The 123,702-nt window shown below is 48.3% G+C and overlaps 4 protein-coding genes across 4 annotated transcripts in view; 1 reads left to right on the top strand and 3 right to left on the bottom strand.

The window, feature by feature from the left end:
- Positions 1–8,569, top strand: part of MAP3K10 (mitogen-activated protein kinase kinase kinase 10) — a 55,898-nt gene extending 47,329 nt beyond the window's left edge. Inside the window, exons 10-11 of the mRNA XM_075323657.1 lie at positions 1–670; positions 7,637–8,569. The exon at positions 1–670 is cut by the window's left edge and continues 50 nt beyond it. Coding sequence (XP_075179772.1) covers positions 1–670; positions 7,637–8,031 — 1,065 coding nt within the window. The 3' untranslated portion in view covers positions 8,032–8,569. The remainder of the gene's footprint in view (positions 671–7,636) is intronic.
- A 3,682-nt stretch (positions 8,570–12,251) lies between these two features.
- Positions 12,252–19,424, bottom strand: TTC9B (tetratricopeptide repeat domain 9B). The gene is made up of 3 exons (XM_075323659.1): positions 18,973–19,424; positions 18,060–18,242; positions 12,252–13,138 (listed from the first exon to the last, which is right to left on the bottom strand). Exons 1-3 carry the CDS (start codon positions 19,334–19,336, stop codon positions 13,044–13,046), a joined length of 642 nt encoding a protein of 213 aa, XP_075179774.1. The 5' UTR covers positions 19,337–19,424; the 3' UTR covers positions 12,252–13,043.
- A 3,412-nt stretch (positions 19,425–22,836) lies between these two features.
- On the bottom strand, positions 22,837–29,745 carry CCNP (cyclin P). Its single transcript, XM_075324853.1, has 9 exons — positions 29,737–29,745; positions 28,229–28,300; positions 27,066–27,141; positions 26,761–26,918; positions 26,585–26,683; positions 26,347–26,502; positions 24,842–25,000; positions 24,147–24,319; positions 22,837–23,059 (listed from the first exon to the last, which is right to left on the bottom strand). Exons 1-9 carry the CDS (start codon positions 29,743–29,745, stop codon positions 22,894–22,896), a joined length of 1,068 nt encoding a protein of 355 aa, XP_075180968.1. The 3' UTR covers positions 22,837–22,893.
- Positions 29,746–42,120: 12,375 nt separating this feature from the next.
- AKT2 (AKT serine/threonine kinase 2) lies at positions 42,121–116,815 on the bottom strand. The gene is made up of 14 exons (XM_075323658.1): positions 116,712–116,815; positions 101,222–101,342; positions 94,538–94,672; positions 94,020–94,131; positions 93,615–93,774; positions 92,705–92,836; positions 91,423–91,488; positions 91,261–91,329; positions 90,933–91,055; positions 76,489–76,617; positions 75,909–76,123; positions 75,395–75,482; positions 64,776–64,878; positions 42,121–43,852 (listed from the first exon to the last, which is right to left on the bottom strand). The coding sequence occupies exons 2-14, from the start codon at positions 101,265–101,267 to the stop codon at positions 43,773–43,775; spliced, it is 1,458 nt and encodes a 485-aa protein (XP_075179773.1). The 5' UTR covers positions 101,268–101,342; positions 116,712–116,815; the 3' UTR covers positions 42,121–43,772.
- Positions 116,816–123,702: the final 6,887 nt, after the last annotated feature.

Below are 123,702 nucleotides of genomic sequence, written 5' to 3'. Positions count from 1 at the left end.
CAGTCCTACCTCACATTACCCCTCCAGACGGATGTCCGGAGCAACACCGAGGACTCCAGCCTATCTGCAACATCATCATCAGACAGTCCCAAGCGCACCCCTCAGTCCCGCAAGAAAACGGAGCTGGTGCTGCTGGGCTGCGCCTCCCTCTTGGCGGCGGTGGCGTTAGGTACTGACCTTACTGACCTGGTGCCCCAGGAGGAAAAGAGAAAGGGAATCTTTCAGTGGGCAGCGAGGGGGCAGAGGCGTAATGCCAATTCACCCAGCCGCTCTCTTTCTAAGGATGATCCGGTCATCCCATCCAGCTCGGTCACCCTCATCTCCTTGTCTTCCATCTCAGACTGTAACTCTACCAAGTCCCTTATCCGTTCAGACAGCGATGAGGCTGTTCTGGCCAATGTTGATATGTCCTGTGGGCAACATGGCGGCGAGGAGATTGTTAAGGAGCAGAGTGATGGGCGAAACCCACTTGTGGACTATAAAGTGGAAAGCTTCAAGCGGGACCCCCGGCAATCACTGACCCCTACACACGTCACAGCCACCAGACCTAACGCCTCTGCAACAAGGGGCCACAGGAGAACCCCATCCGATGGGGCCATACGGCAGGTCATACAAGGACACCGGCGCTCTCCGTCAGACGGCAGCACCCCACCTCAGCCGTGTGACACAGGTCAGTATTGTCCGTGTATTGACACCTTCTCTATATTAGTAAATGGGGCAGCGGGAAAGCGACCGAGGACCACAAGTTACTCGTTCTGTAAGATATAGGTGTAAGAATCATCAAACTTCTGTTACGAGGATGGCTGATATGAAACGACACCCGCAGGGCATGCAGTTCAGCGATATGGCCACTCCTCCATGTCTGTCCGTGCTGCTATATACATGAAAGGCATGAGCACTTAAAGGAGTTTTTGCCATCTTCATGGATTGATGTTGTCAGATAGTATAAAAAACACGCAATTTACTGATTAATTATTAAAATTTGCAGCCATTCTTAAAATATTAACACTCTTGTTCTGTTTACAGCTCGTTGCCTTGGAGACCGACCACGGCTACTGTCTAGCTTGTAAGCACTGCCCTAAAGCTGCCTGTAACAGCTGCAAAACGGTGCTTACAATCTCCGTAGACAAGAACTTGTCAGCACTGTATAGCAGTGGTGGTCGGTCTCCAAGGCAATGAGCTGTAAACAAAGGAAGTATTACGATCTCAAGAATGGCTGCGAATTTTAATCAGCTTTAAATTGCAAAATTGCACGCACTATCCGATTAAAACCAATTTATGAAGATGGCAATAAGCCCTTAAGCTGACTTCATATACTATTTTCCAAACTGCTATTTCTCCGACTTCTTCATACACATGTACAGTCGAGAAAGGGGAGAAAGCTGCTGCCGGACATCTCTGGCAGCTGCTTTTTGCCTCTGACAAATCTGAAAATGTAAGTGGTAAAATTCAACATGCCTAACTGTTCCTCCTTCTGATATCATCTGGAGAGAGTCGGGAGACCCCCACACACAAAAAGATGGGTTCAGATGGGTGTATTTTATGCTTAAAGACTGACTGCCGATCTACTGCCCCAACCTTACACCCTCAAAGGTATAAATGAAGTTTGAGACCTGTAGTCATTATGGTCTGTATATGGACCATGAAGTACGCCAGTCTAAGCCCAGCTATAGGTAGATGTCACGATCGTCTCCCTGCATGTTGTGCCTTTAGTCTGGAGCCTCTCATCTGGTTCTCTTCATTTAAGTGAGTTTCATTTCTCTTGGCACTGAAGTGGTTAAGTGCCAGTTTTGCTATTGCAGCTTTTCCAAAGCTGAGTGATCAGCTGCATTTACTTAGTAGTCACACCCTTCAGGTTTATATAGTGGTGTATCCCAGCATTCCCTGCTGAAGATACAAGGTAATTTGTGTCCTGGCCGCCTTTGAGGAAGGTTCTGCAATTTATGTTCCTGTGCTCAGACTATATCCTTTTGTTTGTATATTTTCCCCCTGTTTGTCTTTACTTCCCTGATGTGTTGTTAGTGCAGCAATGAGGTCTAGTGAACCCCACCTGCCCCTCACTAGTCAGGGTTACTATAGGGTCTTCCGAGGGTCCAAGGTTCAGCGACAGTTGCGGAGACAGTATAGGGACTGGTGAGAAGGGACAGCTGCAGGTGAGGTTAGGAGGTGCCCACGTACCCTTGTTACTAATTCCAGGGCCTCCCATTGTTTTTGTATCCCCGGTGCCCCCCTTTTCTTGTGTTTTTTGTTGTGCTTCAGACGTACATAGGTCTGAACGCACCACACCACTCATGCTATATTCGGCAAGCGTGACAGTAGAGTTCTGTATGGGAATTCCTATACATCGACATGTCTGTATTAGTGCAGAACTAGCACTAAATGAAATGTGGCGGACACACAGCTTTTCCAGAGACGCTAATTACTTGTCTATTGGCGATATCTTGTATCTGCTGGTCATGGGGTCGCACTTTATACTAAGTGAGCTTTTTAGTCTGTGCTGCAGGTCAGTATGAAGGTTGTGTGTGTTGTTCTACTCCGCAGTGTGTAGGAGAATGGGAAATGATGCAGACGTACTTTTTCTGTTTTTGGAAGAACCTTGTTCTCTGTGGTCTGGCAGTGAATTAACACTCCCCCAGAATGCCCTTTATAATCATCCGCAGCGTGTCGGCTGTGTGCAGCGCCGCACACCAAGAGGGGGAAATGTTCCTTGTGCCAGGACACCCGGGAATGGAGAGAAACATTAGGAAAGATGCTTCATCCAAAAACATACTTTCTAGAGATGGTACAAATAGTATTTTTGCTGTCCCTAATGGTGTCCTGTAATCTGTATTTTCCGGTCTTCTCTACTGCGGCCGGCACACTCAGCCTGACAGGTCATGATGGTGATGAGGTTGCGTGAGTCCTCATGATGTCACAGAGCCTAGTAAGTCAAAACAATCACTAATCTCGGGGAGATCAGCTAGAGAAAACACTGCAAGCAGCCAGCAAAGGCGCTCAACACAGTGAAATCCTAGGGGCATTGCCCCCTGGGAAGTATGCAAATCAAAAAAGGTCCGTGGAGCCTCTGTTAGGAGTCTCGACACAGAAAATAGCCAGATATCCCTCCGGGAAGGACCCAGCCCAGGGGGCAATGCACCTACGATTTCACTGTGTTGAGCGCCTTTGCTGGCTGCCGTCAGTGCTTTCTCTGGCTGGTCTCCCCAAGATTAGTGATTGTTTTGTCTTGTTGGTCTAGTAGGCATTGCTCCCACCTATCCAGAATTCTTCTCCACACTGATGAGGGGCAACACCTCGAAACAGCTGTCTGTGGATGGATACCTGGCCTTGGTATTTCCCTTAAACTCGTCAAAGAGTTGGATATTGACTAAATGGGCCACTTAATATGGTGGTTATGGTGGTCTCCGTAAAAAGAGCCACTCCTTGGCTGGGTCCTTCCCGGAGGGATATCTGGCTATTTTCTGTGTCGAGACTCCTAACAGAGGCTCCACAGACCTTTTTTTATTTGCATAGAGCCTAGTAAGTGTTAGAGGTGTTCATGATGCCGCCTGCCACGGAAGACCGGACTGGCCCCGGACCAGGGCAGAGCAAATCTTTTTACTCCGTTGTAGTTATTAGGTGGTGCAGAGCTACGGCATAAATGGAAACTGACGAAGTAGAAGAGATAAGCGAGTGTTGGACACCGCTGGCACTACCGATCTCCTGGCTGTTGGCTAAACAATGCTTCGTCTATTTATTCGGCTGGCAGCCATCTCAGCTGACACGGGAGCACTCTAGGAGAAAGCCACTGACCGCCATATTTCTGGGGCACCAATGAAATTGGCAGTCTAAAATTGGACAATGCCCAATCAACATCTCCCCCGACCATCAGTTGGCTGGTGCCCCCATACACATTACACGATTGGCCGAACTCGTCAATATTGATAAGTTCAGCCAACATCAGATTAATATGCCACCGACCAGCAGTCTAAAATCGGAGAATGCCCAATCAACATCTCTCCCAACCATCAGCTGGCCGGTTCCCCGATACACATTACACTGTTGGCAGAATCCATCGACATTGACGAGTTCTGACAACAGTAGATTATGTCGCCGAACGTCAGTCTAAAATCAGACAGTAATATATATATTATGAGTGCAAGCCAAAAATTACATACTATATACGGATAAGGCTGCACATCAAACTTAGATAATAGTATAATGCCTCAAGCATATGGACAAATATTGGAATATACAATGAAAAATGCTACTTGCTAATTTGAACATGTGAATAATGAATTGCATACCTGCCATGAATATTAGGAAAAAGGAGATATTTAGCAATCGCATTGATCAATGTAACTGAGCCCCAAGGCCTCGTCAAGGCATATCTCTATATTGGGGTCCCTAGCTCTGTGACCCTAACTGTGTGTCATCTCATTGCAATTAAAAACTGCTATGGGTGGAGAGGGGTAACTAAGGACTTTCTTATATAGGAGATGGAAAAAACATGGCCGAAAGGGGCGGAGCTGTGTTCACATTCAGAAAAAAAAAACAAACTACATATAACTGAATAGGATAACTGAAGTGAGCACTAATATATATATTATGAGTGCAAGCCAAAAATTACATACTATATACGGATAAGGCTGCACATCAAACTTAGATAATAGTATAATGCCTCAAGCATATGGACAAATATTGGAATATACAATGAAAAATGCTACTTGCTAATTTGAACATGTGAATAATGAATTGCATACCTGCCATGAATATTAGGAAAAAGGAGATATTTAGCAATCGCATTGATCAATGTAACTGAGCCCCAAGGCCTCGTCAAGGCATATCTCTATATTGGGGTCCCTAGCTCTGTGACCCTAACTGTGTGTCATCTCATTGCAATTAAAAACTGCTATGGGTGGAGAGGGGTAACTAAGGACTTTCTTATATAGGAGATGGAAAAAACATGGCCGAAAGGGGCGGAGCTGTGTTCACATTCAGAAAAAAAAAAAACTACATATAACTGAATAGGATAACTGAAGTGAGCACTAATATATATATTATGAGTGCAAGCCAAAAATTACATACTATATACGGATAAGGCTGCACATCAAACTTAGATAATAGTATAATGCCTCAAGCATATGGACAAATATTGGAATATACAATGAAAAATGCTACTTGCTAATTTGAACATGTGAATAATGAATTGCATACCTGCCATGAATATTAGGAAAAAGGAGATATTTAGCAATCGCATTGATCAATGTAACTGAGCCCCAAGGCCTCGTCAAGGCATATCTCTATATTGGGGTCCCTAGCTCTGTGACCCTAACTGTGTGTCATCTCATTGCAATTAAAAACTGCTATGGGTGGAGAGGGGTAACTAAGGACTTTCTTATATAGGAGATGGAAAAAACATGGCCGAAAGGGGCGGAGCTGTGTTCACATTCAGAAAAAAAAAAAAACTACATATAACTGAATAGGATAACTGAAGTGAGCACTAATATATATATTATGAGTGCAAGCCAAAAATTACATACTATATACGGATAAGGCTGCACATCAAACTTAGATAATAGTATAATGCCTCAAGCATATGGACAAATATTGGAATATACAATGAAAAATGCTACTTGCTAATTTGAACATGTGAATAATGAATTGCATACCTGCCATGAATATTAGGAAAAAGGAGATATTTAGCAATCGCATTGATCAATGTAACTGAGCCCCAAGGCCTCGTCAAGGCATATCTCTATATTGGGGTCCCTAGCTCTGTGACCCTAACTGTGTGTCATCTCATTGCAATTAAAAACTGCTATGGGTGGAGAGGGGTAACTAAGGACTTTCTTATATAGGAGATGGAAAAAACATGGCCGAAAGGGGCGGAGCTGTGTTCACATTCAGAAAAAAAAAAAAACTACATATAACTGAATAGGATAACTGAAGTGGGCACTAATATATATATTATGAGTGCAAGCCAAAAATTACATACTATATACGGATAAGGCTGCACATCAAACTTAGATAATAGTATAATGCCTCAAGCATATGGACAAATATTGGAATATACAATGAAAAATGCTACTTGCTAATTTGAACATGTGAATAATGAATTGCATACCTGCCATGAATATTAGGAAAAAGGAGATATTTAGCAATCGCATTGATCAATGTAACTGAGCCCCAAGGCCTCGTCAAGGCATATCTCTATATTGGGGTCCCTAGCTCTGTGACCCTAACTGTGTGTCATCTCATTGCAATTAAAAACTGCTATGGGTGGAGAGGGGTAACTAAGGACTTTCTTATATAGGAGATGGAAAAAACATGGCCGAAAGGGGCGGAGCTGTGTTCACATTCAGAAAAAAAAACAAAAAAAAAACTACATATAACTGAATAGGATAACTGAAGTGAGCACTAATATATATATTATGAGTGCAAGCCAAAAATTATCCTATCCTATTCAGTTATATGTAGTTTTTTTTTTGGTTTTTTTTTCTGAATGTGAACACAGCTCCGCCCCTTTCGGCCATGTTTTTTCCATCTCCTATATAAGAAAGTCCTTAGTTACCCCTCTCCACCCATAGCAGTTTTTAATTGCAATGAGATGACACACAGTTAGGGTCACAGAGCTAGGGACCCCAATATAGAGATATGCCTTGACGAGGCCTTGGGGCTCAGTTACATTGATCAATGCGATTGCTAAATATCTCCTTTTTCCTAATATTCATGGCAGGTATGCAATTCATTATTCACATGTTCAAATTAGCAAGTAGCATTTTTCATTGTATATTCCAATATTTGTCCATATGCTTGAGGCATTATACTATTATCTAAGTTTGATGTGCAGCCTTATCCGTATATAGTATGTAATTTTTGGCTTGCACTCATAATATATATATTAGTGCTCACTTCAGTTATCCTATTCAGTTATATGTAGTTTTTTGTTTTTTTTTCTGAATGTGAACACAGCTCCGCCCCTTTCGGCCATGTTTTTTCCATCTCCTATATAAGAAAGTCCTTAGTTACCCCTCTCCACCCATAGCAGTTTTTAATTGCAATGAGATGACACACAGTTAGGGTCACAGAGCTAGGGACCCCAATATAGAGATATTCCTTGACGAGGCCTTGGGGCTCAGTTACATTGATCAATGCGATTGCTAAATATCTCCTTTTTCCTAATATTCATGGCAGGTATGCAATTCATTATTCACATGTTCAAATTAGCAAGTAGCATTTTTCATTGTATATTCCAATATTTGTCCATATGCTTGAGGCATTATACTATTATCTAAGTTTGATGTGCAGCCTTATCCGTATATAAAATCAGACAGTGTCCAATCAACATCTTTCCCAACCATCAGTTGGCCGGTGCCCCCATACACATTACACCATTGGCCAAACCCATCGATATTGATGAGTTCAGCCAACATTAGATTTCTATGCTGCCAACCGGCAGTCTAAAATCGGACAATGCCCAATCAACATCTCACCCAACCATCAGTCGGCCGGTGCCCCAATACACATTACACCATTGACCAAAGCCATTGATATTGGCGAGTTCAGCCATCATTAGATTATATATAAGGGGCTTCAAAACTCATAAATGAGGGTCTCTTTTGCGGAATATGATAATGATCTATTCTTATTCCCACAGGTTCCAAAGAGCACACTCCTTTTCCTCGCCTTCCAGACCCCCACTTTGTGTTCCCCCCTCCAGCCAGACGTAAACCCTACGACAAGGATTTATCAGTAGAAAGACCCACCACCTTGGAATTTGCCCCTCGGCCTCGACCCTCTTCTAGCCGACCCCGATTGGACCCTTGGAAATTTGTGACCCTTTCTCGGACTCACAGTTCGTCTCCATCCGGCAGCGGAGGGGATGGCAGCTCCAGCGGTTCCACAGACGGCATCCAGGTTGGGGGAGCTGAGGAGACCCTTCTGGACATGGAAGTGGAAGGACAGAGACTGGACAACACTGTCCCTCTGTGCGGGGGAGGGGTACAAGCACAAACTGACCCTTATTATAATATGGGAGCTGACGTGTCTTAACGTCCGAGGCTATCGGCACCAAGTATTATTCTGCTGCTGCCTCCTGCAGGAAATAAGCGGCTCCTTTGAATGTATTTTGTGGTTGTAACTCAACGGGTATGAAGAAAATAAATAAGTAAATCAATTATGGGGTCGTCCCTCACCCCCAACTATATTCCTATGGTCAAGAGCAGCTGAAACGGAGCAAGCAAGGTCCAGTCTGAATCCTCTGCTGAAGCCTTGGGGGCCTAATAATCTTATACAACTCCCCCAAATGTAACAAGATCAGTCCTATAATTCAGGATTGGATTATTTTATTGATTTCTGTGAAAATGACTGAGCCTTTGCTTAACTTACCCATGTTTACAAGTATCCTTACCACCAAGTACCATCTTAGGGCATCAAAGATTTTGGGAATCACTGGTTTAGTTCCATTGTGGCATGGCAGTAGTCGGGGCGTAGTGACGTCCTGCAGCTAAAGGGTGCAAAACCTTCCCCGACTTTCTCCATCCGTTGTCGTCTTAATGGTGACTGAAGTATTAATAAAGAATTTTACCAATCTGGTTTGCAGCGAGTTTATGCCACATAGAGTAATAACTGATATTGGGATATATGACTGCAACAAGGTCTATGTGTGGATTTAATGGTCAAAAACTTGTATAAAACAAGAGTACAAACAAGTATGATAAACTTTGTAATATATCATATCAGAACTCTGTTTCTTTCTCCAATTATTAGCCACTTCTCTCTTAGAGACAGTCAGAGGGAAAAACTGCAAGATAGAGTTCACAATAAAAAAGTGTATAAATCAATAGTACAAACTAGTACGAGAAACCTTATAATATATCATCACAGCCATCTGTTTCTTTCTCCACTTATTAGCCACTTCTCTATTAAAACAGTCTACAGAGAGCAAAGTGCAATATAGAGGTCACAATAAAAAATACTTGTATATATCAATAGTGCAAACTAGTACAAGAAACTTTGTAATATATCCTATCAGAACTCTCCATTTCATTCTCCACTTATTAGCCACTTCTCTATTAGAAACAGTCTACAGAGAGCAAAGTGCAATATACAGGTCACAATCAAAAATACTTGTATATATCAATAGTACAAACTAGTACGAGAAACTTTGTAATATATATCAGAACTCACCATTTCTTTTTCCACTTATTAGACACTTCTCTATTAGAAAACGTCTACAGAAAGCAAAGTGCAATATACAGGTCACATTCAAAAATACTTGTATATATCAATAGTACAAACTAGTACGAGAAACTTTGTAATATAGTATATCAGAACTCTCCGTTTCTTTCTCCACCTATTAGCCACTTCTCTCTTACAGACAATCTGCAGAGGGGAAAACTGCAAGATTCAGTTAACATAATCCAAAAACTTGTATAAATCAATAGTACAAACTAGTAGCTTTGTAATATATCATATCACAGCCATCTGTTTTTTTCTCCACTTACTAGCCGCTACTCTATTAGAAACAGTCTGCAGAGAGGAAAGTGTAAGATACAGGTCATATAATCAAAAGAACTTGTCTAAGTCAACAGTACAAACTGGTATGAGAAGCTTTGTAATATATTATATCACAGCCATCTGTTTCCTTCTCCACTTATTAGCCACTTCTCTATTAGAGATAGTCTGCAGAGGGGAAAAGTATAGAAATCATGTTATTCTTCAAGCCTACAGACAAGAGTCATCTGACATGACAGGTTTCCGAAGCTCCAACATTAAGGCGTTACTTTCAGGGAGATGTTAGAGGCTTGCTAAAATAAACACTTAAAGGGGTTGTTCCCTTTACTCATATACTTATTTAGGGATACAAATATTTTTTGCAATTGGGTTTAATTAAAAAAAATTACATCTGAATGAGGCTTTAGTTTGCTGTGTTTTCTCAACTTCACTATTCTGAGAAAATTCCCCAATTTAATTATTTTATTTTGTCTTTACCATTGTGTGAGCGACTTGTACATCTTTACTGCCAGAAGCAACTCTTTGTAGATCACTGATGATAACCTTGTCAATATAAAAGGACTGGTACATGACTTAGGGTATGTGCGCACGTGTGCGTATTACATGCAGTTACGCTGCGTTCTGCACCGCAGCGTAACTGCATGCGTCCTGCGTCCCCTGCACAATCTATGGAGATTGTGCAGGGTCCGTGCGCACGTGGCATGTTAGAATGCAGCGATTCGGCTGCTTGCCGAATCGCTGCGTTCTAAGAAGTGACATGTCACTTCTTTCGTGCGTTCTGCATGCTGGAGAGGCAGCATGCAGAGCGCACGAATCTGCCGGCACCATGCGCTTCAGAACGCAGCTTTTCAGCTGCGCTCTGAAGCGCACATTTTCGGTGCGGTGCAGAGCGCACACGTGCACACATAGCCTTATTCCTTCCAAAAGACAATTCTAAAGGACCAAGGGGCTCTCACTGCAGGTGGGAGAAAGGAGATTCCGGCATCTAATAGGAAAGGGTTCTTTACAGTTAGAGCAGTCAGACAGTGGAATGCCCTACCGCAAGAGGCGGTAATGGCAGACAATATAAAGCTGTGTGCGCATGTTGAAGTTTTTTAATGCATATTTGGTGCAATTTATTTGTGGCCCAAATCTGCATGTATTCCTTATGCCAACAAATTCTGAAGAGCTGTGCCCACGTTGCTTTTTTTTTCCTTGCAGTTTTTGGTGCAGAAAAAAAAAATCTGCAGCATGTGAACTGTTGGTTTGGGGTTTTTTTCCTGCATTTTTCTAGCCCTTCCAGGCATTGATGTTTTAAAAAAAAAAAAAAATGCACCAAAAACTATTTTGGGTGCGTTTTCTGGTGCAGAAAATTCCTGCACCCTATCGGCAACGTGCGTTTATAGCCTAGAAAGGTTGAACTCGATGGACCTAGGTTCTTTTTTTCAACCTATGTAACTATGTAAATTAAAGTCACCTGGGGGGAATTAAAAATTTAAAAAAAAGGTAAATGTAAAAAAAAAAATTTAATAAAATATAAAATTATATTATATAAACAATGGAACGAAGAAAAAGGTTAATCTCCTGCTCCGCCAAACCAGTCCAGATGATGTAGATAAAATATGATTTAATGGTCAATGTGATTCCATAGGCTTCATCAGGACAATATCATATACTATGTATATTATACACGGTGGTCCAAAAATAGGTGAACAGTAAGTGCAATAGTGTTATCTAACATGGTGTAAAGTGAAACTGACTCCGTTGCCCTTAGCAACCAATCAGATTCCACCTTTCATTCTTCACAGACTCTTTGGAAAATGAAAGGTGGAATCTGATTGGCTGCTAAGGGCAACTGAGTCAGTTTCACTTTACACCATGTTTGATAACCCTATTACACATACTGTTCACCTACTTTTGGACCACTGTGTGTGTGTGTGTGTGTGTGTGTGTGTATATATATATATATTATATATATATATATATATATATATATATATATATATATATATATATATATATATATATATATACACACACACACACAGTGTGTATGTATATATTTATAATACATATATATCTATATATATATATATATACACATATATATATATATATACAGTGTGTGAATATGTAATATATATACATATATACAGTATATATTACAGTGTGTGTATGTATATATTTATAATACATATATATACAAATTTGAATCACCCCCCCCCCCATGTCCTCATCCAAAAATATTGCCACCAAGTCCAATCTATGAAATTATAAAATACTTTACCCATATAATTTAATAACAAAAAAAAAAGAAAAGGAAACTCCAGGATTCCCAAATTTTTTTCTTGTTTTTCAATATATTATATGATAAAATGAATACTGCGATTTAAGACTATAGCTCGTGTCATTATAGAAAAAAAATAAAATAAAGTTTTATGACATGGAAAAGAAAAATAGTTATGGCTTTCGGAATAAGGGGAGAAAAATCAAAAGCACAAAAAAAAGAGGAAAAGAGTTTGGGTCCTAAAAGTGATTCAGAAAAGAAAATCTTTCCGCTCATTTCACCGAAACAAAATGAAAAAATTATTTCACTATAAATTGGGAAACATATATTGTTTGGTATGTGATTAAATTAGAAATGATTATTATTCACCACCACACCCGATATTTGAGGAAACAAAATGTACTTCACTTTTTTAATATTTTTCTTTTTTAGTTTTTTTAGTTCACTTGTTTTTTTTTTTGTTTTTTATTTGAAAAAGAAATGCAGAAACTGAGTTTGTTGGCTTTTATTTACAAAAGAAAGTCCTACACAACATCCTTATGTTTCTGAGACTGAAGAACGAGCCACAATTTCACTTCGTATGGCATGAGGGAGCGGTAGGTCTGTCCGAATTCTGTTTCCCGCTTATGCCGAAAGTGCAAAGCGTTGAATAGAAGTGTAAGGTGCAGAGGCGGCGTTATGTGTATTGATCGGATCGGGCGTCACACGTCCTTTTTCTGAATCTGAAGACGATGCGGTCACTTGTTTGGTCGTCCTCCGAGTCGGGGCAACAACGGGTAGAGAAAGCGAACGTTGTGGTATTTTTTAGGTCTCTGGTTCTCGCGGGTGTAAGGGTTTACTCGTCGGACACTTTGTCATTGGGGGCAATCCTCGTTAATGACGCAATATGGCATGGATGAGAGCGGAAATTGGGGGCTTCCTTTTAATCAACATGCTGCCTCCAGAGCTACTGAGCATGACCCGTCCAAAGAGGATCGATTTCATCTATGCGTGTGCCGTCTACCATTATAGAAGAACACACGCATACACATGAACACTTGATGCATGCATTGACACAATATAGGTAGTGGAGAGGCAGATAGATTTCTCAAAAAAACTCCTTTTTCATTAAGAAACTTTATATAAAGTGCCAGAGCTGCATGACTCTTCTAGATCGTATTCTCTTGATGAGAGACCGTTGAGGTTTGCACAGGGCAATGCTCAGTATTAGCCGCCATGCTCTTGCTTAGAGTATCTCAACATACAAGTTTGGTGAAGGGTTAGGGTCGGGAAAAACGTTGGGCTATCCAATCACCTCCTTAAAACTTTTCCTTTCCCGTTGGCTTGACCTCTGCACTTTCATTTCTGTCAGCTGGATGTAGCGAAGAACGTTTGTGTCTGTATGGAAAAAAAGAAGAAAAGTCTGTTTTCAGCTCCATTTGGTAGTATGGGATATGCAAATTAGCTTAAAGGGTAACTCCACTCCAAAAATATCAGTCTGCTGTAGGCATATAGGGGATAGGATTTCTTCATAGTTCATATTTCGCTCTTTTGGGAAACTCCACAATATAAGGAGATCATCCATGCTCACCATAGCTATCCTTAAAGGGGACCATTTGATATGATGCCATGTTTGACCACTACCATGCAAGCAGTTCAAAATGGCAACATTGGAGTTCCCTCACAATAAATAAAGTCCCCTTTTATTGGGACCCTCATGATGAGTTGTTAGCAGGGAGTCTTCAGAGTCCCAAGCAGAGCCATTACAGAGGAAATTAAGCATTGTGTCTTGGGCTGGCAATGCAATGAGGAACAAGGCAGGTCCTCCAGAGACCCTCTTTGTAGCCCCTCTCTACTCTGAGAATCCTGAAAATAGGTTTTCTGAAAAGTCCTTTAAAGGAGTAGTCCCTTAATAAAAACACTCATCACTGATACACACATTAGAGGATACATATTTGATTGATGGGGGTCCAGCTGCTGAGACCCCCTCACTGATCCCAAGAATTGGGCACCTAGGTGTACTGAGCATGTGTGACCACTGTTCCATTAACTGCCTATAGATTGTTAATGATAAATTAACGGAGCCGTGGCTGCACATGCTCAGTAATGTTCCGTTTACACAGGGAGTTTTATGTCCCCCATTCCTGGGATCAGGAGGGGGTCTAAGCAGCCGGCCTCCTGCAACTCGAATCTTAATTATCAATCCTGTCAGAATGTGATAGATTGTATATATACTGTATATATATTTAAAGTAAATCTAAGCAAAATCTGATAGATCAGAATACAACCTGTCATATAAAAGCTTTCTCAAAAAATGTTTATTGCTTAAAAGGGATACTCCCATCCTTTAAATGGATATTATTATTGTAAATTAAAGCAATTTTACAATTTACTGTTTATTATTAGTGATTAGACCATGCTCGGGTGCTCGTTACTCATAACTAGTGATGAGCGGGCACTACCATGCTCGGGTGCTCTGTACTCGTAACTAGTGATGAGCGGGCACTACCATGCTCGGGTGCTCGTTACTCATAACTAGTGATGAGCGTGCACTACCATGCTCGGGTGCTCAGTACTCGTAACTAGTGATGAGAGGGCACTACCATGCTCGGGTGCTCTGTACTCCTAACTAGTGATGAGCGGGCAGTACCATGCTCGGGTGCTCGTTACTCGTAACTAGTGATGAGTGAGCACTACCATGCTCAGGTGCTCGTTACTAGTAACTAGTGATGAGCGGGCACTACCATGCTCGGGTGCTCAGTACTCATAACTAGTGATGAGCGGGCAGTACCATGCTCGGGTGCTCAGTACTCATAACTAGTGATGAGCGGGCAGTACCATGCTCGGGTGCTCGTTACTCGTAACTAGTGATGAGTGAGCACTACCATGCTCAGGTGCTCGTTACTAGTAACTAGTGATGAGCGGGCACTACCATGCTCGGGTGCTCAGTACTCGTAACTAGTGATGAGTGGGCACTACCATGCTCGGGTGCTCGGTACTGGTAACTAGTGATGAGCGGGCACTACCATGCTCGGATGCTCATTACTCGTAACTAGTGATGAGCGGACACTACCATGCTTGGGTGCTGGGTACTCGTAACTAGTGACGAACGAGCACTACCATGCTCAGGTGCTTGGTACTCGTAACCAGGAGTTGGACGCACTGACGGGCACGACTCCTGTACCAAGCATAATGGAAGTCAATGGAGATATGGAGCATTTTTCCTGGAAATGTTCTGGAAAAATGCTCGGAGTTCCACATTGACTTCCATTATGCTTGGTACAGGAGTCGTGCCCGTCAGTGCGTCCAACTCCTGGTTACAAGTACCGAGTGGCCAAGCATAGTAGTGCTCGCTCATCAGTAGTTAAGAGTACAGAGCACCTGACCGGGCTAGTGTAGCGCCCCCTGAGAACATCAGGGTGTTACAAAGTTCTTCAGGATGCAGGGCCTACCCCGTTAGGGACCCAGAACCCCAGTGCCGGTAACACCAAGAACCCAGGTAATCCTAGTTTTCCCCAACAATCCCCCATACAATGGTACCCAGCTAGGGTGGGACCAATGGATGGCCGCTTAGAAGTGTAGCCAGTCCAGTCCACTAGTTGTCCAGGTGGGAGGGGCAGACTGTGGACAGAGTCAGTAGTTTAGTTCAAGTCTAGTGTAAGTAGAGTGTGTGAAGTGAAGATGGAAGCGAAATGACATCCTGACTTGGGTTGACAGTGACCTGGTACTGAAGAGAGGTAGTTGCCGGTGGAGTACTCCTGGAACTACTCACTCACGGGGTACAGGACCCTAGGACAGGAAAGAGCTTCAAGCCGACCTGTTAACACTTGCACAGCAAAGGGTACCATCAAGAACCTTGCTGACCCTAAAGAATCCGAAGACTCAGTAGCAAAGGGAGAACCGGGGACAGGACCAGAGACTCCAACCCCATAGGGTTCACGCTACCGTCAGGCGGACAGAGGTGGACAAACCACAGACCGGGGACCCCCAGTGTTCCATACCATGGGGACCCACATACCAGAGACAGGTGTAAGGGAAGAAGGTACCAAAGAACCAGACTGGCACTGGGACGAAGGGGACCTGAAGGTGAAACCAGCCGGCCTCGGGCAACCAGTTAACACCCGAAAAGTGAGTAAACCAATTGCACTGAATACCTGTCTGGACTCCTTCTTCCGACATCCACCGCATCATACACCCGCTGGGGTAATACCCTACTTGCGGAGGGACTACCATACTAGCTGCAATACCATCAGCCCCAGTAAGGACATTCTGCAGTGGCGACTCCCTACACTTAGCCGTAACACCGCAAGTGGCGTCATTTATAAACTTTATTCACTAATCCCCTGTAAATATCCCCATTACAAAAAGGGCCCAGGGCACGGAACCGGGTAACGGCCACCACTGTGACATTCCCATGACGTACACTACCTGGAACCGAGTACCCCATATCCCCGGGTGCTACACTAGTGCTCATTTTCACTACTTAACGTTAACATTTTGATCAGTTCTTGAAATAGTAATACTTTTCTTTTGTTTATAGCTTGTTGCCTTGGAGTCTGACCACTGCTGCTAGTCAGCAGAATATGCGCTCTGCTTATGTGACGCCCCTGGACTATCAGGTCGTCACAGGGTATTGCATAATCTGCCCTCCCGTAAAATATCCAACTCCTTCTTGGTTATGGATCCCCAACTACATGGTGTTGCCTACATGAGCTAATCAAAATCCTGGATACACTCTGCACCACACCCACCAGACACACCAGTGGACAGCCTGAGTGGTATAGGGATGCCCACTTGAGGGGTTGGTTAGGGGAGGTCAGGAGAGTCAGTGAGTAGAGAGCAGTTTTGGAAGTGAAGGAGAGAGGAGGTCAGGAGCAGGGCTCCTAAGTAGTTACCTAGATGGCAGACAGTGGTCTGAGCCTAGAAGAGCTGGACCCCTGGTCGCAGGGGATCGTGGAAAGGGGCACGGAACTGTCGAGGAGGACAGCCGGCAGCCTTGTACCGTCACCGGGCTGGGACTAAGAAGAAGGTCACGACCTTGGGGTCGTGCGGCCACTCAAATGAAGGGGGGTGTTTGGGGAGTGCTGTTGGGTGCGAAGGGGTAACTTTCGTACTCAGTCCATTAAGCTGACACCGACAACTGGATAAACCAAAGTTCTGTATACCGCTGCCGCTGAGGGGAGCTTAGTTCGGGTTCCATCCCCAATGGTGCTGCCTGGTGATCCGTGACCTTCTTCCTGGCACTAAGTTTACTTCTCTGTTGGTCCCGGTAGTACGGAACTAGTCGGGTCCCGCTCCACTCTATGGCTAAGTGTGGGAGCTTGCTCTCAGGGTTCACGCTTGGGATTTTCTGGACCGTTTTAGTGGAAAGTCCTACTCCCCTTGTTGCGCTAGTACCCCGATTTTTGGAGCGGGTGGATCTTGAAGCCTCCATTCTCGTCGGGTAAATTGTCACATTGCCTGAAGCTACTCCCTGACCTAGGGTCCATGTACCCCGTCGTGCCCTGGTCCCAGCCCGGTGATGGTACAAGGCCGCCGGCTGTCCTCTTCGACAGTTCCATGCCCCTTGCCACGATCCCCTGCGACCGGGTGTCCAGCTCTTCTAGGACCAGACCACTGTCTGCAACCTAAGTAACTACTTAGGAGCCCTGCTCCTGACCTCCTCTCTCCTTCACTTCCAAAACTGCTCTCTACTCACTGACTCTCCTGACCTCCCCTAACCAACTCCCCAAGTGGGCGACCCTATTCCACTCAGGCCGTCCACTGGTGTGTCTAATGGGTGTGGTGCAGAGTGTACCCAGGATTTTGATTAGCTGATGTAGGGAACACCATGTAGTTGGGGACCCATAACCAAGAAGGAGTTGGATATTGCACGGAAGGGCAGATTGTACAATACCCTGTGAGTGATGACCTGATAGTCCAGGGGTGTCACACTTACAAACTCCATTCTATTGACCTTGTAAACACCATAGCTGGCTATAATCGTTGGAGCGCTCATATTACCGCCTAATCCTTGCCAGTTTTATTGCACTGCTTACAACCTAAACGGCAGTGGTGGTCGGTTTCCAAGGCAACGAGCTGTAAACAAAAGTGTTATATCTCAAGAACGGCTGCTAATTTAAATAAGCAGTAAATTACAAAAGTGCAAATTTTTACAAGGACTTTCTGACAATATCCATCTTCGATAGTCCGACTGTGAAGTTGAACTTGATTATCGAGTTGCACTAGTATGATCCACTTGATATACCGCTCTGTTATAGAATTGGCACTAATAATGACTATTTGCCATAGTACTAATGATGGGGGAAGGGGTTTATACCTGTAGGCTCCCGGCTTCGAGCTTCCTTAAGGTAGAGCAGGGCATTGCCGTAGTCTCCCAAGTGGTAGAAGGCAATGCCGGCCCGGTACGTGGCTTTAAAATTGCTGTTCTGTTTCTCGAGCACCTTCAGGCAATATTCTTTCACCCGCTCGTAGTTCACCAGCTCAGATTGCAGCAAACAGGCTGTGGGGAGTAATTACCGAGGGAAGAAGAATCATTAACATTTATTATTCCTATAGAGAACATATTGGTCGTCACTCAATCCAGCGACGACCAATATGGCCACTAATACCAGCTACCAAACAAGTCATATTACCACTTTCCTACAATCCTGAATGGTAGGTCTGCCTGTTTTTTCCTGTCTTGCCGTCATATGGACTATTCAGAAGGGCCATTGAGGAGTCTGCAAAAAATGGACTGACAACCTCAATCCAATAAAACATATCTGGGACTATATTAGTTGTCATCCAGCTTTCTTTGGCCCGATATGGATAGTGCAGATGGACCAAGATAGTTTGTGTAGGGTCACACAGACCGTAAGTAACCATGGAGTGTGTTCTGCCTCCTGCAGGGTGATAGGGGTATGGCATGCTCTCTGTTCCACCCCCGGTAGGGTGACAGGGATATGACATGAAGTCTGCCCCTCCTACTGCAGGGTAGACGGAAGGGAACTATAAAACATGGAGCCTAGGGTGCCACACACCTGACATGCCTCATCGTTCCTGCTACGAGGTGACAGTGTGTCATTTTTGTGTCACCCGTTGGCACACAATAGGTTATCGAGCACAAAGGAACCCCTGTGCCTCCCTCCAAATCCCAATTCAGAGGGTTAATCCCTGTCACTTCCACATCAGTGAGTCCTCCTCCCCCTCCCTCCACAGCTGCATCCCTCATCGGAGCCTCCACCACCTACCAGTCAGGCTGTCATAGCACTCGATCTCCGTGGCCTCCACCCGCACCTTCTGAGCCTCCGTCAGCCTTGTGCCCGCTCCGCCATTGGCCTTCCTCTCTTCCCCATCTTCATGGACACCTTTCAGCACCAGTAGAGCCCGGTGATACTTCCCTATAGCATCCCTGAATTTTTTGTCCTTGTAGCAGCGGTTGCCTTCCGTCTTGAACTCAACCGCTTTTTGGATCCTGGCCTCCATCTCGGGCTCAGGGTTGGCCGGTGCTCTCCCGCCACCCACACTGGTCTGGTCTCCCATAGCCCTCACTGGTGGCGGTCCATGCTGGGGGTATCCCAGCGCCTTTTCCCTCTGTATGTACGTTCTGTGCATAAGGGATGAACGGCAGAGATGCTGAGGATGCTGGAGGAGGAGGAGGAGAGAGCGAGCTGGAGCAGTCCATCCCCCGCTGCATGCCGGGTACCACACAGCTGAGCCATCTCTTCTTAACCCCTTGAGTATTCGTGTAAGTCAATGATTCCCCATGCTCAGGTCTGGATCTACAGGCTCGTTATAATCACCTTTATGTACATTGCGTCTACATATTCCCCAGCCCTTTACAATCAGGGGAATCTTCCAAAAAGTGTAATAAAAAAATATATATAAGTAAACTCCCCATCTTCATAGACACTTTACATCACCAGCAGGGCCCAGTGGTACTTGACTATAGTACGCCTGCATTTTTTGTTGGTATATAATCCTCCTGAATTGTAAATTGTAAATTGTAAAGCGCTGCGGAATATGTTGGCGCTATAGAAATATAGATTATTATTATTTTGTCCTTGTAGCAGCAGTTGCCTTTCGTATGGCATGCCACCACTTTTTGGCTCCTGGCCTCCATCTCGGGCTCAGGGCTGGTCAGTACTTTTACACCCCCCCACACTGGTCCCCTTTTGCCCTCACAGGTGGGGACTAATACACAGGTCTGGATGTACAGGATCATTCGGCCAACAGCAATCTCTCTCAATACATAGGAGAGCTTTACTCAGCTGAGTACTCCTGTCTTCTCTATTATAGAATGGTGCTCGCCTCTGTCCTCCTCCTCTAGACTCCTCTGTCCCATCCTTCTGGCTCCTCCTCCTCTAGGCTCCTCTGTCTTGTCTTCTCCCTTCTTCCTCCTCTAGGCTCCTCTGTCCCATCCTTCTGGCTCCTCCTCCTCTAGGCTCCTCTGTCTTGTCTTCTCCCTTCTTCCTCCTCTAGGCTTATCTGTCGTGTCTTCTCTCCTCTGCTTCCTCCTCCTCTAGTCTCCTCTGTCTTGTCTTCTCCCCTCCTCCTCAAGGCTCCTCTGTCTTGTCCTCTCCTCTTTTACTCCTCTAGATTCCTCTATCTTGTCTTCTCCCTTACTCCTCCTCTAGGCTCCTGTCTTGTCTTCTCCCCTCCTCCTCCTCCTCTATCTTGTCTTCTCCCCTCCTCCTCCTCTAGGCTCCTCTGTCTTGTATTTGTACCGCCCTGCGGGCTCGGCTGCAATCGCCGAGCAGCTCGGATCCGTGCTCATACTGCGGGTGGTGGCTCAAGCTTCTCACGGACCCGGGGGTCACGTCGCTCTGCAAGGGAATTGGCGCTACACACGGGGATTTGGGTGTTTGACTTGGAATGACAGTTCGTGACGCCACCCACGGGTTGTGGTGATTGTCGACACCACCGCTGCGGTGAAGGTGCGGGGATCCCGGGAGCGGTGTAATGGCGCAGCTAGGTGTTGACCCCTCCGTGGGTAGGGGTTGTTGGTCCCGGTGCCCGGTAGGCGAGGGCCGGGGTGCAAGGTGAAGTGTTGCGGTGCAGTGTGGTGCGGTGCCTGATGGCACTGGTGTACTCACTTTGACACAAGACACTGGAGTCGCTGGTAAACCAAACGGAGTGATGAACGGGGCCCGCAGCCGACTGCAGCTTCTTCCAGATTAGGTTGGTGGTCTCCACCTTTCTCCTGCACCTGTGTGTAAATGTTTTGACTTCTGTGCCTAGACACCGGTAGTCCACTCCCCGACTGGTATATGCCAGAGGAGCCCGTTTGCCCGCAGACGCTGGCCCTTTGGATCTCTATGCCTTGGCGGTGGCGTTACTCGGTATGGTTGGGCTGTTGTCTTCTAAAGGGACTTGTGTGGGGTAGGTCCTTGAGTCCAGCCCGCAATCAGTTGATTCGACTCGGCTCTGTCGGTTCACGGCTTTGTGCTGGGTCTGAGTACCCTGCCTGGTGCTCTGGTATCCAGTTGGCTCGCCGGTTCAGTTCCGGCGGGCCACTACCCTGTCCCGGTCCCTTACAGTTCCACCGGTCATTTTCCCGGTCTCCTGCAGGCGGCCACCACCGTCTGCCTCTTTGCCAATGGTGACTGAGGCTCCAACCCAGCCACCGGTAGTCTTTGGCAGGCCTGAGCGCAGGTCTGCCTGTGAACTCAACCTCCCTCCTTCACTGTCAAAACTACTCTGCTCCAACTTGAACTTGACTACTTAGGTTCCCGCCTCCAGGCCTGTGAACTCCTCGGTGGGCAGAGCCAACCGCCTGGCTCCGCCCCCCTGGTGTGGACATCAAACCTGGAGGGTGGTGAAAAGGGTTTTAGTTTGGCTGGTGTTACCTAACCGGGAAGGGGATGTGGTGGTGTTGTGTGTCTACCTGAGACGACCTGGATAGTCCAGGGCATCACATATTCTCCCCTCCTCCTCTAGGCTCCGCTGTCTTGACTTCTCCCCTCCTTCTCCTCTAGGCTGCTCTGTCTTGTCTTCTCTCCTCCTCTAGGCTCCTCTGTCTTCTCCCCTCTCCTCCTCCTCTAGGCTCCTCTGTCTTGTCTTCTCCCCTCCTCCTCCTTTAGGCTCCTCTGTCTTGTCTTCTCCCCTCCTCCTCCTCTAGGCTCCTCTGTTTTGTCTTCTCCCCTCCTCCTCCTTTAGGCTCCTCTGTCTTGTCCCCTCCTCTAGGCTCCTCTGTTTTGTCTTCTCCTCTCCTCCTCCTCTAGGCTCCTCTGTCTTGTCTTCTCCCCTCCTCCTCCTTTAGGCTCCTCTGTCTTGTCTTCTCCCCTCCTCTAGGCTCCTCTGTCTTGTCTTCTCCTCTCCTCCTCCTCTATGCTCCTCTGTCTTGTCTTCTCCCCTCCTCCTCCTTCTCCTCCTCCTCTAGGCTCCTCTGTCTTGTCCTCTAGGTTCCTCTGGCAGTGGCAAGTGTCTCAAAGAAAAATAAAGGCTCAGTCATTGAATATTCAACATGCTAGATCCTTCTTTCTTCTGCATAATCTGTCAGAGGACAATCGGGAAACTCCCATACTCAGGATTGTCAGGGTTGGCCACCTTTGGTCTAATGGGAACCGTAACATGCACCAGGGGTATAGCTAACCATTCCCTGGAATTCATTTTGCTACCCTTGTCTTGTCTCCAAATAACCTGGCCAAGGCAGAGATGCTTGTAAGTTGCTCCCCAAGCACAAAGGACACGCTCCTACATCTAGCTTCTGAACAACTTATTGAAAAGGCATTCTAGATCTAAAGTATTAAGTGTAAAATATATTCTGAGACATAGTACATACCTAAAAATATTCTCTTTATTAAACACATGCCATTTATAGCTTATGGGATCGGATTTATATACTGTACAAAAATAATTAATAGCTACAGACACACATTTCTCTTTTTTCTTAAAAGCCAACACACGCTTCGCATTCATTCAATACATCGGCTTCATACATTTAAAACAGACTTCATTTTTATATTCCACATCAGAAAATATTCCCTTTTACATAGAGATCTAATAATACAATAAAATACAATTTTTTCTCTTTTTTTCCCCATCCAGTGTATTCAGTGTAATCCCATAATTGTCACAGCACAGATTATTTTTTTTCCCCCGGACATTAATGGTCTGGACTTTAGGATATTCCAAATGTCTTCCCAGAAGACTCAGTAGGAACTGGGACATCACCCCATACAGCGACGCAGGTGTTTGGAGTCGGCCATGGCAGGTCCAGTGCTCACGCCATGTCTCTGAGGCCGGGAAAATTTTTGCCAGGTGGATTTGCAATCGGAGCTGGCACGCAGGGCGGCTTTTCCCATAAGTTGACGGGGGTGGATTAAGTCTTCATCACTGAAATGACAGATGACACAAGGCCACTTTAAGAGGCTATATTGCATTTCTTCCAAAATCTGCGCCACGCCTGTCCACATCTCAGCCCCGTTAACTTTAAATGAAGAGGAATGGAAATACCAATACATCCAATGGCCAAATGTTTTTTTTTCCAATCCTGTACAGCCAACCTCACTAAGTAACGTATTTTTTGTTTTATAAAAACGCACTGGATTATAAAACGCACCCCAAATTTGAAGAAGGAAAAAAAAAATAAAAAAAATGTAGTGTTAAAATGAGGGGTTGTCTTAATATCCTAGTGCCTCTTATATTAACTAACCAGGAGGGAGCGGCAGTGGTGGAGCGGCTCAGGAAGGCCACAGGAGGCAGGGTAGGCGATGATGCGGGCTCGGAGGAGAGGGTGTCGCAGCTCAAGAGGGTCAGTGTGCGGAGGGTTGGCTATACTGTGGGCTTGTGGGGCGTCACGACGGCGGGTGCCATTGATCTGCTGACAGGCTCAGAGGAGGGGGTGTCGTGGCTCAAGGTCAGTGTGCGGCAGTGGTGGGTCGGCAATACTGCGGGCTTGTGTGGTGTCGCAGCGGTGAGCGCAATTGATCTGCTGGTGGACTGCGGGCTCCATTGAGTCACTGGCCGTTGACACGATGTAGGTTAAGAAAACGGCTGCGAAGGCGGCGCGTGCGCCGATTGGCCTCTACAGTCATTTTCTTCAAGTTCATTGCGTTAACCGCCGGTGATTCAAAGCAGCCCGCAGATCAATATTGCTCGCCGCCACGACACCCCACAGTATCGCCGATCCTCTTGAGCCGTGACACCCCCTCTTCTGAGCCTACTGTCAGATCAGCGGCACCCACCGCCGTGACACCCCCTGACCCCGCACTATCGCTGACCCTCCAATGCTGCACACTGACCCTCTCATGCTGCTCCACTGCAGTGACACCCCCTCTGAGCCCTCCATATCGACGACCCTGCACCACTACTGCTGCCCCGGTTAGCCATATACGGTTACCAGTTTGTGGAGAGAAAAAAAAAGTGTGTCTTATAAACCAGAAAATACGGTATCTTAACCTTACAAAATTGAGGTGTGTACCTATAGGAGTAGAGTGGTCCTTTTCCCGTCTGTTCAAGACTTAAGGTTCCAGACTCTTCGGATACCATCTGTGCTAATGACAACGCTCCACATGCCAAAAGGGCCGGCTCAATCATGGCTCCATCAGCCTCCATTAGAGTCAGCTCCATAAAGTACATGGCCAGATACTCAACCTGGAGGTGGACAAGTTCATTACATTAATCAGGGTGATGAAACTTGAGAAAGGTAGTCCGTTTTTTGAGGCAATATTTTATTTTTATATGTATGAAACTGGAGGTGAAAATTAGTTTTTTTTTTGAAAATTTGAAAAAGATCTACCATTCGCCTTCTATAGCCTTTAGGGACGAGGACCCTAGAGGGGGTGGAGGACAGGACAAGACAAGACAGGGGAGCCTAGAGGGGGTGGAGGACAGGACAAGACAAGACAGGGGAGCATAGAGGGGGTGGAGGACAGGACAAGACAAGACAGGGGAGCCCTTCCTTTATTCTAGTTATATCTCCTTTATGGGATGACTTTGCAGGTAGATGTTACATGAGGATATTTTGGGCCCACAGGAATAGACCTGAGTGCCTAACCTTCACCTGTACACCCATGTCTTCTCTGATAGGCCGGTGTGCAGTGGTGATCCAGCCCCGGATAATTGATGAATATAGTTGCATACTTTCTTGGTGCTTATGTTGGTGTCTATACCTACATTTTCGGGACACTTCTCACTAACAGAGAGGAGGCGCAGGAAATGCAGGGGTTGTGTGTATTGCAGCTCAAAGCGCAGGCGGTAGAGAACCTTCTTCTCCATCTTCAGAAGCTCTTTCTTGCTGAAGGCATCTTCCATCATGAAGCAAAGCTCTGCTGGCTGTAAGATAGATAAGTGGATATCAGTCAGATAAAAAAATAAAAATCATAAATCATCACTTATGGATGTGCATGTCGTACAAGTGGACTGTGCGACTGCTTTGCTGCCTTCGAAGAAAGGGAAATTCAGTTCAGGTAGTCTACTATTACCCTTCCCTATGGGCACCATCATTCCTATTGAGAACCATCATCCAAATGCCAGCTTACCTGATCTATATACATGCACACTCAACTTAGTAGAGCATGCATTTGTTTTCAAGTAGGAAGAGTGATGAAAGCCAGTACAAGATCGATATTGACAGGTCCAGCCGACAGTGTAATTATCTGGGGAGATAAAGGATCTGATACGTCCAATTTTGGACAACCGACCCTTTTTTTTCTCCTAGAAATAAGCCACCACCAGATATGTGGCAGCAGCTCTCTCATAGAGGACACAGGAGCATTCAGCCGAGCGTATGCGTAAGTTGCTGGTCGAACGATGAATTGGCCGAAAACTAGAGTATGGGTGGCTTACCATCTCTTTTACTACATGACAATTAAAGAACAAGTATTGGTCAGTTCTTCCCCAAGGTAGGCACAATGGAGTGATGGCACAGGTCTTACTGAGGACACATTTTTAGGGATCTTGCACATACACAGACTCCAGGAGCTGTACAGCTGCCATGCTCCTCCAGAAGCTCCGGTGGACTATGTGTATGGCAATGATTTTAGAGGAGAGTCCAAAAGAGTATTTCATGAAGTCCGAGATCTATGAAGGGACAGTAGAGAACTAACGCACCCGTATAGTAGCCAAAAACTGAATACTGCAATGTGCAACGAGCCCCAGCCCTAGTGACATGTTGTTCTCCTCTTTAGTGCAGCTTGAGGAACATGGAACTTAAGGATTGAAGAGAATGGCGGCTGCCTTCTATATTACTCCAGTCCCCATCCTCAATCTCCAGGATAACCCTAAAGCAATTTTCTACTAATGCGATTCCAGCCTCTACCAGACTTACCTTGGCTTCCTGATGCTGATGCCCTTAGAGATGGAGTTTTGAAGACTCCTACATATTCACTCGATTATCCATTTTTTTCCCCCCACTTTCTTTCATAGGTTGTCAATTTTAGGCTACAGAACAGGCCAGGATGCCAAAAAGTTGTAACAAAAAGGGAAAATTTTTAGGTTGATGGTGACACGCTCAACTATTCAAACGAGTTTATCTGGAGAACAATACTCTCCAAATTCCACCACTTTTTGGATCCTGGCCTCCATCTCAGGCTCAAGGTTGGCCAGCACAGTGTGGGTTACAGAATATGGACACATGCAGCACTAGGTTCAATGGGAATATTTATAAAATGTCATCTGACCTCAGGGATAAGTCTCTCCTCCATCTTGCAGGCAATGTAGAGGCAGCTGGTGGCGAGTAACTGGAGAAGTGGTGTGCGAATTTTGTGAACTTTCATGTAGGAATTCATTAAGAACACAGCCAGATAGAGCGTCTCGTCTTGTAGGCACAGATATTCCTGCCCCAAGACACAAGGATATAAATCACAAACATTTTAAGGATAGGTTAGTGATGGTGCTCACATTACGAGAGGTACATACATGAACTTGGACCAACCAGTCCACCAGCAGTGTCCTCATTTCAGTGGTAACAGCCTTGGGGATGTCCACTGCTCGGAAAACGTTCTTGTACTGCTGCTTCTACAATCAATAAGGAAGGGAAAGTTGGACTAGGACGATGGATTTTTGCATTTGGTCACTTTACCCTATTTTCTCACCAGCATAATGGAGAGGAAATCCATGGCATAGTCTTTCTCAGTGTGCATATCGAGATTCTGCATGATCTGACAAAGGTCTTCTCTCCAAGAGTCATTCAGAACGAAGCTTGAAGGATCCAAGGACAATGGGTTCTGATGCTCTGTGACTTCAGGATCAGCTGGAGAAGTCATGAGATCCCTCAGAATTAGACATATCAGATACAGAATTCCAAAATGGCCTGATCTATACCAGATATTATTTCCCCTAGCCCCATATATTACAGATCATCCTGACCCAGATATTACAAAGCACCACTTCTTCTCACCTTTCTCAGGTAGTGAGATGACCACTGCAGTCACCACTTTGTCAGACAGCTTGGAACATGGAAAGAAGCATTTCTTCTATGGGATTGAGAACAGAACATAAGTATCGAGACTTCTGATTACATCATATAAACAGTCTTCATAGGTTATGCCCAGATCTGAAGAAGTATAAGAACAAAATATTGTCCCTACTTTTTGTATACAAGGAAAGGAAGCATAGGGCAGACAACACAGGCTGCAGGTAGTCCAAGATTCAAGTAATGACACAAGTAAAGGAAGCATAGGGCAGACAACACAGGCTGCAGGTAGTCCAAGATTCAAGTAAGGACACAAGTGAAGGAAGCATAGGGCAGACAACACAGGCTGCAGGTAGTCCAAGATTCAAGTAAGGACACAAGTAAAGGAAGCATAGGGCAGACAACACAGGCTGCAGGTAGTCCAGGATTCAAGTAAGGACACAAGCCCAGCAAAATCCTTCAAAAACGTAGAATATACCACCATTTAGGGTCCAATTAAAATCACCACAATCTACTGCCCAAGTCTATCAATATTAAGCCCTTGATAAAGATACTAGTCATGGTGGTAACCCCTGGATATACCCCATTTTTCTAACTACAGGATATTGCTCATGCACCCCAAAAGCTTCAAGCAATAGTGGGGCTGCCTTTCCAAAATTTCCAAATTGATATGGATCTATAAATGTAACTTAAAGAAGACTTGTCATTTACTATAAATATGCATTTTTTTTAACCTGATGTTATTGCCGCTGATCCCCAGAATTCGGCGCTGTTTTTCTTTTCTTTCTGCGCTTTTCCATTCCTAAAATATGGTCTTCGATTCCTGGTTATAAATATAATCTTTTTAAAGCAAAATGGGTGTGGTCCTCAAGAAGATGCCCATAGAGATTTGAGGACCACGCCCAATTTAGCTTAAAATATAAGATATATATACAGGGAAAGAGAAGCCATATCACAGGACTGGAGAAGCGCAGAAAGAAAAGAAAAGCAACGCCAGATTCAGGAGAACAGCGGCATTTAAACATTGTAAAAAAGCTAACAATCATACATATTTATGATGAATGATGAGTGATAGCCATTCTTTAAAGACAAGATGTCACCAGTTAGCCTTCAAATTATGTAAGTGTGCATAGTTTTAGTTTCCTCACCTTCTTGTCTTCTCTCGTGGATACAATCCTATTGTTGTCCTTGGTCTTGAATGGTTCTCTTTTTCCTTCCATCTGGAACCGGCAGATTATGTCACACAGTTATCAGTCCATTATATTGTGTGTACTCTCTTATTTTTTAGGTGTTCAGTTCATTATATTGTGTGTTTTGTATACTTATCTATGTGACTTAGGTCCTATGGATCCCAATGAGGAATGTAATCAGGATGGGAGAATGTTGACTGTCACCCAATGGCAAATATTATTATTATATTTTCATTTATATAGCGCCATTAATTCCACATTGCTTTACATACATGAGCAACTCTGTCCCCATTGAGGCTCACAATCTAAATTCCCTATCAATATGTCTTTGGTGTGGGAGGAAACCTGAAAACCCGGAGGAAACCCACACAGACACGAGGAGAACATACAAACTACCTGGCAGATGTTGTCTTTGGTGGGATTTGAACCCAAGGGCCACAGTGCTGCAAGACTGCAATGCTAACCACTGAGCCACTGTGCCGCCCAAACATTGGTGTTTCTGTGTGTGCGCATATGAGATTGCATTAATCTCATGGATTTTCCTGGGACTGTAAAAAAGCAGCTTTGTATTAGTATGGATTTGCATAAAGCCAAGGCAAATCTGCAGCTAAAAAACGCAGCAAAAACACACCAAAAAAGCCCTGTGTGAACATACCCTTAATCGAAATGATTTTTCTGCCATTAAAAAAAAGAAAAAAAACAAAAACAAAAACAAAAACAAAAAACACAAATCCTGCAAGTTTAAAATGCCAAAAACTAAACAAACAAAAAAAAAAAATCCACGTGTGATAATGAATCTGATTCTGGCTTTATGTGTACAGGTATCCTCAAGCCTTACTCCAGGAAAGCTTCAGGTGCGAGTGCAGTTAATCACTATTACAAAGCAGGATACTACAGGTGAATTGGGTTGCTCTGTGGTCACAGCAACCTAGTAGCAAAAATTCCAACTTAACCGGTCTATTTGCAATTTGCTTGTTGCGGTACCGTAATGGGGTCACAGTGCACCCCCATTCACCTACATTACTCTGCAATATTGTAGCAGCTGCGAACACTCTTTGCTTGTGTGTGTAGTGATTTTGGCTTACAAATATTCATGTAAAATGCTAACCAAATGCTGAAAGTGTGAATTTGGCTTAATGGTCAAAGACGCAGAGTTATGAAGAGATGTTTCAGGAGATCCTCACTTTGTAGACTTGTGATAGTCGCTGCTGAAAAGGCTTTCCTCAAGGGTCAAAAAGATCCAGATTTGAGGAGGACTCTAATACAGGAAAGTAAAGCAATGGTGACCAACATTTTACCTCCATACTCTTGCACAAGGACATCTATAGCAGCTCTGCCGGGTGTCAAACATCTCCCCATATCTCAGCTTCTTGTGTAACGATGACGTATTAACTACAGTTCTACAAAAAATGGGCCACTTTGAATCTCAGGTCCATATATCTCCCTGTATATACCCTTTCTCTTACCTGTGCCATGGGACTGATCCAGAGTGATTGGGTGGTGATGCAAAGAATTATGGGTAACTATTTAGCTCAAGTCAGGGAAACTATGGAGCGGATCACCATCATAAGGAGCAATATTCACAGCATTGACTAATGTTATATTAGTATCACCAGGTGAACATTCTAAGTTCTGGACTATCAGAATGTCTGGACTACTGGAGGTTAAGGCTGCTTTCACACATCCGTTTTTTGCCGTCAGGCACATTTCGGCAAAATGTGGATAAAATAGATTCGGTGCCAGATCAGTTTTATTCCCCATTGACTTGTATTAGCTCCGGATTGTGCCGGATGGCCTTGCATTGCATGTGGCGTCCGCCGGATCCGGTGAAATGTCTTCGTCTGGCTGCCAGAAAGGATGCAGCATGCAGCGTTTTTTGTCTCCGGCAAAAAAACGGACCACGCCGGCATGTTGTATAATGGAAGCCTATGGGCGCCGGATCCGTCGTCATCCAGCATATGACGGAATCCAACGACGGATCCGGTTTTTTGAACTGAGCATGTTCAGTATCTCAACGGATCCGTCAAAAAACGGAAGGAACACATTGAAAAAACTGATGCAAAGGATCAGTTTTTCCGCCGGATCGTGCCTGACAGCAAAAACCGGATGTGTGAAACCAGCCTAAGATGTTTAGGCTGTGTTGCTACATCCTCTGTTCTTTTACATCAGAACCACAAAAATAACAGGTGTCTCACGAATCCTGCGGGACCTATTGACTATAATAGGGCTCAACGGGTCCCTGCAATTTTGGGGGGCTCAGACCATATATAGATCCATGCACACTTTTGGCTCTATTAATTTTTTGCATTATTTTCCATATTTTATATTTTTTTGCCTCTTTTTCATCTTTTATTCTTCTTTTGAGCCTTTTTTTAAAGTTTATTTTATTCGTTTGCGCTTTTTTTTTTCATTCATGTTTGAAATTGTGTGGGTTTTTTGGGTTTTCTCAGCCTTTGTGACCAATTTATCAAATTACGATCAATGTCCCCCAGACCCGCCTCTACCCCAGGAATTATTTTATGGACATCTGAAATTTGTTTTACGCAATTTTTCTGACATTTTAATGGAACACGGAATGTTTTACACTAAAGAGTCACAAAAATGGTTAAAGACAATAATTAAGGGCTCGATTAAATTTTTTTTTTTTCTTAAGTCACTTTTTTTTGCACCAAATTAATCAAAATAGCACACGTGGTTCATCAAGAAAGGAGTTCTAGCAGGTAGAAGGCAATTTGCAGGCTCTGATTCGGTGGCCATGGAATACTGACTGAGTTCTTGTGAATCGTTTTGCTAAAGGAAAAAGGAACAAAAGAAGGAATATTGGCCTAAACGTCTGCAATGTTATTACACAAGTCACCAGCAGGGGTCAGACTTGTATCAGCATAAGTAGCATTTACACCAATGACGTCAGCACAGCCCTGGCTGAGACTGCTGAAAACTGAGTTATGGCAGCGACAAAGTTGTAACTTTAAAATATTTGTGAATGTTTGTAAAAGTGGTCAAACATTTTTTTTTTTTCATTTTTCTTAGCTTCAGCCAATACCAGCACAATATATCTTTTAACTCTTCTTAAAGGGGTTGTCCCCATTGGGGACAATTAATTTTTTTTCTTCCATAAATGCATGTATTTCGGTCTAAGAATCATTTTTGTAATTGGGTTCCATTAAAAATTTGCACCATATGCCTTTAATGGCTCACACTGACTAAATAATGAGTTAACTAAGAATCTATCAGTGAGCTCATTCTAACAATCTAATAGGAGAGATTATAACGCTTATCCGTCTTTTTTTCCCAACTCCTCTCAGCTGAATTTATGACCACAGACTATATCAAAATTTAATGTGTAGGGAATAAAGAGCATGTAAAAGCCAAATGGTGCAATAGTGAAAAAGTTTGTAAACCAACATATCAATGGCAGGTAAGGCCGGGGTCACACTTTGTGTGACTCGTGCGAGAATCAAATCGCACTGCACGGACCGGCCGCCTTCTCTTCTGTCAGGAGCGGCTCCGCTGTATGTATTTCTATGATGCTGACCTGCTCCTGTCATGAGAGCCGCGGCCGGTCCGGGCAGTGCCATACGATTCTCGCACGACTCACACGCAAGTGTGACGATGGCCTAAGGCTGGAGTCACACTTGCGAAAGACTCGCGCGAGTCTCACATCGCATCACCCGGCATGGCCACACACTCTCCTGACAGGAGCGGGTCAGCTGCATGTATTTCTATGCAGCTGAGATGCTCCTGTCCGGAGAGCTGCATGCCATGTCGGGTGATGTGATGCAAGACTTGCAAGAGTCTCTCACAAGTGTGACTCTGGCCTAATGGATTAAATGGTTTTTGTAACCTCAAGGAGAGTTTCTTACTGTCACTCTATGTGACTACATGTTGCCAAATCATGACAGAGTGCAATATGCACACTGTCACGATTCCACTGTATTCCCGACATGAGTGGGTGGTCTCGTGTTGAATCGATTCTTAGCCGCTTTTCTCAATATTCTACTGAATGAAGCTTATGAGACTCTAATAGGCACATGACCATGACTATACACATAGCATACATGACTGCCCATTTGTGCTGGAAATACAGGGGAATCCTGACAGTGTGTATATTATACATTCACAACTTAGCAATATGCAGTCCAGGGGGAGCGTGGTCATTTGCCTTGAGCCCAGAAAACCCCTTTAATTATTCTACGGCCTAAAACACACTTCCGCATAAAAAACGTACGTGTCTCATGTTCCGTTTTTCGGGTCCGTGTTCCGTTTTTTATGGGCATTTCTCCGGTACGTATGACATCCGTGTGATGGCGTATGCATGCCTTGTGTGCGTGTGGAATGGCTGTGTATGCGTACGTGTAATATCCGTGTGAAATGTTCCGTGTGTGATGCACAATGTCGTTGATACATACCCACTGACAGCAGAGTCGCGCAATGATAATGAACTCGGGTGAACTTCACCCGACTTCATTTTCATACCGCGGCTCTGTCTGGGTGTTGCGTACTGATTAGCGGTGACCCATGAAGGACTCACCGGCGACCGCTAATCCCCTGATTGACTGAAGTGAGCAGCGCGATTTGCGCTGCTGTCACTCAGGCTACCCGCGGCCAGCTGGAGTCCTCCCCCCATCACTGTCACTCGTGCGACTTGCTGTCACAGGTGGAGGATCCAGCGGTGGCCACGAGTAACCTCAGTGACAGCACAGCTGATCGAGCGGCTCACCTCAGTTGCTGCGTGGAGCTGACAGGAGCGGCGGTGTTCTGCTGCAGCTCTTGTCACCTTCATGTAGCAGAGCTGGAAGCGATGCGGGACCTCCGTGGATTACACCGGACATGGATGGGTTTTTGGGGCATAATAAATTGGTGAATGAGGGAATTTGTTATTGTTTTTAATTGCACATAAAGGATTTTTCGTTGTGTATGTTTATTAACTTTAAATTACAGGTTAATCATTGGGGGTGTCTCATAGACGCCTGCAATGATTAATCTAGGACTTAGTGGCAGCTTTGGGTTGCTGCCATTAACTCCTTATTACCCCGATTGCCATTGCACCAGGGCAAATCGGGAAGAGCTGGGTAGAGTTCAAGAACTATCGCATCTAATGGATGCGGCAATTCTGGGCGGCTGCTGGCTGATATTGTTAGGCTAGGGGGCTCCCCATAAAGTGGAGCTCCCCATCCTGAGAATACCAGTCTTCAGCCGTATGGCTTTACCCTGGCTGGTATCAAAATTGGGGGGAACCACACGTCATTTTTTTTTAAATTATTTTACTGCACAGTATAGACCCGCCCACCGGCGGCTGCGATTGGTTGCAGTGAGACAGCTGTCACTCAGCGTGTGGGCGTGTCTAACTGCAACCAATCATAGGTGCCTGTGGGCGGGGGATGCAGGGAATACAAGATTGATTAATGAGCGGCCGGCATTTTCAAATTAATTGAAGCCGCGTATCTTTGGAACAGCTGTTTTTCGCTGCGCTGATGATCGGGGATCGGTGAGTATGTGACAGGGGAGGATACAGACAGAGCGCTAAAGGCATGATGACTGAGAACAGCAGAAAAAAAGGTAAGTAAACTGACATTTACCAAAAAAAACCAGACATCGTTCGTTTAAAAACGTGCTGAACACGGACATGCTACGTGTGCCGTCCGTGCAGGCACAGACCCAATGACTTTAGCGGGTCTATGCCTGCGTGCTGACCGCCAAAAACGGACGTCGGCCATGTGGGAAAACGCACACACGTACTAACCACACGGACACACGTTCCGTGTGATTTTACGTGTGTGTGCCATCTACCGTAGGGCAACATTGGTCAACGTGTCTCCGTTACGTGCAAAAACGTACTAAACACGTACCAGAGGCACGGATGTGTGTTGCAGGTCTAAGACAGGTTCGTGATCCATCCAGGTCCTGAAGCGTTCCCATGGGTGTGGACACCGCCTGATGCAGGAGTGAGTGATGGACAATTAGCGGCTTTGAGGCAAGCAACTGGAGTCTTGATTGTAGCGTCACACAGCCGCTGAACTTTGCATCCTTACTTTTTCCAATTCTTCACAGTTTTATACATCTCTGCTTGCGGTCAGCAAATGCAACATTCCTTTTAAAAGCTTAAAGGGGAATTCTGGCTGATTACTTCTACATTAGGAGGCGCGTGGATCTGGTAACCTCACATCAATGGCGCAACCGGCAGCAATAAAAGCGGCAGCACCTGATTCATTCACCTCCCATTAAAAACTGAAAGGGGCTGATTATTGCATTTGCCCCAGTTTTTGGTGTTTTTACACCATAATCATCTTTCCAGTTGCACATTTTTTATTTTTTTTTTTTTTAGAAGTCTGTGTTATGTGTTTCCGTGTTATCACTGTGGTCAAAAGTTTGCAGATATCTTCATATGATTCCTAATGTGCAACATTTCAAAAAGCTGCAAATGTCCCGCCGTTCTATCCTGGAGGGCGTTTATGCACACTGGATATTTTCTCTAAATTCATGTGCCCAGGTTAGACATAGCTCATAAAAAGTAAGGCGTGAATCCCTGTAAAATAACACACACCCAAGAATACTGTGTCGGTTCTGTGTGAACTGTTCCCTTAAAACCCATGCAGACCTAGTCCCATTTCCATGGGTGGGGACTATCAATATAGAGCAGTACAGTACTGACAAGCTCTTTCCAATAGAGCTTGTAAGCACTGCTCCACATCAAACCCAATTTCTAGAGTACTTGCTCCCAGCCTTGGTTCCCTTGTGCTCTGCTGATGCTGGAAAGTAAAAATAGCCTCATTAATACATATAGGAAAGGCACAACTCAGAACAGGGCGACAAGGTCAAAACGAACAATCAAGTAGGAGCTCCCATGGATTTTCCTCTGTCCTTACCAGTCTAATATTAGAGGTAAATATAGATGCATAGAGGAGCTATCAATATTAAATTAGGGAATTGGTAAACAAAAATTCCCTAAAAAGACCAGGATAAGGAGAAAAAAATAAATACGTGTGTGTGTGTGTGTGTGTGTGTGTGTGTGTGTGTGTGTGTGTGTGTGTGTGTGTGTGTGTATATATATAATCTATATAAATATAGCTCCATTTACGTGCTACCACGGCACCACTAATGAGGCTTATAGGTAATAGTTGACCTAACTCGCTAATTTCAACAATGAATGATTGTTAAAGGAATTGTCCACATTTGTGACTGCAGACTTTGAATTCTCACCTTGCACACTGTCAGGATTCAGCGGTGCAGGTGGTCATGTGATCGCAAGTATGCGAAATACATATCTCCAGCCACATTCTACCTAGACATACGAATCCTCATTCACTTTAACTGTGTTGGATGAGATCGTGCACATCTAGGTCCCAAGGTGGCGGAAGCATGCTTAGGCTATGTGCGCACGGATTTACCGCAGATTTGCTACAAAAAAGGTGGAACAATTCTGTAGTTATGCTCCAGCAAAACCCATATAGAAAACAAAATGCTGTACGCACTGCTTTTTTTTATACCTACAGATGTACCCACAGAACTTCCGCTACGGAATTAATGAGCATGTCACTTTTATGCAGGTACCTGCGGTTTTTGCCATAGATAATAGTAAAAATCTGCAGGGACGAACCTGCGAAAAAAAAACCACTGCAAATCTGCACCAACAACGCATGCAAATTTTGTTGTGGTTTTTTACCGCAGGTGCGGGATTCTTTAAGAGGATCCGGATTTTCCTTGAGGAAAAAGTCAATTTCTAGTGCGCACATGACCTTAGTTTGGACTGGCGACCAACAGAAATGTTTTGGCATTTTGGATTTTTTTTTTCAGTCCATATTGAAGGAGACCTGTTACTTGGTGTAAAAAAAAAAAAAAAAAAAAAAAATGCAGCTTGTAAAAATACCTGAGCTACCAATTATGCCATTTTTTCAGTTTTGTGCTGCATTGCTCCATTGTAGAGATATTCACATTTGTTTTCTTCTGGAGCGCAGCATGTGAAATCTCTGCTTGTAGTTCAAGTGGGTGTTTCTTGAGAGCCTTCTTTGAGGATATGCACTTTCTTCCCTCCCTCAAAGATACTGCAAATCACAGCTCAGCAGCTAATCTAGTAGTCTTCCAGTCTCACATGCTGCAGAGTTGCGATTGGCAGCATTTAGGAGAGAGGTGAAAGCGCATGTTCCTAAATAAACCGCTGAAGAAACACTCATATGAACTAAGAGATTTCACATACTCACATGTTTCTTCTGTAGGGTAGAATCTCTGCAACGGAGCACCATAGCACAAAACAGGAAAAAAGTGGCAGAATCGGAAGAGTTCCAGGATTTTTACCATATATTCAATTTTTTGAGCCAGTGACAGGTCCTCCTTTAAAAAGGGGTAGTCCACAGGATGAAGACATTTCAGTCTAAATCCCTATTGCCCCAATCTAAACTAGTTTCTAATATGGCTGATTTAAAAGTGTTCTACCCTTCCCTGTCTACAGTAATTACTATTGTTTCCGCCCCCCCCATACATCCTTGTCTGATGATGCTTTGTTTGAGAATCTCAGTGAATGCTGAGAAACAAAGTCATCAGAGCAGGGGCAGATGCAGAGGCTTCGTCCCTGATCAAAGCAAGATCAGTTACAATGAGCAGACCTCGTGGCATGTTCAGCCACACTTTTGATAAAGTTCGGTTTAGGACCCGAACTTGACCTAAACCTTTTTGGAAGTCATTAATTGTGCAGTTCAGGTCTCCGCTCACATGCGGCCAGCCATAAACAGATCACTTCCGGGGAAGGTTTCTCGCTTTTTTCTTTTTTTTTTGGTGCACACTAGAACTGATCACGCAGTTACCCCAAGAGCAAGGGCTCGCACTGGGATAAACGCCGAATGTATCTGAGCACACTGGGTTTTTTTTGTAAAGTCTGTGTATGGTACGAACACCGAACTTTGGGTTTGCTCATCTTTAATCATTAATGATTCTAGTTTCAGAGGCTCCTCTGTTCCTCCCTGCTCTGTGTGATCTGCACAGTGACAGTGCCAGATCAGATCAGAAAAGCCGGCGGTGTTCAGAGACCAGCACCACCCCCGCAAGTGACGCCACTAGTCTCTGCCACCGGGCACTCTGAGCACACTGACCGTGCATGCTGCTCTGTGTTGCCTTTTCAGATCAGTAGAGCAGATGCAGTCACTGTCTAAAGTGCAGGGAGAAACACCAAAAGGACAGACCAGCCCTTGAAATGTGCATCACTGATGATGCTTAGTTTCAGGGAGGAGACAGAGTCAGCCTCATCAGTGGCCGCCGCCTCATCAGTGGCCGCCGCCTCATCAGTGGCCGCCGCCTCATCAGTGGCCGCCGCCTCATCCCTGATGACTATTTGAAAATTCCAGTGCATGCTTGAAATCAAACAAAGTGTCATCAGGCAGAAAATAGGAGGGGGGGAGAGAGAGAAATCAGTAGTTAGGGAAGGGTATGAAATGTTTAATATAGCCATATTAGAAATAGCCATAGAGAGGGCTTTAGCTTAGAATTTCTTCAGCCTTCGGACTGATGTATAATTAAAAAAGAAAAAACCTATGGACAGTGTGGCTGTTTCTTCATGGAAAAGGTGATCTATTCCCCATCTTGGCGGGGGTGGGAATGGGAGGATTTACACAGGGTATAATTTGACCCCCCCCTGAACTCCGAATGTATTACAAGCAAATCTTGATGTGGATTTAGAATCCAATTTTTGTGCAAATTTTACCCCTTGCATTGCAAAATATCAAAAGGCAAATAACTTAATAAAAGTATGTTTTAGCCTCTTATGTAAAAGACCTAATACTTAGGCCAATGTAACCATAAGCATCCCTGACTGTTGTGAGTCTTAGTCGGGGGATGCTTATGGTTACATTGGCCTAAGTATTAGGTCTTTTACATAACTTTTAATAAAAGTATGTTTTAGCCTCTTTATTTGCTTTTTGATATTTATATCATAAGTGGCATTGAACACATTTGCTGTATTCCCCTTGCATTGCAAAGAAATAACTTAGCTGGAGAACACATTCACATCCAGAATTACATAAAACCAACTGTGAAGGCTCAGGACTTATTACAAAATTTCCCAGAAACCGCGCCATTCTTACCCATAGACTTGTGTTTGGTACTGCAACACAACCCCATTTTTTTGGAAATTTCAAATCGCTCCAAAATAACACTCTGGGCAGAACTGATACTGAGAGAAAATAGCAAGATATGAATCTCCCCCTCACAGTCCTATAAACCCTCCCCCCAGTCCTATAAACCCTCCCCCCCCCTCACAGTCCTATAAACCCTCCCCCCCTCACAGTCCTATAAACCCTCCCCCCCTCACAGTCCTATAAACCCTCCCCCCCCTCACAGTCCTATAAACCCTCCCCCCCTCAGTCCTATAAACCCTCCCCCCCCCCTCACAGTCCTATAAACCCTCCCCCCCTCACAGTCCTATAAACCCTCCCCCCCCTCACAGTCCTATAAACCCTCCCCCCCCTCAGTCCTATAAACCCTCCCCCCCCCTCAGTCCTATAAACCCTCCCCCCCCCTCAGTCCTATAAACCCTCCCCCCCCCTCAGTCCTATAAACCCTCCCCCCCCCTCAGTCCTATAAACCCTCCCCCCCCCTCAGTCCTATAAACCCTCCCCCCCCCTCAGTCCTATAAACCCTCCCCCCCCTCAGTCCTATAAACCCTCCCCCCCCCTCAGTCCTATAAACCCTCCCCCCCCTCAGTCCTATAAACCCTCCCCCCCTCACAGTCCTATAAACCCTCCCCCCCCCTCTCTCACAGTCCTATAAACCCTCCCCCCCTCACAGTCCTATAAACCCTCCCCCCCCTCTCTCACAGTCCTATAAACCCTCCCCCCCCTCTCTCTCACAGTCCTATAAACCCTCCCCCCCTCTCTCTCTCACAGTCCTATAAACCCTCCCCCCCTCTCTCCCTCACAGTCCTATAAACCCTCCCCCCCTCTCTCACAGTCCTATAAACCCTCCCCCCCCCTCTCTCTCACAGTCCTATAAACCCTCCCCCCCCTCTCTCACAGTCCTATAAACCCTCCCCCCCTCTCTCTCTCACAGTCCTATAAACCCTCCCCCCCTCTCTCTCTCACAGTCCTATAAACCCTCCCCCCCTCTCTCCCTCACAGTCCTATAAACCCTCCCCCCCTCTCTCCCTCACAGTCCTATAAACCCTCCCCCCCTCACAGTCCTATAAACCCTCCCCCCCCTCTCTCACAGTCCTATAAACCCTCCCCCCCTCAGTCCTATAAACCCCCCCCCCCCCTCAGTCCTATAAACCCTCCCCCCCTCACAGTCCTATAAACCCTCCCCCCCCCTCTCTCACAGTCCTATAAACCCTCCCCCCCTCACAGTCCTATAAACCCTCCCCCCCCTCTCTCTCTCACAGTCCTATAAACCCTCCCCCCCTCTCTCTCTCACAGTCCTATAAACCCTCCCCCCCTCTCTCTCTCACAGTCCTATAAACCCTCCCCCCCTCTCTCCCTCACAGTCCTATAAACCCTCCCCCCCTCTCTCTCTCACAGTCCTATAAACCCTCCCCCCCCTCTCTCTCTCACAGTCCTATAAACCCTCCCCCCCTCTCTCCCTCACAGTCCTATAAACCCTCCCCCCCCCCCTCTCTCACAGTCCTATAAACCCTCCCCCCCTCACAGTCCTATAAACCCTCCCCCCCCTCTCTCTCACAGTCCTATAAACCCTCCCCCCCTCTCTCTCTCAGTCCTATAAACCCTCCCCCCCTCACAGTCCTATAAACCCTCCCCCCCTCTCTCCCTCACAGTCCTATAAACCCTCCCCCCCTCTCTCCCTCACAGTCCTATAAACCCTCCCCCCCTCTCTCACAGTCCTATAAACCCTCCCCCCCTCTCTCACAGTCCTATAAACCCTCCCCCCCTCTCTCTCTCACAGTCCTATAAACCCTCCCCCCCTCTCTCCCTCACAGTCCTATAAACCCTCCCCCCCTCTCTCCCTCACAGTCCTATAAACCCTCCCCCCCTCAGTCCTATAAACCCTCCCCCCCTCTCTCCCTCACAGTCCTATAAACCCTCCCCCCTCTCTCCCTCACAGTCCTATAAACCCTCCCCCCTCTCTCCCTCACAGTCCTATAAACCCTCCCCCCTCCCCCCCTCAGTCCTATAAACCCTCCCCCCTCTCTCCCTCACAGTCCTATAAACCCTCCCCCTCTCAGTCCTATAAACCCTCCCCCCCCTCAGTCCTATAAACCCTCCCCCCTCAGTCCTATAAACCCTCCCCCCTCAGTCCTATAAACCCTCCCCCCTCTCAGTCCTATAAACCCTCCCCCCTCTCAGTCCTATAAACCCTCCCCCCTCTCAGTCCTATAAACCCTCCCCCCTCTGTCCTATAAACCCTCCCCCCTCTCAGTCCTATAAACCCTCCCCCCTCTCAGTCCTATAAACCCTCCCCCCTCTCAGTCCTATAAACCCTCCCCCCTCTCAGTCCTATAAACCCTCCCCCCCTCTCACAGTCCTATAAACCCTCCCCCCCTCTCACAGTCCTATAAACCCTCCCCCCCTCAGTCCTATAAACCCTCCCCCCCCTCTCAGTCCTATAAACCCTCACAGTCCTATAAACCCTCCCCCCCTCTCACAGTCCTATAAACCCTCCCTTCCCCCCCTCAGTCCTATAAACCCTCCCTTCCCCCCTCACAGTCCTATAAACCCTCCCTTCCCCCCCTCAGTCCTATAAACCCTCCCTTCCCCCCTCACAGTCAGATAAACCCTCCCTTCCCCCCCTCACAGTCCTATAAACCCTCCCTTCCCCCCTCACAGTCCTATAAACCCTCCCTTCCCCCCCTCACAGTCCTATAAACCCTCCCTTCCCCTCTCACAGTCCTATAAACCCTCCCCCCCTCTCAGTCCTATAAACCCTCCCCCCCTCTCAGTCCTATAAACCCTCCCCCCCTCAGTCCTATAAACCCTCACAGTCCTATAAACCCTCCCCCCCTCTCACAGTCCTATAAACCCTCACAGTCCTATAAACCCTCCCTTCCCCCCTCACAGTCCTATAAACCCTCCCTTCCCCCCCTCAGTCCTATAAACCCTCCCTTCCCCCCTCACAGTCCTATAAACCCTCCCTTCCCCCCTCACAGTCCTATAAACCCTCCCTTCCCCCCCTCACAGTCCTATAAACCCTCCCTTCCCCCCTCACAGTCCTATAAACCCTCCCTTCCCCCCCTCAGTCCTATAAACCCTCCCTTCCCCCCCCTCACAGTCCTATAAACCCTCCCTTCCCCTCCTTACAGTCCTATGAACCCTCCCCCCTCAGTCATGTTCCCCTTACCCTACATTCTCCAGAAATTTGGCATAATTAGTTCATACCAAAATATGAAGCTATCCCCTACATATGGGACCAGCATTAACATCCTGATTATTGGAATATCAACACTGGGACACCCAGAATTGGTCGAGCACGTATACCTCCAAGATGGGACTGCCAGAGCCAGCCAAGTGCATCATCACTAGATTCAGGCAGGGCTTTCGGGGGTCAGTGTTCAGACCCCCCAGCAATTCGGAAATTATCCTCCTTTGGATGGGGATGGGAGATATCTTCATATCTGTGTACAAACCCTTTCCATTAATTTGTAACATTTATTAAACATCGTAGCCAAGTGTGTTTTTTTTTTTTACCATGTGCGTCATGGAAAGGTGTCCGATCCTAAAATTGGTGAAGAAAAGGGGCAAGACCTCAATACCGAAAATGTAGCACATTTTAAGACTAACTTTGGACTATCAGTTTTTGGACCATTGTTTCACGGTCATTGAATAAGGAAACGAAAAAAAAACAAAAACCCTGAACCACAAAAAACCCCCCCAAAAAAAATCAAACAAAACATGACAACCAAAACCCCCAAAACTTATTAAAAACACATTTGTTTATCCAGAAAGAAAATAAAAAAAATAGACAGTAATGAGTATTGTATTGTTTTCATTTCAAATATCTAAAAAAAAAAAAAAAATTCATTTCAGAGATAAGAGACATTCACGAAATACAGCATGGTGTTAAAGGGCCAGTCCCAGTTAGCATCCACATTTTTCCAAAATGCTCCATATTCATTTTTTTTTTTAATATATATTGTTTTGTTGTTTTTTTGTTTATTTTTTAAATATACCTACAAGCGTAACTTAGAAAGAAGACCCCCGAACCTCCCCCCCTCAAAAAAGTACATTCACAAGCTAAAATTAAATAACTATACGCAAAACATTTTGAACGGCGCATGGGACTGCCCCTTTAAATACCTTTATTTAAGAGCAAATTCATATTTTGCCAAATTAAAAACTAATTCATTATTGCTCTTGAAATGTGGATTTTAGTTTAGTCCTCTGGTCAAAAAAACAAAAAAAAAATCCCCAAAGTCTTTAAAGGAAAATTCTAGGTAAAGTGAAAAAGAAAAAAAAAAATCCCCCCCCATTTTCCCCTTCGGTTTGAAAGAGTCCGGATAAATGGTACATTCCTTAAGATTGTAGAGGCGGGACCATCTGTCTCCACCAATCAGCTTGCTTGATTCTTGATACATTGTATTGAATAAAATTGTTACGATGATTCCATATGGTCTCTTAAAGGGATACAAACATACACAAAATTAAAAAAAAAAATAATTATTGCTCTTGACCCGAAATTACATTTTTGTGTTTTTTAAAAGGGGAAAGGTGATTGGGTTGGTGGGAAATTTAATACATTCAGCTATTTAAAGTAAGCCACTTACATGCTAGTGAAAAGCAGAAAGGCGTACACACCGTAGTTAAAAAGGTGTACACACCCTAATTATAGCGTATCATAAGTGATGGCAGGGCTCAAGAGCGCCGCCTGGTGGCCGTGAAGTGATCTGCAGACAAAGAGGACATGGTGAGGGTGATTACGAGTATGTGCAGGGAAATGCTTGAGTACATTAATAATGTTTGCTCCATGTACCGACCAAGTGGAAAAAAAAAAAAAAAAAAAAAAAAAAAAAGCACCATTAGACCCCACTTAACCGTCTGGACATCTTACAGACCTATGTTCCCTATCACGACATGCACAAATAGGAGACCCGTGGAGCACATCTACGAAATTCATGGTACCGTTGTGAGGATGGGACGACGCTCATGGCTGAGGCTGTCCCCTGCGGTGTAGGAGGCAGTAGCTGCTAAGGACTTTTGGGATGGCTTTCCTGTGTCATCAACACTATGGCTTAGACTCCGGTTGTGCCCCAGCAGTAAAAAAAAGGCAATTAAAAAATAAAACAAGATATGAAGAAATTATCGATCCATAATGACGGTCCGCATTGTAAAGCGAATAGGGATTATTTTTGTGTTTTTGTTTTTAAATATATTTTTTGAGCAAAATTTTGAAAAAAGAAAAAAAAAAAAAAGTAGTCTTTTATTCAGGATTTGGGGACAGTAGGTGAATACATAGTTACTGACCCCATTTTGGAAAACAAGAAAAAAAAAAAAAATACGGGACATGATTTTCTCCAATTTCTTTCCGTAGAAAGTCTTTAAGCATTCTCTCCATCTTTGAGGCTCTTGGAAGGTCACTCCCGGATGCTGGCCGAGTACGAGAACTGGGGGAAGTGAGCGCGCTCGTCAGTTTCTAAGGCGTCCAGGTTATCATCTGTAACAGAAAAACGCAAGCGTCAGTTCTATTGTGAGTGCACAGTAATGAAACGCGATCGGCTATATACACAAGCAGATCGAGGGATGAGTAATGGCTGAAGAACGGGTGAGCAGAGAATATAATGTCCTCGGCAGCACATGTCTCATTTACATAGGATGATGTGCTGCCGAGAAGGATTATTTTTAAAAGCAAGATGAAAAAATCATCTCATACGAAAAATGAGTGTTCTACAACCTGATTAGATGAGTGCATAGTTGTGAATAAAGTGTTCCTTTAAGTAATTCTTTAAATGGCCTATTTAGATTTGCCATTAGTTGGAAACAAGCTGTTAAAGGGAACCTGGCACCACTTTTTTTGGCCTATAATCTGCGGCCACCACCACCGGGCTCTTGTATACAGCATTCTAACATGCTGTATATAAGAGCCCCGGTCAGGGGTATAACATAATAACCTCTTTATAATACTTACCCAACGATCGTGCGGTTGGCCATATGGACGTCTCCGTTATCCGGCTCCGCCTCTTTTGGCCATCTTTGTGCTCCTTCTCTAGCCACGGTGCATGACGCGTCCGACGTCATACACACTCGCCGGCATTCTGGTCCTGAGCAGGGCAGATCAAAGTATTGTAGTGCGCCTGCGCAGGACCGGCGAGAGTGTATGACGTAGGACGCGTCATGCACACAGGCTTCAGAAGGAGGGCGAAGATGGCCGAAAGAGGCGGCGCCGGATAATGAAGACGCCCATATGGCCAAACGCGCGACCGTTGGGTAAGTATTATAAAGTGGTTTTTATGTTATACCCCCGGCCTGGGCTCTTATATACAGCATTCTAACATGCTGTATATAAAAGCCCGGTGGTGGTGGCCGCAGCTTATAGGGCAAAAGAGTGGTGACAGGTTCCCTTTAAGTTCTCACTTCAGCCATCTTTGGAGAAAACAGTTTTAGCTGCCTTGTAGCCTTAAAAAGGGAACCTGTCAGGTGCAATATACACCCTGAACCACAAGCAGCTCTGGGTGTATATTGCTAATCCCTGCGTAACTGTCCCTGTATACACTAGCATAGATAAAGGGATCTTTAGAAAAAGTATTTTTAATCATCCCTTATGATATGCTAATGAGGCTGACAACTAGTTGCAAGGATGTTACTTTTTTTGGCTAGTCGGCCCCTTAGCATGTTAGCACACCCACAGGAGCGTACTAAAGAAGGGAATTTTGTTTACTTACCGTAAGAAGGGAATTTTGTTACTTACCGTAAATTCCTTTTCTTCTAGCTCTTATTGGGAGACCCAGACGATTGGGGTATAGCTACTGCCCTCCGGAGGCCACACAAAGCACTACACTAAAAAGTGCAAGGCCCCTCCCCCTCTGGCTATACCCCCCCCGTGGTATCACGGGTTCTCCAGTTTTAGTGCCAAAGCAAGAAGGAGGAAGCCAATAACTGGTTTAAACAAATTAACTCCGAATAACGTCGGAGAACTGAAAAACCGTTCAACATGAACAACATGTGTACCCGAAAACAACCAAGAAATCCCGAAGGACAACAGGGCGGGTGCTGGGTCTCCCAATAAGAGCTAGAAGAAAAGGAATTTACGGTAAGTAACAAAATTCCCTTCTTCTTCAGCGCTCTATTGGGAGACCCAGACGATTGGGACGTCCAAAAGCTGTCCCTGGGTGGGTAAAGAGATACCTCATGTTAGAGCTGCAAAACAGCCCTCCCCTACGGGGATGTCACTGCCGCCTGCAGGACTCTTCTACCTAAGCTGGCATCCGCCGAAGCATAGGTATGCACCTGATAATGTTTGGTGAAAGTGTGCAGACTCGACCAGGTAGCTGCCTGGCACACCTGTTGAGCCGAAGCCTGGTGTCGTAGCGCCCAGGACGCACTCACGGCTCTGGTTGAATGGGCTTTCAGCCCTGAAAGAACCGGAAGCCCTGCAAAACGGTAGGCTTCCAGAATTGGTTCTTTGATCCATCGAGCCAGGGTGGCTTTAGAAGCCTGCAACCTCTTGCGCGTACCAGCGACAAGGGCATCGGAACGGCGTACGGGCGCCGTGCGGGAAATGTAGATTCTGAGTGCTCTCACCAGATCTAGCAAACGTAAATCATTCTCATACCGGTGAACCGGATGAGTGCAAAAGGACGGTAAGGAGATATCCTGATTAAGAAGAAACGAGGATACTACCTTAGGGAGAAACTCCGGAATGATGCGCAGCACTACCTTGTCCTGGTGAAACACCAGGAAGGTAGTCTTGGATGACAGAGCTGCCAGCTCAGACACTCGCCGAAGCGATGTGAACGCAACGAGAAACGCCACCTTCTGTGACAGGCGAGAAAAGGAAACTTCCTTCAGAGGCTCGAAAGGCGGCTTCTGGAGAGCAACTAGAACCCTGTTCAGATCCCATGGATCCAACGGCCGCTTGTACGGGGGTACGATATGACAAACCCCCTGCGGGAACGTGCGCACCTTAGAAAGACGTGCTAGACGCTTCTGAAAAAAACACGGATAGTGCTAAGACTTGCCCTTTGAGGGAGTCTAGCAACAAGCCCTTTTCTAACTCCTATTGTAGGAAGGAAAGAAAGATAGGCAATGCAAATGGCCAGGGAGACACTCCCTGAGTAGAGCACCAGATTAAGAAAATCTTCCACGTTCTGCGGTAGATCTTAGCAGACGTGGGCTTCCTAGCCTGTCTCATGGTGGCAACGACCCCTTGGGATAATCCTGAAGACGCTAGGATCCAGGACACACAAGCCACACAGTCAGGTTCAGGGCCGCAGAATTCCGATGGAGAAAACGGCCATTGAGACAGTAAGTCTGGTCGGTCTGGTAGTGACCCCGGTCGGCCGACCGTGAGATGCCACAGATCCGGGTACCACGATCTCCTCGGCCAGTCTGGTGCGACGAGTATGACGCGGCTGCAATCGGATCTGATTTTTGCGCAGTACTCTGGGCAAGAGTGCCAGAGGTGGGAACACATATGTGAGCCGGAACTGCGACCAATCTTGCACTAAGGCGTCTGCCGCCAGAGCTCTGTGATCGCGCGATCGTGCCATAAATGCCGGGACCTTGTTGGTGTGCCGAGACGCCATTAGGTCGACGTCCGGCCCCCCCCAGCGGCAACAGATTTCCTGAAACACGTCCGGGTGAAGGGACCATTCCCCCGCGTCCATGCCCTGGCGACTGAGGAAGTCTGCTTCCCAGTTTTCTACGCCCGGGATGTGAACTGCGGATATGGTGGATGCTGTGTCCTCCACCCACATGAGGATTCGCCGGACTTCCTGGAAGGCTGCTGACTGCGTGTCCCTCCTTGGTGGTTGATGTATGCCACCGCTGTGGAGATGTCCGACTGGATTCGGATCTGCTCCCTTCTAGCCACTTTTGGAAAGCTAATAGGGTAAGATACCCTGCCCCGATTTCCAGCACATCGAACTGAAGGGTGGACTCCTGCTGAGTCCACGTCCCCTGAGCCATGTGGCGGAGACAAACTGCTCCCCACCCTGACAGACTCGTATCTGTCGTGACCACTGCCCAGGATGGGGGCTATGGCAATGAGGTGGGAATAAGCCACTATTGCAGAGAGTCCTCGGCCGTCAGGGAAAGGGAGACTTCCCGTCCAGGGAGGTTGACTGCCCATCCCATTGGCGGAGAATGTCCCATTGCCGTTGGCGCAGATGAAACTGCGCAAAGAGAACTGCCTCGATGGCTGCCACTATCTTCCTTAGGAAGTGCATGAGGCGCCTTAAGGGGTGCGACTGGCCTTGAAGGAGAGACTGCACCTCTGTCCGCAGAGAACGCTGCTGGTTCAGCGGAAGCTTCACTATGGCTGATAGAGTATGAAACTCCATGCCGAGATACGTTAGTGATTGAGTCGGAGACAGATTTGACCTTGCCAAATTGATGATCCACCCGAAAGTCTGGAGAGTCTCCAGCGTAACATTCAGGCTGCGTTGGCATGCCTCGAGGGAGGTTGCTTTGACGAGTAGATCGTCCAAGTACGGAATCACCGGGTGTCCGTGAGAGTGCAAGACTGCTACCACTGCTGCCATGACCTTGGTGCCCACCCGTGGGGCTGTCGCCAGACTGAATGGCAGAGCTACGAACAGAAGATGTTCGTCTCCTATCACAAAACGTAGAAAACGTTGGTGCTCCGTAGCCATTGGCACGTGGAGATAGGCATCTTTGATGTCTGTTGAGGCAAGGACGTCTCCTCGAGACATTGAGGCAATGACGGATCGGAGGGATCCCATCCGGAACCGCCTGGCGTTCGCATGCTCGTTGAGCAGTTTCAGAACCAGAACAGGACGGAAGGAACCGTCCATTTTTGGAGCCACAAAGAGATTGGAGTACAAACCCTCGCCCTCGTTCCTGAGGGGGGACAGGGATCACCACTCCTTCTGCTCTTAGAGCGTCCACCGCCTGCAGCAGGGCATCTGCTCGGTGGAGAGGTGGGGCCGTTCTGAAGAATGGAGTCGGAGGACGAGAACAGAACACTGTCCTGTGCACGTGAGCACAATGTCCGTCACCCACCGGTCTGTGACCTGTGGCAGCTAAATGTCGCCAAAGGCGGGGGAGTCTGCCATCAACCGCGGATGCGGAGAGAGAGAGAGAGAGAGCTGAGAGTCCTGAGGAGACCGCCTTGGTAGCGGTTCCTCCGACTGCCTTCCTTGGGCGAGATTGAGCCCGGCCGGAATCTGAGCCCGTCTGAGGTTTTGTAGCCCTTTTGCACGAGGACAATTGGGACCTGCCGGAGCTTGGGAAGGACCGAAACCTCGACTGTACTATTAGGACAGTATTAACAGGGTAAGTCGCAGTGCAGACATTGCGGGGTTACGGACGCCTCTGCGGTACAGATGTCCCTGCTCAAGGTCAGCTGCGCAAGAACAGCAGAAAAGGTTAGGTTGCCAATACGGCTGTGGATGCCGGAGCAACCGACACGCCGATAGCCTCCTAGACAGATTTCAACCAGAGTCCATCTGTCTGTGAATGGCATCTTGAAGTGAAGCCCCATCTCCAGTGCAACTATGGCTCTATATGCAAGCCTGGAGATTGGAGAATCCACCTTTGGACCCTGGGTCCAGCGCTGACCACGTCAGGGGAAAAAAGGGATAACGTGTATCCTAAAAACGTTTGGAGAAGACGCTTATCTGGTAAGCGTGGTGTTCCTGGACTGCTTCTCTGAAGTCAGCGTGGCCAGAAAAATACTCAATATCTGCGTGAGACACTGAAAAGGAACTTCTCCTGTTCGTCTCCTATCTCCACTGGGGGAGCTGAGGGAGAAAGATCCAACCTTCCATTGATGGACGGTATAGGATCATTCCGTATGGCGTTACCACCCGGTGTATCCGGATTGAGAGCGATGTCAGTATCAAAGCCCTGAAGAGCTGCCTTTTGGTCAAGTAGATTGCCCATGGGTGCAAGTCTCTATATTATGACTACTCCGTCCCTGTCCATGGACAGGGTTGACAGGAGGTTTCTTTGGCCACAACTAGTAGAGCCCCGGCAGACGAAGTGCTAGAGACCCCGGCAGACGACGTGCTACAGGGGAGCATGCACATAATGGGACGGTGTCATGAACAGCATCCCATGTAGTAAAAACAGCACTGAAATCTGTGTTGCTTTTTTGCCGCTGCCGACTAGCTATCTAGAAGTATATAGCCAAGATTGGTGACCGTACATTGCAATGTATAGCATACAGGCATAAAGTACAAATGACCACTGCAGCACAAGCAATACAAGCAGCATAGAAGCCTGTGCCCTGGCACCCCTGCTCTTCTGCTGCTGTATACTAGTCATCTAGGGGAATATAGCCCAGAAGAGTGACCCTACAGTGCAATGTATAGCATACAAGCACAAGTACAAATGAACACTGCAGCACATGCAATCCAAGCAGCATAGAAGCCTGTGCCCTGGCACCTCTGCTCTTCTGCTGCTGTAGACTGGTCATCTAGGGGAATAGAGCCCAGAAGAGTGACCATACAGTGCAATGTATAGCATACAAGCACAAGTACAAATGCACACTGCAGCCCATGCAATACAAGCAGCATAGAAAAAAACCTGTGCCCCAGCACCCTTGGTTTTCTGCTGCTGTAGTCTAGCCATTCCAGAAGAATATAGCTAAGACTAGCGACTGTACAGTGCAATGTATAGCATATAAGCATAAACACAAATGAACACCTCAGTCGTGCAAAACAAGCAGCCTAGAAAGCCTGTGCCTTAGCACACCTGCTTTCCTGCTGCTGATGTGTCGCTCCCCAAGCGGGCATATAGCGACCTATGTAGTTAAAAACAACACATGTATACACTGCAGTTATATCGTGGTCAGCACTATGTGTGCCTCTTACCGCCCGCCTATAAGCGGGTGTATGATCGCCACCGTCCTGCCTTGGAGCCGAAAGCCCGAGCTCTGCAGTAATGGCTGCCGGCTTCTTCCCCAACTCGTGTGAGTAGGGGCGGGCCGTGGGCGTGCCCCCAAGGCAGAGCGGGAATCCGGCGTCCGACAGAGTGCAGTGAGAGGGCTGGAGCATGTAAAAAGGCTCCAGCCCTCGGCGCTGCTGATTGCTCAGCGCCTGTCCCCTTCCCTGAGTGACAGGGAGGGGGCGGGAACGAAGCGGCACTAGGCCGCAGAAGCCGGGGACTGGAGTTATAAGCGCCGCCGCCGTAAAAGCGCGGTCGGCGCCCAGTCCCCGGCGAACTACAAGTCCCAGCCGCGCCGCCGCTCCCGGAGCGTCCGGCGCGGTAGTTCCCAAAACACAAAGTCACTCAGCAAAGCTGCAGTGACTGTAACCCTTTACTGTCCCCGGCGCACTAGCACACCCAGCAAGTCTGGAGTGTGCTGTGCCTGTGTGTACGGGGACACAGAGTACCTGTAATGGTGCAGGGCCATGTCCCTGAACGGTACTCCAGCTCCGTATCCAGCAGGTTCAAATGGGTCTGTGGATGGAGCCCGGCGTCAGAGCTTTGAGGCCGGCAGGATCCCACTTCCTCAGAGCCCCTCAGGGGGATGTGGAAGGAAAGCAGCATGTGGGCTCCAGCCTCCGTACCAGCAATAGGTACCTCAACCTTACAACACCATCCAGGGGTGAGAAGGGAGCATGCTGGGAGCCCTATATGGGCCCTCTTTTCTTCCATCCGAAATAGTCAGCAGCTACTGCTGACTAAAATCTGTGGAGCTATGCGTGGATGTCTGACCTCCTTCGCACACAAAGCTAAAACTGGAGAACCCGTGATACCACGGGGGGGTATAGCCAGAGGGGGAGGGGCCTTGCACTTTTTAGTGTAGTGCTTTGTGTGGCCTCCGGAGGGCAGTAGCTATACCCCAATCGTCTGGGTCTCCCAATAGAGCGCTGAAGAAATTCCTTTTCTTCTAGCTCCTATTGGGAGACCCAGACGATTGGGTGTATAGCACTGCCTCCGGAGGCCACACAAAGCATTACACTAAAAAGTGTAAGGCCCCTCCCCTTCTGGCTATACACCCCCAGTGGGATCACTGGCTGCTCAGTTTTAGTGCTAAAGCAAGAAGGAGGAAAGCCAATAACTGGTTTAAACAAATTCACTCCGAAGTAACATCGGAGAACTGAAAACCGTTCAACATGAACAACATGTGTACCCGAAAAAAACCAACAATCCCGAAGGACAACAGGGCGGGTGCTGGGTCTCCCAATAGGAGCTAGAAGAAAAGGAATTTACGGTAAGTAACAAAATTCCCTTCTTCTTCGGCGCTCCATTGGGAGACCCAGACGATTGGGACGTCCAAAAGCTGTCCCTGGGTGGGTAAAGAAATACCTCATGTTAGAGCTGCAAAGACAGCCCTCCCCTACGGGGAGGTAACTGCCGCCTGCAGGACTCTTCTACCTAGGCTGGCGTCCGCCGAAGCATAGGTATGCACCTGATAATGTTTGGTGAAAGTGTGCAGACTCGACCAGGTAGCTGCCTGGCACACCTGTTGAGCCGTAGCCTGGTGTCGTAATGCCCAGGACGCACCCACGGCTCTGGTAGAGTGGGCCTTCAGCCCTGATGGAACCGGAAGCCCAGCAGAACGGTAGGCTTCAAGAATTGGTTCTTTGATCCATCGAGCCAGGGTGGCTTTTGAAGCCTGCGACCCTTTGCGCTTACCAGCGACAAGGACAAAAAGTGCATCCGAGCGGCGCAGGGGCGCCGTGCGGGAAATGTAGATTCTGAGTGCTCTCACCAGATCTAACAAATGTAAATCCTTTTCATACCGAAGAACTGGATGAGGACAAAAGGAAGGCAAGGAGATATCCTGATTAAGATGAAAAGAGGATACCACCTTAGGGAGAAACTCCTGAATGGGGCGCAGCACTACCTTGTCCTGGTGGAACACCAGGAAGGGAGCCTTGGATGACAGCGCTGCTAGCTCAGACACTCTCCGAAGAGACGTGACCGCCACTAGAAAGGCCACTTTCTGTGAGAGACGAGAAAGTGAAACATCCCTCAGAGGCTCGAAGGGCGGCTTCTGGAGAGCAACTAGTACCCTGTTTAGATCCCATGGATCTAACGGCCGCCTGTACGGAGGGACGATATGACAAACCCCCTGCAGGAACGTGCGCACCTGAGAAAGTCGTGCTAGACGCTTCTGAAAAAACACGGATAGTGCCGAGACTTGCCCTTTAAGGGAGCCGAGCGACAAGCCCTTTTCCAACCCAGATTGCAGGAAGGAAAGAAAAGTAGGTAACGCGAATGGCCAGGGGGATACTCCTTGTGCAGAGCACCAGGATAAGAAAATCCTCCACGTTCTGTGGTAGATCTTAGCAGAAGTGGACTTCCTAGCCTGTCTCATGGTGGCAACGACTCCTTGGGATAATCCTGAAGACGCTAGGATCCAGGACTCAATGGCCACACAGTCAGGTTCAGGGCCGCAGAATTCCGATGGAAAAACGGCCCTTGGGACAGTAAGTCTGGTCGGTCTGGTAGTGCCCACGGTTGGCCGACCGTGAGATGCCACAGATCCGGGTACCACGACCTCCTCGGCCAGTCTGGGGCGACGAGTATGACGCGGCTGCAATCGGATCTGATCTTGCGTAGCACTCTGGGCAAGAGTGCCAGAGGTGGGAACACATAAGGGAGCCGGAACTGCGACCAATCTTGCACTAAGGCGTCTGCCGCCAGAGCTCTTTGATCGCGAGACCGCGCCATGAACGTCGGGACCTTGTTGTTGTGCCGCGACGCCATTAGGTCGACGTCCGGCGCCTCCCAGCGGCGACAGATTTCCTGAAACACGTCCGGGTGAACCCTGCGTCCATACCCTGGCGACTGAGGAAGTCTGCTTCCCAGTTTTCTACGCCCGGGATGTGAACCGCTGATATGGTGGATGCTCTGTCCTCCACCCACAGCAGAATCCGCCGGACTTCCTGGAAGGCTTGCCGACTGCGTGTCCCTCCCTGGTGGTTGATGTATGCCACCGCTGTGGAGTTGTCCGACTGAATTCGGATCTGCTTTCCTTCCAGCCACTGCTGGCAGGCTAATAGGGCAAGATACACTGCCCTGATTTCCAGAACATTGATCTGAAGGGTGGACTCCTGCTGAGTCCACGTCCCTTGAGCCCTGTGGTGGAGAAAAACTGCTCCCCACCCTGACAGACTTGCGTCTGTCGTGACCACTGCCCAGGATGGGGGCAGGAATGATCTTCCCTGTGATAATGAGGTGGGAAGAAGCCACCATTGCAGAGAGTCCTTGGCCGTCTGGGAAAGGGAGACTTTCCTGTCCAGGGAAGTTGACTTCCCGTCCCATTGGCGGAGAATGTCCCATTGAAGTGGGCGCAGATGAAACTGTGCAAACGGGACTGCTTCCATTGCTGCCCCCATCTTCCCTAGGAAGTGCATGAGGCGCCTTAAGGAGTGCGACTGACCGTGAAGGAGAGACTGTACCCCTGTCTGTAGTGACCGCTGCTTGTCCAGCGGAAGCTTCACTATCGCTGGCAGAGTATGAAACTCCATGCCAAGATACGTTAGTGATTGAGTCGGTGACAGATTTGACTTTGAAAAGTTGATGATCCACCCGAAAGTCTGGAGAGTCTCCAGCGCAACATTCAGGCTGTGTTGGCATGCCTCTTGAGAGGGTGCTTTGACAAGTAGATCGTCCAAGTAAGGGATCACCGAGTGTCCCTGGGAGTGCAAGACTGCTACCACTGCCGCCATGACCTTGGTGAAAACCCGTGGGGCTGTCGCCAGACCAAATGGCAGAGCTACGAACTGAAGATGTTCGTGACCTATCACAAAACGTAGAAAACGTTGGTGCTCTGTAGCAATCGGCACGTGGAGATAAGCATCTTTGATGTCTATTGATGCAAGGAAATCTCCTTGAGCCATTGAGGCAATGACGGAGCGGAGGGATTCCATCCGGAACCGCCTGGCGTACACATGCTTGTTGAGCAGCTTTAGGTCCAGAACAGGAAGGAACGAGCCGTCCTTTTTTGGAACCACGAAGAGATTGGAGTAAAAACCTTGCCCTTGTTCCTGAAGAGGAACAGGGATCACCACTCTTTCTGCTCTTAGTGAGCCCACCGCCTGCAGAAGAGCCTCTGCTCGGTCGGGATGTGGGGAAGTTCTGAAGAACCGAGGCGGAGGACGAGAACTGAACTCTATCCTGTACCCGTGAGACAAAATGTCTGTTACCCACCGGTCCTTGACCTGTGGCAGCCAAATGTCGCAAAAGCGGGAGAGCCTGCCACCGACCGAGGATGCGGAGGGAGGAGGCCGAAAGTCATGAGGCAGCCGCCTTGGAAGCGGTTCCTCCGGTTGCTTTCTTGGGGCGTGAGTGAGCCCGCCAGGAATCTGAGCCCTTTTGCTCTTTCTGAGTCCCTTTGGACGAGGAGAATTGGGCCTTGCCAGAGCCTCGAAAGGACCGAAACCTCGACTGCCACCTCCTTTGTTGAGGTTTGCTTGATCTGGGCTGGGGTAAGGAGGAGTCTTTACCCTTGGACTGTTTAATGATTTCAGCCAATTGCTCACCAAACAGTCTGTCTACAGATAGTGGCAAGCTGGTTAAACATTTTTTGGAAGCAGAATCCGCTTTCCATTTTAACCACAAGGCTCTGCGCAAAACCACCGAGTTGGCAGACGCCATTGAGGTACGGCTCGTAGAGTCCAGGACAGCGTTGATAGCATAGGTCGCAAACGCAGACATTTGCGAAGTTAAGGACTTCACTTGCGGCACTGCTGGACGTATGATAGAGTCCACCTGTGCCAGACCAGCTGAAATAGCTTGGAGTGCCCACACGGCCGCGAATGCTGGAGCAAATGACGAGCCGATAGCTTCATAGACAGATTTCAACCAAAGGTCCATCTGTCTGTCATTGGCATCTTTAAGTGAAGACCCATCCTCCACTGCAACTATGGATCTAGCCGCAAGCCTGGAGATTGGGGGATCCACCTTTGGACACTGGGTCCAGCGTTTGACCACGTCAGGGGGAAAGGGATAACGTGTATCCTTAAGACGTTTGGAGAAACGCTTGTCTGGATAAGCCTGGTGTTTCTGGACTGATTCTCTGAAGTCAGCGTGGTCCAGAAAAGTACTCAGTTTACGCTTGGGATACCTGAAATGGAACTTCTCCTGCTGTGCAGCTACCTCTTCTGCTGAAGGGGCTGGGGGAGAAATATCCAACAGTCTATTGATGGCCGCTATAAGGTCATTTACCATGGCGTCACCATCAGGAGTATCCAGATTGAGAGCGGTGTCAGGATTAGACTCCTGATCACCCTCCTCTGTCTCATCATGCAGAGACTCTTCTCGCTGAGACCCTGATCCGCGTGATGACGTGGAGGGTCTCTCCCAGCGAGCTCGCTTAGGCTGCCTGGGACTGTCATCTGAGTCAGAGCCTTCAGCCTGAGATGCCTGGGACCCCCTTGAAGCACGGATTAACTCCAACTGAGGGGGACCGGGGAACATTGACGCAGCAGTGTCCATGGTCTGAGTGACCGGCCTGGCCTGCAAGGTCTCTAGGATTTTTGTCATAGTGACAGACATCTTGTCAGCAAAAACTGCAAACTCTGTCCCCGTCACCGGGACAGGGTTCACCGGTGACTCTGCCTGGGCCACTACCACCATAGACTCCGGCTGACGAAGTGGCACAGGGACCGAACATTGCACACAATGGGGGTCTTTGGAACCTGTCGGTAGATCAGCCCCACAAGCGGCACAAGCAGCGTATACAGCCTGTGTCTTGGCACCCTTGCGTTTTGCGGATGACATGTTGTCGTCTCCTCAGAGCAATATAGGGTATACAGCCAAGAAGCGACCTTACAGTGCAATATATATATATATATGGTATAGAGAAAAAAATACACCAATATAACACTGTGGCACTAGTGGGACCAGCACTAATGTGCTGCTTACCGCCCGCTTAACGCGGGTGTGTGGTCGCCAGAAATCCCTTGTCTGGGTCTCCCAGAGCCTGTGTCCGTTCTCCAGCCAGACTGCATGTAGGAATGGCTGCCGGCGTCCTGTGGAGAGGGGCGGGCCCTGGGCGTGCTGCCGACAAAGAGCGGGAACTGGCGTCCCACTGTGCCCAGTGAGAGGGCTGGAGTATGTAAATCAGACTCCAGCCCTCGGCGCTGACTACCGTACAGCGTCTCTCCCTTGCCCTGATTGACAGGGTGGGGGCGGGAACGAAGCGGAGCTAGGCCGCAAAAGCCGGGGACTAGATTTATAAGCGCCGCCGTCGTAAAAGCACGGTCGGCGCTAAGTCCCCGGCGCACCACAAGTCTCAGCCGCGCCGCCGCTCCAGGGGCGGCCGGCGCGGCAGTCCCCAACACAAAGTCCCTCAGAGAACTGCAGTGACTAACCCCAGCGCACAGCGCTACTGTCCCCGGCGCACTAGCACACCCAGCAAGTCTGGAGTGTGCGCGGCCTGTCCCTACGGGGACACAGAGTACCTGAAAGTCGCAGGGCCTTGTCCCTGAACGGTACCCAGCTCCGTATCCAGCAGGTTCTACGGGTCTGTGGATGGAGCCCGGCCTCAGGGCTTGGGGGCCGGTAAGATCCCACTTCCTCAGAGCCCTCAGGGGGATGGGGAAGGAAAGCAGCATGTGGGCTCCAGCCTCCGTACCCACAATGGGTACCTCAACCTTAATAAACACCGCCAATAGGAATGGGGTGAGAAGGGAGCATGCTGGGGGCCCTAGTATGGGCCCTCTTTTCTTCCATCCGATATAGTCAGCAGCTACTGCTGACTAAACAGTGGAGCTATGCGTGGATGTCTGACCTCCTTCGCACAAAGCTTGAAAACTGAGCAGCCAGTGATCCCACTGGGGGTGTATAGCCAGAAGGGGAGGGGCCTTACACTTTTTAGTGTAATGCTTTGTGTGGCCTCCGGAGGCAGTGCTATACACCCAATCGTCTGGGTCTCCCAATGGAGCGCCGAAGAAGTGGGTAAGGCAAACGGCCAGGGGGTAAAACCCCTATCAGAGCACCAGGATAAGAAGATCCTCCAAGCCCTGTGATAGATCTTGGCGGACGTTGGTTTCCTGGCCTGTCTCATGGTGGCAATGACATCTTGAGATAACCCTGAGGACGCTAGGAGCCAGGACTCAATGGCCACACAGTCAGGTTGAGGGCCGCAGAATTCAGATGGAAAAATGGCCCTTGAGACAGCAAGTCTGGTCGGTCTGGGAGTGCCCACGGTTGACCCACCGTGAGGTGCCACAGATCCGGGTACCACGACCTCCTCGGCCAGTCTGGAGCGACGAGGATGGCGTGGCGGCAGTCGGACCTGATCTTGCGTAACACTCTGGGCAGCAGTGCCAGAGGAGGAAATACATAAGGCAGTCGAAACTGAGACCAATCCTGAACTAATGCGTCCGCCGCCAGAGCTCTGTGATCTTGAGACCGTGCCATGAATGCCGGGACTTTGTTGTTGTGCCGAGACGCCATGAGGTCGACGTCCGGCGTACCCCAGCGGCAACAGATCTCTTGAAACACGTCCGGGTGAAGAGACCATTCCCCTGCGTCCATGCCCTGGCGACTGAGAGTCTGCTTCCCAGTTTTCTACGCCCGGGATGTGAACTGCGGAGATGGTGGAGGCTGTGGCTTCCGCCCACAGCAGAATCCGCCGAACTTCTTGGAAGGCTTGACGACTGCGTGTGCCGCCCTGGTGGTTGATGTACGCGACCGCCGTGGCGTTGTCCGACTGTATGCGGATCTGTCTGCCCTCCAGCCACCGATGGAACGCCTTTAGGGCTAGATACACTGCCCTTATCTCCAGAACATTGATCTGAAGGGAGGACTCTGTCGGAGTCCAGGTTCCCTGAGCCCTGTGGTGGAGAAAGACCGCTCCCCACCCTGACAGACTCGCGTCCGTCGTGACCACAGCCCAGGATGGGGGCAGGAATGATTTTCCCTTCGACAAGGAAGTGGGAAGAAGCCACCACTGAAGAGAGGTTTTGGCTGCCAGTGAAAGAGAGACGTTCCTGTCTAGGGACGTCGACCTCCTGTCCCATTTGCGGAGAATGTCCCATTGAAGTGGACGCAGATGAAACTGCGCAAAGGGAACTGCCTCCATTGCTGCCACCATCTTCCCTAGGAAGTGCATGAGGCGCCTCAAGGGGTGTGACTGGGTCCGAAGGAGAGAGTGCACCCCTGTCTGCAGCGAACGCTGTTTGTCCAGCGGAAGCTTCACCATCGCTGAGAGAGTATGAAACTCCATCCAGAGGTAAGTCAGTGATTGGGTCGGTGTCAATTTTGACTTTGGGAAATTGATGATCCACCAGAACCTCTGGAGAGTCTCCAGAGCAATGGTCAGGCTGTGTTGACATGCCACCCGGGAGGGTGCCTTGACTAGGAGATCGTCTAAGTAAGGGATCACCGAGTGGCCCTGAGAGTGTAGGACCGCCACCACGGATGCCATGACCTTGGTGAAGACTCGTGGGGCTGTCGCCAGGCCGAAAGGCAGTGCCACAAACTGAAGGTGTTCGTCCCCGATGGCGAAACGCAGGAAGCGTTGATGCTCCGGTGCAATCGGCACATGGAGATAAGCATCCCTGATGTCGATTGAGGCTAGGAAGTCTCCTTGGGACATCGAGGCGATGACAGAACGGAGAGATTCCATCCGGAACCGTCTGGTTCTCACGTGTCTGTTGAGCAGTTTGAGGTCCAGAACGGGGCGGAATGATCCGTCCTTTTTTGGCACCACGAACAAGTTGGAGTAAAAACTGCGACCACGTTCTTGAATGGGAACGGGAATCACAACTCCTTCTGCCTTCAGAGTGTTCACCGCCTGAAAAAAAGTGCATCGGCTCGCTCGGGGGGCGGAGATGTTCTGAAGAAACGAGTCGGAGGACGAGAGCTGAGCTCTATCCTGTAACCGTGTGACAGAATGTCTCTCACCCATCGGTCTTGGACATGTGGCCACCAGGCGTCGCAAAAGCGGGAGAGCCTGCCACCGACCGAGGATGCGGTTTGGGGAGGCCGAAAGTCATGAGGAGGCCGCCTTGGAGGCTGTTCCTCCGGCGGTCTTTGGAGGACGTGGCTTAGACCGCCATGCAGAAGAGTTCCTCTGGCCCTTCTCTGACCTGTTGGACGTGGAGGATTGGGACCTGGCTGAGGGCCGAAAGGACCGAAACCTCGATTGAATTTTTCGTTGCTGAGGTCTGTTTGGTTTGGACTGGGGTAAGGACGAGTCCTTTCCCTTGGATTGTTTAATAATTTCGTCCAATTGCTCGCCAAACAAACGGTCGCCAGAAAATGGCAAACCGGTTAAGAACTTCTTGGAAGCAGAGTCTGCCTTCCATTCGCGTAGCCACATGGCCCTGCGGACTGCCACCGAATTGGCGGATGCTACCGCTGTACGGCTCGCAGAGTCCAGGACGGCGTTCATGGCGTAGGACGAAAAGGCTGACGCCTGAGAAGTCAAAGACACAACTTGCGGAGCAGAGGTACGTGTGACCGCATTAATCTCAGACAGACAAGCTGAGATAGCTTGGAGTGCCCACACGGCTGCAAAGGCCGGAGCAAAAGACGCGCCTATGGCTTCATAGATGGATTTCATCAGGAGCTCTATTTGCCTGTCAGTGGCATCCTTGAGCGATGAACCATCTGCCACTGATACTACGGATCTAGCCGCCAGTCTAGAGACTGGAGGATCCACCTTGGGACACTGAGCCCAACCCTTAACTACGTCAGGGGGGGGAAGGGGTAACGTGTGTCATTAAGGCGCTTAGTAAAGCGCTTGTCCGGAAATGCTCTGTGCTTCTGGACAGCATCTCTGAAGTTAGAGTGATCGAAAAACGCACTCCGTGTACGTTTGGGAAACCTAAACTGGTGCTTCTCCTGCTGCGAAGTCGACTCCTCTATAGGTGGAGTTGGAGGAGGAAGTTCTAGCACCTGGTTGATGGACGCTATAAGGTCATTTACTATGGCGTCCCCTTCAGGTGTATCTAGATTTAGAGCAACGTCAGGATCAGAGCCCTGAGCTGCGACCTCCGCTTAATCCTCCAGAGAGTCCTCATGCTGAGACCCCGAACAGCGTGATGAAGTCGGGGAAGGTTCCCAGCGAGCCCGCTTAGCCGGTCTGGGACTGCGGTCCGTGTCGGAGTCCTCACCGTGGGACCTAGGTGTCACCCCAGGAGCACTTTGCTGCGCCGACCGAGAGGGGCCTGGGGGCGATGAACTCACAGTGCCCTGGGCCTGTGTTACCGATCTGGACTGCAAGGCTTCTAGTATCTTAGCAGACCATTTGTCCATAGACTGAGCCATGGACTGTGAAAGCGACAGTTTCTCAGCCAAAACTGCAAACTCTGTCCCTGCCACCTGGACAGTGGAAGCCAGCGGTTCTACCTGAGCCGAGGGTCCCACCAGTGCCCGAGGCTCCGGCTGAGTGAGTGCCACAGGGGCCGAGCATTGCACACAGTGAGGGTAGGTGGAACCTGCAGGTAACATAGCCGCACAAGAGGTACAGGTTGCAAAATAAGCCTGTGCCTTGGCACCCTTGCTCTTTGCGGACGACATGCTGTTGTCTCCTCTGAGAGTGATCAGTGAGGGTATATAGCCAAAAGCAAAATAATGCGGCCGAACAGAGAAAATATATATATATATATATATATATATATATATATATATATATATATATATATATATATATATATATATATATATATATATATATATATATATATATATATATATATATATATATATATATATATATATATATATATACATATATATATATATACATATACATATACATATACATATACATATACATATACATATACATATACATATACATATACACACACACACACACACACACACTTCGGCACCTCAGGGGGGCCAGCACCTGGTAACCGGTGTGGCTTACAGACCGCCCAAAGCGGTTGTGTGTCCACCAGATTCCCCGCCTGGGCCTCCCAGAGCTGTGGAGCTCGTTCTGAAATCCTCCACCGGCAGAAGTGATTGTAACAATCGCTGCCAGAGTTCTCAGGGAAGGAGGGAGCCGTGGGCGGTGACTAATAAAGTGCGGGAATCTGGTGCCCCACAGTGCTCAGTGAGGGGGGAGGAGAACACCTAAGTATGCTCCAGCCCTCACTGCCGACGTCCAGTCGACCGTCCCGCCCTTACCCCTGACTGGCAGGCCCGGGGGCGGGAGTTATGGTACTAGGCCGCAGAAGCCGGGGACTAAATTTAATAACGCGGCCGACGAACAGGCGCGGTCGGCGCGGTAGTCCCGGTCGTCACAGAAAAACAGCAGCCGCTGCAGCGTCTGTAACACAGGCGCTCCTGCGCCGTCCCCAAGGGGACACAGAGTACCTTTTAGATGCAGGGCCTGTCCCTGATGATACCCAGTCTCCTGTCCGTCAGATTCCCCCAGGGGCTGCAGAGGGAGCCCGGTCCTAGTGAAAGGTGACCGGTTAGGATCCCACTTCTCCCAGAGCCTCTAAGGGATGGGGAAGGAAAACGGCATGTGGCTCCAGCCTTTGTACCCGCAATGGGTACCTCAACCTTAACAGCACCGCCGACTTAGTGGGGTGAGAAGGGAGCATGCCGGGGGCCCTCTTTTCTTCCATCCGATACAATCAGCAGCTGCTGCTGACTAAAATGTGGAGCTTGCGTGAATGTGTGCCTCCTTCAACACAAAGCATAAAACTGATGGGCCCGTGATGCACGGGAGGGTGTATAGGCAGAGGGGAGGGGTTACACTTTTTAAAGTGTAATACTTTGTGTGGCCTCCGGAGGCAGAAACTATCCACCCAATTGTCTGGGTCTCCCAATGGAGCGACAAAGAAAAGTATTTTTAATCATCCCTTATGATATGCTAATGAGGCTAACAACTAGTTGCAAGGATGTTACTTCTCTTGGCTAGTCGGCCCCTTAGCATGTTAGCACACCCACAGGAGCGTACTAAAATGCTAATGAATGTGCAGAGTCAGAGGATGATCTCGCTCACCTCTCTGCTGCCATCATGTCCGACTCCCAGATTTTGGCTCAGTGCGCATGATCCCCAACTTTCGGTCATCCACACCATGAAGCTGGGTGTACGCGTCCTGGCTTCAAACTTGGGTGTAGTGCGCGTAACGAAAGTCCGGGATCATGCGCAAAGAGCCGAAATACAACGTCTGACGTGGTGGCAGCAGAGAGGTGAGCGAGATCATACTCTTACGATGCGCATTCATTAGTTAGCATGCCCACAGGGGTGTGCTTAAATGCAAAGGGGGCCCAACTAGCCAAGGGAACTAACACATGTGACTAGTTGCTGACCTCATTAGAATATCATACGGGATCTTTGGAAATACCTTTTCTTAAGATCCCTTTATCTAGGTACTATAGGCAGGGACGGTTAGGCAGGGATTAGCAATATGAACCCAGAACTGCTTGTGGTTCTGAGTGCATACTGCACCTGACAGGTTCCCTTTAAGCTCAAAAAAAGCAGAGGTAGCCAAAAAAAATAAAAATTAAAAAAAAAAACCCAAACAAAAACATACTTAGCGTTTACTTCCCCCATGCTTTGCACTGCAGGTTTATGTATATGCAGCAGGAGGAACTAGCAAAAAGGAGGAAAATGTGTCATCTGGTCTTTAACAGTTTTAATTAGATCCACACCTTAAAATTTGGTGGAGCGGTGCCTCTTCATGAAACATGAAAAACTATAATTGACACCAATTTTTATCGTACGGTAGTGATGAGCGGGCACTACCATGCTCGGGTGCTCAGTACTCGTAACTAGTGATGAGTGAGCACTACCATGCTCGAGTGCTCGGTACTCGTAACTAGTGATGAGCGGGCACTACCATGCTCGAGTGCTCAGTACTCGTAACTAGTGATGAGCGGGCACTACCATGCTCGAGTGCTCAGCACTCGTAACTAGTGATGAGCGGGCACTACCATGCTCGAGTGCTCAGTACTCGTAACTAGTGATGAGCGGGCACTACCATGCTCGAGTGCTCAGTACTCGTAACTAGTGATGAGCGGGCACTACCATGCTCGAGTGCTCAGTACTCGTAACTAGTGATGAGCGGGCACTACCATGCTCGAGTGCTCAGTACTCGTAACTAGTGATGAGCGGGCACTACCATGCTCGGGTGCTCAGTACTCGTAACTAGTGATGAGCGGGCACTACCATGCTCGGGTGCTCAGTACTCGTAACTAGTGATGAGCGGACACTACCATGCTCGGGTGCTCAGTACTCGTAACTAGTGATGAGCGGGCACTACCATGCTCGAGTGCTCAGTACTCGTAACTAGTGATGAGCGGGCACTGCCATGCTCGGGTGCTCAGTACTCGTAACTAGTGATAAGCGGGCACTACCATGCTCGAGTGCTCAGTACTCGTAACTAGTGATGAGCGGGCACTACCATGCTCGAGTGCTCGGTACTCGTAACTAATGATGAGCGGGCACTACCATGCTCGAGTGCTCAGTACTCGTAACTAGTGATGAGCGGGCACTACCATGCTCGAGTGCTCAGTACTCGTAACTAGTGATGAGCGGGCACTACCATGCTCGAGTGCTCTGTACTCGTAACTAGTGATGAGAGGGCACTACCATGCTCGGGTGCTCAGTACTCGTAACTAGTGATGAGAGGGCACTACCATGCTCGGGTGCTCTGTACTCGTAATTAGTGATAAGTGGGCACTACCATGCTCAGGTGCTCTGTACTCGTAACTAGTGATAAGCGGGCACTACCATGCTCAGGTGCTCAGTACTCGTAACTAGTGATGAGCGGACACTACCATGCTCAGTACTCGTAACTAGTAATGAGCGAGCACTATCATGCTCAGGTGCTCAGTACTCTTAACTAGTGATTAATAAGCACTACTATGCCCGGGTGCAACAAGCAGTTGAATGCTTGGATAGGCACGACTCGAGCACCCAAGTAATGGAAGTCCATGGGAGACTGGAAGTTTTTCCGGAAAAAATGCTAAAAAAAACCCAAAAACAAACCCCAAATGCTTGCGTTCCTCATTAACATCCATTATACTCGGGTGTTCCGAGAAACACCCATCCGAGTACCCGACTGTTCTGAGCATGGTAGTGCCCGCTCATCACTAGTTGTAAGCTATAGGCAATTTGCTGCATTTACGCTCATCCTTTTTTTGGACTATTGTAAAACAGAAGCACATAAACAGCCTCTCAGATGAAGAGATGGGTGAATAGTAACTATTTGTGTTCAGATAATGCTCACCCTTTAATGAGTACTATCCCAGTATTCAGCAAGGCAAAGAAGAAAACAAATAATGCTCGGGTTCACCATTGACTTTCAAATCGGTTATTGGTGACGAATACCAGAATATTACTTTGGGAATCGTTACAAATAATCCGAACAGTTACTATTCGCCCATCACTAGTCAGATGCGGACCCCTGACAGGTTAGAGGGTCTGATCTGGCACCAGAAGATTGTTAAAGTAATGAATGTTAACTTTTTTTCTATAAATTTGAGCTGGGGGTGAAGTGCAGTCTTTATGGTTTACTTACACCTGTCTGGAGGAGTTACTGTTATGGACTGAGCTGTAAATTCGTCGTCAAAATATCTGGTGTCGATTTCAGAGGTGACTTGCGGCTTGAAGGGTGGGGTGAGCTAAATACAGACAAACAAGAAACAATTAGTCAGGCCGGTGATGCTGATTGGAGAGTCCCATAAGAACGACCAATTCTCTAAGCAGGCGACCAATCAGTGGAGATTCTAGTAGCACGAATGCAATGATAAAAATAACCCGTGCAGCATTAAACGGGACCCCTGCACCAAAGCAGCAACCGGCAGTAAGGAGGATCAGACATGTGGAATTATAGAAGTTTGGGATTAACATGTTGACTGACTAGGGATTAAGCCACTATTAGATTCTTCTTCTGGTCCCTAATGAAGGCACATGCACGCTCAGCCCGAGCAAGAGTGCATGTGCATGGGAGGTTACTAGGAACAGTGGAATGACCAACGGGTAACTTGTCTGATGGGTGTGTGTGTGTGTGTGTGTGTGTGTGTGTGTGTGTGTGTGTGTGTGTGTGTGTGTGTGTGTGTGTGTGTGTGTGTGTGTGTGTGTGTGTGTCCCCAGAAGGTCACCATACAAATTAGATGGCTGTCAGATGAAGCAGCGATCTTAGACACTTTCATACACAGAAGCGCTTATTTCACCCAGCGCTCCTGTGGTCTCCACAATAAAGCAGTCAGCTCAGGGGCAAACAGATCATTGGTGCAACCTGTGTGGCTGCACAGGGGCCCAAGAGGTTAGGGGGGCCCCATTTCTTTCTCCAAAGCAGGTGTAATTGTGGATTTTGATCTGCTCCCGCGCCGCAAAGGGGCCCATACCCTGCTCCCGCGCCGCAAAGGGGCCCATACCCTGCTCCCGCGCCGCAAAGGGGCCCATACCCTGCTCCCGCGCCGCAAAGGGGCCCATACCCTGCTCCCGCGCCGCAAAGGGGCCCATACCCTGCTCCCGCGCCGCAAAGGGGCCCATACCCTGCTCCCGCGCCGCAAAGGGGCCCATACCCTGCTCCTGCACAGGGGTCCTTTATGCCGATTTCTGCCAGTTGAGGAGTCGGCTGACAGCTTATCGCAGAGCGAACAATGCAATTACCAGTCCGAAATCAGACATGCCCAATCAACATCTAACCTGACCATAAGTCAGCAGGCGCCCCTATACACAAACTGTCGATATCAGTGGGTTTGGCTGACATTAGTCCAATGTGTATGGGGGGGGGGGCAATAAGTCCAAAGAAGGGAATTTTGTTTACTTACCGTAAATTCCTTTTCTTCTAGCTCCAATTGGGAGACCCAGACAATTGGGTGTATAGCTACTGCCTCCGGAGGCCGCACAAAGTACTACACTTAAAAGTGTAAGGCCCCTCCCCTTCTGGCTATACACCCTCCCGTAGGAGTACGGATTCCTCAGTTTTAGTACCAAAGCAAGAAGGAGGAAAGCCAATAACAGTTTCAAAAAACAAATTCAATCCGATAACAAGATCGGAGAACTTAAGAAACAACATGTGCACCCGAAAAACAAAACCCTAAGAACAATAGGGCGGGTGCTGGGTCTCCCAATTGGAGCTAGAAGAAAAGGAATTTACGGTAAGTAAACAAAATTCCCTTCTTTTTCGCTCCTAATTGGGAGACCCAGACAATTGGGACGTCCAAAAGCAGTCCCTGGGTGGGTAAAAAGATACCTCGTGATCGGGCTGTCAGGCAGCCCTTTCCTACAGGTGGGCCACCGCCGCCTGAAGGACCTGTCTACCTAGGCTGGCATCTGCCGAAGCGTAGGTATGCACTTGATAGTGTTTGGTAAACGTGTGCAGACTCGACCAGGTAGCCGCCTGGCACACCTGCTGAGCCGTAGCCTGATGCCGCAATGCCCAGGACGCACCCACGGCTCTGGTAGAATGGGCCTTCAGTCCAGATGGAATCGGAAGCCCAGCAGAACGGTATGTGTGAAGAATTGGTTCCTTGATCCACCGCGCCAGGGTGGATTTGGAAGCTTGCGATCCCTTATGCTGACCAGCGACTAGGACAAAGAGCGCATCAGAACGGCGCATAGGCGCCGTGCGAGAAATGTAAATCCTGAGTGCTCTCACCAGGTCCAACAGATGTAAACCTTTTTCAAATTGGTGAACTGGATGCGGACACAAAGATGGCAAAGTGATATCCTGATTGAGATGAAAGGAAGAAACCACCTTGGGAGAAAACTCTGGAATTGGACGCAGTACTACCTTGTCTTGGTGAAACACCAGGAAGGGAGATTTGCAAGATAACGCCGCTAGCTCGGACACTCTACGAAGAGACGTGACCGCCACAAGAAAAACCACTTTTTGTGAAAGCCGAGAAAGGGAAACCTCTTTCAAAGGCTCGAAAGGCGGCTTCTGGAGAGTAATGAGAACCTTGTTTAGATCCCAGGGTTCCAATGGCCGTCTGTAAGGAGGAACGATATGACAAACTCCTTGGAGAAACGTGCGTACTTTAGAAAGCCGTGCCAAGCGCTTCTGAAAGAATACGGATAGCGCGGAGACTTGACCCTTAAGAGAGCTAAGCGACAAACCTTTTTCCAACCCAGACTGCAGGAAGGAAAGAAAAATTGGCAATGCAAATGGCCAGGGAGAAACCCTCTGAGCCGAGCACCAAGCTAAGAATATCTTCCACGTTCTGTGATAGATCTTAGCTGAGGATGGTTTTCTAGCCTGTCTCATCGTGGCAACTACTTCATGAGATAAACCTGAGGCCGCTAGGATCCAGGACTCAATGGCCACACAGTCAGGTTCAGGGCCGCAGAATTCAGATGGAAAAACGGCCCTTGAGACAGCAAATCTGGACGGTCTGGTAGTGCCCATGGTTGGCCTACCGTGAGATGCCACAGATCCGGGTACCACGACCTTCTTGGCCAGTCTGGAGCGACGAGAATGGCTCGATGGCAGTCGGACCTGATTTTCCGGAGAACTCTGGGCAACAATGCTAGAGGTGGGAACACATAGGGTAGTCGGAATTGCGACCAATCCTGAACCAAGGCGTCTGCCGCCAGCGCTCGGTGATCGTGAGACCGTGCCATGAAAACTGGGACCTTGTTGTTGTGCCGTGACGCCATCAGATCGACGTCCGGCGTCCCCCAGCGGCAACAGATCTGCTGAAACACGTCCGGGTGAAGGGACCATTCCCCTGCGTCCATGCCCTGGCGACTGAGAAAGTCTGCTTCCCAGTTTTCCACACCTGGGATGTGAACTGCGGATATGGTGGACGCTTTGCTTTCCACCCACATCAAAATCCGCCGGACTTCTTGAAAGGCTTGGCGACTGCGTGTTCCCCCTTGGTGGTTGATGTACGCCACCGCCGTGGAATTGTCCGACTGAATCCGAATCTGCTTGCCTTCCAGCCATTGTTGGAAGGCTCGCAGAGCAAGATAGACTGCTCTGATTTCCAGAACATTGATCTGCAGGGTGGACTCTTCCTGAGTCCACGTCCCCTGAGCCCTGTGGTGGAGAAACACCGCTCCCCACCCTGATAGGCTCGCATCCGTCGTGACCACTGCCCAGGACGGGGGAAAGAACGACTTTCCCTGTGACAATGAGGTGGGGAGAAGCCACCAACGCAGAGAGTCCTTGGCAGTCTGAGAGAGGGAGACAGTCCTGTCGAGGGACGTCGATTTCCCATCCCATTGGCGTAGAATGTCCCATTGTAGAGGGCGCAGATGAAACTGCGCGAACGGGACCGCCTCCATTGCTGCTACCATCTTTCCTAGGAAATGCATGAGGCGCCTCAGTGAGTGCGACTGGCTCTGAAGGAGAGATTGCACTCCTGTCCGCAGCGAACACTGCTTGTCCAGTGGAAGCTTCACTATCGCTGAGAGAGTATGAAACTCCATGCCAAGATAAGTCAGTGATTGGGTCGGGGTTAGATGAGACTTTGGAAAGTTGATAATCCACCCGAAACTCTGGAGAGTGTCTAGTGCCACTTTCAGACTGTGTTGGCATGCCTCTTGAGAGGGTGCCTTTATAAGCAGGTCGTCTAGATACGGGATGACCGAGTGACCTTGCGAGTGCAGGACAGCTACTACTGCTGCCATGACCTTGGTGAAGACCCGGGGGGCTGTTGCCAGACCGAAAGGTAACGCTACGAACTGCAGGTGTTCGTCGTGTATGACGAAGCGTAGGAAACGCTGATGCTCTGGCGCAATCGGCACGTGGAGATACGCATCTTTGATGTCTATTGATGCTAGAAAATCTCCTTGAGACATTGAGGCTATGACGGAGCGTAGGGATTCCATCCGGAACCTCCTGACTTTTACGTGTCTGTTGAGCAACTTTAGATCCAGGACGGGTCGATACGATCCGTCCTTTTTTGGGACCACAAACAGATTGGAGTAAAAACCGTGACCTTGTTCCTGAAGAGGGACGGAGGTCACCACTCCTTCCGCCTTTAGAGCGGCCACCGCCTGCAACAGAGCATCGGCTCGGTCTGGTGGTGGAGAAGTTCTGAAGAAACGAGTTGGCGGACGAGAACTGAACTCTATCCTGTACCCGTGAGACAGAATATCCCTCACCCAACGGTCTTTGACGCGTGACAGCCAAATGTCGCCAAAGTGGGAAAGCCTCCCACCGACCGAGGGTGTGGGAATCGGAGACTGCAAGTCATGAGGACGCCGTCTTGGCAACGGTTCCTCCGGCTGTCTTTTTTGGGCGTGACTGAGACCTCCAAGAATCTGAGCGTCTCTGATCTTTTTGAGTCTTTTTTGACGAGGAAAATTGGGACCTGCCCGGTCCTCGAAAGGACAGATAACCAGACTGACCCCTCCTCTGTTGGGGTTTGTTTTGTCTGTGTTGCGGTAAGGATGAGTCCTTACCCTTGGAGTGTTTGATGATTTCATCCAAACGCTCTCCAAACAATCGGTCACGAGAAAAAGGCAAATTGGTTAAGCACTTCTTGGAATGAGAATCTGCCTTCCAATGTCTCAACCACAGGGCCCTACGCAAAACAACGGAGTTGGCTGACGCCACTGCCGTACGGCTTGTAGCGTCAAGAACAGCATTAATCGCGTACGACGCGAATGCCGCCATTTGCGAGGTCAATGGTGCTACCTGCGGGGCAAATGCACGTGTGACTGAGTCGACTTGCACAAGCCCGGCTGAGATAGCTTGGAGTGCCCATACGGCAGCAAAAGATGGCGCTAACGACGCTCCAATAGCTTCATAGATGGATTTCAGCCAGAGCTCCATCTGCCTGTCAGTGGCATCTTTAAGTGCCGCTCCATCTTCAACTGCAACCAAGGATCTAGCTGCAAGCCTGGAAATTGGAGGATCCACTTTTGGACACTGGGTCCAACCCTTGACCACCTCAGGGGGAAAAGGATAGCGTGTATCTTTAAGCCGTTTAGAAAAACGCCTTTCCGGATAAGCGTGGGGTTTCTGGATTGCGTCTCTAAAGTCAGCGTGGTCCAGAAAAGTGCTTAATGTACGCTTGGGATATCTGAAATGGATTCTCTCGTGCTGCGAAGCTGACTCCTCTACAAGAGGAGCTGGTGGAGAAGAAGGGAATTTTGTTTACTTACCGTAAATTCCTTTTCTTCTAGCTCCAATTGGGAGACCCAGACAATTGGGTGTATAGCTATTGCCTCTGGAGGCCACACAAAGTATTACACTTAAAAGTGTAAGGCCCCTCCCCTTCTGGCTATACACCCCCAGTGGGATCACTGGCTCACCAGTTTTAGTGCCAAAGCAAGAAGGAGGAAAGCCAATAACTGGTTTAAAGACCAATTCAATCCGAGGAAACATCGGAGAACTGAACCATACCACATGAACAACATGTGTACCCGAAAAAACAGAAAAACCCCGAGAAAACAGGGCGGGTGCTGGGTCTCCCAATTGGAGCTAGAAGAAAAGGAATTTACGGTAAGTAAACAAAATTCCCTTCTTCTTTGTCGCTCCATTGGGAGACCCAGACAATTGGGATGTCCAAAAGCAATCCCTGGGTGGGTAAAAGAATACCTCATGATAGGGCCGTCAAACGGCCCTCTCCTACAGGTGGCCAACCGCCGCCTGAATGACTTATCTACCTAGGCTGGCGTCTGCCGAAGCGTAGGTATGCATCTGATAATGCTTGGTAAAAGTAAGTAGACTCGACCAGGTGGGTGCCTGACACACCTGCTGAGCCGTAGCCTGGTGCCGTAATGCCCAGGATGCACCCACGGCTCTGGTAGAATGGGCCTTCGGCCTTGAGAGAACCAGAAGCCCAGTAGAACTGTAGGTTTCAAGAATTGGTTCCTCGAGCCCCCGAGCAAGGGTGGATCTGGAAGCTTGCGACTGTTTACGCCGACCAGCGACAAGGACAAAGAGTGCATCCGGGTGGCGCAGGAGCGCCATGCGGGAAGTAGAACCTGAGTGCTCTCACCAGAACCAACAGATGCAAATCTTTCTGAAATTGATGGACTGGACGAGGACACAAAGAAAGTGAGGTGATATCCTGATTGATATGAAAATGGGATACCACCTTAGGGAGAAATTCCGGAACCGGACGCAGAACTACCCTGTCCTGGTGAAGGACCAGGAAGGGAGTTTGTATGAGAGCGTTGCTAGCTCGGAAACTCTCCTAAGAGACGAGACCGTTACTAGAAGGCCACTTCCCGTGAAAAACGGGAAGGGAGACATCCTTCAAAGGCTCGAAAGGCGGCATCTGGAGAGCAATTAGAACCTTGTTCAGATCTCAGGGCTCTAACGGCCGCTTGTACGGAGTGCTGAGAAGACAAACTCCCCGTAGGAACGTGCGTACCTGAGGAAGTCGTCGTTTCTGAAAAAATACAGATAGCGCTGAGACTTGTCCCTAAAGGGAACTGAGCGACAACCCATTTTCCTACCTAGATTGCAGGAAGGAAGGAAACATAGACGATGCAACCGGCCAGGGAGAAACACCCTGCGCCGAGCACCGAGATAAGAACATCTTCCACGTCCTGTGGTCAATCTTGGCGGACGTTGGTATGCTAGCCTGTCTCATGGTGGCAACCACGTCCTGAGGTAATCCTGACGACACTAGGTTCCAGGACTCAATGCCACACCATCCGGTTGAGGGCCGTAGAATTCAAATGGAAGAATGGCCCTTGAGACAGCCAGTCTGATTGGTCTGTCCCATATTGTGAGAGACATGTCCGGACTGCTAGGCTTCTAGTATCATAGCCATAGTCTCAGAAAAACTGTCAGTAAATACTGCAGACACCGTCCTCATCCCCTGGCCATTAGTGCATACAGTGGGAGTCTATGTACCTGCCGGCCGTATAGCCGTACATGCTGTACCAGCTGTATAGAAAAACATGTGGTTCTGCACCTTTGTTTTACACAGAGAATATGCTGATAACTCCTCCGCATAATCCAGGAGGGTATATACAACGTGCGAGCAAACAGTGCAATGTATATAGTACAAGCATATCTATAAGTGCACTTCTGCACTAGTGGGGTTAGCACCCCAGGTGCTGCTTAACGCCTGTTGCAGCGATTGTGTGACTATCAGAATGCCAGGGTCTTCCACACTTGTCTCTGTATCGTACAGAAACTGACACTAATGGCTGCCGGTGTCCTTGTAGAGAAGGAAGCCGTGGGCGTGCCTGAGAAAGTGCGGGAATCCGGATTCACAGTGCACACAGTGAGAGGGGTGGAGTATGCAAAACATACTCCAGCTCTCAGCTCTGCTCTATGCAGCGTCACGCCCCTACCCTGACTGTCAGGGCTGTGGGCGGTAACGAAGGGAGACTAGGCCCAGAAGCCGGGGACTCGAGTTAACAGCGCGGCCGCCGTAAAAGCGCGGGCCGCGCTGAAGTCCCCGGCGCACCACAAGTGCCAGCCGCGCCGCTGCCAGCGGCCGGCGCGACCGATTCCTGGAAGTGGCCAGCGTCCCGCCCCTCTCCTGACTGGCAGGTCTGGGGGCGGGAACGAACGGAAGCAGGCCGCAAAAGCCGGGGACTCTAGTTATCAGCGCGGCCGCCGTAAAAGCGCAGGCCGCGCTGAAGTCCCCGGCGCACTACAAGTGCCAGCCGCGCCGCAGTCCCAGCGGCCGGCGCGACCAATTCCCATAAGTGAGCCTGCTTCAGCAAAGCTGAATGAGGCCATGGCACAGGCGCCGCAGCGCTGATGTCCCCCGGCGCACTACAACACCCAGCATGCTGCGGTGTGAGCGCCAAATGCACGGGGACACAGAGTACCTTGAGGAAGCAGGGCCATGTCCCTGATGTACTCCGCTCCATCCAGCATCTTCTCCAGGGGCTGTAGATGGAGCACGGTCTCAGTGCCTGGAGACCGGTAAATCCCACTTCACCCAGAGCCCTGTAAAAAGGGATGGGGAAGGAATCAGCATGTGGGCTCCTGCCGCCGTACCCGCAATGGGTACCTCCACCTTACAAACACCTCCGACATACAGTGGGGTGAGAAGGGAGCATGCTGGGGACACTATATGTGTCCTCTTTTCTTCCATCCGACATAGTCAGCAGCTGCTGCTGACTAAAAAGTGGAGCTATGCGTGGATGTGTTGCCTCCTTCGCACAAAGCACAAAACTGGTGAGCCAGTGATCCCACTGGGGGTGTATAGCCAGAAGGGGAGGGGCCTTACACTTTTAAGTGTAATACTTTGTGTGGCCTCCAGAGGCAATAGCTATACACCCAATTGTCTGGGTCTCCCAATGGAGCGACAAAGAAATATTTAACATCTTATTGATGGATGCTATAAGATCATTAACTATGGCGTCACCATCTGGTGTATCTAGATTGAGAGCGGTCCCAGGATCAGAATCCTGATCAGTTACGTCCGCCTCATCACCCATAGATTCATCTCGCTGGGATCCTGACCATTGAGATGAATGTGAAGGCCCCTCATAGCGAGCCCGCTTAGGTTGCCTGGGACCATCGTCCGAGTCAGAGTCTTCACCCTGAGGTGTATGTGCCCGTCCCGGAGCTTGGAAGTAATTCAGCTGAGGGGGACCAGGGGGCAATGATTGCACAGTGTCCGTGGCCTGAAGTACAGGCCTAGCCCGCAATGTGTCAAGAATTTGTGACATAGTGAGAGACATTCTGTCAGCAAAAGCTGTAAACTCAGTTCCTGTCACTTGGACAGCATTCACAGGTGGTACACCCTGGGTGACGTCCAGCAGAGGTCCCGGCTGTGCAAGTGCCACAGGGGCCGAGCACTGCACACAATGGGGGTCATTGGAGCCTGCCGGTAGAAAAGTCCCACATGCGGTACAGGAAGCATATAATGTCTGTGCCTTGGCACCCTTGCGTTTTGTGGACGACATGCTGTTGGCTCTCTGCAATGTGAGAGAGTCTATAGCCAAAAGGCGACCAGCGCTATGCAGTACAAAGTATTTGCAGGAACAAAATACTAAGATTACTACTGGCACAAGAGGGGGTGAGCCCTGAGGGCTGCTTACCGCCCGCTGAATAGCGGGTAAGAGGCGCAGAATTCCTTGTCTGGGTCTCCCCGGCTCCCCTCTGCAGCTCAGCGTGTCAGCAGGAATGGCTGCCGGCGTCTGTGGAGAGGGGCGGCCCGTGGGAGTTCCCAAACAAAAGTGCGGGAAACAGTGTCCCCTCTGTGCCTATTGTGAGGGCTGGAGTATGTAAAAACGACTCCAGCCCTCAGCGCTGATGCACTGACCAGCGTCCCGCCCCTCTCCTGACTGGCAGGTCTGGGGGCGGGAACGAACGGAACCAGGCCGCAAAAGCCGGGGACTCGAGTTATCAGCGCGGCCGCCGTAAAAGCGCGGCCCGCGCTGAAGTCCCCGGCGCACCACAAGTGCCAGCCGCGCCGCAGTCCCAGCGGCCGGCGCGACCGTTCCCCAAAAGTGTGCCCGCTTCAGCGAAGCTGAAATGAGGCCATGGCACAAGCGCCGCAGCGCTGATGTCCCCGGCGCACTACAACACCCAGCATGCTGCGGTGTGAGCGCGAAATGCACGGGGACACAGAGTACCTTGAGGAAGCAGGGCCATGTCCCTGATGTACTCCGCTCCAATCCAGCATCTTCTCCAGGGGCTGTAGATGGAGCACGGTCTCAGTGCCTGGAGACCAGTAAATCCCACTTCACCCAGAGCCCTGTAAAAAGGGATGGGGAAGGAATCAGCATGTGGGCTCCAGCCTCCGTACCCGCAATGGGTACCTCAACCTTACAAACACCTCCGACATACAGTGGGGTGAGAAGGGAGCATGCTGGGGGCCCTGTATGGGCCCTCTTTTCTTCCATCCGACATAGTCAGCAGCTGCTGCTGACTAAAAACAATGGAGCTATGCGTGCGTGTGTGACCTCCTTCGCACAAAGCTAAAACTGAGGAATCCGTACTCCTACTGGAGGGTGTATAGCCAGAAGGGGAGGGGCCTTACACTTTTAAGTGTAGTACTTTGTGCGGCCTCCGGAGGCAGTAGCTATACACCCAATTGTCTGGGTCTCCCAATTAGGAGCGAAAAAGAAAATGAGTTTCTTTCCTAGTAAATCCTGTCTACGTGTTGGTCTAAAGATGCAGACAATACTGCAATTCCAGACAAAAATGCTGCAATTTCCAGGAAAGAAAAATTGCAGACCCCATATTAATAATCCTCTTTAATTATTCTACATTTCTAGAGATGGATATGAGACCATATGTGCATAACTTACCTTCCTCTGATTCACATCTTGCCAGTTAATTGGAGCAAAGAACCGGTGTTCCTTCACTTCTTGGGCATCGGTGGGGCCACCGCCGAGTCTGAAGACAGAACACAAACAAAATGAGTACTTTTGTAAAATCCTGAAAGTCCCAATCATCATCTACTTCAATTACACCAATATCTGCAGCAGATATCTGCCAGTGCATTGTGAAGAATGAAATCTTAATCCCGCACAAAAATTGACGCTGCGGGTTTTAGAATCTGCAACGTCAGGCAATTTTCATGCAAAACGTTTCTGCGACTTTGTAGAATAGATTTGTTGAGATTCCATCTACTTGGCCGGTATTGTACTATGCGGGAGGTTTTCCTTGTGCAAATTGGCCTGGAACATTTTCAGGAAATACGCAAATATGTGAAAAATACAATTGTTCTAATGATCACTTATCTGTAAAAACAAAATCCCGTGGACCTATAAAAGTCAGCACATGATGTCTGCATACAAATATCATATGGGCACCACATGCCTTTGTTTAGGATCCTTTTTCAGTAGGCCACTGAGAAGAGACTTTGCTTCGGGGCTTAGGGTTCGAGGGAAGCGGATTTCCTCCATAAGGATAAGCTCAAATAGTCTTTCATGGTCCTGATTGTAGAAGGGTAATCTCCCGCACATCATTTCATACATCACCACGCCTAATCCCCACCAGTCCACAGCTCGGCCGTAATCGTTGTCTTCCAGCACCTAGAAATGAGGGGACATGTTTTAACATTGGATTCTAAGAAAGCATTTTGTGCCATTGGTGACAATGAGAAAGGAAACAATAGATTTGCAGGACACTAGTACAGCGGCCAGGTCAGCATTTCATGGCTGCTGGATGGGAGCCCGGCGAAGCACTTCCCAGCTGCCATGATCCCCGGGTTTCTCTTGATTAATCGGTGTGGTGCGATGTCATTGTTGAGGCACCCACACAAGATGTCACACCACGTTGGCTAATCAGGGTTCCCAGTAAGAAGAAAGCAATTCACAAGGCAATGTCAGACGCACCTAGCCACTGGCCCAGGGTCCTGCATGTCAACACACACACACACACACACACACACACATACCTCGGGAGCCAAGTACTCGGGGGTGCCACAAAAAGTCCTCATGGTAGCACCATCTGTGATACCCTCTTTGCAAAGTCCAAAATCTGTGATCTTGACATGCCCATCTTTGTCCAGCATGAGATTCTCCAACTATGGAATAGGAAAAAAATAGATAAATAAAATCACATACATATACACATATATTTAGAAAAAATACAGAATGACAGGGGTTCCCTTGCTGGTACTAACCTGACTTCAAACCATACTGGCAGTATACATACATATATATACACACATACATACATACATACATACATACATATCATATATATATATATTATATATATATATATATATATATATATATATATATATATATATATATATATATATATATATATATATATATATATATATATATATATATATACACACATACATACATACACATACATATATATACACACACACACACACACACACACACACACATACACACATATATATATATACACACACACACACATACATATACATATGCATATACATATATATATATATATACACATATATACATACACATACATACATACATACATACATACATACATACATACATACATACATACATATACACACACACACATATACGATTGACAACGAAAAAGATCTCAGCATTGAAACAGAATGGAAGCTCCAGAAACATGTTTTTGCGTTTGTTTTCTCTTCACTTGCATAAAAAAGAGAATTTTGTTACTTACCGTAAATTCTTTTTCTTATAGTTCCGACATGGGAGACCCAGACCATGGGTGTATAGCTTCTGCCTCCGGAGGACACACAAAGTACTACACTCAAACGTGTAGCTCCTCCCTCCGAGCATATACACCCCCTGCATAACCAAATCTAGCCAGTTTAGTGCAAAAGCTGAAGGAGGACATCCACCCACAAGTAGAGAGAGCAAAACCCGGAACAACCGGAACCTCTGTCTACAACAACAGCCGGTGAAAACACACGGAACAAGAAAACTGCCAACAGGCAACAGGGAGGGTGCTGGGTCTCCCATGTCGGAACTATAAGAAAAAGAATTTACGGTAAGTAAACAAAATTCTCTTTTTCTTCATCGTTCCTTATGGGAGACCCAGACCATGGGACGTTCCAAAGCAGTCCATGGGTGGGAATAAACAGAAAACTGAGAAGTAGGCGAAACCTAACTGCACAAATGGGCGACAGCCGCCTGAAGGATGCGTCTGCCCAAGCTCGCATCTGCCGAAGCATGAGCATGCACTTGATAGTGCTTCGAAAAGGTGTGCAGACTAGACCAAGTGGCAGCCTGACAGACCTGCTGAGCCGTAGCCTGGTGCCTGAAAGCCCAAGAGGCACCGACAGCTCTGGTCGAATGCGCCTTGATCCCCGGCGGGGGAGGCACCTGAGAACACTTGTAGGCATCGGATATGGCCGACCTAATCCAACGAGCTAGGGTCGGTTTAGAGACCGAGAGACCCTTGCGCTGACCTGTGGTCAGCACAAAAAGAGAGGTGCACCGCCTAAGAACAGCGGTGCGTGACATAGATCCGGAGCGCCCGCACCACATCTAAAGTATGCAACGCTTTCTCAAAGCGATGCACAGGAGCCGGACAAAAGGAGGGCAATGAAATGTCCTGGTTAAGGTGGAAAGGAGACACCACCTTAGGGAGAAAGTCTGGAGTCGGACGGAGAACCACCTTGTCTTGGTGAAAAACCAAAAAAGGTGACTCCGAAGAGAGCGCAGCCAAATCAGAAACTCTCCTGAGAGAAGTTATGGCCACCAGAAAAACGACCTTCTGTGAAAGTCGAAACAAAGAAACCTCCCTAAGAGGCTCAAAGGGGGGTTTCTGTAAGGCCGTGAGGACCAGATTAAGGTCCCAGGAATCCAAAGGCCGCCGGTAAGGTGGAATGATGTGAGATGCGCCCTGCATGAAGGTGCGCACCTGGGCCAGTCGGGCGATACGCCGCTGGAACAACACTGACAGCGCCGAGACCTGTCCCTTAAGGGAATTGAGGGATAGTCCTAGCTGCAGACCGGACTGTAGAAAGGACAGGACGGTCGGCAAGGAAAAAGGCCAAGGGGCATGCCCGGAAGAACGACACCAGGACAGGAAAATTCTCCAAGTCCTGTGGTAAATCTTGGCCGAGGAAGACTTCCGAGCCTGAGTCATAGTGGAGATGACTTCGGGAGGAATGCCGGAAGCCGTCAGGTTCCAGGACTCAAGAGCCACGCCGTCAATCTGAGAGCCGCAGAATTCTGGCGGAAAAACGGACCTTGTGAGAGAAGGTCTGGGCGGTCCGGGAGCTGCCACGGCACCTCTACGGACAGACGGAGCAGGTCTGGGTACAAAGCTCGCCTGGGCCAGTCTGGAGCAATGAGTATGACCCGACGGCCCTCCATTCTGATCTTGCGCAGGACTCTGGGCAAGAGAGCTAGTGGGGGAAACACGCAAGACAGACCGAACTGGGACCAATCCTGAACCAGCGCGTCCGCTGCAAAGGCCTGAGGATCGTGGGAGCGAGCCACGTAAACCGGGACCTTGTTGTTGTGCCGGGATGCCATTAGTTCCACTTCCGGAGTGCCCCACTTGCGGCAGATCGACCGGAACACTGCCGGATGCAGCGCCCACTCGCCGCTGTCCACGGTTTGACGGCTGAGATAATCTGCCTCCCAGTTTTCCACGCCTGGGATGTGGATTGCGGATATGGTGGACCTGGAGTCCTCCGTCCACTGAAGGATGCGTTGAACCTCCAACATTGCCAGGCTGCTGCGAGTCCCGCCCTGGTGATTGATGTAGGCAACTGCTGTCGCGTTGTCCGACTGGACTCGAATGTGCTTGCCCGCCAACAGGTGGTGAAAGGCTACGAGAGCTAGAAGCACAGCTCTGATCTCCAGCACATTGATTGAGAGGGCTGATTCGGACGGAGTCCAAGTGCCCTGTGCTCGGTGGTGGAGAAATACTGCTCCCCAGCCGGATAGACTGGCATCCGTGGTGAGAATCACCCACGACGGGATCAGGAAGGAGCGTCCGAGACAGAGAGAGGGGCCGAAGCCACCACTGAAGAGAGCTCCTGGTCTGTGGCGACAGAGCCACCAACCTGTGTAAGGAAGAAGTCCACTTGTCCCAACAGCGGAGAATGTCCAGCTGCAGAGGACGCAGATGGAACTGGGCAAAGGGAACCGCTTCCATTGACGACACCATCTGACCCAGCACCTGCATGAGGTGCCTGATGGAATGACGGCGGGGCCTCAACAGAGCGCACCGCCAGATGGAGGGACTGCTGTTTGACTAAGGGCAGCTTCACAAGTGCCGGCAGAGTCTCGAACTGCATCCCTAGGTACATACGTTTTTGGGTCGGGGTCAGAGTGGACTTGGGCAGATTGACAAGCCACCCGAATTGAACAAGCGTGGCGAGAGTGAGCGAGACACTCCGCTGACAGTCTGCACTGGATGAAGCCTTGACAAGAAGGTCGTCCAGGTAAGGAATCACTGCCAACCCCTGGAGGTGCAGAACCGCAACCACTGCTGCCATGACCTTGGTAAATACTCGAGGGGCCGTGGCTAACCCGAAGGGGAGAGCCACGAATTGGAAATGTTCCTCTCCGATTGCAAAACGTAGCCAACGCTGGTGTGAAACAGCAATTGGCACATGCAGATAGGCATCTCTGATGTCGATGGATGCCAGGAAATCTCCTTGGGTCATTGAGGCAATGACTGATCGCAGAGACTCCATGCGAAAATGCCGCACCTGAACATGCTTGTTGAGAAGCTTGAGATCCAGGATGGGCCGGAAGGAACCGTCCTTTTTGGGGACTAGGAAGAGATTTGAGTAAAAACCTCTGAACAGTTCCCTGGCGGGAACCGGTACAATTACTCCGTTGGTCTGTAAGGATGCCACGGCCTGAGAGAAGGCAGCGGCCTTGGAGCAGGGGGGAGTTGACAGAAAGAATCTGTTTGGCGGGCTGGAAGAGAACTCTATCCTGTAGCCGTGGGAGATGATATCCCGCACCCACTGATCAGAGACGTGTTGAAACCCAACGTCGCCAAAGTGGGAGAGCCTGCCACCGACCAAGGGCGTTGCTGGCTCGGCCAGATAGTCAAGAGGAGGCTGCCTTGGTGGCAGCAGCTCCTGCGGACCTTTGTGGACGCGGCTTCTTGCGCCAGGTGGGCTTCTGGTCCTTGGCTGAGTTAGTGGCCGAGGCCGAGGGCTTAGAGGACGACCAGTTAGAGGAACGAAAGGAACGAAACCTCAACTGGTTCCTGCCCTGGACAGGTTTTCTGGTTTTAGTCTGTGGCAAGGAAGTACTCTTCCCGCCAGTAGCCTCCTTAATTATTTCATCCAGTTGTTCACCGAACAGCCTGGACCCAGCAAATGGGAGCCCAGCAAGGTACTTCTTTGAGGAAGCATCTGCCTTCCACTGTCGAAGCCACAAGATCCTGCGGATAGCGAGGGAATTAGCGGAGGCCACCGCAGTGCGGTGAGAGGCCTCCAGCATGGCGGACATGGCGTAGGCTGAAAAGGCTGAAGCCTGGGAAGTTAAGGCAACCAATTCAGGCATAGAGTCCCTAGTAAGGGAATGCATCTCCTCTAGGGAAGCAGAGATGGCTTTGAGAGCCCACACTGCTGCAAAGGACGGGGAGAACGAGGCCCCTGCCGCCTCATAGACAGACTTGGCCAGGAGGTCAACCTGGCGGTCAGTGGGATCTTTAAGTGAGGTGCCATCAGCCACAGATACAACTGTCCGGGCTGAGAGTCTGTCCGGGCTGAGAGTCTAGACACCGGAGGGTCTACCTTTGGTGAGTGAGCCCACTCCTTGACCACCTCTGGTGGAAAAGGAAAACTGTCATCAGAACCACGCTTTGGGAAGCGTTTGTCAGGACAGGCTCTGGGCTTGGACACAGTGGCTTGAAAACTGGAGTGGTTAAAGAACACACTCCTTGTTCTCCTAGGCAAAGTAAACTGGTGCTTTTCTGCCAGAGAGGGTTGCTCCTCTGATACTGGCGGATTGAGGTCCAGTACGGAATTAATGGACGCAATCAAATCACTAACATCCGCATCACCCTCGGTCAGATCAATGGGGCACATGGAGGTAGCGTCCGAGCCCCCAGTAAAGACATCCTCCTCGTCCAGCGAGTCGGCCCTGCGTCTCCTTTTAGGAGGACGGGTCTGAGAGCAGATGAAGAATCCTCTGAGCTCTGCAGAGCGAGCCGAAGCAGCAGAGGCACCCTGAGAAGGGGGCTGATGCATGCTCAGCAGAGTCCGGGACAGAAGTCCCATGGTATTAGCAAAGGACTGGGAGATAGACTTAGAAAAAGATTCTACCCAAGCCGGGGGTTCAGCCACCGGGGACGGAGCAGCCGGAGGGACCACTGGGGAGACTCCAGGCTGAGGCACCACCATGTTAGAGCAGGCATCACAATGAGGATATGTGCTCGGTTCAGGCAGTACGAGCTTACATGCAGTGCATATTGAGTACAGCCTTGCAGCCTTGCTCCTAGTGAGAGACATGCTGCTGAGGTGGAGGCTCTGCAGTAAAGAACACACTCCTTCAGAATGATCCCCAGAGAGTGTATAATAAAGTCCACAACCAGAGGTTGTGGCTTACCAGCCGTTTTGTGTGCCCTCCGGATTCCACAGCTCGGACCCCCAGACAGGTTGCAGAGATGCAGCAGTCAGCGCCGATCAGTGTGAGAACGCTGATAAAATGGCGCTGGAGTGAGGGGGGGCGGGGCCTAGTCCAAGAGCGGGAACCGGAGGGCCAAGGAGATATACAGGGGACGGAAACATCTCCTCAGAGAGGAGTGTCCTCCCCTGTGCTGATCGGCCGGTGGGCGGCGCCGCACTGTCCCTCTGCATGACTGACATGCAGGGGCAGTGAAACCGAAAGTAGGCCGCAGCCGAAGCCGGGGCCTAAATTTTACAATGCGGCCGGCGAGCAGGCACCCTCGGCGTGGTTCTCAGGTGAAAACCAGAGAACCGTCCGGAAATCACAGCAGAGTTAAATAATACACTCTCCCCACAATAAATGTACAAGGGACCCCTCAATAACGTCTCAAATACTTAGCTTATGAGACGCAGGGCCAGGTCCCTGAGGGATGAGTGCTCCGTCCGGCAGGGTCCTGAAAGGGCTGCGGATGGAGACCGGTCTCCTGCAAAGCAGTGAGAACCGTGCTGGCTCCCACTTCAAGCCAGAGCCCGAGGGATGGTGAAGGAGCGCGGCATGAAAAGGTTCCAGCCTTGAAAATCAACCTTAACAACACCGCCGACACAGTGGGGTGAGAAGGGACATGCCGGGGGTCCAGCTTGGACCCGCTTTTCTCCCAACTCTTTAAAATCAAAAATCATATGAGAATGCATGTGTGCCTCCTTAACACAAAGCATTGAACTGGCTAGATTTGGTTATCCAGGGGGTGTATATGCTCGGAGGGAGGAGCTACACTTTTTAGTGTAGTACTTTGTGTGTCCTCCGGAGGCAGAACCTATACACCCATGGTCTGGGTCTCCCATAAGGAACAATGAAGAAGGGGGGAATTTTGTTTACTTACCGTAAATTCCTTTTCTTCTAGCTCCAATTGGGAGACCCAGACAATTGGGGTGTATAGGCTATGCCTCCGGAGGCCGCACAAAGTATTACACTAAAAGTGTAAAGCCCCTCCCCTTCTGCCTATACACCCCCCGTGCTCCCACGGGCTCCTCAGTTTTGGTGCAAAAGCAAGAAGGAGGAAAAGAATTATAAATTGGTTTAAAGTAAATTCAATCCGAAGGAATATCGGAGAACTGAAACCATTCAACATGAACAACATGTGTACACACAAAAAAACAGGGGCGGGTGCTGGGTCTCCCAATTGGAGCTAGAAGAAAAGGAATTTACGGTAAGTAAACAAAATTCCCTTCTTTGTCGCTCCATTGGGAGACCCAGACAATTGGGACGTCCAAAAGCAGTCCCTGGGTGGGTAAAATAATACCTCGTGATAGAGCCGTAAAACGGCCCCTTCCTACAGGTGGGCAACCGCCGCCTGAAGGACTCGTCTACCTAGGCTGGCATCCGCCGAAGCATAGGTATGCACCTGATAGTGTTTCGTGAAAGTGTGCAGGCTCGACCAGGTAGCTGCCTGACACACCTGCTGAGCCGTAGCCTGGTGCCTCAAAGCCCAGGACGCGCCCACGGCTCTGGTAGAATGGGCCTTCAGCCCTGAGGGAACCGGAAGCCCAGCAGAACGGTAAGCTTCGAGAATTGGTTCCTTGATCCACCGAGCCAGGGTTGATTTGGAAGCCTGTGACCCTTTACGCTGGCCAGCGACAAGGACAAAGAGTGCATCCGAGCGGCGCAGGGGCGCCGTCCGAGAAATGTAGAGCCTGAGTGCTCTCACCAGATCTAACAAGTGCAAATCCTTTTCACATTGGTGAACCGGATGAGGACAAAAAGAAGGTAAGGAGATATCCTGATTGAGATGAAAGGGGGATACCACTTTAGGGAGAAATTCCGGAACCGGACGCAGAACCACCTTGTCCTGGTAAAACACCAGGAAAGGGGCTTTGCATGACAGCGCTGCTAGCTCAGACACTCTCCGAAGTGAAGTGACTGCTACTAGAAAAACCACTTTCTGCGAAAGGCGTGAGAGAAATATCTCTCATTGGCTCGAATGGTGGTTTCTGAAGAACCATCAGCACCCTGTTCAGATCCCAGGGTTCTAACGGCCGCTTGTAAGGAGGAACGATGTGACAAACCCCCTGCAGGAACGTGCGTACCTGTGGAAGTCTAGCTAGGCGCTTCTGGAAAAACACAGAGAGCGCTGAGACTTGTCCCTTAAGGGAGCCGAGCGACAAACCCTTTTCCAGTCCAGATTGAAGGAAGGACAGAAAAGTGGGCAAGGCAAAAGGCCAGGGAGAAAAACCCTGAGCAGAGCACCACGACAGGAAAATTTTCCACGTCCTGTGGTAGATCTTGGCGGACGTTGGTTTCCTAGCCTGTCTCATAGTGGCAATGACGTCTTGAGATAACCCTGAAGACGCTAGGATCCAGGACTCAATGGCCACACAGTCAGGTTGAGGGCCGCAGAATTCAGATGGAAAAACGGCCCTTGAGATAGCAAGTCTGGTCGGTCTGGTAGTGCCCACGGTTGGCCGACCGTGAGATGCCACAGATCCGGGTACCACGACCGCCTCGGCCAGTCTGGAGCGACGAGGATGACGCGGCGGCAGTCGGCCCTGATCTTGCGTAACACTCTGGGCAACAGTGCCAACGGAGGAAACACATAAGGGAGCTGAAACTGCGACCAATCCTGAACTAAGGCGTCTGCCGCCAGAGCTCTGGGATCTTGAGACCGTGCCATGAACGTCGGTACCTTGTTGTTGTGCCGGGACGCCATGAGGTCGATGTCCGGCACCCCCCAGCGGCAACAGATCTCCTGAAACACGTCCGGGTGAAGGGACCATTCCCCTGCGTCCATGCCCTGGCGACTGAGATAATCTGCTTCCCAGTTTTCCACGCCTGGAATGTGAACTGCAGAGATGGTGGAGGCCGTGGCTTCCACCCACATCAAAATCCGCCGGACTTCCTGGAAGGCTTGCCGACTGCGTGTGCCGCCTTGGTGGTTGATGTATGCCACCGCTGTGGAATTGTCCGACTGAATTCGGATCTGCTTGCCTTCCAGCCACTGCTGGAACGCTTTCAGGGCAAGATACACTGCCCGTATTTCCAGAACATTGATCTGAAGCGAGGACTCTTGCTGGGTCCACGTACCCTGAGCCCTGTGGTGGAGAAAAACCGCTCCCCACCCTGACAGACTCGCGTCCGTCGTGACCACCTCCCAGGATGGGGGTAGGAAGGATTTCCCCTTCGATAATGAAGTGGGAAGAAGCCACCACCGAAGGGAAGCTTTGGTCGCCTGAGAGAGGGAGACGTTCCTGTCGAGGGACGTCTGCTTCCTGTCCCATTTGCGTAGGATGTCCCATTGAAGAGGACGCAGGTGAAACTGCGCGAAAGGGACTGCCTCCATTGCTGCCACCATCTTTCCCAGGAAGTGCATGAGGCGCCTCAAGGGGTGTGACTGGCCTTGAAGGAGAGATTGTAACCCTTTCTGTAGTGACCGCTGCTTGATCAGCGGAAGCTTCACTATCGCTGAGAGGGTATGAAACTCCATGCCAAGGTATGTCAGCGATTGGGCCAGTGTCAGATTTGACTTTGGAAAATTGATGATCCACCCGAAACTCTGGAGAGTCTCCAGGGTAGCGTCGAGGCTGTGTTGGCATGCCTCTTGAGAGGGTGCCTTGATCAACAGATCGTCCAAGTACGGGATCACCGAGTGACCCTGAGAGTGGATGACCGCTACTACAGTAGCCATAACCTTGGTGAAAACCCGTGGGGCTGTTGCCAGGCCGAACGGCAGTGCCACGAACTGCAGGTGTTCGTTTTCTATGGCGAAGCGCAAGAAGCGCTGGTGCTCTGGAGCAATCGGTACGTGGAGATAAGCATCTTTGATATCGATCGATGGAAGGAAATCTCCTTGGGACATTGAGGCGATGACTGAGCGGAGGGATTCCATCCGGAACCGCCTGGTCTTTACGTGTTTGTTGAGAAGTTTCAGGTGCAGGACAGGACGGAAAGACCCGTCCTTCTTTGGGACCACAAACAAGTTGGAGTAAAAACCGTGACCCTGTTGCTGAATAGGAACAGGGACCACCACTCCTTCTGCCTTCAGAGTGCCCAGCGCCTGCAGAAGAGCCTCGGCTCGCTCAGGAGGCGGGGATGACCTGAAGAATCGAGTCGGGGGACGAGAGGTGAACTCTATCTTGTAACCGTGAGACAGAATGTCTCTCACCCAACGGTCTTTTACCCGTGGCAGCCAGGTGTCGCAAAAGCGGGAGAGCCTGCCACCGACCGAGGATGCGGAGTGAGGAGGCCGAAAGTCATGAGGAAGCCGCTTTGGTAGCGGCACCTCCGGTGGTCTTTTTAGGACGTGACTTAGACCGCCATGCATCAGAGTTCCTTTGATCTTTGAGGCCTTTTGGACGAGGAGAATTGGGACCTGCCCGCGCCCCGAAAGGACCGAAACCTCGACTGCCCCCTCCTCTGTTGGGGTATGTTCGGTTTGGGCTGGGGTAAGGATGTATCCTTTCCCTTGGATTGTTTGATGATTTCATCCAAACGCTCGCCAAACAATCGGTCGCCAGAAATTGGCAAACTGGTTAAGCGCTTTTTGGAAGCAGAATCTGCCTTCCATTCCCGTAGCCACAAGGCCCTGCGTAGTACCACCGAATTGGCGGCTGCAACCGCCGTACGGCTCGCAGAGTCCAGGATAGCATTAATAGCGTAAGACGCAAATGCCGACGTCTGAGTGGTTATGGACGCCACCTGTGGCGCGGACGTGCGTGTGGCTGCGTCAATTTGCGCTTGACCTGCTGAGATAGCTTGTAGCGCCCATACGGCTGCGAATGCTGGGGCAAAAGAAGCGCCGATAGCTTCATAGATGGATTTCAACCAGAGCTCCATCTGCCTGTCAGTGGCATCTTTGAGTGAAGCCCCATCTTCCACTGCAAGTATGGATCTAGCTGCCAGTCTGGAGATTGGAGGATCCACTTTGGGACACTGAGCCCAACTTTTGACCACGTCAGGGGGAAAGGGATAACGTGTATCCTTAAGGCGCTTAGAAAAACGCTTATCTGGACAAGCATGGTGATTCTGGACTGCCTCTCTGAAATCAGAGTGGTCCAGAAACATACTCCGTGTACGCTTGGGAAACCTGAAACGGAATTTCTCCTGCTGAGAAGCCGACTCCTCCGCCGGAGGAGCTGAGGGAGAAATATCCAGCATTAGATTGATGGACGCAATAAGATCGTTCACTATGGCGTCCCCGTCAGGAGTATCCAGATTGAGAGCGGCCTCAGGATCAGAATCCTGATCAACTGTCTCCGCTTCATCAACCAGAGATTCCCCCCTCTGAGACCCTGCACAATATGATGATGTTGAGGGAAATTCTAAGCGAGCTCGCTTAGTCGGTCTGGGGCTGGGGTCTGTGTCAGAACCCTCAGCCTGGGACCCATGAGATACCCCGGGAGGACATTGTTGGTCCAGCTGAGGTGGGCCAGGGAACAAAGATTCAACAGAGTCCCTGTGCTGAGATACCGACCTGGACTGCAAGGCTTCTAGTATCTTAGCCATAGTCTCAGAGAGTTTTGCAAACTCCGTCCCCGTCACCTGGACAGTGTCAGCAGGTGGCTCCCCCTGGGCCCCCCCTAGCAGAGGCTCTGGCTGAGTAAGTGCCACAGGGGCAGAACAGTGCACACAATGAGGGTCAGTGGACCCTCCCGGTAGCGGGGTCGTACATGCGGCGCAGGCAACATAATAAGCCTGTGTTTTGGCACCCCTGCCTTTCGTGGGCGCCATGCTATTATCTTCCCTGAGCAACACAATAGGGTATATAGCCAGAAATCAACTGTGCACCATACAGTGTAAAATATATATACCATAAACATATAATGTTACACTACTGCACAATGGGGCTAGCACCACAGGTGCTGCTTACCACCCGCTTAAAGCGGTTGTGAGGCCACCAGAGTCCCTGCCTGGGTCTCCCAGACTTTGTCCCCCTCTGCAGCGTCCGAGGAGCTGACAGGAATGGCTGCCGGCGTCCTGAGGAGAGGAGGGAGCCGTGGGCGTGACCCAGAAAGTGCGGGAACTGGTGCCCGCACTGTGCACAGTGAGGGGGGTGGAGTATGCAAAGCATGCTCCAGCCCTCAGTGCTGCTCGTTCTGTGCAGCGTCCCGCCCTTCCCCTGCCTGTCAGGGCTGGGGGTGGGAAGAAAGGAAACTAGGCCGCAAAAAGCCGGGGACTCTAGTAATAAACGCGGCCGCCGTAAAAGCGCGGCCGGCGTGGAAGTCCCCGGCGCACTACAAGTCCCAGCCGCGCCGCGGTGTTTCCATGGCAGCGGCGGTCAGTGCGGCAGTATCTATACATAAACACACTCAGCAGCGCTGAGTGTGTAATGGCACATATTAACCCGGTCAGCGCCGCGGTCCCCGGTGCACTAGCACACCCAGCAAAGCTGGAGTGTTGCTGTGCGCTGTCCCCACAGGGATACAGAGTACCTCCAAGTAGCAGGGCCATGTCCCTGAACGATACCCGGCTCCTATCCAGCAGGCTCCACAGGAGTTGTGGATGAAGCACGGTCTCAGTGCCTGGAGACCGATAGGATCCCACTTCACCCAGAGCCCGAAGGGGGATGGGGAAGGAAAACAGCATGTGGGCTCCAGCCTCCGTACCCGCAATGGATACCTCAACCTTACAACACCGCCGACAAGAGTGGGGTGAGAAGGGAGCATGCTGGGGGCCCTATATGGGCCCACTTTTCTTCCATCCGATATAGTCAGCAGCTGCTGCTGACCAATCTGTGGAGCTGTGCGTGCATGTCTGCCTCCTTCGCACAAAGCAAAAAACTGAGGAGCCCGTGGGAGCACGGGGGGTGTATAGGCAGAAGGGGAGGGGCTTTACACTTTTAGTGTAATACTTTGTGCGGCCTCCGGAGGCATAGCCTATACACCCCAATTGTCTGGGTCTCCCAATGGAGCGACAAAGAAAGGCATTGTGAAAAAAACAAACAGAAAACAAAAAAAACCCTTATTACTATCGTTCTTAAAGAACCCATTTACTGCAGCAGCGCAGCCACCTAGGGTGGATACATCTAACTGGATCCAATATTTCCCGGAGGATTCGTCCACCAGTCAGTGTTTTTCTCCATGCCCACATAGAGGGGAGCGTTCACCAAATACCTATTGTGCGCTCTTGTTCACCACAACTAGATTTCTTAATGTTTTATTCCCCCGTCACAGGTCAGCAATTCCGGTATGTAGGACATCCGTTTTCATAAGTACTAGTGACAGACATATGCAGACCCATTAAAATCAATGGGTCCACGCACACATCCATGTTTTCTCACGGACATGTCCGTTTTCTCCGGCAGCATGCGTGTCACACAGATGTGCTCTGTATGACATATACCAGAGAGAAGTCGTGTCTTTGAAATAAAATGATTTTCTATACTCACCTGTCTCCAGTGTTGCAGTCTTTGGCTCTGCTGTCACTTGCTTCTGAGCCCGCTCATTAAGCTTATGAATCGTTACTGCATCGTGGACGCAGAAGCAGCAACACCAAAGACAGCAGTGCCAGGGACAGGTGAGTTTAGAAGATCCTGCTGTCCGTGTGCTATCACAGATAGCACACACACAGTAAATACGTGTGCTTTTAATCACCGACGTGTGAAGGGGGCCTAATGCCGGTACGATCTATCGTGCAATCGCACGAGCGATCATACCCACCCCCGTCGTTTGTGCGTCATGGGCAATTAGTTGCCCGTGGCACACAAAGTCGTTAACCCCCTGTCACAAGTACTTACCTCCCGGACGACGTCGCTGTGGGTGGCAAACATCCACTTCCTGAAGGGGGAGGGACGTTCAGCGTCACAGCATCGTCACACAGCGGCCAGCCAATAGAAGCGGAGGGGCGGAGATGAGCGGGACGTAACATCCCGCCCACCTCCTTCCTTCTGCATTGCCGGCGGGACGCAGGTAAGCTGTGTTAGTCGTTCCGGGGGTGTGTCATGGTGCGATGTGTGCTCCTCAGGAACGATGAACAACCGGAGCACAGAAGGAGGACCGACATTTTGAAAATGAACGACGTGTCAACGAGCAACGATAAGGTGAGTATTTTTGCTCGTTCACAGTTGTTCGGAGGTGTCACACGGTACGATGCCGGATGTGCGTCACTAATGACGTGACCCCGACGACATATCGCCCGATATATCGTACCGTGTGACACCGGCATAAGACTGTGGCGTATTAAAGAACTGATCATTTGGTCCTCACAAAATCAGGCATTTCCTAAATTCTATCTTCATGTCTAGTACCATCCAAGTATGAGCATGAAGGGGCTTTCTGTCCATGCGGCCTTGTCTGACACTGCATCTTGGATGGGGGGGGGGGCGCTTATTGGCAGTACCAAGCACACTCGGAGAGAATTTGCACAAGTCCACATATGACAAATTCTGTGGTAAATATAAATGAGTTGCATGTGTATTTTGAGGCAGATTTCCAACCTGAAGCATTTCTGCTGCAGAACGAGCGAGCTGATGATTTGGTAGTATTCTTTGCAGGGAAGACGTCTGCAGCGTGTGGGCGAGATCGGCAAAATCTCATTCACTTGACTTCTACTCTAATCTTCCATATGTGAATTCATGAGTTGCGCATTGCAAGCTTCATTCTGTCAATTATTTGGGAATCACAAGGACTGATCTCCCACACTCCGGACAAAAAATACTAAAGTGATAACATCCCAGAAAACACTTTGAAATCCAAAAGGATGTAAATGACCCTCCAAGAAATGAATTCTATATTGTATCATAGTAATAACCCTACAGGAGAGGTCATTATTTCAGATTTCTTACCTTTATATCGCGGTACACGACGTTCCTGGAGTGCAGATATTCCAGGGCGGATACAATCTCTGCACCATAAAACCGCGCTCGGTCTTCCGTGAAGACACGTTCCCGAGACAAGTGAAAGAACAGCTGTAAAGAGACACCAATACTCTACTTAGCAACGTCATATACTTGTCCTGAACCCCACTGATTGAGAAAGCGGAGCAATGAGAAATATTCATATATCCTCATTATTTCACAAGGACACTTCCTAACATCACTATCTATATACTCCAGTACAGAACGTTTCTTTTTTATTTGTATTTATAAGGAATTGTCTACAAAGTCAACTCACCTCTCCTCCATTAGCGTACTCCATAACGAAGCAGAGCCGGTCACTTGTCTGGAACGCATATTTTAAAGCCTAGAGAAAGAAACATAAGCGAGGAGACTCACACCATACACCTGCAATCAAAAGTCCAGGTATACAAAATTACTGTTACTGCAAGATACGTACCGTTAAGAAGGGATGCCTTGTGTTCTGCAGGACTCTGCTCTCTGTGACGGTGTGAGCCACTTCATCCTGAAACCATAACATAAAATGCTTACACCGGAGACACACACCGGGGTGGCGGGATACTATAATCCGTCACATGTACATGATTAGCGCTTTTTTTTGCATTTAATGTTCTCTATTAGATTAGAGGGTGCACATTGTGCTTTTTCCTTGTGAGACAAATTATGCCGTAGCGCCTTATGTTCCATTTCCTTCTAAACTATGGAACAAAATAAAAAAAGGTAGGGTTTAAAGGGAATTGGTCATGCTGTGCTGCTGGCAGCTCTTCAGAGGAAGTATAGTTAGATTTGGAAGCTTTTTTTCCCCAGCAGCGCACCAGGTGACTGTTCTCTTCTACAGCGATAGACCTCTCAATTATCTGGAGAGGCGTTGGGACAAGCCGGCCAGAGGCATCAGAATAGGGTCACCCCTCGCCTGATCTTTTAACTATCTACTCGGAAACTCCAGAGAATTTCAGAAAAGCATAAACCGGGTCTTTAATCTTGAACCAGGCACTAATTTATAGAGCCAAAAAAAAAAAAAAAAAAAAAAAAAAAAAAAAAAAAAAAAAGAGGGCCCCGGCCGCCTAGAGCCAAAAGACAAAAAGACAAGGAGGGCCCCGGCCGCCTAGAGCCAAAAGACAAGGAGGGCCCCGGCCGCCTAGAGCCAAAAGACAAGGAGGGCCCCGGCCGCCTAGAGCCAAAAGACAAGGAGGGCCCCGGCCGCCTAGAGCCAAAAGACAAGGAGGGCCCCGGCCGCCTAGAGCCAAAAGACAAGGAGGGCCCCGGCCGCCTAGAGCCAAAAGACAAGGAGGGCCCCGGCCGCCTAGAGCCAAAAGACAAGGAGGGCCCCGGCCGCCTAGAGCCAAAAGACAAGGAGGGCCCCGGCCGCCTAGAGCCAAAAGACAAGGAGGGCCCCGGCCGCCTAGAGCCAAAAGACAAGGAGGGCCCCGGCCGCCTAGAGCCAAAAGACAAGGAGGGCCCCGGCCGCCTAGAGCCAAAAGACAAGGAGGGCCCCGGCCGCCTAGAGCCAAAAGACAAGGAGGGCCCCGGCCGCCTAGAGCCAAAAGACAAGGAGGGCCCCGGCCGCCTAGAGCCAAAAGACAAGGAGGGCCCCGGCCGCCTAGAGCCAAAAGACAAGGAGGGCCCCGGCCGCCAGGAGCCAGAGGACGATTCATTATAAGAGTTTAGATCATTGTGGTATTACAGAAGATAATAAAAGGGTATGCACAGGCCGTACTAACCTTAGCGATTATGACATCTTTCCGTAAAATCTTCATGGCGTAGTAACGACCTGATGCTTTTTCTCGAACCAGGATGACTTTTCCAAACGTTCCTTTTCCCAGAAGCTTGAGATAGTCAAAGTCATTCATCGTCTGTAGACAGATCATAAAACAGATTAGAAAAAATGAACAAGTAAAGGAATATTAAAAATGATGATAGTGTCTTTCATCCAGATAGAGCGCCACTCTGATTTATGGCCTATATCTGGTATTGCAGCTTAGTCACATTCATAGCAATAGGATAGAGCTATAAGACAAAACACTGCCCATCTTTTACTTTTGAGGACAATCCCCCCCCCCTTACATAAATTCATGCATTTTTTGGGCTAAAAAGGATTTTTGCAATGGGTTCTATTAAAAAAGTTGCAGTTTTCCTTCTATAGCCTCTATGATGCTCTGTTACTGGTGGCTGCAGAATGAGTTAACTGAGAATCTGTCCTGGAGCTCATTCAGATGGTCTAATGGTAGAAGCGTTACAAATTCTCTCTCTTTTTCAGCGCTCTTCAGCTGATTAATGAGCACAGAGCACATCAAAGTGCACAGTCAGTAAAGCCAAACTGTACAAAATATTAATGAAAGCAAATTGCTAAAAAAAAAAAAAAAAAATAAAAAAAAATAATAAAAACACAATTTTTAGCTTCAAATACACAAATAAAAATCCCTACGGGTGTCAAGGCCATAAAAAAAAAAAAAAAAAAAAAAAAAAAAAAAAGGTATTGCAAACCATAGTCAGTAGAATATGCCAATTCGGTGGGGATCAATCACTGACACCTAGCAGCAAAAGATTTTTTTTTGGGGGGGGGGGGGTAAATGCAACAGTCCATCCATAAATTGTAGAAATATACGACAGATCTCTGTTTTGGCTCCTTACTACTTTGGGTCGTCCCTTGGAGATTGCTATGTCCATCTCTTCCGTACTCGGGGTGTCACTGGGAGAACCAAACTTTATGTCCATGGCCTCCTCCTCCTCTTCGTTCTCCTCGTTCTTCAGGCTGTTGGCCACAGTTTGGATCGCCCTCATCCACTCCTCCCTGTGTAATAAATAATGGGATTATTACTAAAAAACAAAATATAATATTGCACGAGTGTTCGTTTAACTAGAAGATTCGCTCATTGACAGAAGCCCCCCCAAAATAAAAAAAATAAAAAAATCTATTAACTGCCTCCATTGCAATTATGGATGCTGAAAGTGCTGGGCAAAAATGGAGCTTGTAGTCCAGATCATCACCCCTCCCCGGTCTATTACATTGTGAGAGATTGATTTTTGGGCTTGTACCTTTCTTCGGGGGTGTCCACGTGAAAAGTGCGCTCGATAACTGTAGTCCATTGCAAACAGCGGATCACGAAGGTGTTGGCCCGAGGCCGTTCTGTTTTCATAAGCTGACATTCTGTGAAGAGATTTACATGGACGTTATCATTGTCACAGGCCGGGACGTGTAAACTGGATCCAGTAACATACTGGGTTAATAGATTCTATCAGGTTTTTGTCATTTAATCTGAGACCAGCATAATGCGGAGACAGATCCTGATTCCAGTGATGTGTCACTTACTGAGCTGCTTAGTGTAGTTTTGATATTGTTTAATCAGCAGGAGATTATCATTACAGGACTACTTGGCGTGCTGCAGGTAGTCCAGCATATTCATAAGCCCTGTATAAAACTGTTAGATCTGCAGCAGAGAAAACATTGATTTTATCAAAATGACAGCAGACAGCTCAGTAAGTGACACATCGCAGGAATCAGGGTCTCTGTCGCTACAATACTGCAAAACCTGGTGACAGATTCTGGGACTTACCTCCTACAGTGAAGTTATTGAGCGGAGGGAGAACCAAGCTGTGCTCGGAGGAATCCGGCTTCTCCTTGTAGCCGATAAATGAGCCATCACTTTTCAGAAGGAAATATCGGGGTCTCCAGGTCTTTATATATTCACCTATAGAAAAGAGAATGTATAGGGCATCACAAACCAACAATATGATGCCAAGACGAGTAATTCCAGAACCTTTTCACTTTTAATATCACCCGTAATATGTACAAATACTTTGAGAAACAAATCATTTGGAGGTGGGGGGGGGGGGGATAAAAATGAATAAATGTGGTTGCATAAGTGTGAACACCCTCATATTTGGAGATGTGAGTGTCAGAATTAGGCAACCACATTTACACTTATGTTACAGTCAGTTCACGGCCGCCATCATTACAGCGATTCTGATTAACCCCATAAAGTTTAGCTTGAATTTTTGTGACTTTCCTCTGCTGAATTTTACAGCAAAAGCCGTGGTCTGTAAACAGCTTACAACACAGCAAAGGGAGCTCATTACCTTACCGACCTAGGACGTACTGATGCGCCCTATGTCGTGTCCCTGCCTTTGATGCGGGCTCACATGCAGAGCCTGCATCTTACCCTGAACAGGTCAGCTGATCTGAACTGCTAACATGTGCCTCCAACAGGCGCGGGTGGATTGTAGCCTCGCCCGCTACGGTTAACTAGTTAAATCCCGCTGTCAATCTCTTGACAGCGGGATTTAACATATGGGAAGAGCATCATTCCCTGCTCCCATCGGCAGCCCAGTCACGTGATCACAGGGCACCAATGGATTGGTATGACAGATGGAGTCACCTGACCCTCCTGTGACCGCCGGCTGCGATCGGTCAGCCACAGGAGATCAGCATTTCTGCACAGCCCCCAGATCTTGAAATATGACAATGTTACGGATCTTAGAAAACGGAGCTAAAGGCGTTTTGTTTTTTGTTTTTTTTATTTTTTTTTTTTAAAAAAAAAAAAAAAAAAAGTCAGGTCCAGGTGGTTGCAAAGAAGCCAAAGATAACAGTAAAGGAGCTGCAGAAAGTTCTGGCAAGTAATGGTGTGCACTGCATGTCACAATCTCCCATATTCTCCATATATTTTGCCTGTGCAGTAGGGCGGCAAGACTGAAACCTTTTCTCACAAAAAAAAAAAAAAAAGCCAAGCCTGGCTATGTTTTGCCAAAACCTGCATCAAATTTGACAAAATCTTGTTGGAAAACGTGATCTGGTCAGATAAGGAGGAACTTTTTGGATTTTCTTTTTCAAATTAAGTTTGGTGCAAAAGATCACCATACCTACAGTAAAGACTGGTGGAAGCAGTATTGTGCTTTGTGGCTGTTTTTACAGCAGCTGTAACTGGTGCTTTAGTCAAGGTGAAAGGAATTATAATTAGTTCCAAATACTGTATCAGTCAATTTGGTAACAAAACCATCAGACCTCTGCTAAAAAGCTGAAGAGGAATTTCACCTTTCAGCACAAAAAAAAAAAAAAAAAAAATCCAAATCTGCAAAATAATGGCCTCAACAGAAGATCAAACTTTTGGAATGACCCAGACTAGAATCCAAAAGGGAAAAAAAAAAACAAAAAAAATAAATATCAGGGACCTGAAGAGGGCGCTGTACACTTTGCAGCTACGTGGGGAAGATTGCCAATTCCAAATATGCCATGCCGGTCAACTAAACCCAAAAAGACTGAATGTGGCCAGAAATTTAAAGGGGGCATCAACAAAAGTATTAGTTAACGGGTGTGAATATTTTTGCACTTGTTCTTTTTCCATCAAGGAATATTCCATTTGGTTTTTACAATTGAATTGGGAAGATTATGGGCAAAATTACATAATCAGGGGGTGTGTAGACTTTTTATAGGCACTATGTACACCAGCATTGTACCCTGTAACCATATACAAGTGTCAAAATGGGAAGGAGAGCTTTGCTATCATGTGTGTGTGTTTTCTTACACTTCAGAGTTGTAACCACTGAAGAGTGAAGTGAAAATAACCGCGATCCGTCTCCTCGCCATTATTTCCAGTAATATAAACTGGTTTTTGGCAGGCGGCCATACTATAAAGGCTGACGTCACCCCCCTGTAAGATACTGCGTGTAATATCTACACCGCTCATAAGGAGGAGGACAAACGTCAGCGTCGTGGCCCCGGGATAAAGGCAGCGACACACAGCGCGCAACAGAGCAAAGGTCGTCACATGCTCATCTCTGCTCCGCCGACCGCGGGAGCTGCAAAGCTGCCAGAAAGCACAGCAGGGGGGGGGCATATGCTACACCTCGACTAGCGTGCTCTCCATTGTTCTCTGATGTCAGCTCCAGCAATATTTACATTTTTTTTTCCCTTTTTGCCGTCTACTTTCCTCTAAGGTAGAAGAATCGTGCCTCGTGTAGGGAATAGGTTAATGTTACGCTAGGTAATTCTACACAACTTTCCAGAAATAGCCGCTAATCAGAGCTAATTTTACCAGCGACATGTCAGGCGGGGACTCGGCCCGCGGCTCATCTGCACAGAAGTCACGTGCCGCCGGTATAGGCCAGGTTCACACACACTGCGGGTTAGCTGTAGGATTTTCCTTCGTACTCTCAATTTGGGAAGGCATTTTAAAATGAAAGCAATGAGACAAGTGTTGGCACCGATCACAGCCTATGTGGGAGGAATAGCAGCATATAGCGTCCGGACAAAGGCAGCAGACACCGCGCAGCCGCCAGCTTGTTTGGCATATGCACTGAGAGCTCTGCAGCCGCAAACAGCCCGACAGCGAGTCTATGTGTGCCCAAATAGGAGACCGGATCCTGTCCAGTGCGCGAATGCATGGAGCTTTGATATTTATCACTTCGCACCAGAGCCGCGCCGCCAGCCTCCACCCCTGCGTCAGCGTCGCACCGCCAGCCTCCACCCCAGCGTCAGAGCATCACCAGACTCCCACTCCCCCATGCCAGCCTCTACTTTTGCACCAGAGTGCTCCTTTGTCAGCCTCCACACCTGTACCAGAGCATCGCTCCACCCTTGCGCGACAGTGCCACTCCGCCAGCCTCCACCCTTGCGCGACAGTGCCACTCCGCCAGCCTCCACCCTTGCAACAGAGCATTTTTCCACCAGCCTCCCCTACTGCGCCAGCCTCAGTCCCTGTGCCGGAGTGCCGCTCCGCCAGCCTACCCTCCCCCCACAAGACGCTCCAGCTTAGCGTTGCCCCTGTGTTTTCCCATTACACGTCTTATGTTTTTTCACCGTCGCACCAGTAAGTCACACCGATGCATTTCATGAATCCGCCAGCATGTCAGACTGTCGAGTTTCACCACTACGCAACTCATGGGTTTATTCACCACTGCACGGCTGTGATGTGCACACCATCAGTTTCAATGCCATATTCCGCCATGTACACGTCCCCGGCTGTTTACTGAGAGGAGAGCGCACAGAGGAAGTGACACCGACCCCCGGGTTGTACAAGAGATGGCCGGCCGCTGATAATATCACAGGGTCTGTTGCAATTAGCAAAGACAGCAAAATACACAGCCACAGAACAAAAACATTCATGTATGGAGGAAACAAGGCAATAGTGATCTAGAAAATTCGACAATAACCAATATCCACATTCGGCTATATTGGACCAGACGGATGGGATATGATTGAGCGCACGGTTATAACACCGCTGGTCTGTGTGACCGATAACACTGACATAAAGGAGCAGGAAAACCTGGGGCCTCCGCTCCCCGCTCACTATGCGGGGGTGTGTTTTTTATTAGGATTCTGCCTCTGGTATTTTAGGAATGCAGAAAGGTCAGGCGGGGTTATACGGAATCACAGGAAGCCCCGGGGGCAAAGGCTATAGAGGGCGATCGCCCATTCAAGCACCGCACAAAGAGATGAGGACCACCGCTCCAGTCCGGGGGAGGGGGGGGGGGGGGGGTCTCTCTCGGGTTTTAAAAATACTTTTAATTACGCGGCTGATTGATGCATCGGACGGCAGGCTTCCTTTGTGCGGCATCAAAGTGTGTTACACAAGCCGCCTGTGAAGTGAAGCATGTGTGCCGCAGAGGGAAGATGTGCTCGGAATAATAACGAGACCCCGGGAAAATCCGGGGAGCCATAATCCCTGTGAGAAACCTCCAACGAGTGCACAGTATACCTACGTACCTTACGTAACAAAATGGGGCAGAGTTATGCACGCGGCTCTAGACAGAACAGGTTTGCAGTAAACAAAAAAAAAAACAAAAAAAACAAGTGCTTCACTCACCCTTGCTAGGTCCAGCACCAGGTCTCTACCACTGCTCTCAGCATCCGTAGTTTGTCTGCAGCCAATTTAGTGCAGTGAGCTCAGTGGCTCTGTCCACGCTGACATCACACCAACAGCACTACAGCCAGACATTGGGGCAGTGGTGGAGAATCAGCGTTGGACCTGGGGATGGTGAATAAAGCACAGGTTTTTCTTCTTCTAAGGCTAGGTTCACACTTCCGTTTTGCATCAGTCACAATCCGTCGCCTTGAGGAATTACGGTATCCTGCAAAATATTTTGCAGGAGTCCAGTTTTTCCCCATAGACTTCTATTAGTGACGGATTGCGACTGATGATGCTGCGTTGCATCCGCTGTGTCGCGGTCAGTTGTTTTTTAACTGACCGCCGGGCGGGAGCAACGCAGCCTGTAAAGTTTTTTGAGCAGCGCAATCCGTAGGATTTTGCTGCGCATGGTCTCTGGCTCCCTGCACACGTAACCAGGATACACATTGGGTAACCAAGCAATGCGCTTTGGTTAGTTACCCGATATTTACACTGGTTACGTGTGCAGGGAGCCACTGCTAAGCGGTGTACGCTGGTAACCAAGATAAATATCGGGTAACCAAGCAAAAAGTGCTTTGCTTTTAGTTACCCGATATTTACCCTGGATACGTGTGCAAGGAGGCCGACACTTCCCCCACTCGGCTCTGCCCCCTCCCGCACTCCGCATGTGTACACACTTGTCCCCAGCCCTGCAGTCCCCGCGGCACTGACGTCCTCAGCGCCACAGCCCCGCTCGGCTCCGTCCCCCGCACACAACGGAGTCCGACAATGATTTCTGTTCTTTGTCATCCGTTGTACAACGCATCAGTCACATGCGTCAAGCAACGCATGTGACTGATGCAAAACAACGGAAATGTGAACATAGCCTTAAGCAAAGCACGCCTGGGGACATGAGCTCTTGTAAAACCCTTTTAAGGATCACTTGTAATGCTGCATTTTATGACACTTCCGATACTTTTCCCAGGAAAGCGTCCCATGACGGTCAGCACATTGTCACTCAGCTGCTCACTATACAGATGGAGAGGAGTATTCGATACTGCTGCAATATTTTCATCTCTAGCCATTTCAATTATACCCGACATAGACCCATTTACTTATTGCTGGCCATATACTTTGTCAGCTGAAAATTGAAAATTCATTTAGTTTGCAACTATTTTTCCTACGATGCACATGCATGCTCAGGTCAGCCGAGTATGCATACGCGGTCATTGGTCAGCAAGCACTTGATAGCCGAGCGTTCCAAAATAAAAAAACAAAAAAAAAACACAACCCAGAAACAGTCGCCGCAGCACCAGCCGCTGCAGACTCCCCCCCCCCCCCCCCCCCCGGCACAGTCGCCGCAGCACCAGTCGCTGCAGACTCCCCACACCCCACCCCCCGGCACAGTCACCGCAGCACCAGCCGCTGCAGACTCCCCCCCACCCCCTGGCACAGTCACCGCAGCACCAGCCTCCGCAGACTCCCCCCCGCCACAGTCGCCGCAGCACCAGCCGCTGCAGACTCTCTCCCCCTCCCCCCCCCCCCGGCACAGTCGCCGCAGCACCAGCCGCTGCAGACCCCACAGACCTTGCACAGCTGCTGCAGAATTTTTTCCAGCCTCCTGAGACCCCTCTCCACCCCCCCCCAAAAAGCTGCATTCAGAATATAAGACGCAGCCCTCACTTTACTCAGAACTCGATGGGAGAAAAAGTGCATCTTATAATTCAAAAAATAAAAGCATGTATGTTTTTTTAATTACCATTATTTTTTTGTATGAAACCCGATTGCAAAAATTATTTTTAAACCCACATACATGCTTTAATGTAAATGAGTAACTAAATGCAATAAAATGAAATAAATAGGAAAAAAAAAATCCCAAAAAAGCGGAGGCCAGGTGAAGCAGTAAAGTCTGGGCTACAATCCAGGGGAGCGGAGGTAGCTTTCCTCAGCAATGTTACAGGACCCGCTGTTCCTCTGCTATCAGGACGATCTGGTTGCTAGTGTTACCTGGTCAGTCTGGATCCATTATTAAAGGCCGATGTGAAGCGCGTGTATAGAGGCTTTAACTTAACAGCTTTTCAGTCCAAAGAGGCTAGAAACGCACTATGCCAAGGAGGTGCGCACCAAACCTGCGGCTGATTGTGGGCTCTTGGACAGAGGAGACCGAGTCCTGACTGGTCCCATCCCTGTTACTGGGGGGTAAGAACAGGTGCAGGACTCCCCTCTCCAAAAAAAGAGCTGCACGGGGCATGGGAAACTCACCCGAGGTCACCTAAGGGCAACCAGACAAGTCCTGCAGTCCTAAGTGACACATCGTGAAGGGGAGGTCATTTGTTCCGGACTCTCAAACATGGTATCATTTTGTTCCATCGTGTCAATTCCCCCCCACCCCCCAAAATAAAAAAAAAAATTCCTTACCTCTTTTTTGAAGCCAACCTTCCTTAACCACCATTACTTCATTCATGGTGATGGAAAGATGGCGGCTCGGGTGTGATCAATCAGCTCTCAGAGAGGACACGGATAAGACGAGGTGCAGGTTCTGAGGAGGAAACAAAAAGGACAGACGTCAGTGAGCGAGCAGATACAACCGTGACAGCCGGAATGTACAGACTGTAGTCTCCGGTGATTTGTGAGCTGCTGGTAACTGCATTATTTCATGGAGCGGCCAGAGGTCACAACTCAATAAAAAAGTCTATGAGAGCCTTGTTATGGCTCTCATAGACTTGCATTTGGCAATTGTGATGTAACTTCTGACTTGTGGTTAATCAGAAGTTATGGGCACAAGATGGCACTGCTGTAATGCTTCAGGAACCGTGAACTGGTTTAATGTAGCATCATGGTCATCTATGGGACTATCCAGATACTGTTTCCTTTCTATGATTTAAACCCCCCCAAAACAGTGGATCACATACATAAATACATACATACATACATACATCCCACTTATCACATGTCCGATCGAGGAGCGAGTCTGCAGATCTGGTATTGCAAACAGAAAACCAACGGCTGCAGATTACTATTCGAGCTGCCGGTCCTGGCTACTAATTACTTCTACTTTCATGTTTTCCTCCTCTTCGCTTCACCCCAAGGCTCCTTATCTGAGGCAGAGCTGTTTATTGTCATTTCCATGGGATAGGACATATGGCTGCTTTCTGAAAACAGCCGTATCCATAGCAGATCTGCACTGTAAACAAGGGCTCCGAGTAGAACAGATACAAGAAATACTCGGAAGGAGGAGACGAAAACCTATCAGACGCCTCGGACACAGCTTACGCTCCCAAATCCCCGATAAACAAGGAGCTATATGTTTCCAACTGGAAGGGGGCAAAAAACCCAATGATAGACTTTCCCCACTGAAAAAGCAAAACTGCGATTAGGCGAAACGTCTCCCCCCAGACGACATTATTGGAACACATGCAGGACCACATAACCATTCAAAGTTTGGGTGGGTCTGCAGAAAACAGCCTAAATTTAAGGCCGATTTAACACATTATGTATGTGACTGTGCCACCCCCATATAGGTCAGAACACCTATAGACCACCTGTACTCCAACGGCGAAACATGGATGTGTCAAACGCGGCATGGTTGCAGATTCCACCCATAATGATGAAAGGGAATAATTGCATCAAAAACATGTTTTTTTTCAGCTGCGTATTTGCTGCAAAGAGTCGCAAAAATGTCCGCAGCAAGTCCTAAACGTGTGCACTTATCCTTATGATGAAATGCAGCCACCCCCCGCAAAAAAAAAAAAAAAAAAAAAAAAAAAAAAAAAAAAAAAGAAGCTCATCTGTCCTAGCCTATTCACTTACATTGATCCGTGTGGTTTCTGTTTTTTGCACCAGCATTGCCATCCCCCTGCCCATAAATAATGGAGGCAGTGCGGCAAAACAAGGCAGGTGATAAAAGGAGGGAACCTCAAAATGCAACGCTGCCCACCCCAGGCTCCATCAACGGAGACGATCTGTGCACAAAGTGGCCGCCACTGATCCACGGCAAATGTGAATATAGCACTAGTGGATTTGTGGCATAAATTTCACCAGTGTTACAAAACAGTGAAATCTGCAGCGTAAATTCCCAATATGTGGATTTAAAAGTCAGCAGCTTCCATTCTGGCCAGTTTCTTTTTTGCAGATGTTAAAATCTCATCCACATTGCAGCTTCTGCATTACACCCGCAAAATATCCTGTGTCACATCCCCCTCCCCCAATCATTAAATGCAGCCAGGCTGGACGAGTCAGCAGCTAATATACATGAATGGACTAAAATAACACTGCACCGTTCCCTCACTGATGAGGATTTCCCAAATGATGCGACACTGATGGCTTGGTTGGCACGCTCCGGCTCATTGTTGCCGAGTCCTGCAGATACATGCGTTCCATTATGCAACGCAGGGGGGGGGGGCAGATTACCATTCCAAGCAAAATATTTCCATCCACATTAATTATTCGCTGGAAATCCCCCATAGGACTGAGTGACTCAGTGGTGCCATAAACACACAGGAGGAGATAATAGGGAAAACACTTCTGAAATTCTATGCAAAGGAGAAACTCTGCCATGCTCCGTACTCATAACTAGTGATGAGCGGGCACTACCATGCTCGGGTGCTCGGTACTCATAACTAGTGATGAGCGGGCACTACCATGCTCGGGTGCTCGGTACTCGTAACTAGTGATGAGCGGGCACTACCATGCTCGGGTGCTCGGTACTCATAACTAGTGATGAGCGGGCACTACCATGCTCGGGTGCTCGGTACTCATAACTAGTGATGAGCGGGCACTACCATGCTCGGGTGCTCGGTACTCGTAACTAGTGATGAGCGGGCACTACCATGCTCGGGTGCTCGGTACTCGTAACTAGTGATGAGCGGGCACTACCATGCTCGGGTGCTCGGTACTCGTAACTAGTGATGAGCGGGCACTACCATGCTCGGTACTCGTAACTAGTGATGAGCGGGCACTACCATGCTCGGGTGCTCAGTACTCTTATCAAGCAGTTGGACCCTTGGACGGGTGCGACTCGTGTACCGAATATAATGGAAGTCAATGGGGGACTCAAGCATTTTTCCATAAGTTCCATTATAATTGGTAACGAGTTGTGCCCATCAGAGTGTCCAACTGCTCGTTATGAGACCAGAGCATGGTAGTGCCCGCTCATCACTAGTTACGAGTACAGAGCACCCGAGCATGGTAGTGCCCGCTCATCACTAGTTACGAGTACTGAGCACCTGAGCATGGTAGTGCCTGCTCATCACTAGTTACCAGTACTGAGCACCCGAGCATGGTAGTGCCCACTCATCACTAGTTACCAGTACTGAGCACCAGAGCATGGTAGTGCCCGCTCATCACTAGTTACGAGTACAGAGCACCCGAGCATGGCAGTGCCCGCTCATCACTAGTTACGAGTACTGAGCACCCGAGCATGGTAGTGCTCACTCATCACTAGTTACGAGTACTGAGCACCCGAGCATGGTAGTGCCATCTCATCATTAGTTACGAGTGCTGAGCACCCGAGCATGGTAGTGCCCGCTCATCATTAGTTACGAGTACTGAGCACCCGAGCATGGTAGTGGCCGCTCATCACTAGTTACGAGTACTGAGCACCCGAGCATGGTAGTGCTCACTCATCACTAGTTACGAGTACTGAGCACCTGAGCATGGTAGTGCCCGCTCATCACTAGTTACGAGTACTGAGCACCCGAGCATGGTAGTGGCCGCTCATCACTAGTTACGAGTACTGAGCACCTGAGCATGGTAGTGCCCGCTCATCACTAGTTACGAGTACTGAGCACCCGAGCATGGTAGTGGCCGCTCATCACTAGTTACGAGTACTGAGCACCTGAGCATGGTAGTGCCCGCTCATCACTACTTATGAGTACCCAGCACACTAGTGCTCGCTCATCACGAGTAGTCAGCATCATGATAAATCCCAGTAGATATGGCCGCCTCCAGGAATGATATCTGCAGATCGGAGGGCTGCTGGAGTCTACAGGCGGCAGATTGTGGTGGCTCAGGAGACCACCATCCCCATGCAATTTATTTCTGCTATATAATTGCACAGCACCTGGGGCATTTGTCGCATCCGTTTGCTCGGTACAGTCAGGGCTCGCTATAGCTGTACCATCCGATCGGGCAGAGGATGACGCGACATACTGCCATCATCCACTGGCCAATGCTTGAGAACCAGTCTATACTAGTAACCTGAAGCACCATATGTGCTAGTGGTACACTGAAACCACGCAGAGTGCTAGTCAGGCCATATCTGTCCACTTGAGTGCAGTTTTCCTCTTTATTAGTGGGAATTATCTGTGAACACGTGAGTTTTGTGAATGGAGCAGAGGCCGCACCCTACGGGAAGAAAACAAACAAGTGCAATAGGAATACCCTACCGGGACAGAGACCGGCGGATGGGTACATGGTGTCTCCACACTTGGGGCACCCTAGATTACTACCGCCCCGGCCTCTCCATTACTATACCAGTACTGGGGGGAGGGGGGCTCGGCCATGATGCCAACCTGTTCTGATCCCCATCGGGAGTGGAAACACGGCAGATTGCAGAATGTTTGTTTTGTGCGCTGCATCAATAATACGCAAATTCTTATCTCTCTGGAAACTTCTATCAGCACACAGCCCAAAACCAAGAGGGGGGAGAAAATAACCCAGGGGCCGGCGGAGCGGAGAGTAAACACCTCTGCCAGGGCTCATCTCATCAGGAGATCGCAGCAGGGGGCCGGCGTGGATCGAAACGCAGGAGACAGATGGGTCACCAGGGATAGTGCTAATCATTCTGTTTGCACTTATTTTTTGTGTTTTCCCCATGTTCAAACAAAGCACTGGTTATTAATGGGAAGACAAAGTGCACCTGACTCCGCTGCCCTACGCCGGCGGCCGCGCTGACCGCTGAGCCTCGGAATTAAAGGGGCACTAATCTGCCCCAGACCATTCATATGTATGGAGGAGAGATAAGAAGGTGGCCAGAGGCCGCAGTGTCTAAGGGGTGCTTCACACACAGCGAGCTCGCTGCCGAGATCGCTGCTGAGTCACGCTTTTTGTGACGCAGCAGTGACCTCATTAGCGATCTCGCTGTGTGTGACACTGAGCAGCGATCTGGCCCCTGCTGCGAGATCGCTGCTCGTTACACACAGCCCTGGTTCGTTTTCTTCAAAGCCGCTCTCCTGCTGTGACACACAGATCACTGCGTGTGACAGCGAGAGAGCGACAAATGAAGCGAGCAGGGAGCAGGAGCCGGCGTCTGACAGCTGAGGTAAGCTTGTAACCAAGATAAACATCGGGTAACCAAGGTGGTTACCCGATATTTACCTTAGTTACCAGCCTCCGCAGCTCTCACGCTGCCTGTGCTGCCGGCTCCTGCTCTGTGCACATGTAGCTGCTGTACACATCGGGTTAATTAACCCGATGTGTACAGCAGCTAGGAGAGCAAGGAGCCAGCGCTCAGTGTGCGCGGCTCCCTGCTCTCTGCACATGTAGCTGCATTACACATCGGGTTAATTAACCCGATGTGTACTGTAGCTAGGAGAGCAAGGAGCCAGCGCTCAGTGTGCGCGGCTCCCTGCTCCCTGCTCACACTGGTAACTAATGTAAACATCGGGTAACCATACCCGATGTTTACCTTAGTTACCAGTCTCCGCAGCTTCCAGACGGCGGCTCCGTGCAAGCGCAACGTCGCTTGCACGTCGCTGCTGGCTGGGGGCTGTTCACTGGTCGCTGGTGAGATCTGCCTGTTTGACAGCTCACCAGCGACCATGTAGCGATGCAGCAGCGATCCTGACCAGGTCAGATCGCTGGTCGGATCGCTGCTGCATCGCTAAGTGTGAAGGTACCCTTACGGTCAGTAATCCAATTGAAGGACCCTGGATTAGTGTCCATAAATGAGGATACAACCCATCAGTAATAGTTTCCCGGAGCATGTGTATAAACTTCCCAATTCACCCACACTGGATGCCCGTTGGCACCTTTGATGAAGATTTCGGCAGGGGCCGGAACACAGTGGTTTGTGCAATAGCTGCTTATAGTGAAGCGCCTGGATTTGCCAAGTGGGTGAATGTGATAATTTGCTGCCGCTATTCCACGATTATGGCAGTGTTCTTTGTTCAGGACTAAACCGCTCCTCGTCCTCCCGGCTTCCTATGTGCCGGCAAGGGGGCGACGCGCTCATGAAGATTGACCGTTCAGACCGGTGACTTGGCTGCACCACTGGCCCAAATGGGGTTTCTCCGTTCAGCTAGAGAAGACTTCTTTGCCTTCAGAATCGGAGGAGCGCTTGAAGTCGGACACTAGCCAGATACAGTGATTTGGCGGCCTAAGAACAGCTCTTTCATGCTCTAAGGCACGGAATTTACAAGTGCGGTGCTCCTTCTAGGTAATCAGCCACCGCAGACTAAGTTTGCTAGTTAGGTCTTGGTTCAACTTGCGCATAGCTTTGGATGCGAGAGCTTCGGAAGTGATATGCTAATGACCCTCTGCTGCAAGCATCAGCCGCGATCAGATCACAGCTGCGGAGAAGAGGGAGGGAGCACTTTCTCCTCTCAACTGCCTGTCTCGCCATATATTGCACTGCACTCTGATGACATCCAAGTGCAGTGCGGAGTTTCAGAACTATACCATAGACTTGTATGGCTTCTTGTGAGCAGAGAATCGCTGCCAAACACAGCATGCTGCAATTCTCATACCGATATGGCATCAGTAATCAATCACAGATGGACACTGCACCATAATTTTACACTGGTATGAGTGCAATCCGATGTTTTATCAGATTGCACTCATTCGTGCAAAAGACGACTGAAACCAAGGCCTTAGGCTGAGTTCACAAAAATTATTTTTGCAGGATCCATTAACGGTTTGTTATCTATCTTATGTTTGCAGGAGTAAAAAAAAACAAAACAAAAACAACATTATGTGTGTATACATATACATACACACATAGCTATAGTGTGTGTATGAGAGATATATTATATATAATATTCTCTATATATATACACATATATATATATATATATTATACACACACACACACACAATGCATATGTACACATACATACACAGTCCCATTCTCATCCAGAAAAGTGGGACGATTTTTTTTTTTCTCGTCATCAGCGCGCAACTTTTTTGTTTGTTTTTTAGTCAACAGCTATTAATCTTTTACTGGACCATTCACAGTTTCCATGATTAAGACCTCCCAGTTGTATGTTCCTCCAATTTTGGAGTCCTAAAATTGTAATGCATCTGTGAAAATTGGGTGGCACTGGGATGGGATGTTTTTTTCCTCTCGCATTGTACCGATTTCAAATTTTTTTTTTCTCATGCAGTGGATAAAAAAAAAACAAACAAAACAAAAAAAAAACCAGAATCCCGCAGATCTGCACTGTCCCACTGAACAACACTGGTCCAGGGGCAATTTATCGGATTGCACTCGTCTGATTTATTGAAACCCTTAGGCTGCTTTCACACATCCGTTTTTTGCTGAGCAGCACAATCCGGCTCTTTGCAGAAAAAACGCAACCTTTTTTTTTTGCTGCCGGTTGCGTTTTTTCCTCGCATAGACTGGCATTAGCGCCGTATTGTGCCACATGGCCTTGCGTCCGTTTGTTGCCAGATGCGGCATATTTAGCCGATGCGGCGGCCGGATGGAACGTTGCCTGGCACGTTTTTTTGTGCGGCGAAACACCCCCCCCCCCCCCCCGCATCACGCCGGATTCGGCGTGATTTACAATGCAAGCCTATGGACGCCGGATGCGTTTTTTTGAACTGCGCATGCTCAGTATCAAGCCGCATCCGTCAAAAAATGGACGGGCCGCATGGAAAAAACATGCAAGGGATCCGTTTTTTTCGTCGAATCCGTTGCATAGGTTTTTGAGTAGGATTGAGCCGCACTGCAAAAACCGGATGTGTGAAAGTAGCCTAACCTAGGTAAACGAACAGTAAACTAGAAGATGGAGACTTTTAATATGACGTAAAATTGCAAAGTTGTTAGTTTTCGCAAGCACTTTGCAATTTCGCCCATTTAAGAAGATCGAGCATCTCCCTCTGTTTTATGGGGCACAGTCTGCGGTCACCTGCTCTCCCCTCTGTGCACCCTGCGCAGGTACCTCCGCGGCTTCATAGGAATTATCACAATGTGGAAGCATTGCTGTGACCATGCGGGTCTGTGCGGGGTGCAGCGTGTTTACTTCACACACAAGAGGAAGTAGATGACAGCGCACAACCCCCCCCCCCCCCCCCCCGCCAACACTATGTATACATCATCAATGGGCAAAGACACCGCCACACGTAGATTAGGAACATGCCGCTACTATAGGACGGAGCAGAGGAGAGCACAATTACCATAGGAAACAAGAAAGTAAGGCTGCAATGACACAGCTAGTTTTGGTTTCTTTGCTCCATTCCTGCTAAATGCACTCCGGGCTTTGCCTAAAAATAAACGATTTTAGCCTTAATCTAGGGGCTCGTGCAATAATACAGACTCCGCTGACAAGACTGGACTTCTAGTTTATGTCCAAGAATGAATCTACCAACCTCAAGATTGAAATTGCAACCCCAAGGAAGAAAAAAGGTGGAATGATGGAAATCACAGGATGGAGACGTGCGTTAATGATCTGCAAATGATGAAAAGATTAAACAAATTATCTTTATTCGGTATTGAGCATGAGCGTCACACGGAGACGTCCCGGCAGTTACAGCCTCGGGTGCCATCATAGAGGTCATTACTGGTGGTTTGAGGAAGGTTCTGCAGCACCAAAATGCACTTGGGCACAACAATCATCAAGATCCGCTGCTGGCAGCTCCTTGTGCAATGGCTGGCTAATGATGCCCAGATGAGCTCTATGGGAGACAAGTCTGGAGAAGCTGCAGCCATGGTGGGATGTTTAGGTCACACAGGCTGCTCACGGTGGCACTGCCCCTGTATCTATTAGCAGAGATGGAGATCTTTAGAAAAAAGTATTTCCAAAGATCCTTTATGATATGCTAATGAGGCCAGAAACTAATCACAAGGGTGTTCGTTCCCTTGGCTAGTCGGCCCCCTTAGCATGTAAGCACACCCGTGTGGGCACGATAACATGCTATTGAATGTGCATCGTCAGAGAATGGTCGCGGTCACCTCTCTGCATCAGTCGCTGGATTTAGGCTCAGTGCACATGATCCTGGACTTCCGGTCATGCGCTCTATGAAGTCGGGTGTACGCATCCTAGCTTCAAACACATAGTGCACATGGCCGAAAGTCCAGGATCACACGCACTGAGCCAAAATCCAGCGATGGACGCGGTGGAGAGGTGAGCGCGACCATGCACATTCATTACCATGTTAGCACACCCACAGAGGTGTGCTTATATGCTAAGGGGGCCAACTAGCCAAGGCAAGTAACACCCTTGCGACTAGTCCCTGGCCTCATTAGCATATCATATGGGATCTTAAGAAATACTTTTCCTAAAGATCTTTTTATCTATGCTACTATAGCCTGGGACGGTTAGGCAGGGATTAGGAATATGGACCCAGAACTGCTCGTGGTTATGGTTGCATATTGCATCTAACAGGTTCCCTTTAACAGCCAAATCAATGTAACGCCGAGCTGTTAGCCTAAGTGCACACTAGGCGCTTTTTTTCACGCTGCGTTTTTGTCCGCAAAAAACGCACCTGCAGCAAAAAAAAACGCGTTTTACCGTGTTTTGGTGCGTTTTTTGCATATTGAATTCACTGAGTGAAAAACGCAGAAATAATTGACATGCTGCGTTTTAGTGGTCACCATAAAAATGCAGCTACAAAAAAACACTGGACAGCACTTCTGAAAACCCATAGACATTGCTGGGGAAGCAATGTCACAGCGATTTCAGCACAAAAACACGGTAAAAACGACAAAAAACGTCTAGTGTGCACAGGGCCTTAGTGAACTAATGAAGATAAGAGTATTCTGGCTAGTGCACATTATGCCATCCCACCCACTATTACGACCACGCTGATGTTCTCCTATGAAGGCCATGTGGTCTCCTCACATTTAAAGGATGGCACATAGTGATTTATTCGGCTCTGGAAATGAAATTAGATGTCACATACGAAGACAAAAGGTGTCTACACAAGCAAAAAGGCATTTTGTATATTGGCTTACAAGGCAGACCTCCATTGACTTTACAGCACCGCATTGAAAGCCTATCATGGTGCTAATGGAGGCTGAAATGGTGGCGTGTCCTCTTCAGGGATTAGTCTCACTTTTGTCTTGGACCCTAATAATAGCTGGACAACCCCCATGCAGAAGCCTTCATGAAGGATCCATTCTTCCAGATGGCAACACATAGGTTGCTCATACTGGCACCAGCAACATGCAGCCTAAGTGGCCTATATGTGCTACCATGGCCTGCAGCATCTCCGGAGTGCTCTCCTATCAAGCACATCTGGGTATCATTGGTCAGAAATTGCAATGGAAGCTGCCAGCAGCGGATCTTGATGACTTGCCCAAGTGCATTCAGTGCGGCAGAACATTCCTCGACAGCCGTCAACACCCTTATTGATAGCAGCCGAGGCTGTAAGTGCCGGGATTTCTGCACGTGGCACTCATACATCGAAATTTCAAAATGTTGTTTCCCTCATTTGAATAATCAATCCCATTATTTACATAATTCCAAAAGTTTTCCTTCTTGGTCGGGCAATTTCAATGTTGAGGAGTGTATAAGAGGGTTGTCTCATATGGATGGCCTATTCTGGAAGGGAAGCCGTCGCTGTGATCAGCTTTTATGGCTGCTAATAACCAGTGTAACGCATGAATGAGTCAAAACCACCAGAGCGGCTCTGTGTGCAGCCTAAGGGCTCATTCACATGACCATTTAGCGGACATGTTTTACAGTCCCATGTTACCGCAAAAATTCCTGACCTGACCACGGGTCTCCTGACCCGAACTATCAGCGTCATATATGCCTACCAGGATATTAGTTCAGCTCAGGAGACACACGAGGAGGCCAGAAATTGGGAGCAAAGCTTGATTATTAAACACTGTCGCAGGAATCAGCTCTTGGGGCAAATTGACTTGTCTGGGTGTCAAAAAATTGGCACCATTTGCCTTCTATAGCCTTTGAGCTGCATTGTCTAGCGATGGCTATAGAAAGGTTTAACTGAGAATCAGTCAGTGAGCTCATTTCACAGTATAATTAAGAGGTTGTGACTCTTAGGCTATGTCCGCACGTTGCATCGGAGTACCTGCAGTTAATTCTGCACGTTTTCCTTCCCTTGGTTTTTGACCAAATGGCTTTTGACAATTTTTTAGCGCTAAAAACGCATGTGTTTACCGCGTTTTTAGCGCTTTTTACCTGCGTTTTCACCTGCGTTTCTGCAGATGCGTTTTTGACATCAAGACACTGAGAAATAAAGTTGAATTAGTCAAAAAGAATGAAAAAAAGAGAAAAAAAGTATAAAATTAACTTTTAATAAAATTATATGGGAAATTATCATTTTTAATGTAATAATAGTGGTTATGCACATTTTAACAGAAAAATAGCTAAAGTTTATTAATTTTTTACATTTAAATTTTCGGTTATTGTGTGTGTGTAAAGGAACATTAGAACCCATTAATTTTTGCCCAGAAAAGCATGCGTTTTTGGAGCCAAAAACGCAGTTGAAAAGCAGGTAAAAAGCATGAAAAACGCAGGAATTGTGATTTTGGTTGCTTTTTGCCATTTCTCATTGACTCCAATGTTAAGGAAACGCTGCAGAAATGGCAAAAACAACTGACATGCTGCTTCTTTTTCTGCATGGTTTTTGACCACAAATATGCAAATTAAACGCTGCAGAAAAAAAAGCAAAGTGCAGACAGGATTTCTGCTTTTCCCATAGACTTTGCTGGAAATCAAAAACGCATGCGTTTTGGCACAAAAACGCTGCAGAAACGCGGTAAAAAACGCAACGTGCGAACATAGCCTTATCAGCTTTTTTTCTCAGCTGATTTGTGATCACAGACCACATCAAAGTTCAACGTGCCGGGAAAACAAAGCCTGTAGAAGCCGGCGCAAAAAATGACAAAGTTGCAAGACGGTGCGAACTTTCTTAAGGAAACCTAATTGCAAAAATTATTTTAGTCTCAATTACCTGCATTGTTAAAAAAGAAAAAAAAAAAAAACAAAAACACATGTATGACAATCCCATTGAACCTTAATGTCTACCGCCTGCCATGAGTTGTACCATAGAGCAGAGTCTGCATGCTAAATCTTGAGCGCACAGTGTGAACACGGCTGCACAGGTCCACTAGACGCTGAAAACTTTCTAGCACTTTGATCGTTTGCTTCAATGTATGGCTATGTTCACACAGGGCTTCTTTGGCAAGTTTTTTTCCTGACCAAAACCTGATCTTGTGGCAGGAAATCTTTGAGTCATCTGCGTTTTTTTTTAGTGGTGTTTTCGGTGAGTTTATTCTACACCCCATTTTGTATCAATGATAAAACATTGCAAAAACAATGCAAAGAATTTCCATGCTCATTTTTTGAAATCTGCAGAAACAAACGCAGGTATTTGACAAAACAGAAAAAAAATCTGCAGGTGTTTGCATGAGATTTCAAAAAAAATCCCAGACTTTGCTGGGACTGTAAAAAGCAGCTTGGATTTGCATAAAACAAAGGCAAATCTGCAACAAGAAAAAAAAAAAATGGCACCAAAAAAAAAAAAAAAAAAGCTGTGTGTGAACATACCCTATTAGTGCAGGCAAATTAGATCATCTAGGAGTCCAGGGTGCTGTGCAGACTGGATACAATTGTAGCAAACCTATTTAATAAGTGTTTATTTACTGTTTGTAAATAAGACTGCTCCATTCACCGCCAGGCAGCAGTGATCTAGAAAATGACACAAAGTATATGAGATTACAAGGTTATTCCCAACATAATCAGTGGTAGGCTAAGTCTACACAGTGCGTTTTTGCTCGTTTTTTCGGGTGCGTTTTTGGCCTCAAAACTGCATGACTTTGTTTCCTTAGCAAAGTCTATGAGTTTTCATTTTTGCTGTCCGCACACAACTATTTTTTAAGCTGCGTTTTTGAGCTTAAAAAAAAAAAATTAAAAAATGGACGTCAATTCTTTCCTGCGTTTTTTCCCCTCCATGCAATGCATTGGAAATACGCAGAGATCAAAAACGCAGCAAAACGCGGCCAAAAACGCACCAAACCGCGGCATCAAAAAAACGCAGCATGTGCACATAGCCGTATTCTGATCACTAGGGATCCCAACAATGCTAAAAATTAGAACAGAAGAGTGGCTCCACTCCATGCACCCACCATGGGACTGTCGGAGGCTGGACCCCACACCCATCTGTACCTCATCACCCACTTCTTGAATAGGACAGATATTTTAGACTGAGTTTGTGGATTTTGCGCACCTAAAATCCTAAGAATTTTCCATTGACAACAAATAAAAAGTTAGAACTTCTTATCCACATGCTGTGGGTTGTTTTTTTGTTTTTTTTTTTTAATCTGTGCCGAAACTGGCTTTTGTTGCATATTTATTCATTTTTTTTTAAATCCGAAACATATCAATTTCTGTTGTGTTAAAGCACATTTTTCTCCTTCATAATCCATAGGTTTAACCACTGGCCTAGCAATATTTTGACATGTGCATTGAAGAAAAAAAAATGAATAGGGCTATGTTCACACAGTGCATGTTTGCTGGAGGTTTTTTTTCCTCTTTTCATTTTTTGTTTCATTGGTTTCATGCAAATCCATGCTATTAAAAAAAAAAAATTATATATCTTTTTTGTTGTAATTTGTCTTCAGTACATGTTTAAATAGTTTCATTCATACCAGCAAAATAAAATTTATATATATATATATATATATATATATATATATATATATATATATATATATATATATATATATATATATATATATATATATATATATATATATATATATATATATATATATATATTATATTATATATTTTGCTGGTATGAATGAAACTATTCAAACATGTACTGAAGACAAGTTACAACAAAAAAACGGCTTTTTTTACTGCCAAGAGATCAGGTTTTGCAGCGGGAAAAAAAACCCCGCAAAAACGCACAGTGTGAACATAACCCAAGTGTGGCACATGTGCTGATTTTAGATGCAGATTTCAGTTCAGAAACTTGCGTGAACTCAGCCTATAATTTGAGGCCGAATTAAGATACCCGTGAATTGCGGTCTGAGTACATCAACGAAGCCACTGAATTCGGATCAGGAGACGCCAGACCGGTTCGGGCAACATGGTCCGGCTGAATTTGGCCTACGAGAGTTTCATACCCTCTCTCGTTTCCGTTTTAGCCATTTATAGCTATCCACAGGATAATTAGCTTTCAGATAAGGGTTCAACCTCCAGGTCTAAAAGAGATTATGGAACATACTTCCTATACAGGTGTCTAATTAAAGGGCTGTGCACATGCGCAGCATCATCCCAATTCCATATCCAAATAGGCAGAATCGTAATTTCGGCACCAACTAAGCAGAGATCCCCACCTCAAAATATTAATGGCATAAATGCTAATTCATACCACATTATAGCGGTTGTATTTATCTGTCTGTATCAGGCTGGGGCGACGTTGCACAACAATTTGAAACGCAACACTAAAAAGGAAATCATTAAATTTGACGCAACACTGACATTCAGTCACCTTAAGGGCACAATTTTCACCCAAAGATGTGAAAATACAACCGCTATATGGTCTGATGCATCTTAAAGGGTCCCAAAGAGTTTTACACTAGGCAGATTTTTGTTTTTTTCATTAGGATGCATCATGGGGTAACTACCAGGGTGACGTAACGATAGTGGGTGCAGGTGGTGCAACCGCACCCGGGGCCTGGACCCCAAATCCTGTCTTGGCTATGAGGCGAGAATGTTATTATTATTATTATTATTATTATTTATTATTATAGCGCCATTTATTCCATGGCGCTTTACAAGTGAAAGAGGGTATACGTACAACAATCATTAACAGTACAAGACAGACTGGTATAGGAGGAGAGAGGACCCTGCCCGCGAGGGCTCACAGTCTACAGAGAATGTGTCGCACAACGCAAAAATACGATTTTCAACACACTCAAGATGTGATGGACTTAACTGGGGTTTGACTTTAGCAGCAAAATTATTAAATTTATATTATAAAAATCAATTCTGAAAAGTCGCCTGCACAACTTTGGTCACCCGACATGTGGGTATTATAATACGACTGCTATACAGTGGTGTGAATCAGCCCTTATGCCATAAATATCTGATTTTAGGCACGTGCGAGGTGGGGGGGGGGGATCCCCAGCTTTCAAGATTTAAGGTGTCCCCTACAACCTAGTGAGCCTTGCCAGTCGGATACATAAGGGCAATATAATGAAATAGTAAATAACCGGAGCCACAAATTTTTCCGTTGCACCCCTGACCTTAACGTTTACTACCATTACTATCCCGTACACCATCTACAGCGAGTCTCCCACTCCGGTGCAATATGTAGGCGACTAAGAACCGCAATGGCTACCAATATGGCACATGACAGTCACCAAAAATCCAAACCTGAGGGATTAATGGTCACCATCCCCCACACAACAATGCAATTGTGGCTTCATATATAGTTTTTAGTGTTAAAGGTTTAAAAAAAAATAAAAATGCACAAATATATTAGAGGAAGGATTACACACTGCGGTTTTCTGTAGTATGTAGTGTGTGGACTCTATACATGGAGGGCAGTGGAGCAGCCTCAGGACAGCCCACACTGGCCTCCTCAGCTTGTTTACCACCAAGCAGGACTAGATAGTAGGCCAGCGTGTGAAGAAGCAGTGCAGTGCCCCTAGGCCTCTGTGTACAGCTCACCGTCCGCCCCCTCCAAGCCGTCTATATCCCCCTCCTCACCGTCTATTAAGAGGATGGCGGACTAGGCCGCAAGCCAAGCCTTTCCTGCCGCTTACCTCCCACAGTCAGGCTCCGCTCACCCCGCAGTTCTCCGTTCTCATATCTCCCTCCTCACGAAAGTTGCGGCGCTACAGAGAATGGAGGCCAAGCATATCCGCCTACATCCGCCCGTAAAAGAAAAAAAAAAAAAACTAGAAAAAAAAATCTCAGGAAAGACTCCGTCCGCCATCTTTGATGAGGGCAAATGCCCTGCGCTGACATGTCTGAGGGGATTCTGAGGTGAAAATATGGAGCTGATATTTCTGGTGTACTGGGATGTGATTAGATGTCTGTGACCATAGTATTAGACTATAAAACAGAATATAAATCTGGATCTAGTGTTGCTTAGCAACAGCGCCGCAATGTCTATTGTGCGTGCAAGAACGTCGCCATTGCGTTCCAGTTTGCTTTGCGCTATGATATATCTCTCAGGGCAGAGTCAAAAGTAGCGGTTATTGCTGCAGAGCCGCCGCCAGGTTAATGCAGGTACTTGCGCCACCCTGTGGGCCTCTCTTTGCTTTCGATTTTTCCTCCTTGCTTTGCAAAAGGGACGTATAATGGCAGTCACTTGTACTATACACAGATATACGATAATATTGCAGTGTATTATAACATTTCGGAGCTTTGTAGGCTTACATTCATGGCATATACGGGGGCTATTAGTATTAGTAGGCCCCTGGCGGCCATGACAACGCCATCAGCACCCCATTTCCATCCTCTTCAATGGCATACTATAGAGTTAACCCACTGGCGGAAACAGACAGAAGACGGTCCCTGTGCAAGAATAGTAAATGGGCCCTTTAATGTAAAGTATCTCATCATCATGCACAATTACACCTGCTATGGCAATGCGCCCCCTTATGCTTTGGGCCCCTGTGCAGCTGCACAGACTGCACCAATGATATGTCTGCTCCTGACGACCTGCTGTGGTTGGAGATGGCTCTGATCAGAGCAGTAATGCTCAGGTGCCAGCTGAACACCCTCACTGACACAGCAGACATCCACGCTGTATGGAGCAGGCTCAGCTCCTGAACCCGCTTTTTACATGCAATGCACACAGAGGCGAGTGCTGAGTGCTGGCCCTGGTTAATGGGACCCAGGTGTGGCCTTAGGGTACGGTTCCCCTTGTGTACAGCTTCCGAAGCGATATGCTAATGACCCTCTGCTACGAGCGTCAGCCAAAGGTCGTGAGACTGTGATCTGATCTTGCGATCGGATCACAGCTGCGGAGAAGAGGGAGGGAGCACTTTCTCCCCATCTCTTGCCCGGCCTGTCTCTGCGTACATCACACTGCACTCGGACGACATGCGAATGCAGTGTGATGTTTCACACGCTCCCATAGACTTGTATGGGGGGGTGTGAGCCGAGACTCGCTGACAAACACAGCATGCTGCGATTCATTCCGCAGGCCGCTATGGCATGAGAAATCAATCGCAGATGGACACTGCCCCATAGTTTTTCACTGGTGCGAATGCAGTCCGGTGTTTTATCAGATTGCACTCGTCCGTGCAAAACGCAAGTGGATCCGTACCCTTATGTGGATGAAAACCTGGCTGATATATTTTTTTTTATTGATGCTTACTGTGGTTTTCAAAAAGCTATTAATGACCACATGCTTTTTTTAGGTAAACCATTTCCATAGAGCCAATTTTCAACTAGACCTTTCTTTTTTTAGGTACACTTCATCCAGAAAATGTGTATCTCTACCTTTCCATGAATTTACTACTTTTTAAAATAGATATTAAAACTGTTCTTTTTTTGTTTTGTTTACAGCTTGTTGCCAAGGAGGCCGACCACCGCTGCTGTCTAGATTGTAAGCACTGTGCTTAGAGAGTTTCTCCACTACTAATGGCCTATCCTTAGAATAGGTCATCAAGGTCTGATCAACCGGGGTCTGACATCCAGCACCCCTGCCAATCAGCTGTTCTTGGAACCGGCAGTGGCAGTAGCCAGCCAGAAAGGCTCAATTCAGGAGCTGCCCTGTCAACTGCAGACGGGTACTGCACATCTGCCTCCTATTGATTTGAATGGGAGGCAGATGTGCAGTACCCAGCCCCAGTCGCTATCAGATGACGCGCAGCTCTGGAACTGAGCATTTAACAGCCAACTGCTGCCACCACCGGCACCGAAAACAGCTGATCAGCGGGGGTGTGGGATGCTAGGCCTTCCCTCTTTCTGCAGGTGAATGATGGCTATAAGGAGGGGGCCACACGGGGATCTACTGCGATCCTCGCATGACACTCGGCTCACGCTGGCAGCACAGTGGGTGCCGAGTGTCATGCAAGTGTCACTGCGACTGAGGTCCGATCATGCGATTGGACCTCAGCTGCGGAGGGGAGGAGCAGTGCTGAGGATGGGAGGGCCGGCGCTGCGGAGGGGAGGGATTTATCTCCCTCTCTCCTCCGTTGCCGGCTATTGCCATTCTCGCCCTGCACTCGCAGTACACCGGTGTACCGCGAGTGCAGTGCGATTTTTCTCTCGCCCCATAGACTTGAATGGGTGCCAGAGAAACCAGGATCGTATTGCACCCGCAGCATGATGCGATTGTTTTCTCGGTCTGATTAGGGCTGAGAAAATAATCGCTCATGGGATCTGGCACATAGGGTATTATTTGTCCGAGTGGAATGCGATGTTTTATTTCATTCCACTCGCTCCGATTTTCATGCCGTGTGTCTTAGGCCTTATGGACCAGTTATCTTTGTCCCTTCCTGAGTGGACTGGAGTTTTAGGCTATGTTCACACATTGCATCTTTGCTGCAGTTTTTTTTTGGGGGTAGGGGGGGGGGTAAGCCAAAACCTGCTCTTTTGGCAGTAAAAAAGCTGCTTCCAAAAAGCAGTTTTTTTGTATTGTCATTTGTCTACTGTTTAATAAAGTTATTTTCATTCACCCTAAGGGCTCGTGCGCACGTTGCATAATTGCATGCATTTACGCTGTGTATTGCCCTGCAGTGTAAATGCATGCGTCCTGCGTCCCCTATACAATCTATGAAGATTGTGCATGAGACGTGCGCACGATGCTTTTATGAACGCAGTGATTTGGGTGCTAAAATTTTGACCCAAATCCGTGCGTTCATAAAATGAGCATGTCAATTATTCCGTGCGCTATGGATGCAGCTCCCCTCTGTCTATGGTGGGGGCAGCAGCCATAGCGCATGAAATCGGCTTTTTTCTACAAAAAAACTGCATCCATGCAGTGTTTCGGCAGCGATTTGACGCCCACATGTGCTGTCAAATCGCTGCACAATATTCAGCAGTTACGTGCGCATGAGCCCTAAAAGCAGCAAAAATGCATCGGTTGTGTTTCAAAAACACAACATGTGAACATAGCATTATACGATGCTTGTAACATGCGTGCTGCTGCACATGATATGTCTGCAACCATGTTTCATTTCCTTTATACTTCACAAACATTTGCTATTTAGTGTTATTGTATCACGTTACATCCCAGTAAAATACATTTAAATTTTTGGGTTGTAACGTTAAAAAATGTGGAAAAATGTTCACTGGACATGAATACTTTTTCCAGGCGCTGTAGTCATTCTTTTTAGTATTTTGTAAGAAGCGCTCTTTCAGGTGGGTTTGAGAGTGGATCCGCCTGAAAAAGACGTCCTCTGCACATATCTTAAAGGGAACCTGTCACCAGGATTTCCCTCTATAAGGCTAATTTCACACATCAGTTTTTTTTCATCAGGCACAATCCGGAAAAAAACGGGTAAAAGGGATCTGGCGCTGGATCTGTTTTACCCCCATTGATTTGTATTATCGCCGGATTGTGCCTGATGGCCTTGCGTTGCATCCGGCTTTTGCCGGATCCGTCATAATTGCCTAAAGCGGCGGCCGGAGGGAACGTATCTTGTAACGTTTTTTTGTCCGGCAAAAAAAATGCATCGCGCCGGATCCGGCGTGTTTTACAATGGAAGCCTATGGACGCCGGATCCAGCGTAATGCGGTAAAAAACGGCTGCGGCCGCCGGATCCGTTTTTGTAAACTGAGCATGCTCCAATGTATTGAAAAAAATGGATCCAGCAAAAAAAACGGACGAAAAGGATGCAAAAACGGATGCGCTGGATACGTTTTTTGACGGATCAGGTACATTGGAACCGTCAAAAAAAAGGATCAGGCACATCAGTTTTTGCATATTCTGCGCCGGATCCGTTGCATCAGGCTCACACCGGATTGTGCCTGATGCCAAAAACTGATGTGTGAAATTAGCCTAACCTGCAGCCACCACTACTGAGCTCTTATATACAGCATTCCAGAATACTGTATATAAGAGCCCAGGCCGCTGTGTATAATGTAAAAAACACCTTTATAATACTCACCTAGAGAGCGGTCTGGACCGATGGGTGTCTCTGCTCTTGGTCCGGCTCTTCCATTTTCTGCAGTTGCCGTCCTCGTTCCAAACCCGTTGTGCATAACGCATCCTACGTCATCCATACACAGGCCTCCATTCTGCTCCTGCGCAGGCACACTTTGATCTGCACAGGAGCGGTAAAACGCACCCACAGTAAAAAAAAGAATAAAAAAACGCATGCGTTTTTGCGCGTTTTACTGCGTTTTTGTTGCTGCGTTTTTTTCCGATGCATTGCATGGGTAAAAAACGCTGGCAAAAACGCAGAAATAATTAACATGTTGCATCTTTGTGGTCACCACAACAACGCACCTAAAACAAAACTGCACTGTGCGGACAGCAAAAATAAAAACTCATAGACTTTGCTGGGGAAGCAAAGTCAGGCACATTTAAGACCAAAAACGCACCCGAAAAACGCAGCGTGCGCACATAGCCTTACAGCCGCAGCCCTGTGCTGACCATGCAGTCAAGTGACCATTCACACACTATCCCAGGTATATGCACATGTTGCTTTTTTCATGCTTTTTTACTTGCATATTTTAATCAATACTTCAAGGAAAAAAAAGTATCCCAGCAAAGCCTAAGGGAATCGTGAAATGCTGTGCCTATATTCTCTTTTCCTTGCAGATTTTGTTGCAGAAAAAAAGCAGCAGCGTGCCAATCCTTTCTGCTTTTTTCCTGTGTTTTACCTATCTCTATTGATTAAAAAAAAAGCATGAAAAAAACATAAAAACGCGCTTTTTTCCCAGAAGATTTTTCCGGGCAAAACATACTTTTTTTGTGCAGAAAAAAAAAAATCTGCTACGTGTGCACATAGCCTAACAATAGAATACCTCCTGCCTCAAGGTACAGGCCCTTAAAGGGTTTTCCTGGATTCGGAACCCCCCTCTCAAAAAAAAAGCAAATTACTTTACTCAACTCACCCTCTACGGCCCAGTTCTCTTCCGCTGCGCCTGTAAGGGTGGAAACACATCTAGGCGAGTAAAATCGGTCCAACTGGGCTGAAAAAAACTCGGCTGATTTTAGTTCACGTTAGGTCCGAGTGCAACGCAAGTGCGATGCTTTTTCTGAAAAAATGTATGATTTTACTAGCGTGTGTAATGCGTGTGTAATGTGTGTGTAATGCGTATTTTTTACTATGTCATCTGCCATTCAGCGCTGCTACATGGCCGCCTACAGCAGACACAGACAGCCATGCAGCAGAGCTTAATGGCCGCTGACAGCAGACACAGACAGAGCCACACGATCAGAATGAACTCGGGTGAACTTCACCCGACTTCATTGTCATGCTGCGGCTCTGTCTGTGTCGCGTCCTGATTAGCGGTCACCTGTGAAGGGCTCACCGGTGATTGCTAATCCCCCGAGTGACTGAAGTTAGCAGCCCTCTCTCATACTCACCGATCCCCGATCCCCAGCGCGGCGTTGCACCGGCTGCTGTGATTGGTTGCAGTGAGACACTTGTCACTCAGCGTGGAGGCGTGTCTCACTGCAACCAATCATAGGCGCCTGTGGGCAGGGAAAGCAGGGAATAAGAGATTGTTTAATGAGCGGCCGGCTTTTTCAAAATAGTAAAAGCCGCCGGAGCAGTGTGAATGCCGTGCAGCGCCGCGCTGGGGATCGGGGATCGGTGAGTATGAGAGAGGAGGGGAGAGGGATAGACCGACATGGACAGAGAGTGAAGGACAGAGATAGTGACCGACTGACAGACCGACAGAGAGATAGTGACCGACGCAGAGAGAATAGAGTCCGAGAGGGAGACACCGACTGACAGAGAATAGTGATTGACAGACATTGTGAGACATCGCTCGTTTCCAGATTTTTAGGAAACATGCGAGAAATGTATTTAGAAAATCGCATGTCACTAGGATGGTGTGACATCTGATTATTTACACGCTCCCATAGACTTGCATTGGAGAGACTCGCAGTAGAAAATCGCAAAAAAGCAGCATGCTGCGATTTTTTTCTCAGTCCGATTTGGACTGAGAAAAAAATCGCAGATGAGAGCTGAATCATTCACTAACATGTGTCCGATTCCAATGCGAGTTTTTCTCACATTGCTCTACTGCGAGAAACTCGCAAGTGAGAAGCAGTGAGCAGAGCCACTGAGCTAATCAGTGAGCTCAGTGGCTCTGCTCGAGCAGAGGGAACGAGCAGCTGAGCTCACTGATTGACATCTCTGCTGCAGAGAATAGCAGACGCAGGGATCAGTGGCTGAGACTCAGCACTTGACCTGAGGAGGGTGAGTAAGGCCTCCTTCACACGTCCATGTCTCCGGTACGTGTTTGGTCCGTTTCCTCACGTGCCGGAAACATGGGCACACGTAGACCCATTAAAATCAATGGGTCTGCGCACACGTGCGTGTTTTGCCATGGATCGTGTGTCTGTGTGGAGCATTCGTGTGCTCCACAAGTAGACATGTCCGTTTTTCTCCAGCATCACGGGTGTCACACGGACCGCACGGATGTGCTCTGTGTGACACGCATCGGAGAAAACACACGTGTCTGTGAATTAAAAGGAATTTCTATACTCACCTTCTCCAGCCCAGCTGTCTCTGCCGCTGCTGTCACTTGCTTCCGACCCCCGCTCATTATGCTCATTGCATTTGCACTATAGCAGCAGCAGCAGCGGGGAGTCGGCAGGACCAGAGAGCATAGATC

Source organism: Anomaloglossus baeobatrachus, chromosome 9 (assembly GCF_048569485.1).
Source record: "Anomaloglossus baeobatrachus isolate aAnoBae1 chromosome 9, aAnoBae1.hap1, whole genome shotgun sequence".
Taxonomy (NCBI): domain Eukaryota; kingdom Metazoa; phylum Chordata; class Amphibia; order Anura; family Aromobatidae; genus Anomaloglossus; species Anomaloglossus baeobatrachus.
Note: the sequence above shows the minus strand (reverse complement) of the source record. Positions and strands in the feature narration are given on the sequence as shown.

Bases quoted from the DNA above. Each gene is read 5' to 3' on its own strand.
- TTC9B (XM_075323659.1), bottom strand. From the start codon at position 19,336: ATGCACAGAACGTACATACAGAGGGAAAAGGCGCTGGGATACCCCCAG. The intron at 18,243-18,972 runs GTAGGTGGTGGA...TACTCCCCACAG, and splicing joins GTGCTATGACAGCCTGACTG to CCTGTTTGCTGCAATCTGAG. The intron at 13,139-18,059 runs GTATAAACCCCT...TTTTCCATACAG, and splicing joins TCGAAGCCGGGAGCCTACAG to ACACAAACGTTCTTCGCTAC.
- AKT2 (XM_075323658.1), bottom strand. From the start codon at position 101,267: ATGAATGAAGTAATGGTGGTTAAGGAAGGTTGGCTTCAAAAAAGAG. The intron at 93,775-94,019 runs GTACAAGCCCAA...TTTATTACACAG, and splicing joins GTGGACACCCCCGAAGAAAG to GGAGGAGTGGATGAGGGCGA. The intron at 64,879-75,394 runs GTAAGTTATGCA...GTCTGTATTTAG, and splicing joins AAGATGTGAATCAGAGGAAG to CTCACCCCACCCTTCAAGCC.
- CCNP (XM_075324853.1), bottom strand. The intron at 27,142-28,228 runs GTGAGGAAACTA...TCAATCCCATAG, and splicing joins CCACGAGAGAAGACAAGAAG to AAGAAATGCTTCTTTCCATG. The intron at 23,060-24,146 runs GTACACACCTCA...CTGTCATTTCAG, and splicing joins GGACCACTCTACTCCTATAG to TGATGAAGACTTAATCCACC.